The sequence below is a fragment of the Cheilinus undulatus genome, linkage group 7 (assembly GCF_018320785.1).
Source record: "Cheilinus undulatus linkage group 7, ASM1832078v1, whole genome shotgun sequence".
Taxonomy (NCBI): Eukaryota; Metazoa; Chordata; class Actinopteri; order Labriformes; family Labridae; genus Cheilinus; species Cheilinus undulatus.
In genome coordinates, this window is record NC_054871.1 from 31,991,060 (window position 1) to 32,135,238 (window position 144,179).

The 144,179-nt window shown below is 38.6% G+C and overlaps 5 protein-coding genes across 8 annotated transcripts; 3 read left to right on the forward strand and 2 right to left on the reverse strand.

The window, feature by feature from the left end:
* Window positions 1-3,672: 3,672 nt before the first annotated feature.
* slc35a3a (solute carrier family 35 member A3a) lies at window positions 3,673-17,511 on the forward strand. 3 transcript variants are annotated; one of them, XR_005992062.1, is made up of 9 exons: window positions 3,673-4,083; window positions 4,202-4,411; window positions 6,275-6,429; window positions 6,565-6,687; window positions 11,547-11,721; window positions 15,467-15,585; window positions 15,733-15,866; window positions 15,973-16,263; window positions 16,370-17,511. XR_005992062.1 is itself a non-coding variant. In XM_041790397.1 (8 exons), the coding sequence occupies exons 2-8, from the start codon at window positions 4,222-4,224 to the stop codon at window positions 16,061-16,063; spliced, it is 987 nt and encodes a 328-aa protein (XP_041646331.1). In that variant the 5' UTR covers window positions 3,673-4,083; window positions 4,202-4,221; the 3' UTR covers window positions 16,064-17,511. The 3 variants fall into 3 exon arrangements, 2 of the variants coding, with proteins under 2 accessions (XP_041646331.1, XP_041646332.1); XM_041790397.1 differs by having other exon boundaries at window positions 15,973-17,511; XM_041790398.1 differs by having other exon boundaries at window positions 3,673-4,057; window positions 15,973-17,511.
* Window positions 17,512-26,208: 8,697 nt separating this feature from the next.
* On the reverse strand, window positions 26,209-30,624 carry fam78bb (family with sequence similarity 78 member Bb). Its single transcript, XM_041792179.1, has 2 exons — window positions 30,248-30,624; window positions 26,209-26,731 (listed from the first exon to the last, which is right to left on the reverse strand). Exons 1-2 carry the CDS (start codon window positions 30,622-30,624, stop codon window positions 26,209-26,211), a joined length of 900 nt encoding a protein of 299 aa, XP_041648113.1.
* Window positions 30,625-34,308: 3,684 nt separating this feature from the next.
* rex1bd (required for excision 1-B domain containing) lies at window positions 34,309-41,268 on the forward strand. Its single transcript, XM_041790526.1, has 5 exons — window positions 34,309-34,442; window positions 34,914-34,996; window positions 35,141-35,345; window positions 40,286-40,374; window positions 40,547-41,268. The coding sequence occupies exons 1-5, from the start codon at window positions 34,440-34,442 to the stop codon at window positions 40,617-40,619; spliced, it is 453 nt and encodes a 150-aa protein (XP_041646460.1). The 5' UTR covers window positions 34,309-34,439; the 3' UTR covers window positions 40,620-41,268.
* Window positions 41,269-43,959: 2,691 nt separating this feature from the next.
* On the reverse strand, window positions 43,960-60,493 carry crlf1b (cytokine receptor-like factor 1b). The gene is made up of 8 exons (XM_041792227.1): window positions 60,056-60,493; window positions 55,279-55,557; window positions 53,760-53,889; window positions 53,387-53,559; window positions 50,106-50,263; window positions 47,620-47,788; window positions 45,096-45,277; window positions 43,960-44,280 (listed from the first exon to the last, which is right to left on the reverse strand). The coding sequence occupies exons 1-8, from the start codon at window positions 60,114-60,116 to the stop codon at window positions 44,257-44,259; spliced, it is 1,176 nt and encodes a 391-aa protein (XP_041648161.1). The 5' UTR covers window positions 60,117-60,493; the 3' UTR covers window positions 43,960-44,256.
* Window positions 60,494-60,659: 166 nt separating this feature from the next.
* On the forward strand, window positions 60,660-80,034 carry tmem59l (transmembrane protein 59-like). Of its 2 annotated transcripts, XM_041792229.1 has the most exons (9): window positions 60,660-60,678; window positions 61,614-61,786; window positions 63,016-63,121; window positions 65,881-65,975; window positions 66,138-66,290; window positions 75,334-75,439; window positions 75,551-75,665; window positions 76,747-76,864; window positions 78,334-80,034. In XM_041792229.1, exons 2-9 carry the CDS (start codon window positions 61,622-61,624, stop codon window positions 78,490-78,492), a joined length of 1,017 nt encoding a protein of 338 aa, XP_041648163.1. In that variant the 5' UTR covers window positions 60,660-60,678; window positions 61,614-61,621; the 3' UTR covers window positions 78,493-80,034. The 2 variants fall into 2 exon arrangements, with proteins under 2 accessions (XP_041648163.1, XP_041648162.1); XM_041792228.1 differs by lacking the exon at window positions 60,660-60,678 and having other exon boundaries at window positions 61,015-61,786.
* The last annotated feature ends 64,145 nt before the right edge of the window (window positions 80,035-144,179 follow it).

Below are 144,179 nucleotides of genomic sequence, written 5' to 3' on the forward strand. Positions count from 1 at the left end.
GGACACTGAGCTGGGACAGAGGATGTTCTGCATTAAAATCGTCCTTTTTTTTAATGATGTCATGATTTTGTTCTGCTATCATTCTTTAATGTTAAATGTGATAAGCCTCCCAATACTAACACCTTGTTGAAACCATTTATTTTTTGTTTTTTAAAAATGATGGGTCACATTCAGTTGATGCTTTATTTCAGCAAAACTACCTAGTTGCCTAATTTTTATTCATGCATTATTTTTGAAAGTACTGAAGTGGGATTTTCTGTGGGACTACAAAGATCGAAGAAGAGAAAAAGATATTGGAAACAGAGGCATCTTGTTGCTAAATTGCTCCACATGGGCAGGCAACTTCAATTTATTTACTTTTTGTTTTAACATCAGTGTTTCCCCTGTCTGAATGCACAAAAGGTTCAGTAACAGAGGTGTCAAGTAACGAAGTACAAATACTTCGTTACCTTACTTAAGTAGAAATTTTGGTTATCTATACTTTACTGGAGTAATTATTTTTCAGCCGACTTTTTACTTCTGCTCCTTACATTTTCACGCAATTATCTGTACTTTCTACTCCTTTCATTTTAAAAATAGCCTCGTTACTCCTATTTCATTTCAGCTTGTTTTCATTCCGGCTTGTCATTGTTCAAAAAAACACAAAAATCCCCCAAAAACCTATCCAGATAAATTGCACCATCCGGATAGAGGGAATTTGATTGTGGTTGGATGAGAAGTATAAACATAATACCATTCCAACACCCTATTGGTTTGTACGCGATCCATCGTACCTGCACACATGATACAAATCACGTCACACTCCAGCAAGGAAATAGCAGACATATGTGGCCTAGTACGAAGATGTCCGTGGCAGACTCAAGAGAACTCGAGCAAAATGTCCCAACCAAGCACCAGCGAGGAGGTTGGTACCCAGAAAGACCAATACTTATAGGCAACTAGTCATCATATCCTCTGCTCCATGAAACACATGTTAATGCTCAGTAGTACACATATATGGTTCTTGAATGTATTTGCATTGTACTGAAATGTGTTCATTTTAAAATGGACATAAATGTAGCTGAAACAGGTGCATCCCAAATTTTTCAATGTTAAAATTTTAATCTAACATTATAGTCATTATAGCCTTTAGAAAAATGTGTTTTGAGGATGTGGAGTAGTGCTCTATAGGCCCCTCTGGCACGGCCTAAGCTTTTGTCCTTAACGGCATTTTTCCCTCTTGCATTACTTTTACTTGTATACTTAGTAGTTTTGAAACCAGTACTTTTACACTTTTACTTGAGTAAAAAGCTTGAGTTGATACTTCAACTTCTACAGAAGTCTTTTTAAACCCTAGTATCTATACTTCTACCTGAGTAATGAATGTGAATACTTTTGACACCTCTGTTCAGTAAACACCTGTATGACACGCATGTTGCCGGTACATTGAGAAACAGTTTTATCAGTGTTAGAGGGCTGGTACTGTTATAATCTTTTAGATTGGATTCAGATGTCTTGCCACAGATTTACTTTTCTTCATCAGTTGTTGAGGGACTTGTTTAGAAGCTTGACAAACTTTATGCAAATAAAATCAATAGTTTTAGTTTGTTCTATAATGAAATGTAAATATACTTACAGCACATTCTGCTTGTTGTTACTGAGCTCAACTTGGTAAAGACATTGACTTTTAAAAATGCTTTTATATATATATATATATAAAATTTGTTCGCACTTCTTTGATGATTCTGAATGTTACAGAGGTGCCTGTTTTTACCTTTTAAACTGCCTCTTGCTAAATGTTTTCTCTTCCAAAATCATTTAACAAGTTCTTTTTGCCTACTTACAATCAGTGTATCAGTGCACCTTTTTAATTGTCATGATTTATCAGCCAAGTCTGGAGTTGAGTTAGGTTTGATAAAGTATTTGTCTTCGTTCTTAAAGTTGATGTTGATCAAAGCTTTGTGTGATGACTCAGAGGACAGACAATCATTCATTGTTTTATTTTCAGTCTCCTTAAAGACGCATCAGCGTCTGTAAGACCAAATTATTCTTACTGCCAGTAATGTCAATCGTCATTTCCTTGTTTTTGTTACCTTTCCCCTTTTTCTCATCAATTTAACATGGCATAAAATTCCAAAAATGACAGATATTTCAAATTAAGTCTCAAAACAAACATTTAAAGTCAAAACATGGATATGTTACAAATTATACATTAATTAATTAATACACTTTAAGACCTCTTTTTTGCTTCTGTTTCAAAAAGCACACATACAAATACTCTACTTCAAGGTGTTATTCAGCATTTTTTGTTGTCTTTCAGAATTGAGCTTGTAATTTCCGTTCATATTCAAAACCACGTCTATGTTGTGTATATAAAATGTTTTTTTTATTACTTTCCTCTGTTAATCAAATAGCCTATAATATACATGCCATATGAAGTAGTTGTCAACATGTTTGTATAAGGTAGAAGAACTAAAACTGATACGTTGTCTGTTTCAGAAAACCAAATGATCAACCAAATGTGCTTACTGAAATAAAACCAAGATCTTCATAGATTTATGCACTTGTCTTCTTTTGTGACCAGTCAGTAGAGACAAAAATGTTGTGGCTGGCTTAAATTTTCATTAAACTACTAAAAAGCACCATTACGCATTGATACATGTCTTTCAATCCTTAGGAGTCCACAATCATGCCGGAGCGATGTCATTATGTGCTGTTTCTTTCCCTTGATAGCATACAAACAAGACTGCATTTTTCATTGCAATCACTTTATGTGGAAATTGTGATTTTTAAGCTCTCTGTCAATTTTAGTTTGATGTCAATAGATCAATTAGAACAGGAAATATGTTCATTTGAATTTGATAGGAAAATGTATTCTACACATATGGGACAGTGGTCCATACTGTAATGTTTTTTTTTTTTAATTGTCTTTTTTAAGAAAAAAGGTGTGTGTGTGTGGGGGGGGGGGGTCTGACTGCTTTGACTTTGAAAACATGAAAAAAAAGGGAGAGTATCCATTTTTTTTTTTGGTGCAGATTGTTTGCTTTTCTTAGTTATGAGTAAGTAGGGCCCTAAGAAAAAAAGGTTGGGAACTACTGGATAAGTGATTGATTTTTGTGATTATTTTTTGTGTACCAAACATGAGCGTTTGGTATAATTTTCTGAGTGGTTTATATTGTCTAAAGAAAAGTATTTACAAAACAGCAAAAATAGCTTGTAGACTTCTAAGGGTTCATTAGTAGGGCAAGCTGATTTTATTGTTGAAATGTGATCCTTTTCCTCAGGGTACACATGACTTTTTCATTTTTTGTAATTTATGGATTGGATTAACAATCACAGCACCTCAATGTTAGGATACTAATGAAACCTACTCATAACAGACAAAACACTGAAACACTAGGCCATTTGATCTCTATAAATATAAAAGTTTAGTACATTAATGAATAATGCACACATTTACACATAGCAGTTATTTGTTTCAGAGGTCGTTGGTCTTCATGTCCTCAATATAAACAGTTAATTTCACTCATAATGTGTATTGACTTATAGCTCCACAGTGAGTCATAATTAGGTGTGTGAAAGAGGTAGCTCTTGAATAAGAATGAACAGCGGAGTTTGTTTCTTCTTCAGCAGGAGGCGCTAGTGAGCACCGGAAGCCTTGACGCAAGAGCGAGGAAGAAGTCTGTACACGGAAGTCATCTATCCAGGATCTTGCATGCATTTGTCTCCCTTCGTAGGCTATAGCGGAGTAATTTTCTTTTCCTCTTGGCGGTTAATTCAACCGTTATGACTCTAAATGATGCGGCAGCAGGAGATGAAACCCTGAGAGGATAATGTGCAGTTTTCAGCGGACGTTAAAGATCCGGATTGGGTCAATGGACGCCAGGACTTGAAGTGGTGCTGTTTTGACAGCTGGGTTGAGCTCCCAGTACCTGGTCTGAGTGTCTGAGAGAGAGAGGGACGCGTATACTAGACAAAACTGGATATTCAAGTCTTTAAGAGGGATTACTTTATGTAGAGGCGACTATCTGCGACAGGGAAGTTGATTTTTCAGCGCCATCGACGAGAGGACAGAAAGGTGAGAGTCGTCTCAGTGTTTGCTCGGTGAGTGAAAAACTTTGTCATCAAACTCTGCCTTACTCATTACTAGTCTGTCTGTATCACAGCTGTTACTAGCGTCATCGCCTATTCTGTTACCCTAGTAATCAATCTCTGTGCCTAGCCTCCCACCGACTCGTGGTCATGGCCTCATCCCGGCTGAAGTACCTCTCTTTGGGGGTGCTGGTGTTCCAGACCACCTCCCTGGTGCTTACCATGCGCTACTCCCGGACCCTGCAGGCCGAGGGCCCGCGGTACCTGGCTTCCTCAGCTGTGGTGGTGGCTGAGGTCATGAAGATCCTAACCTGTATACTGCTGGTCTACAAAGAGCACAGTAGGTCCACAGACAAAAAAGAAAGGCCTTGTATTTATCTGAGATTCTCTAAAGTCAGTAGTAGGAGGGATAACATCGATATCTGCCAGCTAAGTTACAACGTTAGAGAGTAGCACATTAATATTACATATTGAAAACAAGTGTTCATTTTAAATCAGTAAACAAGGTTGAAGGTGGTGAACACTTAAACGCATGGCTGAGTTTAGATAGTATTTTTTATGAATCTGTTAAATAAAATCTCCTGTTAGGAGTCTAAAGTGGTTATGAAACCACAAAAATGTTTAAATGCAGGGGTGAAAAGTAACTAATTACATTAAGTGAGATTACTGTAATTGAGTAGTTTTTGTGAGGGGTTACTTCTACTTTATGAGTGCATTTTGATACCAGTACTGTTTTCTTCTACTTTAAATTTTAACTGTTAAATATGCTTTTACTTGAGTACAATACTCTTGTACTTTTTCCAACTCTGTTGACTTCTTCATCACATAGCGAGAGAATGATTCCACATCACTTCCCAAAACAGCTGTTGTGCATAGCAGTGTTATTTTTGATGTGAGGCCCATTTCACCATGAGTGAAGTTATCCATCAAGTCTGAGCTCCTGTATATGAATTTAGGGGCTCCTGAAAGGTATATGCATATTTTTCATCAGTATGTATTGCTTGCCAGAGGAGAACCACCTACCATCTAACTTTCAGAAGTGTAGTTTAACTGTACTGTAGTGTGGACTTATATAGACACTTTAAAGTGTAAATTTAATTCTCTGTGAGTTAAACTCACACTGTCAGTTTAGTTGTATATTTGACTTTATGATAGATGTATGACTTTACCTGAACAACTTGGTAAGAGATCTGCTATCTTGTTGTTTTTGCCAGTAAGGAAAGACCATATTTTACAGTTCAACTCCTTAGTAGCTACTCAGTACTTAAAGTAAACTTTTACTGAAATATTCAATACTTTTACTTGAGTAAATTTATAGACCAGTACTATTAATTTTAATTGAATAAAATTTAACCAAAGTAAATGTACCTTTACTTGAGTACAAAAGTTATTTATTTTTTCACCTCTGCTCAAATTAAAAAACAGATTTTTTTCCATCAATATTCTAAAATGTAGCCTCAAATCACTGCCGGTGGGGGGTTGGGGTGGGGTGGGGTGGGGGGGGTGTCAGATGAAGTAGTTAACAACATCCAGTTGAAACAGTCTTTTTTACGTTGACCACAGGAAATTTTGTGTCCTTGTGAGTGATGCATTTCAAATCTTTCTTTTCCTTTTTGGGGTAGTTTTGTGTTATTACATTTTAATGTCCTGTACATGCATTTTTAAAAACAAAAAACACACCCTGTTCTCTTTTACCATCAAATATATCACTCATAAAGAAGTGTTGGGCTTTTTAATACCCTTTTTATATCTATAAGTGATACGGGCATTAGAGTTAGACTGGGGAGAGAGAGACACTTGGGAATGACATGCAGGGAAGGAGTCACTGGCTGCATTTGAACTTGGTCTGTGTGCTTTGCAGACAACATCTTCTGTGCATGGGTCACAAGGCTACCAGTTCATGGCAGCAGTTTCAGGCATGAAAGAAATATTTGATACACATATACTATTTTGTTATTGACAATTTCTATTGATTTATAGGCCACAAAGAGACATCAGTCTGTTTGATTATCAGCCAAAACTCCTTAAAGTAGCTTTAAATCCAAACATGCCTTTTAAGAAAAAATGAGAAATAGTTTCACCCTCTTGTCCTTGTCATTGCTGTGAACTCATCTGAATACTCTGTTTTGTTAGTGTCTCCTTACTCTTGTCTTGAGTCAGTCAGGTTATTCAGGTTGCTCTTGTCCTACTTTTCACTCCACAGAATACAGCATGCGAGCTCTGAACAGTGTTCTGCGTCAGGAAATTGCCCATAAACCCATAGAAACTCTGAAACTCGCAATCCCCTCGGGGATCTACACCCTGCAGAACAACCTGCTGTATGTCGCCCTGTCTAACCTGGATGCAGCCACCTACCAGGTAGAGCAGATCCACAGAGATAATCTAAACATGCACATTTAAAACCCAACTGATTTGTGCACACACACAAGCAATGTATTAATGAGCAAATCTTCATTCATGGGTTATCTTAACTCTTCCACTTTTTCTCATCAGGTTACGTACCAGCTGAAGATCCTGACCACAGCGCTGTTCTCTGTGTCCATGCTGGGCCGCAGACTGGGCATCTATCAGTGGCTGTCACTGGTGATTCTTATGGCTGGAGTGGCTCTGGTGCAGGTGTAGTACAGCTTCATGTCTTTACATATCTTGTAGTAATAGAGCATCCACTCTGTGGTTTTTGTCTATGTAAATCTACTGGAGACTATAAAACAAACAAAAAAATAAAATAAAGCAAAGGATTGTTCTGTGGAGAAGCTGCTTTGAATTTAGGATTTCATAATTTAGGTTTGCACCCTCCATGAAGGCACACCCCAGACAGCCAAATGGAGCATTTATGGTTGTGAAACCAGACTGTTTTGTAGTAAAATGTTTCCCAAGACCTCCGTAGAAGCGCATAATTAAAATTGTTGAGGCTTTTTCTAAAAGCCTTGCAATCAGACAGAATTTGAGTTTTACACCATTATTCAGTGAAGTTGTCGTGAAAAAAGTGTTTATAAAAGCCACGATGAACCCAGTTATTCAAGTTATTTCATTATTTTAACCATTAACACACACAGTGAAAGGAGTTTTGTTTGTCCAGGCTTAAGTTGCTACACAAAGTTAGAAATACAATACTGAATTTGGCACAAGATTAACTGGAGAGCAACTTTACAGCATGTTTCCAAAAAGGTGGGACACTGTGTAAAGTTTAAATGATAATAAATAAAATTGAAATAATGGCATTGAGATCTGATCCAATGTAGTTCAAATAGGGCTGCCAGACTTTTAAAACAGATCTTTCTTTGCATGCAAATGCCTGTGTGATATTTAATCATACAACTTCACTCATCCATTGTAACAATATATAGAATGTTATACAACCTTTTATTAGTATCAGTGCTTATACTCTGACTTAGAAGTCCCAAATCAGAGCCATGGATCTATTTCTTTTTTTTTTTAACATTTTTCCCTGTATCAAAAAGTATTTCCAACCCATACTTCTGCAGATTACGACATGACCATAAACAGTGAGTTAGAGTACTAATTTCTGTCTTGCATTCAACACACAGAGGAGAAAGTGATAAATTAAAAGAATGGCTGTGTCTAGGAGATATATGAAGTTGATGTATAGCTCTTAACTGAACTGACTTTGTTTGTGAGCATATTGAACATATTATTCTGGCATGCCTCCAAATACTTTCCCGTTCCCTCCTCATCAATAGTCAATGATAACTCCCTTTCCTATATGCCTTTAATCCTCTGTGAGTTTGTTGGTGAAATGTCACACATTACATTATAGAGAGAGCTTGACGACTCTTTCTTTGGACATTTTCTCAGCAGATATTTCAGGGTGATCTGTAAAGGTGGGACTCTGGGTATTTTCAGTAGATTTAGAAAATAGATACTCATGTATGCTTCCATCTTTGTGTAATGCACTTTAAGTAGTGATGTCATCTGGCTGCAAGTTTCTTCTTCACAGGTCTTTTGGATTGATCTCACCTTGATCTACATCAGCGTAGCTTCCTCCTTGTTGTCCTCCTCGTTAAGACTGCACTCAAGCTTTGAATTTAAAAAGTTTTAAGGATGACAATGCATCCATATGGCAGCATTCCCATTTCATCCTTAAAACCTTTTTTAACTTTAAACTCAAGTTAATTTTTAGTGAAGAGGTCAATAGCATAATGCCCAAACTACACCTAGAATCAGCCTGATTTCATTGACGCCTGCTTTAGTATCCTGTTAGCATGTGTGTGATAGGGGCTCAGTGCAGCATGTTTTCCCTCCGTTGCCCCACACAATAGGGCATATACATTTTTTCATCAAAAAAGCCAAATTATATTGACAATAACTGATTTAAAAGAGAAAAAACATCCAAGGGGTGAATACTTTTATATTCACTGTATCTTCTGACTGTCATCCTAACATAAAGAACAATTATTGGACTTTTCTCTTCCCCCTTTGCTGCCACCTGCTTCAAACAAGTGAAGATAGCACTTCACAAATCCCTGTATAATGGGCCCTAGTGGTGTTTATATGAAAAGGATACAAAGAATAGATAAAGACAAAAACAAAAGTCTTCAAATAGGCCTACTTTCATATTTCATTGGTTGGTGTGATCTAAAAAGAAACTTGGCTACAATAATAGGTGAAATAAATGAAAATACTCTGTCTTAATCAGAAGACTGACTAAATACTGTCTGCAGTAGTCAGGCAGGATATGCTAATAAAGGATGAACGTTGACTGTAGTGATATCACCTCCTCCTCCTTGGCAAAACAAAGAGAGATGTCAATGTCCGCATTAAACCGGATGTGTTCTTAATGCTGGAGGAGCTTCACTTAGAAGCTCAAAAGAAGCAGAGTGTATGAGGAAACACCTTCAGAAACCTGCAGGATCAGACAGGTGCAGACATCACTCTTTAACAGCGTAGCCAAGAATCTGATGTGGTTTTTCTGTCACACCTTTTTACTGTTTCTGAATGACAGAATATGTCTTACACACAGTCATAACAGCTATTTTTACAAACAGTATCCTACACAAACAAGCTGCCCTTTTTAAAAAACAGCTATGTTTCACTCCGCATTTGTCTGGTGTGTGGAAGAGGTATAGATGTGAAAAGTAAACATTATCGTGATCCTAATTGTGCTTAAGTATTTAAATATTTCCTACCAAACAAATATTCTCACTTTTTCTGTTATTTTTGTATCTATCCCAAGAAAAAGTGCAGCTACAATACTTTTTTTTCCTACTTAGCACAACCACAGATCATCACCCTTTACCTTTTTTTTTCTTTTTTTTTGCATTAACACCCATTTTCCTGCTTACTGCAGCACATAACGCAGCAGCTCTCACCCCCTGCAGCACTTTTTACAACTCTGCAAAGTTGTGAAGATGCCTTTGTGTGAATTTTAGGTGTCCAGGATCACAGATTCAGAGTTTCACTGTTAACCATTATAGAGAGCACATGTTTTTTCTAAATAAAAGTTATAGTTTCATGTAGATGTTTACTCACTGGATACTTTATTTGATTTAAAACCTATGAATGAGTTTATCTGCTTCTTTTGTGTTTGGCACATTGATTTCAAAAGTGCTTTTCCTTTTGTCATGCTTAGAGAACACGTTTAATGTTCTGGGGGATATTATTACCCTCTTTGTAATGAGTTAAATTAGGAAATAATTACGACTCATAATCTATGTTACAGCTGTTTGAAGATCAGCCTGTAAACAGTTTGTTTGGTTAGTAAAGTAATGAAAGTTAGCTTAGGAAGCCCAAAGTCCATCAACAGGGTAAAAATGGTAGTCTGGCTCTGTTCTAACAATGACAGGAAAGCTTTTATAAAAGACTAACTTTAGAAACTGTCACACTAACTGACTGAATGATTACAAAGCAAATACAACCCCCATAAACCCATATTTATTCTCTATGGAACATAAACAACATATCAGATGTTGGAAAATGAGACATTTTACTGTAGTATAGAAAGCATTAGCTCATTTGAATTTGATGGCAGTCACACATAAAAAAAGTTGGGATAGGTCTAAGTGTACCAGTGTGAAGCAGCCCCTCTTCTTTTACCCGCAATCTGCAAACTGTAAACATCTGGGAAGTGAGGGGACTATTTGCTGGAGTTTTGGGAGGGAAATTTTGTCCCCTTCTTGTCTGATGTAGCATTGTAGCTGCTCAACAGTCCTGGATCAGCTTTGCTGGATTTATGATGCTCCAAATGTGTTCTGTTGGTCTGGACTGCAGGCAGGCTAGTTCAGCACCCAGACTCTTCTACTGTGAAGCCATGCTGTTGTGATGGATGTGGTATGTGGTTTAGCATTGTCTTCTTGCTGAAATATGTAAGAACCTCCCTGAAAGAGATGTTGTCTGGATGGGAGCATATGCTCCGCTGAAACCTCTTTATTCTTTTCAGCATTGATCCACAACATAGGCACTAATGCAACCCCATACCAACAGATACACTGGATGGTCCCTCTCCTCCTTAGTCTAACAGACACATCATCTGCACGTGCATTTGTAGATTTGTGAATTGCACAGTGAACAGTGATTTCTGGATGTGTTCCTGAGCCTGTGAAGGGATTTCCAGTGCAGAATCTACCTGTTTTTAACTCAGTATTGCATGAGGCCCAAAGATCATGAGCAACTGATATTGACTTTGGACCTGGTCCCTTGCACACAAAGATTTCTCCAGATTCTCTGAATCTTTTGATGTTCTCATGTATTGTAGATGGTGGGGTTTTTAAAGTCTTCATAATTTTATACTGAGGAACATTTTTCTAAAATTGTTTTATTTTATTGTTTTATTTATTTTATTTTAGATACACTTTTTTTTGCAGATCAGCGAGCCTCTGCCCCTCTTTACTTTACGACTCTGCCTCTTTAAAATTATACTTAATCTTGTAACTGACCTGTTGCCAATTAACCTTTTTCACTGCAAAATGCTCCTCCAGCTGTTCTTATTAGGACCACTTATTTTCCAGTCTTTTTTGCCCTGTCCCTTCTTTTTTGAGATATGTTACTGCTATCAAAAATGTCTCAGTTTCAATTCCTGACATGCTGTTGTTATGCTATTTAGAAAAAAATTGATTTATGGTATTTGCAAATATTTTGCATTCTGTTTTTTTTTTACATTTTACAGAGTGCCCCAACTTTTTGGAATTGGGTTGTATATCAAAGGCATTAAAACAGTATAAAACCTCAGTCATTATTTTATCAGGGAGTACATCTTTGGCCTGAGGTTCCTGCTTCTTAGTCGTTAAAAATCAACATATAAGCCTCCAGTGAGAAAACGTCAGTCATGTGTGCTTTGCTCTGTACACAGTTTCCATCAGTCAGACACAGGATAGCAGGGGATGATGGATTATTCATTAAATGCCACCTGAAGCGTTTTCATTTTAAATAAATATCCTTTCCAGTACTGCTAAAAGGTCAAGAACAAACCTCCAAGCTGACTTCTTTTTCTCATTCAAGTGTTTCTCTTGTGTGTGCAGTGGCCCTCAGAGTCTGCTCAGGCTCAAGAAAAAGAGACCCTCTCAGCAGGCTCCCAGTTTGTGGGTGTGGCGGCGGTGCTGGTGGCGTGCTGCTCCAGTGGGTTTGCTGGCGTCTACTTTGAGAAGATCCTGAAGGAGAGCAAACAGAGCGTGTGGGTCCGAAACATCCAGCTCGGTCAGTATTCATCGATTGGATGAATTAATCAGATGTCAAGTCAGGCTCATACTGTACACCAGCAGTTCCTTTCTAAATGTGGTTTAACAGATGGTAAAATATATGTATGGTTTATGGAGTTTGATCGGTGCACATCATCATCATCATCATCATCATCATCATCATCATCAGAGGAACTGTTTTTATTTGTGTTGAAAACAGATGAGAAGTCACTACGTCTGTGCTTCTGAAGTAAGCTCCAGTGTGCGAGAACAGTTTCCTTTTTTCCCTGCTCACAGAGCCAGCTGGGCTTTTTACCTGCGATCTGTTTCAGCAGAGATGAATGTTCCTGTCTAGTTTATTTTTACCCTGGAGCGTGTGAGCCATGTGTTAAGTCTCCTGCGATTCCCCGTGTAAGCTCCGAGCTTTTTCACCTGCATTAAATTTCTGGAGCTGAGATCTGCAAAAAAGAGCATAGGAGAAACTTTACTTATTCTTGTAGCTGGTGTTGGTCGGAGTTTTCAACAGAATACAAGAATAAAAAAATTTAAAAAGGTGAAAAAGGAAATACTAGTGAAAAATTTGTTATCATTAAAGTCATCTGACCATCAAAAAGACTGCTGCTTTATAGTTAATGTAGGATTTATAGAACAGCATTTATTTGCTTATTTGGAGATTTATTAGAATATTGATGGTACTTTAAAGAGACAGTAGACAACACAAGCATAACAACAAGAAACCTTTCTCTTCTTGCTCATATCACTCTGCTAAGCCCCTCCAACCAGTCTGTCAGTCATATCTGACCCAGAGGACTGACACACTGACAAGCTATCAAACTCATAAAGAAAATTAAAAATTAGCAACAGGTGTGTGCTAATCAGGCTGTGTGCTCTTAGCCCTGCCGTGGCAGAGAGAGAGGCAGCAAGAGAGACAGAGCATGGAGCAAGATCAGGGAGTAAACCAGGTCATTTAAGTGCATAGGCAAGAGTTTTCTATATCATGATAATGTTTGTCTTTTATCCTGGAAAATTACAATGGCAATGACTCTAAACTCACCAGTATTTCTTTATTTCTCTTTTTATCTTTCATGGTCAGAACCAGTCCATGTTCAGACTTGCAGCTTATAATTGGCACATGAGTGTTTTCATTTTTATGAATTGTTTCCTGTGAATGTTCTTAGCCAGGATCATGGATCTTTAGTTTACAGCAGGTTAAAATGGAAACATTGAGAGTCATTGTGTTAGGTTTGTAATACCACAGAATGAGGCCAACATTAACTCATCTGCCAGCAATCTGCTGCTCATCAATATTACTTTTTGTATGAGCTCTCTCTAGGCTTGCAAAGAAGTCCTCCAAGACAATGAAGAGATTATTGGGAAAGTTCTGAATGTCATGACGGACAGTTAGAAATGATAGTTAGAAATGCAATCATGTAGTAATCGTTCAAGAATAAGATGGTAATTACCTTGTAATAAATTGGTATTATACCCTTAGTTACCCTATAACCCTAACCCTTGTGATATTGTGGCAATTCTCTGTTAATTAAGTAGTACTTTACCAAGTAATTTCTTAGAAATAAGATGATAATTTTCTATACGAGTTGCTTGATAATTCCTAGGTGATTTCATTATTTATCTAGATCAGAGGTGTAAAACTCAAGGCCCGGGGGGCCAGATCTTGCCTGTGCTACAGGTATACAGCCCACAAGATCATAATATATTTTTATCATAACTGGCCCTTCGTTTTGCAGATTTCTGCAGATTTCCTCCAGCCTAAAATTGTAAACTTTAACCTTGAGATTTAATGTCCTTAAGTCATAAAAAATTGAAAAAGTTAAGAGTAAAAATCATTAAATAAAAGATCATAGATATGGGGAAAAGAATTAGTTTGTGCTTTCCTTCCATTTTTGAATTTTGCATGTCACAATTATGACAAACATATGAAATTGACTTTTTATTTCATATTTTGACCTATTTAGGTTCACAATTATAATTTTAAGTCATGTTTCACCTAATTAGCTTATTATTTCGAATTTTATCTCATGTTTTGACCTTTTTCAACCCCTACCTTTGACTTTAATCCAATATTTTTGCCTTTTAGTCTAGCCATTTAAAAATTTTTTATCTCATATTTTGACCTTTTAAAATTTTGATTTCAAATTTTATCTCATATTTTGACCTTGAAAACATGATTGCAAGTTTCTATTTCATATATTTGCTTTTTAAAAACATTATTTGACATTTAATTTCATGTTTTGACCTTTTAAACAAATAAGTTTGACATTTTATCTCAGATTTTAAGCCTATCAATTTCATTTTGACTTTTTTCAATCTCAGAGTCATTTATCATCATTGCTAATTTTTCCCCCCATAATTTATAACTGGTGAAAATGAGGTTGACAGTTTATGGTTGAATGTTGACGCTGCTGGGCTCTCCGGTTAGACCTAAATTCAGAATCTGACCCCTGCTGTGATTGAGTTTGACACCCCTGCGCTTGATTAAAGTGAGTCCTTGCTGAAAATGTATGTCATTTTAAGGGTTAGGATTAGGGTTAGGGTAAGGGGTTTGGGTAAAATACCACCTAATTACCAGAGAATTGCTACAATATTACAAGGAATTACTTGATAATTAATGCATTATTACTAGGTAAATACTTCCTTAATATTACCATATTTCCAAGTATATACTTGGCAAAATACCAACTTATTACTAAGTTATTACCACCTTATTCTTGAGAAATTACAAGACAATTACACTTATTACTGTAAATTACTGGGTTATTAGATCCCACTAAAATAAAGTAGTACTGATTAGTCTTTTCCTATCCATGGACTGTATATCACATCATCACATATTAAATCCATTTAATAAATTATTTGGTTTTGATGCTTAGCCATAAATTAGAGTAATCGCTTTGTATTTTTTATGGCATTTAAAGCTATCTGACCTAAATACAGCACTTGATTTTATTGCTGAAATCGTGTGCATCACTGTTGAAGTTGAATAGTTGTTCTGTGTGGCATTTTCACATCAGAAATAAATAAGAAGAACCGGCAGTATTTTGCATGGCAGAATAATCTAATTAGTTAATGTTTGAATTACACAATTATTAATAGTGTCTTTTGTAATAATTTAGTTGTGCTACTTTTACTGCAATAACGTTCATGCATTCATTATACAACATCACCTCAAGGGATGCACCGGTGCTTAAGTTAAAATCATCATTTAGAAACTGCATTGTATTTACTTGGGTTGTCTTTGTGAGTTATTAAAATCGGTTTGATGATCAGAAAACATTTAAGTGTGATAAATATGCAAAAAAAATCAGGAATCAGAAAGGGGGCAAATACTTTTTCATGGCACTGTATCTGTTGTCAAATTAAATCGATGCTAGCATCTAGTCAACTAAAAAAGCAAAATGGTCTGCACACCAGGAAGTTCCCGTTAAAGGATTTAGAAATCACACTAGTTAAGAGTGGACAAAAAACAAGTAGTCTGTCTGTTCAAAGCTTAATAAAATCCAGTTTCCAAGTACTTCAAAGTCACTAATCGGTGTACTAAATCCCAGTTGTTTAATCTGTTCAAAGTTCAAAGTGTGACGACAAATTTGATGTTTTAAGATGAAGGAAATGTCAAATTTTACCCCTTCCAAACATCATTTAAGTTCTTCTTTCTTTATTTTATCTCTTGGCTGCATAAATCTTTTCTTTGTGGTATTTTTTTTTCTCTTTCTCTGCAAATGGACATACTTTGTTTGTGTTTCTAGGTATGTTTGGCCTGGTGTTTGGCCTCGTTGGGATGCTGGCTTATGATGGAGAGAGGGTTAGAGAATCTGGAATGTTCCAGGGGTACAACTCAATCACCTGGACTGTCGTAGCTCTTCAGGTAACACTCACTCTGCTAATCCAACATTTTCCCATTAAAACTATATTATCAAATCTCACAAGCTTTTTATTTCTTGGATCATACCCCCTGTGAGACGGTGCAGGTCATGTTTGTCCATCTGTGCCTTTGTGTTTGTTGTTTCTCCAGGCACTGGGGGGTCTGGTCATTGCAGCGGTCATCAAGTATGCAGACAACATCCTCAAGGGCTTCGCTACGTCGCTCTCCATCATCCTGTCAACGCTGATATCCTACTTCTTGCTTCAGGACTTCGACCCTTCAGGGTAGAAGAAGAAACACTCCCTATCTCTATCTCTCTTTTTTATTTTTGTGTTTCTTTCTCATTATCTTATTCTTTGACCTGAGTGTTTTGTCTTCTGTCGTCCTCAGCGTTTTCTTCCTGGGGGCCATTTTCGTCATCGTGGCCACTTTCCTGTATGGCTACGAAGTCAAGCCACCCTCCAACCCCAGCAGGGCGTAGGACTCACACGGCTGACACTACAGCAGCAGGAGAAGGTCCTGCTGATGTCACAATGTGGAGGGGAAAGGAGGACAGAGAGCTGGAGAGAAAATAAGGGGAAAGGTCTTTATCATATGTTGTGATCACAAACAGGATGAGAGATCAGAGGAGTAGGAGGAGAGGAGGAAAGCAGAGAGAGTGAAAAGATGGCTAAAAAACATGTAAGTGATCAGTCACACACCAAAAGTGCCTCCGTTATGAAGGGTAACCAATGAGAAAAAGATCACTGTGGCAAAACAGGATTGTGTGTTTTCCTTTTTTCCATAGAATTGCCACTGTAGAGAAAATCCTGGCTGCCACAGCTCCAGATGTGGCAAGGTTTTCCCATTGGGACCGACTGATTGTTTTATTGAGAAACGGACTGCAAGTCACTGTAACTGCCACATCAGTTGCACTTCTACTGTTGAGAACAGGAAAAAAACATTTTAGATGTAGGGAAATAGGACCACACTGTCGGCTGGTTTCAGTATTGATGCTTCTGAGTCTTCATTTCTTACTTTGAAAGCTCTGAAAGCACATTTCTCCCCCAGGAATGGGCCCATCGATCCGTTACTCACTCTAAAGCTGTGTACAATACACAATCTGACTGTTAAGGTTTGCTCTGGGGCCATGTTTGGGGTTAGAGCTTCCTTAAGATGGGGGGATTTGTGCACAGCTTAAGAGGTAGGTCTGCCTGCGAGGCACACGTCGGGGCAAAACACCCCATTACTCATAGCACTGGGAGCCTTCAGTCATAGAATTTACAGTGACCATAAGGTATTGTTTCCTTAATTACAGCTCTTGTGTTGCATTTCTCTTCAGCTATTTTTGGAACAGTTTTTGTTGCCAGGCAACATATGGTCACTGAGACATCTTTGATAACACATGTGTGTGTGTGTGTGTGTGTGTGAGTGTGAGCGTGAGAGTGTGTGTTTGTGACAGATATTTTACTGAATGAGTCTGGTCTGTCTGAGTCTGATAGAGTTATATGATTTAATTAATCTGGGTTTAAGGAGTACATGAATTTAATTCAGAAATACTGTTCTAGGCTGGAAGAAGGTTAATTTTTTGTTTAAATTTCATAATGTGGTGAAGATTATTCTGTAAAACTTGAAATTGTGTTAATCTTGGGTGTAAATAATGGCACCATATAATCTAAAAACTAAATGAACTGTCTTTGTAACTTATTCATTCATTCAGTTGGGGAATTACATGAATTTCAAAGCCATGAATGATGCACATCCAGCTCACTAAGTCCTGAACTCATGGAAAAGTAGATTCAGTTTAATTTTTGATAAAGAAATCATATAACTAAATATGGCCCAGCTAATTCTGAACAGCCTACATTGTTGGTTTTCTTGACATCAGACATCTGTGAGGCAGTTTTCCTGAAAAAAAAAATACCATTACATTGTGGCTTTTTCCTCCTATAGAGCTTTTTTTTTTTTTTTTTTTTTTTTTTTTTTTTTAAATAAAGCGGGTATAATTATTAACTTTATTATTTCAATTACCAATGTGTGAATCTTTTATAAAAGAAAAGATTTTTTCTGAATTTGTTTTTGTGGTGCATTTATTGTGTTTGTCCTTTAGACCTTGTATACGCAAAAATACCCACACTTATCATGAACAGCCAAATCATAATTCTTTATCGCAGAAGGTAAGAAAGGAATTAGAAATGTTCTGTCTTTGGCAATTAGATTCCTTTCTGATGTCTCTGTGTTAGTTAGTTAGTAAGGCCAACGGCAAGATAGAAACCCCCTCTTATGGAGTCTTGACCAAACGGCAACCTCTGGTCCTAAAAAATGAAGCCAATGCGGAAGTGCAAAAAATTGCTATACCGCAACTGTCCACTTGAGGCTGGCTGCAGGAAAACCTGAAGTTCCGTCTGCACACATGTTAAACAGCCAGTTTTGACACACAAAATAAACTGATTTACAGCCTGGTTCAAAACACCAAATGTGTCTCATTAGCTAGTGTCTTATTGTGCTCCCACTGTACGCGGGGTGAATTTTTTTGTACCACGATCATTTGGATTATATTTAGGATAAACCTCACTTCACGGTGATTGGCGCGTCTCATTTGACTGACAGATAGCTCGGCAGGTAGGGGCCCCATTCCTGTCAACCGGAATGCGAGCTAGCAGGCTGACAGGAAGTTGCGCTTAGTGGGCGGGCCGTTATGTTGGTCCAAAGTTCGTTTGAGACCGCGATTTCAATATGGAAGCATCCACGGATTAGCATCAAAAGCCATTTTACTCCAACTATTGTAAGCAGACGACTGACGTCACATGGCGTTTGTCCAATTCTTTCTACAGTCTATGGTCTTGGCCCTGGTGATGGTGTTGAAGAAGGATTTAGGAAGTGATGCATGGTGGCCAATGAAGATCTGGACCCAAAAATGATGATTTGAAAAGGAGGTGGCTGGGGTGGAGGAAGGAGGCACAGATCCATGCTGCTGACAAACTGACAGCATCAGAGAGAAGAGGCGATTTAAAGTTTGACAGCAGTAAAATACTTGGTCCATGGAGAGCTTAGTTAGAACTGTTTGGTTTTGCTCTTCAGAAGTATGGTGTCATTCACCAACCATCCTTAAGAGGAAATTAGTTTTTATGCAGTTTCTAAGGAGACAATAAAATGCCACAAAGTTTCCTGATGCGTCATATAGTCTTAGCTAAGAACAAAATCTAAGGACACTGCAGAGCACTCTTGACCACATTTAAGTGTCAATATGGCAATACAGGTATTACATTTACACTTCTCAGCACTCAGATACGCAACAGAAGGAAAAATACAAAAACATTAGTTTTTAGATTGTTTTCTGTATTTTTATTAATTTTGCAGTTTAGTTCCATAAGAAAGAGTTGGAAAAAGTACAAGACTATCATACTCAAGTAGAAGTAAACAGTATGGTGTAAACATTCCCTTTACATTTGAAAATCTGTACTTTGGTGATGTATTATTTAAAAATTAGAATTGTAATGATAAGAAATTATTTTGTGTACTATTTGTAGAAAGTAAAAAAGGCTTTAATAGGAAATGGTTAAAGGTGGAACCATCCACCATTGAGGAATGGATGGAAATTTTACACTAAATATACATAATGAAAAAATTGTCATTCTTCCTTAGAGAAAAAAGGAAACATTTTATCAGAAGTGGCTAGAGTGAGAACATAAAACCTGTAAGATCTGGTTTTATTTGAACCTATCTAATACACGTGTTAATACACAAGTAAAAAGTAGATCATTCAAAGTTAACTCAAAGTACTAAACACTGAGTAGCTACTTTTGGCTACCCAAGGGGATTGTACAGTGAAATATGATCTTTCCTTGATGTGCAATAACAAGAGAGTATGAATCTCTAACCAGGGTGTTTATTATAAGGTGTGACAGAAAGCTTGGACCTTCCTGTTTTGGCATTTAATGTTTATTTTTTACTCAGTACTTGATACTTTTTAAAATTCCTAGGGTCAGTACTTCCTCCAAAATATGTTCAAGTAGAAGTAAAATAACTAATTTCTCAAACTACCTTAAAAAATGTACAAGTACACAAAAATGCAACTCAATTGCAGTAATTTGAGTCAATGGCAATAGTTACTGTCCACCCCTTCTATGAGATAACGTATAAATACATGATTTAAAAATGGTCAACTTTGAATATAACCAGATGTTTGATCTGAACTGTGAAATAATTAAAATTTAAATTTTTTCATAAACCTCTATTTAAACAATTAAGATCTACCTTCACGTATGAGCACTTTAATGTGCTCAAATTATGTGTCATCATTTAGCAGCATCAGTTTTTATGTGAAATGTAGGGTTCCATCAAATCCTACTTGTTTGGGAAAAAAGGCTGGATAGCGCTTTATGTTAGTGAGCCGTTATTACCCAGCAATTTCATCAAAATATACGTTTGTAATAAGTTTGTAATTTGCCACGTCAAAACTTGGTGATATCAAGGAAGCTTTTACCTAGTAATAATGTGTTAAATATCAAGTATAGTGGCTATTCTCTGATAATTTGTTGGTATTTCACCCTAACCCTTACCCCCTAACCTTCACTGTAAAAAATACTTGTAAATTATTTAGGAAGGACTCACTTTAATTAAGTGGAATAAAATAAATAAATTTACTGGGAATATCAAGCAACTTCTTTAGAAAATGACTTTATTTCTAGGAAATTACTTGGTAAAATGTCACCTAACTCCAAGAGAACTGCCACAATATTTTAAGGGTTAGGGTAAGGAAAAATAACAACCGATTACAAGAGAATCGGCCGCAATCTTACAAGGAATTACTTGATAATTAAAACATTACTAGGTAAATACTTGGTAAAATGCCAGTAGTTATCACTTATTACTAGGTGAATAAGATCTCTAAGTAACTAGGGACCACTAAAATAAAGTGTTAACTAAGTTTGCTGCTCATTGCATGTAGTATCTGATTCCGGCACAATCCACTACTGACACTAAATAAAAGATTAAAATGGCATTTTCTTTTCTTGTTTTTGTTTAATTAAGAGCAGCTCCACATCCACTTTAGAACTAAGTATTTCTTTTACTTGGAGTCCAGTTCATTTTTGTTTTTATGGTTTATTTTAATTTGGACATTACTGATGTCTCACTACTTCTCACTCCTGTGGGCCTTCTGTGTTTTCACACAGCTCTGCAGTCTTATGATCTTTCATGGGCATGAAAGGGGTGATTTTCCTATGCTAACTAGTTAAGGAAAAGTGCCAAATCTTCCAGCTTGCAATGACATAGTGTTCATCAATTCAAGAATAAAAGTGTGAAAAGTTCAGCAATTAAAGAACATGCCATGACATAGGATTATCTTTCTGAAGAATAAATTTTAGAAAATTCTCATGAAGATATTGGTGAATAATGCTCTACATGCCCATAATCAGCTAATTACCAGAGCAGGAAGAAACAGGGAGAGATGAGCAATCTGAATGAATATGGAACAGCCTTCCTGCCTGAACTTGCACACAGTTTCACAAGTACAACTCATACTGCAGTAACATTATTACACTGTTCGTTTTCAATTCATTAATTTTCTTAGCAGCCTGTCATACTTATCAACATTTAAACCCTCTATGTCTGACTCCAAATTAAGTTTTGCACACTTCCGTATCTATTTCGTCTAATTTAAAACTTGGCACCACTGTAGAAGTTCACACAACATAACAGGAATGAATTCGCACTGTTATTTTTGGCATTTGTTTTAATGAGTTTAAAAACACTGCATGCAAAAGACAGTCTGAGAGAAAGGATGCCAGAGATTCATGTTTTTATATCATAACACTGTTAAACACCATTACCCAGCCATGTGAAACCAACAACTGCATCAGACTCTGGTCAGAAACACATTTCCCATGTTGATTTACCCTCTGCTCCTCAGGCACATCTGTTTCTGTAAAAGACACTTCAGGTCCTCCTACACAGACAGCAGACTGTGCGACCTTGTGGTCAAGTATAAATACATTTTTTTTTTGCCTAAAACGTATTTCATTCAGGTCAACTTGTGAAAAAGTATTCGCTTTTTTTCAACCTTAAAAAATCCCCAATTTGCCCAATAAAATCACAGACCAATGAATTTCACCTATTTAGTTTTTCCATTTCAAAGTGCTGCTCCAGATGTTTACCTTGATTGTCAGCTGCTGTGTGCCCAACAACATGCTTTAGTCATACCGCAATATAATTTACATGTTCCAAGTGTGTACACCCTCCATAGAATTACTGCGATGCAGCACAAGACAGATTGAGATCACTCCTCATGCTGACAGCTCTTCTGTAAATGTGTGTATATGTGTGTGAGTGTGTGAAGGCTTGTTGGGTTTGCACCAGGAGTAATGAGCAGCATGGGTAAGATGATGTGGTTACATCCTCCATCTCTCTTCATCTCTGTCTCATCTGGACCAGCTCAGCACTTCAGCGCGACCTGTTTCACCGGCCCACTGTGTGCTGAGTGTGTGTGAGCAGAAATACATCATATAGAACATTCTGCAAATACAAAAGCAACATTTTCAGACTCAAAGTGATTGTGAAATGCTTGAATTCTTTAAGCTGCACTCTGGTGTTCATATTCACTCGGGAGTCTTCATAAAAACACGTTTTGTAGAACATCTTAATGGCACAACAGACAGTATGTCTGTGTAAACGAAATACTGCACCAGTCTTTAAAGGGTCACTTTAACCAAATATAAAAGCACAGAACAAAAAATAGATATATTGTCATTTTTTTAACATTACCAAGCCATGCAGATGATTTGGACATAATTTTTGGAGGTTTAAAGACATCTGTCCTTGAGATTTCTGCCTCTGCACAATACAGTGTAGGTAAATGGATTATAAAAGCTTGGAAAAGTTACATTCAAATTAGCAATATTATACACATCAGTTTTCACCAAACATTATTAAACACTGACCATTTTTCATCTGAAGTCATCCTAAAGGTTTAAAGCTTAAATGCTGTTAAAATGTATGGCTCTTTTTCTAGTGTTAAGCTATATGAGAGTTTTTATAGCTTCACTGCTTCTCGGCTGTTTGGCTACAGAAATACAATGTTTAAAATCCGGGGGAATATTTTGGTCGAATTTAAATGTAAAACAACTTTAGAAAAAAAACTACTGTTAAAGCTAACAGCTGACTACTGTTATGGCTAAACCTTGTATTTAAAGATGTTTGTTATAAAGTTCCAAGCTAAATTTTCACTAGCAAAATAGCAGATTCCTGGCCAACATATTAGTTAGTAACTGTTCCTATTTTATAATGGTCACACTACCAAATTTAAGCGTTATCTTAAAGGGATACTTAAAGGGAAATAATAACGTATAATTATGTAACATTACAACACATGAAGCAAATGCTCGGAACTATTTCTTGAGTAAACCACTGGGCGGAGTGACACAGTGCAGCAGCCATGTCTGGAGTGTAGTTCCGGGTTTGCATTTAGCTTTAAAACATCTCCGTCTCGTAATTTTCCGTGATTATTTCATAGCATGGTGAATGTACAGGTCACAACTTGTCCATGAGAGCGTTTTGGAGTTGTTGGATTGTGTATTTGATGAGTTTGATGAGGGAAAGCCAAAAATACCGTCTGCTTACATTGAGTTGGCACAGCAGGTCTGACCTCGGCAGCGGCGATCTAAAAATACCTTGCACCAACAACTGAAGGTAACGAACCTATTACTAAGACTATAGGAATTATGGCAATGGGCAAATTTGCCAATATGTTGAAGTATTCCTTTAAGCCTTGTGCCAGCTAACCGGGATATTATATAACAAGTCATTAAATGGTAATGTTAGCTGCCTGACTATGGTTTATGAAGCGTCAAATGTGTTTGTTAGCTTAAAATTTGGGTTTGTATTTTGCTTGCCAAACATCAGCATGAAGGCATTTCATCTATCCATCAATTTTCTTCCATTTTTTGAGGCTAGGTCATGGTTGCAGCAGGCTAAGCAAGTCAGCCCAGACATTCCTCTCCCCAGCAACATTTTCCAGCTTTCCTGGGGGATTCCAAGGCCTTCCTTCAGCTCCCTCCAGTTAATCCTGGGTCTACCCCGGGGTTTCCTTCCAGTTGGATGCACCCGGGAGACCTCCACAGGGAGGGGACCAGGAGGAATCCTAATCAGATGTCTAAACCACCTCAACTGGCCACTGGCCACAGACAAAGGAGGAGCTGCTCTACTTCAAAATCCCCCCAGATGTCTGAGCTCCTCACCCTTTCTCTAAGGCTGAGTGCAGACACCCTCCTGAGGTATCTTATTTCAACCGCTTGAACCTGCAGTCTCATTCTTTCAGTCCTTACCCAAAGCTCATGACTATAGGTGAGGGTTGGAACCACAATTCATTGGTAAATTGAGAACTTTGCCTTCCAGCTCAGCTCTTCACCACAACGGCCAGGTACGACATCTGCAAAACTGCCAGACCACCTGTCAATCTCATGCCCCATGCTACCCCCCCTTGTGAACAAGACCCCCAGATACTTGAACTCCTTAACTTGTGGCAAAGACTCACTTCCCACCCAGAGGGGGCAATCCACCGTTTTCCAGCAGAGAACCAAGGGTTTCAGACTTAATGGTGCTGACCCTTATCCTCACCGCATCACACTCAGCTTCAAACCGCCCCAGCTCATGCTGAAGGTCCCCAGCTGAAGAGGCTAACAGAACCACATCATCTGCAGAAAGAAGAGATGAGATTTTGAGGTCAACAAACCAAAAGCCCTCCTCCCCCCGGCTGTGCCTCGAGATCCTGTCTGTGAAGATCACAAACAGAATTGGAAATATGGGGCAGCCATAGCAGAGGCCAACACACACCAGGAACGTGTCCGTTTTCGTGCTGCAGTACCCCCACATGACCCCACTAAAGACCCTGTGAGAGTAGAGAGCTGGTTCACCGTCCCAAGACCAGGACAGAATCTGCATTGTTCCTCCTTTATCCGAAGTTGGACAATTGGCTGGAGCCTCTTTTCCAGCACCCTATAGTAGACTTTCCCATGAGCCTGAGTAGTGTGATACCCTCATTATTCAAGCATACCCTCTCGTCCCTCTTTTTAAAGCTAGGAACCACCACCCTGGTCTGCCACTCCACAGGTACTGTCCCAGACTTCCACTTGACACTGAAGAGGCATATCAGCCATGACAGCCCTACAGTGTCCAGGGTCTTCAGTATGTCAGGACAAATCTTATCCACGCCTGACGCCTCACCACTGAGGAGCTTTGCATGTAATCATTGTTGGTGTTAAACATTAGTTGTCAGTTTTATGGTGTTGAAATGCAGACTTACAGAGCTGCTAGCATGGCTATAGACTCTGGTTTAGTCTTTTTAGGTTTTAAGTTAAGTTTTAGGAGAAAGGAGTGGCCTGATATAAAAGCTCACTCATCTAGATTGTAATTTTTAGGAGGCAGAAACTACACTGACATATTTCAAATCTTCAGCAAATAAGGAACAAAAAATCTGCATGGCTTCATGCTGCAAGAGGTAAGTTTTTTGTACTTTACATAACCCGATCCTTTGAGTTTTGTAGCATTAATACAGCCCCCTTTCACTCCACTCTCAAACAACATAAAGTAGATAAATAGCCCTGCTTTCAAATGAAAGAAGCTCATTTGATGATCTGTAAGGTACCTTTCTTATCTCTTTTACCCCTAGATCAGAATACAGCAGTCACGGTAAAGACAAAACCATGTGTTTTTAAAGGCTGTCATCAACACAGGCATCACTGGCTTTCAAAAAGGCAGAGAGGGAGAAGCTCTGCAGCTTGGATGAACTGGCCATAAGTGATTAAAAAAAAAATCCTGCTGCAGGGCTTCTTTTTAAGATTCTTCTCAATGCACAAACTGTGAGTGTCACTAAAATCTATGTCTACATTTTCTGTGATATGTTAAACACAAAGTAGCTCTGAGGATGCATGTACGTTGACAATCTTTAAGCTTTTAAAAATTGACCTTCTCTATAGCAGGACACCATGTGTATGTGTGTTTTGTTGTTGTGTTTATATGAGGCAGTCTGGTGTGACAAAGCAGCAAGCCCGGACCCAACCCTAGGGCTCCTTTGTAGAAAACACACAACCACGAACACGTACACACATGCCTACAAACTCACTCTCATCATCCTTTAACATTTCAGCTTAAACTTCTTTTTTTCAGTAGTGAATAAACTCTGCAGCAGTGTTTTCCTGTATGACACATAAACACTTGACACTCTTACACATCTCTTTGCTGTACAGTACAGAGCAGGCCAGCATTATGTCATCATTAAGGCTGAAACCTTCTTAAACAGGGTCTGTTTTTCTGGGCCTGAGTAGCTACAGTACAGGTTTGTGTTACATCCCAGCAATGATGGCAGATTTTCAAAGTTTTGCTCAGTTGTGCTGGGCTGAAACAGCTCATCAGCACCAGAATAAGTGACCAACAAACTTTCAGGATCGTCAAAGGCAGCAGCGGGGTATTAAGGCAGTCGTCCCCTCAAGATTTTACATACAAAAAGGCTGCAACTACGATTGTGCCATTGACAGTTTAGGACTCAGCCTTCATTTGTCTTCTGATTATCTTGTTAGCACTGCAAAAGTGGCCCATTTTTATTTTATTTTTTATTTTTTTCAAATGGCCAATCAAATCCCCTCAGAGTCTCTACTTGGGTGGTATGACAACAAGTGGAGGCCCTCTCCTTGGCCTCCACATCAGAACCTGGGCATCATTTGCATTGGGCCTTCCCATGGCGTTAGGAGGGATGGGCTCCATACGGGTCAGCACCCTCGGCTGGTCCTGGTGCACCCGACCCACCAGCCTGGCCCTGGAGCCCAGAGGCAGGGATGGATCCACGGCTATATCCACCCTCATCCTCCACTTGATGGTGTGAAGCAGGATCTTTTCTCTAGACGTGGTGTTCAGTGCCACCAGCCAGGTGGTGAAGCTCTGGTCCCTTTTAATGTTGGTCAGCAAAGGTGTGTTTGATTCACTGACCGGCACGGCCCAGGTGACGCTGGGGTAGAAATTGTCATTCATGCTTACAATGAAGCGGGACGGCTTGGAGGTGGGGCCCACTATGGTGACAGTCTCTGTTGTGTTTCCGTACCAGGGGTAGCTCACACCGTCAGAGTCGCTGATGGCCCTCACCAGACCCTCGCAGAGCTGAGGAAGCTCCCAGCTGGACCTGAGAGGAGAGAGGCAGGATGAGACTGTGTTAATCCACTTTATTACTCCTAATAAATCCAGTGAATGACCTAACAATGAAATAATCCTGCTGACTAATATTTTCATTGGAGTTTGCGCCTGATGTAGATTACAGCACACCCAACAGTGCACTGTAGTATGCTCCAGGGTCTGAACCTTTATAGTACTAATCACTTTTCTTCAAATAGTATCTGCACGTAAATGAAAAGTAAATGTGCATTATTCAAAACATGGACTTAAACATGAACAATCATACATTAATAGACATTGTCTAAGTTATCAGTCCTGATGTGAAGACAAAAAAAAAATCACTTTGACTTAAAATTTTAGATTCATTAATGAGGGTGGGGGGGAAAATATTGATAATATTTATATCAGTAATATATTTAAATTGTGGGAATACATTTTTGAGTATGTGAATATATATGTAGGCTACATATTCAGCTGTAAGTCACCGTATAACACGGTCATTGGCTAACGTGAAACACCAGTTGTAACTCGGTTACTGGCCTACGATCGTAAAAATAAAAGTAAATGTTACGCTACAAAAAGGCAAACAATCCATAAAATAACATTACAGAGCTCTATTGGATCTCTATTAACAAAGAAATATACATCTGTAGCTTGATTTCTTCCCCGCTTTCACTGCCATCTTTCTTTGAGTGATAACCCTCAATACCAAGGGAGCTCCAGGAACATCTCAAAATTGAGGGAGATAAAGCCTTCAAACTCAAAAAAAAAAAAAAAAAAAAAAAAAAAGCCTTCAAACTCGCCCTTCAACTCAACTCTCGGGAGAATTGGGACAGCCCTCGCACTTCGCGGGAACGTGAATTTAGAGACTGAGGTTTAAGTGAGCGTTAAGGGGAGGATTGGGATGTCTTTTGTAAAGGTGCTCTGCAGTCATACAACAGAAGACAGAATTAGTAAAACGTCTATAAAATGGTTAAAATAGGCTAATTAAAAATATATTCATGTACTCTACTACATTTCATTATAATATAATGTTATTTATGTCCTATCTTACCTTATAGGGGAATTTTGTATCATCAGTTAATGAGTTTTGGTGATGTATCATTACATGATCATGTTGCAGTACATATCTGCAATAAATAATCATTGGCGTATCATTTTAAGATCACATATTGTATTGTATACTGTAAAACATACTCAAAATATTAGTTGAAACTGATTTCAGTGAAGTTTTTAAGTAGTGTAAATACATTTTTGAGTAGACTCAAGCTAAAATATCTAAATCACACACCCCTGAATAGTTAAAAGAACTCAAAACATTAGACAACTGTTTACATAAGAATTTAAAGTAATTTTTAACTGAAGTAACAGTATTTTTTTTTCGTAGCAGGTATTTAGCCATTTCAAGTTATTTGTACCTAATTTTACATGTATGTTTATGTTGGGTTTAGCTAAATTTTTAAGTTAAACTGCAATATGAAAACTTTTCTACACTTATAAATTCTTTTATATTCAACTCAAACAACATCTGAATGTTTTTCATAAAGCTATATGTTTTGATTAACTGCGGTTGCCCTTTAATTCTATCACATACTTTAATCTTGAACATTAATGTCACTCACAATAGTCAAACGAAATTGATCACAGATAACAATAACTCAAAGATGCACACTGAACCAGAAGGTCCTCTTCCGACATCCAGAATACTGTCCACAGAATATTATGATGATTCCTATGGAGGATATTGTCTAACTGGGTCGGTGACTTCACTCATGGTACAAATGTGTCTAATGCCCAAAGGCATTTTGGGCAAACTGTTGATTAAGCAATGATTGTAAAAGTAATTAAGGACAGTTAGAATAAAACACTTAAAGTGATGGAGTACTGTTTACGTAGCTAAAAAGTGCATCCTCTCAGTTCAGAAATATAGGACTTAAATCGCTGTTTCAGATTTTATTGTTACCACAACTCATTTATTAAAGCACCTCCAACTGGTAAGTCTCATAGTACACTATGATGATATGTGCACTTGGCATAGAGAGTGTTCTTCCTTCTATAGAGTTTAGTTAACTATCCTTGTCATGTTAAGCAGAGTCCCCACAGTCAGGACTTCTCTAAGTGAGTTGATAGCTCCACTCATGGTGCAAAACTGTCTAAGGACTAAGGCATTCTGGGAAAACTATGCAGATTAAGGGATGATTGTAGAATAATTTTAGTACAATTCCAAACAATAGTTTAAATGATTGAGTGCTGTTTACTTCAAACCACAAATATGTTCAGTCAGCACAGGAAAATAGAGCTGAAAGAAATTCAATTTTTTTAACAACCTTTTACTGTTCGGCTGTACAGTGTAACTGTAACTCTCACCTCTAATCATCACTTAATCTGTCTACCTTTTATCTTTGGTTGCTATATGACTATATTGTAAGATATTTTGAAATTGGTTTTCAACTAGTGGATTGGGACCCAAAAGTGGGTCATAAGGCCATTTTCAGTGGGTCACAGATGTGTGTCGGGAAAAAGTGTGTGGCAAAAAAATGTGTGCTTTTGAGTGATATAACTCCATCCCTTTGTTCTGTCACGTTTTGTTCCATCTTAAGCCCAAATTTCTGTTTCTCATTAAAGACATCTGATTGTGATTGAAGAATTGAAGAAATTTGGGTTGTGATTTGTGGATTTAATTTCTCTTCTACTTTATTTAACTATGGAACCATTTTATATCTCAGTCAAGTAATATTACCATCAGCTCTTGAAAACTGTAAAGGCTTTTTTTTTTACCTTAATGCTTAATTAGAAAGAATAACAGATTATAAGTTGTTAGCAGGAACAAATGAGAAGTCAACTTGGGAGAGGTGGATGTTCAACTATTACAACTTTTCTAATAAACTGGACTTTTCATCCACATAGAGTCTTGTTGGGATTATGTTGACTTACTAGGCTTTATAATTCATCTCCAGACCAGCATACAGTGAGACAGTAACAGGCGCCTGTAAATGATATCTAGTGGTTCAGAAGAGGATTACCGTCATCTCTTTGTTGTACCCAGCAGTTATTGTCATCTGGTGGCCTCCTTCCATTTATGTGTTGTGCTTTTAAGCCCAATCTGATGCCACAACATCCCGTAAACCCCATCCTCACACCCCTACACCCACTCGTAAACCCAGCCGGATTAAACACCCCCTCACATATGCCCTCCAGATATGTGTGTGTACAGTATGTTTGTGTGTTGCGGGGGTGCAGGGGTGGACATGTCTCCATTGAGCGTGAGTGTATGGCCTGTTGTTTAGCTCCTTTAATAGCAGCTTTTCTATTTAGGTGCCAAAGTCACAGGAACAGTATCTGTCAGTGGGCGTTTGAATGAAGGAGGTTGACAAGCACAGTTAACCTGCTGCGTGCACAAATGCTCCTCTGCAAACTCAGTGTGGTGCACAAAGTGTGGACAAGCATGCAAACCCTCACTCTCTGGTATGTGACGTCACAGGGGTGTTATGGGTACACAGGTGAGGTGACAGATGTGGGAACTCACATTCCGACGTCTCCATACGTGTTGTAAAATTCCATCTGGGTGCAAGCCTGAATCCAGCCCACCACCCAGGTCTCGTTGCGCGGGATCGGGGGCATGACAATCCGCGCGGAGGCTTTGAAATAGGGCGTCTTGTACCGCAGCACAATGGGCGAGTTCTCCTCGATGACAGTGGGGCAGTGGTCTATGGTGGCGGACAGGTCGTACACCACGATGTTCTCCCGTTTGATCCGCGACTTGTTACAGGCTATGCTCTGGATGCAGCCCATGGCGGTGCAGGTGAAGGTGATGGTCAGGAGCAGCCAAGTGAGCCTGACAGGCCTGTGGAGCAGCGCTGCTGACCGGGACTGGACCACCACCAGAACTATGAGGCCGTGCATCAGAGGAAACTGTAAGGCAAAGGTGGGTGCTACCACTCTGTAGGCCCGAATCAGAGACACGTTAAGGCTTCAGGACAGGGGACAGGTGGCCCCCTGGATCTAGTTTGTTCCACTTGGATACACACACACCAGCTCCAGAGACTATCCCCTCGCCCTGACCCCCCTCAAGAAAAACAGCCCGCAGGGATTAAAAAGGTAGGCTAAATCTCAGATGCAGGTGTGATTGTGTTATCCCTTCCCTTAAAGATCCACCCTGTGTTGTCTCCTGCTCGGACCCCCAGCCCGTAACCTTTGATCCTCTTTTTCCTTCCCGGAGCTGTCATGTCAGAAGAGGACCGGCGGACACCGGGGCGCCGGCAGAGGGACCCGGTGGTCGGGCGGTGAGGCTCGTCGATGCGGCGCTGTGGTACATGAGACGCTGCTTCTGCTGCTGCCTGGAACCGGAGCGGCGGCGTTACCGTCCGTCATACCTGCCGACTCATGTGGAGGGAAACCCGGGGAAACGAGGCAGACATGGGAGCATCAGTGACGGGAAAAACAGCTTCGTCCTCCTGCACGGTTTAGACGACACAGGCGGGTCGCTTCCGCTGAAGACGAGGCAGAAAATGAGCTGCAAACAAAACGACTGAAACTGTTTGGTTAATGCTGATAGCAAATGTCACCGAGGCTGAAAAAGATCAAATAAACAGAGTGACAGTAGCTGTGGAGGGCAGAAACCGCCGCTCGGCATCCTCCTCTGAAGGCTGCATGGCTGAGTGTCGCTGTTCAGCTGCGTGGTGCTGAAGATGCTGGATGGACCAATGAGCGGCGGAGGGACACTGAAGGCGTAGGAGTGCCCGCGTCTGCACAGTAGTAGCTTTACGACCTCCTTCCTCCATATTGAAATGATACTTTCCCAACAGCATAAACACATCTGACAAGTTCAAGGTAGGCTCCTCATGCATGTTTCAGAGGGGCTGCAACGCTTTTGTACGCATTTTAACAATCCTGTGTTGTAATTATCTTATTTAGAAAATAAAGGTGTGAAATTTGTATTGAAAAACATCAAGAAGGCTACAACCTGTCCTAGTCTGGACAAAATTACAGTGCTGTAAAAAGTATTTTCCCACTTCCTGACTATTTTATTTTGCATTTTAATCACACTTACATGCTTCAGACCATCAAACAAATTTTAATATTCAATAAAGCAAACCCATGTAGATACAAAATTTAGTTGTTTTAAATGATGATTTAATTTATTAAAGGAAGAAAACATTCAAACCCACCCAGCCCTGTGTGAAAAAGTGATTGCCACTTTGTTAAATCATGATTGACTGTGATCAACAGCGATTTTTGGAAAGCTGAGTTGAGTTTCAACATCCAAACCCAGGCCTACTGAATCAAGAAATCCCTTAAATAGAACCTATCTGACAAAGAGAAGTATGCTAAAAGATCTCTTAAAGCAACACATGTACACACAAAGCACAAAGCCATTTCTAAGGCTTTTGGACTCAGCGAACCACGTGAGAGCAATTATCCACAAACGGAGAAAACTTGGAACATTGGTGAACCTTCCCAGGAGTGGCCGGCCAGCCAAAATTACTCCAAAAGCACATCAATGACTCATCCAGGGATTCACAAAAGAACCCAGAAAGACATCTTAAAACCTGCAGGCCTCACTTCACTCAGATAGGGTCGGTGTTTATGATTCAACAATAAGAAAGAAACTGGGCAAAAATGGAATCCATAGTTCCAAGGCAAAAAAAAACACTGCTGACCAAAAAGAAGACAAAGGCTCGTCTAACATTTGACAAAAACATCTTGATGATCTCCAAGACTTTTGAGGAAATATTCTGTATACTGACGAGACAAAAGTTGAACTTTTTGGAAGGTGTGTGGTCCGTTACATCTGGCATAAAAATATCACAGCATTTCACAAAAACATTATCATTGTGTGACGGTCTGAAACTGCTTTGCTGCTTCAGGACCTGAATGTCTTGCCATAATTGATGGAACCATGAATTCTGCTGTCTACCAGAAAATCCTGAAGGAGAATATCCAGCCACCAGTTCATGACCTCAAGCTCAAGCACACTTTGGTGATGCAGCAGGACAACAACCCGAAACATATTGCAAGTCCACCTCTGAATGGCAAAATCCACCTAGTTCTTCTTACATACCTTCATATTCACAAGTAAGATACACTGAGGACTTACAACAGAGCAAAGAACCTTTTTATCAGCAACAAACTTGTGAAAAGAACATTAATCGATTTCAGTCACTTTGGCATGTCTTACCAAACAGCTTAGGGTTGTCTGTGCACCCAACACTCCCCCTATGGTTTTACTGAAGGCAGGCAGGGCTTTGTGATGTAGTCATGTGAGGTGTATTTCTTTAGTCACTTTCACTGATTAAGACATGCACTTTGAATCTAAATAAGAGAATAAAAAACATAAAAAATAAGTATTATCTAATAAATTCCCAGGGGTGGACCCCTGGCCCAAATAGTAAAGTCCAAGCACCGAAAAAACCCCCTGAAATTTCTTCATATGGCACTTATAGAATACCAGTCATATATAAGGCAATTCAAAGTGTTTTACAGACTGAAAAAAAATAAAATCTATGTCAATAAGAGCATAAAAAGATGCATCACACTTAGCAAATAAAATAATTGAAATATCAAAGATAATAACACTTATGTTATTTATAGGGGCCTTTCATGACACTCAAGGTCAACTTACAAATATATCAAATACAAACAATTAAAAGAAAATTATTGTTAGGTTGAGTCCTAGGGGCATATTGAAACAATGAATTGGTGGATTACTGTGTGGTTAAATGAAACATGAAAATATTTATGATTTTAAACCACAGTTGTTATGTAGCTGACAACAGCTAAAACAACTTGGGAGATTAAGAAAACTATAAAATGAAAATGCAAAGGGCCACAAAGCTGGTGTGAAAAAAGGAACACAAGAAATGCAGTGTAAAAGCACTCAGCACTGACACACAATGATCTTCAGGCGACTGTTATAACTGAGAATTCTCCTCCAAAGTTTCAGAAATGTTTATGCACACTCTCACATTCAATCACACACACAAGAAAAGCCAGAGAGCTCCTGGGTTTCTCTGAAGGTGAGATAATGAGTCAGCACAGATTGCTGCAACGTGAGAGTGTATATAAGTTTGCCCCACCTGACCTCAATCAGGAAAAATCACTCACACCTGGCACTAAACTGATTGACTCACACTGCAGCTGACTCTTTACTACATATCGCATAGATTTATAGCAGTAATGGATAATCCACACTGATATCACAACTATGAAAACATGCATTTTTTTCTGCAAGATGTCATAACAATTCACAGACCTATAATTTTAACTTTACACTCAACCTAAATAGCAAAAAATGAGCAGCCATATTATATATAAATAAATAAATTAAACTATATAAATGAATTAATTAGCGTTGTTGTTTAAAATGCTTTCTATCTCGAAAACAATCACAGGCATAGGCTACAAAACATTTCAGACAGAAAAAATCTTAAAAAGTTGTCACAGTTTAGCACTTAGCTGATCATTTTTTGCCTTTTCTGAAATTGAAAATTTACAACAACATAAGGCATTTCATACTTTCAGCTGATGATTAACGTGACTTTTATTTTGAAGACCAAAATGGTAGCACATTATGCTTCATCACTTCCGGTTAGCAGGAAAGCCTGCCTCATGATTCACACACTCAAACAGATCGAGACCGAAGTCCCGTGTTGACAATCTTAACATGTCATTGTTATACACTGTATAAATTTGAAGTGTGTATTATCGAAGAGGTAATCATGGTGAGTATCTGACCGTTACGCTACATTTAAATACCGACGAGCCTGAAAAACAGTACATATACAAGTGCTAAGGTAAGGCAAGCTAATGCTAACTCTGTTAGTGTTGTTGAAGTTGCTTTGGCTGTCAGGATTAGTGAGCTGCTTGAAATCTTTAATGTCATGCTAAATGAAGACGCAACTAGTCTTAATTACATTCCAAGCTTTACTAAAGTAAATAGGATTTCTCTGTTATCGTTTCATGTCTACCCATAACCATTTAGTGTAGGACATCACAGATTAAAGATCCTAAACCAAAGCATTAAACCTTTATATCATGGATACTAATATATTGTAAGCTTAACTATTTTCAGTTAGAGGGTGTGGAATAAAGTGGCGAGCAAACTATGAATAAATGTTGTCTTATGTAGATTGATTAAATTGGTATTATGTTCATTTTTTATGACACATGTTAACCTTAATTATTCCCTGTAGGTCCCTACAGACTTCAAAGCTCTGATCCAAAGATTTTATCACCTTCAATCTGAGCGAGTAGAGACCTATCGACTCTTCGAGGAGTAAGTTTGTACCCTTTAAGTCAGTATATTTAACGTAACATAATTCCACATTTTGTTCCCTCCTGTCAGCATATCATCTTAACTCTAATTCACTCCTGCTTGTGTTTTCTTTTACCTGTTGTTTCACTGTTTGCTTCCTTCCAGAGGTCATGAGGCATATTTAAGGACAGGGCCCCAATATGACTTCGACCACTACAGGCAGCTGGTGCACGAGATAACACAAGCCTTCTGCGGCATCTCCACGGAGGTGCTGGAGATCAAGAGAAAGCTGCATTATGAGTTTGACCGACCAGACCTCTCTGAGCATATCGAAAAGCTGCAGAGCAAAGAGAAGCAAAAACTGGAACTGGTACGTAAATACTCTCCTCTCTGTTTAATGTTGGCTACAGAAAGAAATGGATAACAAGATGATGATCTTGTATAAAATAATGTGATTTCAATCATCAATCAATTTTTCTTTGTATAGCGCCACCTTCTTTTCAGTGTTTTTAAGATTCTTTAGATAAATGTTATCTAAAGAAACTTACTAAGAGAACAGGTCTAGACCATACACTTTGATGTATTGTTATAAAGACCCAGTGCTAATTTCCATGAGTTCAGCACTACCAGTATTAAGCGTCGTTACAGTGGTGAGGAAGCTTTCCCTTTAACGGACAGGAGCCATCTGCCAAAGCCACGCTGAAAGAAGAGGAGGATGCCGAAAGAGGGACGAAAGAACCAACAAATAGAACCCAAATGTATGGCTGTCATGGCAATAAACATATCTTGTATTTTGTAGCATTTGACTAAAACATCAGTAATGATGGTAGTAATATGTTAAGAATAAGCAATAACAATCACGATTAATAGAAAACAGCAATGCAGTACAAGCATTAGAAGCTAGGATGATAATGAAAAAGGGAGAACTGCTATTGATTTTAAGAGTGTAGAGTTTCCCTTAGATTAAATTCAACTGCTCTAGTAATAATAGAAATAAGGATGATGATGTTAAAATGAAGCAATTGTAGATGCAGTTATATGATATTAATGTAAACAGATAGAGAGGGAAGGAGGGTATTGCCTGTTGTACGGAATGGTCCACTGTTTATGCTACTCACATTGACTTCTTCTTTTTAAAACAATACGTACTCGCCAGTCACTTTAAGTGTACCTATTCAACTGCTCATTAATGCAAGTATGTAATTAGTTAATCTCATGACTGGAACCATTGCATTTGAGAATTTAGACAAAGTCAAGTTAATGAGCTGAAGGTCAAACTAATGACCAGAATGGGGAAGTAATGTGGTTTAAGGGACTTTTTTTTTTCTTTTTTGTTATTAAAGTTTTTATTTTTCATTCCAGCAAAAATTACAGACATTATTTTCACTTTGGCTCCACAGAATGTACAGATTTAAGGGACATTTCACTGCCATGGTTGTTGGTGCCAGATGTCCTGGTGTGAGTATTTCATAAACTACTGATCTGCTGGGAGATTCATGCACACTCATCTCAAGGTTCTAGGGAGAATGGTCCAGCAAAGAGAAAATTTCAAGTGAGCTGCAGCTTTCAGGGCCAAAATGCTTTGTTGATGGCAGAGATCAGAGGAGAATGACCAGACTGATTTTAGCTTACAGAAAGACAAAAGTAACTCAAATAACCAGTCATTACAATCAAGGTATGCAGAAAAGCATCCCTAATTGAACACCACATGGAAGCAGATGGGCTACAGCAACAGAAGACCACACTGGGTGACACTTGTCATTAAAGAAGATTAAATCAAACTACAGTTCACACATGCTCATCTAAACTAGACAATATAAGATTGGAAAAACATTCCCTGGTCAGATGAGTCCTTGATTTCTGCTGCAACATTCGAATGGTAGAGTCAGAATTTGTTACAAACAACATGAAAGCCTGCCAGACCACCAACAACCACGGCACTTTCAAGTCACTAAAATCCCCTTCCTCATTTTGATGCTTATTTTGAACCTGAGCACGTCGTCTTTACAATACCTCCATGCCGAAATGCATTGGTAAGTGCCATGTGATTGGCTGATAAGATGTATGCATAAATGAACAGTTGAACAGGTATAACTTAGAATGTGATCAATAACGGTTTAATGTATGTAACTTAATTTCTGGCAAACCTGAAAAGTTTAAATATATATGAAATCTAGTTTTTGATATTGCAGGCCTAAAATGTCTGAAACTACAGGTGCAAATAAAGTTACCTAACCTAACCTAACCTTACTGCCCTGAATTATTAAAGGGGAGGCACAGAGTTTGTTCCAGGGCAAAATATGTCTGCTCTGACAAAGCCTTTGTAACCTGCTTGTTGAATCATCTTTAGCACTTACTTCCTGATAGCTAAGGCAAAGCAACACTGGTACTACCTTTGAGGAGGACATCACTCATACTCTGCAAGTGACAACATTTGCACCGACTGATTTTGAAAGAAAAGCTGCACTGACTGTGTCGTCCTGGTGCCTCTTATGTGCGTTTTTAAAGTAGTTTAAATGAAGACTTCAACAGCTTACAGTTTCATTTTCAATAATGAGGGCAGTTATGGCTAATGTTGTCAAACAAGACAGTAACACTAAATAAAGGTTTTTACTAGGGCAGTCAGACAATTTCAATTTGTGATCAATCTCTGAATTTCTATTGTTAATCAGGATTGATTTTGATATTCACAATTGCCGCCTTTTTGCATTTAAGAAAAATGTTCTCGTCATTTTTTTTACTGTCGTGTACTGGGGTAAAGGACTTCCTCTTTGGATGCAAACCTGCTTTTATTTTGAAAGGAAATAAAGAACTTCCTGTAGATTGAAGAAGAGAATATGAACATAAACACAGAAAAAGGAACTTGTTATGGTCTGAAAAGGAAACAATGTAACAGTAAAAAGGTGAAAATTTGATAGCCAAAGGTACAGATGACTTTTGACTTGACCACTGAACTGTCCGTGAGTTTTTTAAGTAAAATGAGACATTGACGAGCAGTGGTGGACTTATTTTACATCACTTAACATAAGTGTGCTAAAAGGGACAATAAAGCATGTAACTGATAAGGATTTTAAGATTACATATTTCCTGTCTCACTTCAACTGCCCTATCAAAATAAAAGCAAAAAGCCCAAAAGGTTATCTTAAAAAAAGAAAAGTTTTAAAAAGTCTTTAGATTTTTACTTTAAACGTCTGCTGAAACCTTTCCAGATATACATGTAAAATAGGCTTGAAAGAAACTTAGAGCTCATATTTTGGATTGGATACTGGTAGGAAAAAAAAAGATAAATTAATGTGAAATTAAATGCATAGTTGAGGGAATAAATCAAAGAGATTCATACATAATTTAACCCTTGTGCCCTCCTCAAATTTACTTCCCACTTTACACCTTTGAGGCAAAAATGTACACAAACAGAAATATTGCAATTAAATCACCATACATCAATATTTTTTTCTACTTTTTTTCATAAATCTCTTTAACAACTTCAGACCTGCTAGAAACTACTAAACATTCAACTATTTTCAAGATTTTAACCCTTTAAATGCCAGTTTGATTATTTGAATTTTTTCCATTTTTTCTGCAACAAAACACAAAAAGTGAATTATTTTCCATTAAATTAATAGTAGAAAGGTGGGGCTTTGGTGCTGATAGAAGTCTTGGATGGGTCAAAGATTAGCACCAAAATTGATTTGATTGCACTTGTATTTTTTTGCAGTCCCAGCTTTAACATTTACTAGCCTCTTTACACCTTTGTGGCAAAAATGTACACGTACGTGTTTATGGAAAACCTCTTTAAAATTATACTGAAACGGTTTTCGTCTCTGTGTGGACAAGGCCTAAGGATCCCAATCACTCTTTCAGTGAGTGGACTGCTTAGAAGGAGCAGGTCTGGTCTCCATCCCATGTCTCATCTCCATTTACCGTTAGGGAAGCAGCCAGATGCATATACTCCCCAACAACTGTTTTTGTTTTGAGTACAGCAAAGGCAGGAAGCCATGTTTTTACACACTCACCTCTTCAAAGACACATGAAACACATCCTTTGTGTACATTTTTGGCCACGAAGGTGTAAAGAGGGTACAAAATTTGTTGAGAGAGTATGAATGACATTTAAGAGTAAAACATGTTGGATTTTAAAAATTCAACTAGAAAGAGAAGTTCCTGTTAAAATTCATGCCACAGGCTGTAAAACTGACAAAATGATCACAAGTTGAAAAAAAAACTTGCAAAAAATGGCCAAAAATGCCCAAGGAGGGCACAAGAGTTAAAAACAACAAATGTAACATGAAATGATGATTTCAGTCCTTTTGGGGCTGTGATATAAATCAGGGGTTACCAAACTTTTCAGCTCCTGACCTCCAAAATAATGATACCAGAGTCTGGGGACCTCTACTGTTCCTGGAGGAGGTCAAAGCATAGTTACACACAGCCTTGCACATTTAAAAATTGTTATGGGAAAATCTGAATATTAAGGATCTTTTTTATTTTCAGCATAAATTTCACCCAATGGCTGTGGTTTCGACCCTCAGTTTGGGAACTACTAATATCAATGGCAGTCATCTTCTGGATTTCTTTACTCATGTTAATTCAGTTTTGTGCGATTTGTGCATTCAAACACTATTTTCTATTTGTTTCATTTGTAACTGTTTGCATTCCTTTACTGAAGTGTTTACTTTTAATGATGCTTAACAACCTCTTAAATCTACCTCTTTTAACATTTTTGTTTCTAATTAATGTCATATAATTTGAGTCTTCAGGTTCTTATTTGGTACAATTCCTAGCTTTTCCACAAGGGGGCAGAATTCTGATGCAGATCATAAAGAGATTCAGTTCTCTTTCTGCTCAGAGCTCAAGTTATGTATGTTTAATTGAAAATGTCCTAGGAGGGGAAGGATACACTGCATCTGTTGGCATCTTTTTTGTGCCAGACAACATTTTAGTTTATTTTAACATACTCAGTTTTGTGTACATGTTCTTGTACTGCCTGTTACATTTGAGTGACATGAAAGCTGCGGCCTGTCTGCTGCAACAGCATCACTGCTTGAAAGATTTAAGAGGTTTGGTGTTAAAATTTTAACTCTTCAGTATCCCTCACTTTCTCAAACATTCCACATCTCACACATCTGGTGTTCACAGGTGATCTGCAGCACTCTTTTATAAAGTTTTACACTCCTTTAATAAAATAACCTCAACTTCCTTTCAGCCAGTGATGTAATAAAACTCCTATTATCCCAGAGTCCTTCCTGTGTCTCCCCACGTCCTCCTTTGATGAATGGTTTGCATAAATCTTATCTGATGTGCTTCTCAACAGACAGCCAAGCTGCAGCTGGCCAGGCAGCGGGCCCAGGATCACCCCGAGGAGGAGGACTGTCAAGGAAAGATTCAGGAGATCAAGCATGAGTAAGAGCAGCTTTTACCACCCTTACGTTAAACTGTGTTTTCTTACTCCCTGCTGACCCGTCCACTCACTATCAACCTGCCGCCGGCTGCAGGACTTCCTTCTTCTTTCTCAGGCTTTACTTTGTAACCATGACAGTACCTAAAACTGTCATTTTTTGCTTATTGTTTTCAGGATCATCAAGAACAAAGAGGCTCTGAGTGAGATCATGCAGGACTTTAAGTATGACTCCGAGGAGTGTGATTGACAGCCAGCTCCCGGGAGGCCTGAAGCCACCCTCACATCACCCGATAGCAGCACTGACGGATCGACTCGGCTCTGCTGCAACTGCCATCTTGGACTCCTCAGCTGCACTTATCGATCCCCCTCTGGCCCCACCCTGCTCACTGCTGCAGTCTTATGCCACCCAGGGGACTTTTCACATTCTGCAGCTGTGTTTTTTATCTGTAGTAATGCTATCATGTTAGTGCACGCCTCAGCAAAAGTATGACCGCTCGTGATAAAATGTGTAAATAGTCAAAATGTTAATTAATGCTTTGGACTATCCAGTTTTCTTTGTTTATAATGTATTTTTTAAATTAAAAAAAGACACTTTTGAAGACATTTTTGATTTTTACTGTTTATACATCACATTATTTTGAGACAGTGAAAGGATATAACTTAGACAAAACACATTTTAAATATATAGGTACAGAAATATAAAATCCTTCAACAAAAAGCCTGCTAAGATATTTGTATATTTATGTATAATGAATCAAGTCATGGCGATTCAATGCTTCATAAATCAGTATGCTGCTGTGATTCAGAGCAGTGGTTCTCAAATGGTGGGTTGGGCCCCAAAAGTGGGTTGTGAATGTGTATCAGGGAAAAATAAAAAAAAAAAAACATGGCAAAAAGTCTGCGTATGGAAGCCCTAAGTGGACATAGTTCGTTCACAATGTATTTTTTAGGTTTCAAATGATGACGAGATAATGAGAAAGTTGCTTGAGAAATTACCAAATTTCCATGCTGACTCTGGAAAATGGAGTAAAATTGGATGCATGCATATCCTTCTGTGATGGTTTGCTTTTAAACATTTCCTTCAGCTTTTTGTTCAAATATGTTTTGTTTCATTTGAGTTCTAATTTTCCATGTTTTATTAAATAAATTTGAGTTGTAGGAAGTTTTTTCAAATTTGTTATTTCTCTTAAGGAGGTGGTGATTGATCCTGATGCCTTACCAGCTGAGAACCACTGGTTTAGAAACATCTTAGCAAGACAACAAGAATGAACTACTTAAAACGTTTTACACAGCTTGCTTCTTGAGTTGCGATTATTGTTAGTTATTTGGTTTTCATCAGCTGTACCTGAAATATGGATATTTTCAATAAGGAACAATCACTTGGGAGATATAAATACATCTCAGAACATGACACCTTTTCCTCTAAAATTGTACCTTAAAAATGTTTAAATAATTTTCCAATATAAGAAAGAATTATGAAAATATCTGTTAACATGACTATCAAAAACACTGCTGTACAAAAATACTTCCTGAATCAACCCAGAACAATGGGGAAATGTCTTTTTGCAAATGGGCCAGACACTGGTGTGGAAGTTAGCTGTTGCCTCACAGCAAGACGGATCCAGGTTTGAGTCCATTTGTAAAGGGGTCTGTCTGTATGGAGTTTGCATTTTCTCCCCGTGCATGCATGAGTTCTCTCTGGACACTCCGGCTTCATTCCACAGTCCGAAGACAGGTTGGTTGATCGTTGACTAAATTGTCCATAGGAGTTCATGAGAGTGTGCCTGGTTGATTTTTTCTGTAAGACAGCCCTGTCATTGATTTAACACAGCAGAGTGTAGATTAATGAGAATAAAATGATTTTTTTTTCAACCATAGCATCAGGGCTAACATAAACAAATGAAAAAAGTAAAGGGGATCTGAATATTTTCTTAATGCAATGAGATTGGTATAAACTGGATGGGTGGAGGCTTTGCATACAAATGTGGACAAAATTGTTGGCACTCCTCTGATAAAGAAAAACGCACAAGGGTCACTGAAATAACTTGAAACTGACAAAAGTAATGACAAATATAAATGTACTGAAAATTAACTAATGAAAATCAGACATTGCGTTTGAATTGTGGTTCAACTGGCCTGAGCAGAATTGATGATACCCTCAATATTTTGTACTGCTCCAATTGTCCAAGGTTTGAAGGATGCCTTCTCCAGACTGCATGTTTCAGCTCCTTCCACAGATGTTCAATAGGATTTAGATCAGAGTTCACAGAATCCAACGTCAGAATAGTCCAATGTTTTGTTTTAGCCATTCTTGGGTGTTTTTAGTTGTGTTTTGGGTCATCATCCTGTTGGAGGGCCCATGACCTGTGACTGAGACCAAGCTTTCTGACACTGGGCAACACATTTTGCTCCAGAATGGCTTGATAGTCTTGGGATTTCATTGTACCCTACACAGATTCAAGACACTCTGTGCCAGATGCAGCAAAGCAGCCCCAGAACATAACCGAGCCTCCTCCATGATTCACAGTAGGTACAGTGTTTTCTTTGTTTACTTCATTTCTGCATCTGTGAACATAGAGATGATATGACTTGCCAAAAAGCTCCAGTTTTGTCTCATTTCTCCACAGGACATTCTCCCAGAAGCTTTGTGGCTTGTCTGTATGCATTTTGGCAAATTCCATCCTGGCGTTTTAATGATTTGCTTTTAACAGTGAAGTCTTCCTCTGTCATCCTCCATTAAGTCCACTTTGGCTCAAACAGTGATGGATGGTGCAGTCCGACACTACCTTGTTCTTGGAGTTCACCCATAATCTCTTTGGAAGTTGTTCTGGGCTCTTTTGTACCATTTGTTTTATCTGTTCGATTTTTTTTGTCATCGATTTTCTTGCTGCCACTCCCAGGGAGGTTAGCTACAGTCCCATGCACCTTAAACTTCTGAATAATACAGTATGTGCAACTGTAGTCAAAGGAACATAAAGCTTAAAGCCTTTACCTTTAACATGCTTTTCTATAGCTTTCCCTCTAATCTCCTGGGACAACTGTCTCCTTAGCTTTCGGTGGACCATGTTCAGTGTCATACACATCATGATACCAAACAGCACTTTCATTAGTTAATTCTCTTTCAATTTTTAAAAATTTTCTATTACTTTTGTCAGTTTCAAGTTAATTCAGTGGCTATTGTGGGTTTTTCTTTCTTTAATGGAAGGGTACCAACAATTTTGTCCACATGTGTATTTTCCACCCAGTCCTCTAATTTTACAAATAATGTTATTCTGTTATGTCAAATTCTGTCACTTAACTTGCTTTGCCATTAAACTTATCATGCATCTGTCCTTTTAGGCTCAGTTCTTTTAATGTAACCCTTATCTACTCAACAGTCTATAACAAACTAAAGTTGTGGTTATTATATTGCATTTGTCACTCTTTTGTGTTCAATAATTTAGGAATAACCTAAGACAAGAGTTTTCAGGATCAACAAAATCAACAAAAACTCATCTCATCCTAGTAGATGCTTCAGAAAGTCTTTAAAAAGTGACGGGGTGTATGATTTATAAATGCTCTTATTTTACATTACCTTCCTGCTGAGTATCTGTTGTGCTGACTTTGTTTTATTAAACTGAAGTACAGTTTCTAAGGCTCTGAATGTAACTTTTTCTTGTAAACAGATCTAACAGAACGATCTGGCCAGCATAAACAGCAGAAAAAGGCTGCATTGTCTAACTTCAGTTATCTTCCACCCGGGCCCTTTAAACTGAAGTTAAGGCTTTATGAGCGAGCATTGCGGTTTCCTTCAGGCGAGGCATTGGACCTCTCACACAGCTGGGACCCACAGGGCCAGTAATCTGTTCTTGAATTAAACACCACAGTGATCCTGAGCTGTGATGCTATGAATTATCTTCTTGTAAAATCTGAAAAGAGAAAAACAGATGGGGGAAACTATGAATGTACCCTCAGTACAACAATTGCCCTCTCTTGCTGCCACTTCTCTCACATCCTGTCTCCTTCTTTACATTATCTCTTTTTAATTCTCAGTATGTCCTGTCCTGGCCCGGCCCCCCTTCTGCTACCTTTCTCTCAAGGTAATCAATGGTAGCCTGTCACGATGAGGGAACAAAGACATTATTCAGGAGACAGCATGTGCCCTATAAAGCCCAGAAAAACAGAAACTTCTGAGCTGATGGAAGAGTGAAGGTTTTTGCTAGTTTGAGGATGCAGCATTGGGAGGATGTGGCCGAAGGATCTGAACTCAGATAGATTCACATAAAAACACTAAAGATAATACTCTGCATGCCATTTGGCCTGAATTATTTTTGTATTAAAAAAAAAAAAAAAAAAAAAAAAGGCTTCTCACGCTAAGAGAAAAACAACACTGAAAAAAAGAAGCACATCACAGCAGGCTTTTAATTAAATTTACATGTTCTTATCTCTTTGTTGTGGTCCTCAGATGAAGATCAGACAACTCTGTTGTTAAAATACGTAATAAAATTACATGGCTGAGAGTGCATCTACTCCTGGGCCTGTAAAGGCAAAACCGCACATTTTTACCTATATCATGAGCTGAGGAGGAATCAGTCCTCTGTGTTTGTAAAAATGCTGACTAAATGACTTTACAAAGGCAGGGTCAGAGGATGACTCCAGGACATCACTGCAGCAGTGGCTGACTGTAAGAGAAGCTCAGAAGAGATGGGAAAAAGAGAGGGACACAGACATTGTGCTTACCTACCTGGTTGCGTGTATTGTGTGATTTCTGCAGCCACACCCTCCACTGATCGTACAGTTTGATTGACATGCCGCTGCAGCCCTGCGCGTGCTTACGGACCCAGCCAAAGAACTGCTTGAGTTCCCGCCGCAGGGTGGAGTTCTGCTCGCTGGGCTTTATATCACAGGAACCGCTCTGCAAATGCTCTGAGAGGAAAGGAGAGAAGAGGAGAGGAGAGGAGAGAAGAGGGGAGACAAAGGGGAGTATGAGTGAAAAAAGGATGAGGTAAGACTGATGGGGGGATGAGAGAACAGCTTCAAGGTTAAAGTTAGAACATGTTTACACAAGGTGCAGAGTGAAATGATGCACAGGCTGTTCATCGTGCCATGCGTCTGCATGGATGTTATTGCCAAGCTTGAGAACATTTCCAATCACAATAATGATTCTTTAGAATAAAAAAAATTATTTTATTTTGCAAAGAAAGAGCTTTACAGGAGCAATAATTTAATCAGACAATCCAGACAGATGATGACAACTGACTAAAAAAAAAAAAAAAAAACAAAACCAAAAAACAAACACAACAAAGACAAAGAGGCAATGACAAAGATGATGAGAAGATAGAAGTACTTGTCAGACAAAAAAAAACAACACACTAAATAAAATATATATTTTACTGCTTAAATAACTGCATGATGAACAGGAGGTACCTGAGTATTAAGAGTACGTGTACAGTGCCATGAAAAAATATATGCCCCCTTTCTGATCCCTGATTTTTTTTTTTTTTTGCATATTTATCACACTTAAATGTTTTGGGTCATCAAACCAATTTTAACATCTCACAAAGACAACCCAAATAAATACAAAATGCAGTTTTTAAATTATAATTTTATTTATTAAGGGGACAAAAATCCAAATCAATCTGGCCCTCTGTGAAAAATGCCACCCTTGGCAGCAATAACTGAAATCAAGCATTTGTGATAACTGGTGATGAGTCTTTTGCATCGCTGTGGAGGAATTTGGCCCACTCTTCTTTGCAGAATTTTCTTAACTCAGCCATATGCCAACTGCCAGTTTAAGGTCACACCACAGAATCTCAACTGGATTTAAGTCTGGACTTTGACTTGGCCACTCCAAAACCTTAATTGTGTCTTTTTAATTTTTTTTTTTGAGCCATTCAGAGGTGGACTTGCTAGTATGTTTCAGGTCGTTGTCCTGCTGCATAACCCAAGAGCGCTTGAGCTTGATGGCACAAACTGATGGGCGGATGTTGGGTGGATGCCCTCACTAAACAGGGTAGGGAAAAGGCTGCGTAATGTTTATACAATCTTTTTAGTTCTCAAATTTGTTTTTGGGTCATATGAAAATGTGACCCTGTGTGTGCTATGAAACCTGAACTTATCCAAAAAAACCTGTAACTTTAGAGACCAATTAAATCTTAATGAAGGGCGAGATAGGCTAGCAGCCCAGTGGTAAAGCTGTGTTTGGGCATATATGAGAGTTATGAGAGCCTGATAAGAGAAAAGAAAATTGTTAACTGACCCTCAATAACGTGAAGAACAGAATACGATACAGGCAAAATGTGGAAGCTAAATAAGGCCAACCTGTGCATAAAATCTAGCTGAAATGCAGTCACTCTTTTATTATGGATTTATACAATTAATCATTATTAATTAGTTAAAAAGCCCGTGAACAATTAGTTAAAAAAAAAAAAACAATTGGTTGACAGCAGTAATATTTTCAAAAATGAAAACTAATGATTGTCAGTTGGATAAAAAGAGCAAATTTTTCTGAGTAAAGCCTCTATAATGATTTTCTATCCTGTTTTAAGTTCCTTTTCCTCTCCCCTCAGTGGTTTTTTAATGTCGTGCACTCATTTTCTCTGTGAACATTGATGAAGATTAGTTTTCAAAAAGAATAACATTTGGAGACATGGAGAAGTATTTCTTAATTCAAAGTTCTAAACAGTAGAAGTGCTTTCTGGGCAGTAAAAGCTACTGAAAGTTATCCTCAATCTAATTCTTTATTGCAAACTACAGAGCCTGATAACAGCTTCCTTCCTCCGGGGAGCAAATACCACATGACCAATGTAACTCATTATCTGCTCCTCCTGCTCCCAAACCTGCTTCCACTCAGGTTTTATAGACCCTGCGTGTGTGCAGAAAGACGAGCAGCTCTTTAACCTGATCAATCTTTGAAGCTGTTGACAAGAATCTATCAGATGTCCCCTGGCTCTCTGCAGTTCCCTCTAATCCTCTGCAGGGAGATCTTTATCAAGATATCTGGGCTATTGATGTTTGCCTTCTCCTGGGTCACATGCGGTTCGGATCTGCTTGTTCCGGACGTTGAAATGGAGATTAGGCCATTGTTTTTCTGGCTTTAATTGATGATGAAAGGTAGATTATTGTACAGGATGACTGACGGAGATTTGTGGGTACCACAGACATTTGAAAAGCTGTTTTAGCTACAAGAGTCAAGACTACAGTTGTTTCCTCTAACATCAACTGGATTTTGTACTGAATCAGTCTGAAGTCTTTAGTTCTGTACTCACGACTGCTGGGTGTGGAGGCAGCGGCTGGATGGCTCCAGTCACTCCAGATGCCAGCCTTCCTGGAGCCATAGATGCCCACTGGATTGCACCTCACCTGGACAAAATAGACAGTCCCAGGACGGAGGCCTGCCAGCCGGCATGATGTCTGGTTACCAACATTGTCCACCACCTGTGAGAAGGGATGAAAACACAGAGGGGAATGTACCTGACTCTGTTTACGAGAGGCCATGCTGTTTAAAAGAAGTTAAAGCCCCTGTGAGGATTTTTTAACACAAATGAAACAGACTGAAATTAGTACTGATGACTTAATATGTCTTAAAAAATGCAACAGAGACCATGACTGAGTATTTAAACCTAGGCTTTTAATGACTAAAACCTCTATGCAGGGCAATTGATTGACAAACTGATAAATGCACACTGAAAAAACATTCTACATTTATCAAGGCTAAAATATGAGGTGAGTTATACATTTACACAGAAATACCTCAGATATAGCTTTAGCATTGTTTCCTTTTTACTAGAACTGGACCACATCTCTGTATGAAATAAAGAATAAAAACAACCCTAAAAACTTCTCATGTTGGGAAAGATGTTTGCACTCTTCTCTGACCTTCTTCGGCAAGACATTTCTTTATCAAAACAAGCCCAGAGAGCAACACTGAAAGCTTTCTATGACAGAAAAGGTGTTTTTGCTCTTCTGCAAACCTGCTTTGGCATGAGTATGTAATAGTTAAGGGGGTAAGGGTTACTTGTTGTGTGAGTGCTTGTATACAAGGCCTTAAGTGGAACGATTAGATCGAAACAGCTACAGCCGCACTTTTGTCCGAAATAGACAGCATTCCTTTACTAAAGCAAATGCAGAGAGCAACACTGACAGCTTTCCATGACAGAAAACAATGTTGTTGCTCTTTTGCCAACCTGCTTTGGCATGTGTACGTGATAGTTAAGGGGGAAAGGGTTAGTTGTTGTGAGTGATTGTATATGAGGCCTGCTAGTGGAGTGATTAGGTGGGACTTAGCTGCAGCAGCAGTTTTGTCTGAACTGGACGTGTGTTGCTCAGGGCTCCGTGTACCAGAGAGAGGGGGAGGGAGGGAGGGAGGGAGAGAGAGGAGAAAATTAAGCTGTATAAATTTAAGTCACCAATAACAATAAATTCCATATAAGTAAGGACAGTACCAGGTTGTGTAACATAGCTTTTATACAAAACATTACACAAAATTTAGTCATTCTTTCAGTTTTATGCTTTATTTATTGTCCCCATGCTCCATTTAGAGATTTATTTGGGAAATATTTTGACAAAGCAGTGTTATTCATTTTATTAGTTTTCCCAGATGTATGCCAAACATATTCATGCAATGAATATGACTCGATCTGGTGTGTCAGGTTAGCTGTTTCCTGCTGACAAGGCTTTATGTTTTAAACTTTTGGGATCCTTGAATTCTGATAAGGGACAGCATAATTACACACCCCAACAAAAAAATCACTCTGCCAGAACACACAATTCAGTCAGACATTTCAACAGGCATCCCAGATAGTTGTGGTCGGCAATACAGTAGGTTTTAACCTAGTCTTTTTATCTGTTCCTTGTTTTTGAGCTCTGTGTTTCAAACTGTCTTGTTTGTTTTCACAGAGTTGACTGAGAGATCGGGGCTGAATGAAACTCTCTTTGAGCCAGAGATAATCTGCCCAATAACTTCTAGTCTACCATTGAACTAAAACTCAGCAGAAGAACAAAAACTGCTCTGGGAAGTCAGAGATCAAGAAATGATCATATTTACTTTGCAGATGTAAACTGTGCATTTAAAAGGAAGAAATGCCTGGAAGTCATTTAATTCTAATTGTTCGCTTTATCAGAATGACTGAGAAATTTGTTATCTTTTTTCTGAGGCATATTCACCTGTCTGGCTATGATAGAGGACACGTGCTGATTGGTTCTGAGATGAGTGTAGAACAAATGTTAATGTGGACATTTATAAGATGCATGGGAATGCATGGGATGTTGAGTAAAGTCAAAATTCTTGTCAAAACCATGAGATATTTGTTGCATCCTCCCTCACACCTTCTCACTTTGTTTTTGTTTCATTTTGAATGTTGTCTGGATAACAGTGGATTACGATTATCAACATTATCCTCTTAATCCTCTCACTCTGTAGTGACTTCAGAAATCAAAGACATACAGTATATTAATACACAGCTGAAGAAGAAGCCGTGGATAGAAATCATCAAAGAAGCAGTCTAAAAGAATGACAGCTTCTGAACGATTCTCTGCTGCTCGTATGGATCAAAGCCAGATTTCCAAAAGGATCACTTGCAGCCTTCAAGTCTTTTACAAGAGTATTATTCCCTCTAATATAAAATGAGTGTGCCAAGATAAAGCAGGAGTTACTTGTGGTCATAAACTAAAGGATCAGTCAGTCAGAGCTGTACCTCACATATTTCCACAGCTGTAGATAAAGTGCGTGTCTGCATGTTTGTGAGTGGATCACCTTCCAGTCTGTGCTGTCCTCAAGTCTGTAGCGGATCTGGTATTTGGCTTGAAACAGAACGTCCTTGAGTTCCCGGGAGCTGGCCCAGCGGACTGTCAGCTGGTCCTCGAGGTCGCCGACACGGCTCACCTGCACGTTGGCAGGAGGGTCTGTGGTTACTGAACGCAGAGGACAAGTTTAGCATGTGAGGCGAGGACATGCGAGGTTACAATGGCGTCTACCGAGAGAGAGAGGAAGGGTAAAAACTGTTAAATAATTATCAGGGTGGACAAACATATGTCAATGTTCAAGGAGAATGAGGCTAACTACAATTTGTCTCCAAAATTTGGTTTAGCCTTTAAGTTTAAATGTAAATGTTAGGACAGCTCGCTAAAAACGTTTAAATATTTTACCCAAATAAACTAATATTTTGTTTCTGTGATTTGTCAGTGTTTCTTGTCTTTCATTTTTACTGTTTTAATTCCTCTATTAGCTAACCTCTTCATGCCAAACGCAGGGACTCAACACCAAAAATCTAATTTAGTGAAATTGTTGAAATCAATTGATGAAAGAAATAAAACCTACAATTAAAAAGTGAATTGGGAGACGTAATGCTATAAAATGATGACAGAAACTTTGCATCACAGTCAGACTCTGTATTTTAAGCATTTTGGAAGAAGGGGTCATAAAAACAAGTTATCTAGTGGAATTATGAGAAGCCTTTCAGATTCACAGTACTAAAATTCAAGATGTCTTTCCACCAGATGTTTTAATTCTGACCAGAAAATCTTTGTCATGATGTAACCCAGGTGAAATAAGTAGAAATAGAGCCATCCTGCCTGCCCGCAGGAGTGCCCTGGTGCCGTTCCTAAATACAGTTGGTTTATTTATTTTTTTCCATAATTATTTTAATATTAATTTCCTCATACTGTTTATTTTATTTTAAAAACTTCCATACAGCACAAATTTATGACTAACCATCCAGTTGAGCTCATCACTTATTTTATTAATATCCGGGGGGACAACATCATGGCCTCTTCCACCTCATACCTGATGGGCAAACACAGCAAGGCTGGATGGCGTCTTTTGGAATTCATCAACTACTTCGATGAAAAGTTGATTTTAAAATATACAAAACTCAGCAGTAAGTTGAATATTGCCTTTGATTCCGATCAGTGTGTGTTGTGTTAATTAAAAACTACCACTGGATGTGTTTCTTTCTTGTATGTACTGACCCTCATTAAGAAATCAGTTAATCGTATGGGTGCATGCAGTAAAAGTGACTGACTGCTCTCCTGTTTATACTTTATTGTTTAAGTAAAGGATTAATCGTCTTGGCTGAATGTTTGATTTATTGCATTGAGAAAGTGAAATTGATTTGTTGAGCTAATTGTTGAATAGGGTGGAATGATTTGTTAATCGCTGGAAAAGTGTAATTGTCTTATGAGATTTGGAAGTTAATTAATTAATCAAATTTGATGATTTTGAAGTAATTAATTGATAAATGTTGTACAATGAAGATTTGATAACTGATATGTAAATGGTAATTGTTTTAAGGTTTTTTTCCAGATTGACACTTTTTCTTTGGAGGGGAGAGTTGTGCTTCACATCAGTGTACACCGTCAGTGGAGTGCTAAGCCCAAGCTCAAAAATCTTTTTCTTTTCTTCCTTGAACTGAACCCCTGAAAAGTCATTCATTAAATGAAATGCGGATATTTTTGTTTCATCTTTAAAAAAGAGAAAAAGGATTTTCTTTGGTGAAGTTTTTTTTTTTTTTTTTTACTTTGAAAGGCCTTCTTTATTGGTTATTAAAAATGATTGTTTGTGTTTATTACTTTGCAATTGTTCACAAATGTATGACAGTCTACTTGTTATACATTTACAAATTTTTGCATGTTGATTTGTATGGAGAAGGGTAGGGGGCACCTGAAAAAATTTTCATCCACCAAAAAGGGGCCCAACAGAAAAAGTTTGGGAAGCACTTCTTTAACACATGTTCAAAGCAGCTGTGTATATATATCAGTAAAAACTGAACCACTTCAATTCCTCTTTAAGTGGCATAAGTCTTTCTTTACCAAGGTGTTCAGAACCCCTTCACTTTTGTCTTTTTTCTAATGTTACAGCCTGATGCTACAGTAAAAAAAATACATATTTATCTTCGTTAATCTACACTCAGTAACCCATCATGGCAAATTTTAGATATTTCTGCAAATTTATTAAATTTTTTTGAAAATTCTGATTTCACTTTGTCTTGATAGGGTACCGAGTTTAGATTAAGGAGAATAAAATGATTTTTAACATCAGGCTGCATTATAAGAGAATTTTAAAAAGTGAAGGGGTTCTGAATACTCTCTGCATGCGCTGTATATGCATATGTATATGTATCTGTGTGTTTTGTTTGTCCTAGGTAGAGCTCTGATCATGCCTACTGTGTTTTCTACTTTCAGATCTTCTCTTTATGTAGAAGTGGATGGTGTGGATGGCTGAAGTGCTTCATAAATCCATCTGACTGAGATTTCTTTGGCACACTGGCTGGAGGTTTATGGTCCAGTACCGTCTGTGCGCCCTAAAAAAACCAAACAGCTCAACTCGATAAAGCTCAATAAAGGTTACAAACAAAAGCAGCTCTTTGAAACAGAGAGAGATGGATGGAAAAAAACAGATGGTAACAAAGAGACAAATTTATTAAACCACTAATTAAAGGTCTTATAAAAGTGCTTCCTGCTTCAGTCACCCTTCACTGCTGTTTCTGACTTTCTTTATTTCTCCTACTGCACTATTTTCAGCCTTAGGGAGAGGGAAGAAAACCAACAAATATTCACTGAGCTTATTGTTTCTGTCTTAGAGGCAATGCATCACACATACGGCTCTTTGCAGGTTATATGCTCCTCAGTGAGCAGTGAGGAGGAATGCAGGGAGAGCTGCTCAGTCAGGGACAATAAACAATGATTTCAAAATGTGGCGCTCACCAGAGGCAACAGAGCTATGCTATTGAATGACGGCTGGAGGAAATGTAAGAAATGCCTGCTTTTGCTCATCTCTCTTTGGTTTATTCTGATCCTTAGCCTTGAAGTCATTACCTGACAGGCAGCTGATGTGTGATTAACAACTAAACAATTTATCTTGAGAATGGCAGCCTGAAACCAAAATGTTGTTTTGGAGGCAGGCTGGAGGAAGCAAGCTGTAATGAAAATAAATACCAAATAGAAGAGTGTTTGTCAGACTAACAAATGTCAAAGGCAGGACACAAAAGTAAGAGCAGATGAATAAAGAAGACAGAAAAGGAGAAATGTCCTACCCACCTACGTCAAGGATGTCCAGGGTGGTGATCTCAGAGGTGGCAGAGCCCAGCTGATTGGCTGCCTCCACCCAGATCTCATATGGCGTAAAGAGGGCGAGGTTGCGGGGAATGTAGCAGAAGTAATGCTTCTTCCCTGTGCCGTAATTTTCACACTGCTTCTCCTTGCCATACCACCTAAAGAAGTGGAAAATTAATCTTGTTGCTGAAATTGTTTCGGAATTTCTAACAGTTCACACAAATAAAGAATACTGCTCTCCAGTATGCACCACGTTCTGCAGACACATCACTGACATGTTTACACCAGTCTAGCAGTGCCGTGTTGGATTGCTGGATGAGGTTATCACCTGTGAGCTGCAGCAGGTCGGGGCGCTCACCTCAATTTGTACTTGAGGGCGTATTTGGTTCGGATGTGGGTCTCACCGTGCCCCCCAGGGCTCCACTTGCAACTTAGGTCTTTTGTGTTGCGGGACCAGCATGTTATATTAACAGGCTTTTCTGGAGGCACTAAGAAGGAAATAAAAAACAATGCAGAGAAAGGTTTTCATAACACAAAACAAACAAAACTACCCTTCAAAGGTGCTGAAATTCAGTAGAAGACAGGGTTCAAATAAAGATTCTTAAGTAAAGAGTTGCAACTAATTCATGTCATAGTGATTTAAACCAGTGGTTCTCAGTTGGTGGGTTGGAACCCAAAAGTGGGTCGCAGAACTGTTTTCATTGGTTCACAAACAGCTTGTTTTCCATTGATTAAGTTTTTGATGGCAGAGAGGAAAAAAAATTGCTTTGCAGAATTTGTTCCATGAATTAGTTAAGAATTCTTTGCGAGTTTACCCAAACTCATAGGAGATTTTCTCTATGATATTTCAAAGGAAACTTGATGTAATTTTCCTAAAAAGGTTTGGGGTCTTTGTGCACCTTTTGGTGTTCTTCTCTGGGAGATTTTCTCTAAATATAAGAAAATTCTGCAAAGAAAGGGGACTTTCAGGTCTTTTCCCTAAAATTCTCTGCAGTCCTCTCCAGTAATATTTCAGTATTTTTTTGTGGAAACATAGGGGAATTTGGGTAACTTTATTCATCAGTCTTTTATCATATATCTTATTTTCTCCAATCTATTTGTTCTGTCACATCTCTATCTGACAACCAAGTAGTACCATCATTTATCACTTTCATTAAATAAATCCATTTGATTGAGAAACATTTTAAAATTTTTGGTCATGATTTGTCATTATGGAACCAGTCTCAAGGCTAGGCTAGTTGAGAACCGCTGGTTTAAACAATTAATATGATTGTGGGTTAAGAGAGACTGAAACAGCATTGGGCCAGTTTTATCTCCTTTTATAAGAAGCATTTAACCCATAATGTCTACAACTGTCTACAGAATTACATGATTTCATATAATAGTATTAATACCATCCTAAAGGAACTAAAATAATGGCAGGCCATTACCAGCCATACGCTAGAAGAAAATGATACTTCACCAGTCAGCTAAGTAAATCAGCTAACAATAATTTTTCACTGCATCTGGGTGTTCATAGCAAAAGAAACAGATTTATTTCATGAAGTAACTTACAAAACATAACACGAACTATTATAGTGAACCAGCTTGTTAAATCCAGGAAATGTAAAACAAGATAAATATCTTTAGCTTCATCACTTACAACAGAGCTTTATAGTTTTCTCAAGGTCCCTTCTCTAATACTCTGTCCTTGATTGCATTTTTAAATTCTGAGCTCATTAAATATAATATATATATATATTTTTTTTCTAATTCAAATCAATGTAAACACACACAGCAGTTACTTAAAAGGCCTTTGCCTGCCTGACAGCCTGTTTCCTCAGCACAGATTCATCTGAATGTCACATCTCCAAATGACTCTAGCTCAGTGAACTTACTGCCCACATAGAGACACGAGCCAGCCAGGACTTGTCCATCTCCTCTGTGACACACCAAGTTGTCTCCAGACTGCTGCTTCGAGCCGTTGAGGCTGTGAAGGGTGACACTCACGGCCGCAGGACTCAGCACACTGTAGGTGCTGCTGGACAGAATCACCCCGTTCAGAGTCCAATACAACGAGTCGGCGTGGAGGCCGAGCTCAAGATTCAGCGTGCATGTAGCTGTTAGAGAGGAGCCGATCTGCAAGACGGGATCTTGAGGGGATATCACTGCTACATCTGGCAGAGGACAAACACTTAGAAAACCCTTTCAAGCCTATTTATAAATGGAAAAAAACATCTTTAAATATGCTATTACTTTCCCTAATGACATCGTTTTACTGAATTAATTAAAAGGGAAAAAATCCAGGAGCCAAAACAATGGACTTCAAATGACTTAATTTGTCAAACTACAAGTCAAACATCAGAAGGATAAAAACTTAGATGGATAAATAGAAAAAGCTACAAATCAACACATTTAATACATCAGAACCTGTTTTATTATTTTTTCAAAAAAATTACCTTAAGTATAAATTTGTTTTTGAAAGATCCCTTTTCCCCAGAAAAAAAGCTGAAACCACACAATAATAAAGCACTTATTTAAAAAGTAATTGATGGAAATTAGTTTTAATATTTTGTGTAATTGGAACACAATTTTATTTTCCTTGCAGCTTTTCTGTTTGTCTGACACCTGATGAAAGTCACTGCCAAAACATTTAGTTATTTTAGTTTTTAAGATATATTTTAGGGCTTTATTGCCTTTATTTGGAGAGATGGGTCAGCCGATAGAGTAAGAAATTAGGGAGTGAGTGGAGCGATGTGGGGCAACTGCAGTTTAGTAGGTTGAGTCAGTCATCTCTGAAGGTCATTAGAAGGTTGTAGGTTCAATTCCAAGCTCCTACAGCCACTAGGGATGCATGGTATTGTGGACATGATATCAGAATCATTCGGTATTCGCTTCTAAAATTCACTGTTGTTATTGGCAGATATGAAAATTTCTTTTCGACCAATTTATCAGCTGTGAATAAACAAATAAATCAGTTTATAATTTCTAGGCATTTTATTCCATTATTTATAGTGGAGGACAGTGGATAGAGTTGGAATCCCCATGAGAGAGTGGGGGATTTGTGGAGTTTTTAGGCAGGACCAACAGACCTATGTCATCTAAAGTCTTATCTTTATTTATCCTTATTCCCTAATTTTTAAGGACTGAAATGTTTGTCTAAACTACATTTATATATTGGTATCAATATTGGTATCGACATACAGTTGTGAATAAGTTTTACACATAAAGGGTGCCAAGGATCATCACGAGACACGGTGTACCACAGCCCAGGGCTGGTGGGGGCAAAGCTAAGCTTGGCAGCATGTTGATACACATGTCGATCGGTAGCCAAGGTCAAGCTCGACGGCATTTCTTTTGTCAGGACCTTTTCCTCCCTAGTGATACGTCCACAGACCACTGGCAGTTTTTGGGCCTTTGGGACATCCACAGCAACCAGGGGCTCTTACTCCTCACATCCACCCCTTACTTCGCCCTAAAGGTGAGGACTTTTTTTAAAAACAGATTATTTTCCCATGTCCCTGGTAATATGCAAGGACATCCAGAGCACAACTGGGGTTGTATCAATCCTCCGTCCCACTTGATGGTACCCTCAGGTGGCTTACTTGCCACATCAACGCCTTACTTCAGCCTCGATTTCTGGCCCAAACATGCCTACAAGTTCTGCACAGTAATGTAGATATCAGGAAAATTCAATTTGTAAATATCAGCACATCGGATAAATGGATAATTCCAGTATTGTCCAGCTCTAACAGTCACATGTCAATGTATCCTTGGGCAAGGCACTTAATCCTTAAATTGCTCCCACTGTTTTGTCAGTTAGTTACTACAGACAGCCACTCTAAATGGCAATCTGCGCCACCAGTGTGTGAATGTGGAGTGGGTGGATGTGAAAGGGTAAGTGTGATCTGTGGAGTATAAAGCACACTGAGTAGTCAGGCAACGAGACAAGTTCCAATTCAGGTCCATTTACCATGTACCATGACATACAGGAGAGGACACACAGATCGTATCAGCCACCTGCTTGGAAGACCAACCATACACTGGGCCATCTGCGCCCTGGAAATTGTTTATTTCTCAAAGAAGTCAGTGCTCACTGAGTCCACTTGGCCTTTACTAATTTATGATACATGTCAAGATCCAACTTAATGTAGCAGATGTATTTGTTTTCTGTAAAGAGTAAAGGAAAATTAATGTAGAGTAAATGTAAATGTAGTGTTTGATAGGTTTTATATCCTCCTCAGCCATTCATTTCCATTGATTTTTTACTATAGAATACATGAAGTCTTGAAGCAGAAGCAGCAGGGCAGCAGCACAGAGCAGGAGCTATGCACATATTTATGACCGGGTAATGAAGGAAATTTATGGAGCCTCAGTAGGATCAGTCACAGAGGTCACCCTGGTGTGTGGGTAAAATTGTTGAACACTTTTCCAAACAACTTGTCGACCTCTCTGAGACTTAAAATTTGACTGTATGATTGATATCCATGAGAAAAGCCTCTGTTTCGAGTCTGAATGTTACTTCTGCACTTCCTCACAGAGATATGGAGGTCAGTGTGTAGACTTTTATTAACTGTGGCCCAGGTGGTCAGCGGATAAGCTTTCTAACATATGCACCGTCATCTCACTGGATTCAGTGATATCTAAGGTAACAAAAACATACGGAGAAAAAAATTCTGTGTTTAAATGCAAGAAGATGAGATCACTCTGGAGCCAAGTCGGTGTTGGCAGTATTAGGAGATGTTTCTGAAAATGAGGAAAATAACAAACATTTATGTGTTTTTCCATCATACTAAATGGCATCTTGCAAATATTTTTCCTTGATTTGGGCTTATTTAAATGAATAATACATCACACTATTACTTGTTAATATAGTCAACCGTAAGCAGCTGTGGATTAAAAAAGAAATCCTCCAAGACTTTTAAAGTACATATTCAAAATATGTATCCAATTTATACTCACACAGATGTGCACACAGAGGCATTTGAGGAGTTATAACATGGGAAAAATAATATTTGTCAGTGTCTGTGTCCTCATATTTGTAGATTTATGGCCTTTTTAAGCAAAACTGAAACAAACTAAAGTGATTGCTGATGTATTACATGACTGGATTTTTGCCATCTTGCACTTTGCCATATTTAATATAATCAGTAACAAAATCTTTTAGTACAGAAATGTTGAAGATGAGTTACAGGTCACTAGAAAGTCTCCTTAACAAAGTGCATGGACATGTTTACATAAATGTTTTGCATTAAAGACTATTGGCTAATACAGCCGGCTATGTCACGATCCCTTGTTAAACTCTACTCAGTGAGACTGATTTTTCTTTTTGACACATAAATTTGAAGGTATTCAATTTAATTAAACTATAGATAACAGCAGCCTGTCGCACTTTATATAAAAATTTTATCCTAATAAGGATAAGTTAGAGTTAATAAGTCACTAATGAGACCTTATATATATATCATTATTGCTTATTAGATCCCCAAAAAGAAATAAATAGAACCATGTTCACAGATTATATATCCCTTAAAATGCTTAATATGATTTTTAATCATATTTATAATATTATTTTTTTAATAATACATTTGTCATTGGTTTTCATGATTCTTGTAAGCACTTGATAAAAAAAAATTATCCAGGAACTTACAGGCCAAACTTTGGAAACAAAATTTTCCCCACATCCCTCTTTTATTAATGTTTTATTTTAACTGTAGTTATTTACTCACAAGACACTGTTCCTATTGTAAATCCACAATGTAAGACTGAACAATAAAAAAAGCTGTTAAAAGAAATGAGTTGAAAATCCTCAATAGCTATTTTTAGCTCTATTTTTTCGTAGGTAATAGAACACATTTTTATTTTCAAGTAAGCAGCACTTCATCACTAGAAGTATTTTTGTGTCATTGTACTGATTTTATGTGACATACATCACTTAATCTGAATAGTTTTCCTAGAATGCCTTTTGGTATTAGACACTTTTGCACCATGACTGAAGTTGCCCACCCAGTTAGAGAAGTCCTGCCTGTAGGGAAACTTCAATGTAGGGAGCATGGTACCCTAAAAAGTGGAAGAGTCCTCAGAGTCAAGATGCACCTCTCAGTCTTTCTGTCTAGTAGTCAATCAAATGATCTTGCTTTGGGTACCATGAGTGTTCTGAATTAAAATGTGGAAAGGCATGAGGGAAAATTGCAGTGGATAAGAAGCATGCTAGTTATCAATTTTAACTTAAACAGCACTGCTAACTAATATTATTACATAACAAACATTTTGAGAAGAACTCAATAAAGCTACTCAAATACAGTAACTTAAGTAAATGTAATTAGTTACTTTCCACCCTGTATACAGTACATCATCAGTATGAAGGTGCTGTAGTGGTAGGACTCAGTACAAAAAAGCTTAGTAGGCCTCTTTCAACTTCCTGAAACTTTTTTTGTGGTCACAGTCATAATTAGAGCAAACAATTTTGATGTAAGTTTAAAATAACTAAATCAAATTATTGTTAGCCTGTTTGACACGTTTTGAGCGTGAATGCATCTCACAATAGGAAACAAATATAATCTGCTAGCTAACAGCGGCTGTTGGCATAATTTCCTAACATTAGCTCACTCTGTACTGACAGAAAAGCAGTAATGTGTCTGTCAGCCTGTCATTTAAATAAAGTTTGGTACTTACGAGTCGAAGACAGAAACACACGTGGAATAAGCACGAGGAGGAGAGGCATAAAGGTAAACATGGCTCTTTTAGCTGTTTTCTCCGTTTTTATCTTCTTGTTTGCAGGACTAAGAGCTGAGGTTGGAGGAGAAACTGCAGCATCTGTTCAGCAGCTCTTCTCACGTCGTTATCAACTCTTCAGTAAAAACCAGGAGACCAGACAGACTGATTCTGTACCCTGCTCCTGTTAAACTCCAGTAAAGCGTCTCTGTTGCTGCTGTGACACTTCGGTTCGTACTGTTTGCTCCTCCCTCCTAAACACAACTCATTAGTGCTCCACAGTCTGAGCCCTCCCTGATACACACCTACTACACACCCACGAAAAAGACACAATTTTAGCTCAACCCAACTCACGTCCTGTTGTTTTCTCTGTCATATCACATGCGACTGATCGTCAGGTGTTTCTGATGAGGATAATCAAACTCCAGGTGTATATTTATCCAGTTCTACCACAGGCAAGAAACACCACCGTACTCTACCCAGGAGTGGAGAGTAACTTACTACATTCACTCTAATTACTGTAATTGAGAGCGTTTTGTGTACTTTTTAAAAGTACCTTAATTCTCAGGATGATGAAATTCAAAGTAAGTCATTGAAGACTGTGCACCGGGGCAAAGCATGATCTTTGCACTGGGGTAGATTTCCTTGTAACACCTCTGACCACACATGTGTACATGTTTCTCAATTAAAAGAAACAGTTGGAGTTGTTTGAGACGACTTTTGACTTCTAATTACATAATATTATGAATAAAATATATGAATAAATAAAAATAGATACAACAAATTCTGATGTTAACAGTTCATGTAAAGAACTTTCAACAGAAATAGAAACAGGCTGTTTAGATTGTAAGCTGTTAACGTCATTTATTACTACATGACCATCAGAGCAAGCTTACTTCCTTATTCCTCTTTGTCCTTGTAGGCCATAAATAGGCATTAGTCCACATTTTACTTGCTTTACACATAAGGCAGACTACTAAGAGGCGCTTTAAGTGCTTTTACAAGCAAAGCTCGAGATTGCCTCAGAAATGCATTAAAAAAAGCCATTAAATAGACAACAATGAGAAACTCTAGGCCTCGTTTTATCAGATTTTACCCCCCTCTTTGATAAATGTTTGAGCAGGGTCTTAAAATGAGACCCTTGATTGTGTCTGAGGAGTCAATATTTTAACAATCGGCCCATCTGCCCTCTCTCTGTTCATGACATCTGCCCCCCACAGCTCTGCCCTCATCACCTCCCTGCCACCTTTTAAGAAATATCGCTGGCACACTGTGCACTGCAGTGAGGGCTTCTCTGCAGATTATGTCTAAGTGTGAGTTTGGGGGCCAGCCTGTGCGTGATGATGGCGATGATGATGCGCGTGACGCCACGAGCAGCAGCGGATGAGCGGAGCAGACAGGGGGCAAGCTGAAGCAGCAGCAGCAGCAGCAGCATCCGCAGCAGCAGCGCCGCCACAAAGGGAGTTCAGTGCTGCTTCAGGCTCGACTCTTCATCGCTCCTCTTCTCCTTCCTCTTCAGGGTTAGCGATGCTCCGGCTCGGCGGCAGGATGTGCGGCTTCTCGGCCCTGCTCTCGGTGCTCCTCGCCGGGCTCGCGGCCGCGTCCTCGGATCTGTTCGACAACCAACTGGGAGACATCAATTACTGCAAGAAGCAATGCCAGCTCACCATCAAAAACAAAAGCCCTGCTAAAGTAAGTTATTCCTGTGTGCTTTAGCGTAGGTTGGCTCTGCAGAGCGCGCGTTATTAGCGGAGAGCGCGCGACAGCGTCCTGCTGTCCGACATTTAAGCGGCTGCATCGAATCACAGAATTACACAATATAATCTGCATCGGAGAAAAGCTTAAATTTAGAATAAAAATTATGATATCAGCGACTTAAGTTGGTGCGTAATTATCCGCATCGTTGGTGCTCCGGTTTTTCACTGCACCCTCTTGATGCTATCGCGCACAATTAGGCCAAAATGGATGCAGCTTCATTTCTTGTGCACCTTAAAGACTCGTCCAAGAAGTGACCTGCAATAAGTCAGTTCATTTCAGATGTGCTAAAACCTGCGCCATTAATTGATTGCCTTCTGAAGCCGCAATTAAGAGTATGTAGGCCAGAGGCAGCGTGTGCAATGGAGAATCAGCAAGACTGTTGTGATCCACGAAAACAATTATCCTTTATTGACAGTTTGCACAGCGCCTCACATCTTGCACAAGGCCAGACTGGACCACAGCAGGACGTTAGACCATGATTAGAAATTCTTCCACCTGGAGTTATCTGTGCCTTAAGCTTTGGATAGATTTCCAGGGTCGAATGTTTTTTCTCCCACCACCTCCTCCTCCTCCTCTGCTTCCTTCAGGTGTGGTTAAAAGCATCCTGCAGGGCAGCGGTAACAGAGCTGCAAAGCGATGCACAGTCACCTGGATTTGTAGATTGAAAACAAGGGCTTGTGCTTATGAAACGTTCAGGGTCAATCCTGCAGTCGCCTTTAAACTCTCTGTATCTCTCTTTATAGTTTAGGATAATCTCTCTGCATGTCCTGAGAGCAAACAGGCAAACGCAGCGAGGATGATGACAAGCACAAAGCTGAAATAAATCGTTCATGGTCAGAGAATCACTGTCTCGCCTGTTCGCAGAGACATCGCTAGAGGGAGCTGTTTCCCCATTTTAAACAGAGAACAAACCCAGAATGTCACAGTTATGTCAGTCTTTTTCTAACCACCTTATTTTCCTGCAGTTTTATTCTAGTGTCTCATTTTCACAGCATGTTCCTTTGTAGAGACAGAAAGCATCATAAAAATCATGTAAGGCAGGCTGTAATACAGCAGCTGCACCATGTCATTAAAAAAATCCACAATCTTCATTGTCATTCATTCTCAAAAGGTTATCTTGAGTTTAGGAGGCATCTCTAATTTTCTTTGTATCTGTCTTCTAGGACTCCATAATGAACGCTTGCCATCGCGGTTGTCGTCTCTACTCCATCTGCCAGTTTGTCAACGGGAACGCCGGCTTCAATACAAGCAGGGAGGAGTGTCAGGGAGGTGAGTGAGCGTGTCACTTACAGTCTCTGCTGAGCAAGCAGAGGCCAAAGTTTAAGCAGCAGCGGCCTCAATATGTCGAGTCAAAATGAAAGACAGATGAATAAATCCTCTTGAGAATATATTTGAAATGTAGGAATCGCTCAGTGGAATTCAGGTCTACTTCTTAAACTCATCATTTCTGCCCTAAAGCTCCCGTGGGCAGTGTTTAGGTAGATTTTGGTGACCCTTGAGAACCAAGCAGTCTTCACTGGTTTTGTCCTGTACATGCAAGGCTTAACTGTTCTATGTTAGACGTGAACAGTCTTCTGTCCATATATTTTTGTCCACATTTCTAAAAGTCTCTTGGAAGCTTGCAGTTAAAGACTAAACATTGCAAGATCACTGCAAATAATACAGATGTGTTGAGTTACAGAGCATTCAGAGAGTATTCAGACCCCTTCACTCGTTTTTACTCTGTTATGTTGCAGCCTGATGCTACAGTAGAAAAAAAAAAAAAATTATTCTCAGTAATCTACACTTAATAACAGAATTTTAGATTTTTTGCAAATCTATGAAAAATTAAAACAGAAATATGGCATTGACATAAGTATTCAGACTATTTGCATAAACTCTTGAAATGTGGCTCCAGTGCCTCCCATTTCTCAGGATCTTTTCTGAGATGTGTCTACACCTTCATTGTACCTACACCTGTGTTAAATTGAATTGATAGGACATAATTTGGACAGGCATGTGTGCCTCCATAGAAGGCCTCACAGTTGACAATTTATATCAGAGCAAAAACCAAGCAATGGGGTCAAAGGAAATGGCTGCAGATCTCGGAGACAAGATTGTTGCAAGGCGCAGATCTGAGGAAGGCTACAAAAAAACATTCTGTTTCACTGAAGGCTCCCAAGAGCACAATGGCCTCCATGATTCTCAAATGGAAGAAGTTTGACACAACCAGGACTCTTCTCAGAGCTGGTTGCCTAGCCAAATTGAGAAATTGGGAGAGAAGGGCCTTAGTGAGAGAGCTGAGAGAGAGAGAGCTCCAGAGATCCTGTGTGGAGATGGGACAAAGTTCATGAAGGACAATCATCACTACAACCCTCCACTGATCTGGGCCTTATGGCAGAGTGACTAGACGGAAGCCTCTCCTCAGTGCAAAACGCGTGACAGACAAGTATGCAAAAAACTCAAAAAGGTTCAAAACATTTCAGCAAAGATCAAGAAAAATGGAAGCATTTGAGGTACATTTAAAGTGTTGTTGCAAAGGGTCTGAACAATTATGTCAATGTGATATTTTAGTTTTTTTTTTATTTTTAATGCATTTGCAAAATAATTCTCAAAGTCTGTTGATGAGAATGAAAATGATTTTTACTTCAGCGTCAAGCAGCAACATAACAGAAGTAAAAAAAGAGAAGGGGGTCTGAATACTTTCTGAATGAACTGTATATGTTCACCCAGCAAAGCCAGACCAGCAGAACAGTAAAATGAGGACTTCTTAAAAAGATCGGAACTATCTAGGGAAGATTGTGTAACTATAAACACACACTATATGTGGGGTAAATTTGCCAAGGAACATGGATGGACAACTACAACAGAATAGCTGGGGGAAGACCAGATGAGAATTTAATGTCAGTTGGATGGGACTGAAGGAAAAGTGGAGGTCCGTGTGAAACTGAAACCTGTGGTTGATGAGTTTTAAAAGGACACGTGAGAATGGTGATGGTTGTATCATTTTTAACATTTATAACTATTTTTATACATGAAGAAAGTAAAAAGATCCTCAAAGGATAAATAACATGAAACAAGTTTTGAGCATTTGTTGCACCTGGGTAGTCAGAGTGTCTACAGACTCACAACATGTGAAATAAGTCAGCACAGTCCTTTGATTGTGGTTCACCTCTGTCTGAAAACTAAAACCTGATGATCTGATGAGAATGCTGGTCTTTATTATTATAGGGTACGGTCTTTATTATGATATTAATGATTAACACTGGCATGTTATGATAGGCCACAACCAAGAGTGTGGTCTATCTGCCCTCTTTGTAAAGTGAGATAACTGGTTATGAATTGGCGCTATACATCAAAGACTGATTAATTCATATTAATTTGACCTAAATATTACTACAACACAACGACTTTCAAACTATTTATAGACATAACCAGTCTGCTGATGATAATATTTGCTTGTGTGCATCATAAATAGACATCACTTGTAATTTAAGTATGATCTTTAAACAGCTAAAAGTTCCTCTCAAGTGTGTCCCAAAGGTGTTTCTTAAAGACTCTTTGAGAAAAGAAAGTTCAAGGTGGAATCAAAATAAACTTGTAAGACAAAAGAAAAAGCAGATCCATTCAATCACAGGGATTTACAGAACAAATGCAGGCTGAAACCTCTGTTAAGTATTGCATTGTTTCTTCTAAGCTGGCAGACTCCGTGGGTATTTTCTGGGTGTTTAAGGTGGCTCTTCCTGTTTGAACGGCTGTATTGAAAATCAATGATTTGATTTACTGTCCAGACAGCAAATGCCCCTTCGGCCCCTGTTTCAATAAAGACAACGTGAAGTGAATCATCTCTGTGGAGTCCAACAGATATGCTCCCTAACATCTTTATCTTTCTTCCTACATTAAAGGCTTGCTCTGCTGTTATTTCTTCTTGTCTTCCATCCAGCTGATTGTGGTGCTCCATGCCCTCTCCTCTTTTCTTTTTTTTCAACATTATTCTACATCTTTTTATTCTTCATAACTACTCCCTCCCGCTCTCTCTCTCCCTGCAGCCTGCCAGGAGGCATATATCAAGCTTCTGGAGCAGGAGGCCTGCAGCACCGGCTGTGCCAGCCAACCCTCTGAACCAGAGATCAAGAGGAGGAAGGTGAGAAAGGCCACCGGCTGCACACACAAATACAGCAAGCTTAGATATGACTGCCAGAGTGACGTAAGACAGCTGAAGATAATATCACAACTTATTATACAGGCACTTATTAATAAAGCATTCACCCACATAGTTAATGGCTTTATTCTCACTCTCCTGCAGCTCCGGGCCATGACTCTGCGCCCTAAGCCCCCCTCTGTGATGGAGGCCGTGTCCAGCTGGTGCAATGACATTGTCAGCTCAGCGCAGAGCTTCATCTCCTCCACCTGGACCTTCTACCTTCAGGCTGATGATGGCAAGGTTGTGGTTTTTCAGGTAAGACTCAAATAAATGTTTGTCCACGATAAACAGGCTCCACATATTCTAGCCATGAAGTTTGACAAAACATATTTTTATAAGGGAAAATATATCTAAGTCTATAAATTTACATTGATAAAGTTCTACAAAATGTTTATGTAAATGCCCCCCCCCCAAAAAAAAAATATTCAAGATGTATATAACTGATTTTTTTTTTTTTTTTGGCTTTAACACACTTCCTAAAACTTTGCAACTTTAACAGAAGTGATGGAATTTTTTGTCTTCTGGCTACATCAGCACTGCTTGATTTATACTGGATTATAGAGGATAAATGTGTAGTTTTGTTGAGCTGCATTTTTATCTCTTTCTGAAATCAGAAGAAGAAACACTTACCCATACCAAACTTCTTTATAGAAAATGTCAGAAGAAAAGGATGGAAAGTGATCTCTAAACAGCAGAAAAGTCATCTGTGGAACTAAATAATTTACATAACTAAATGTAAAACACTGGAAATCTAAGGCCTTTTATAATTGTTTTGTGCAACTGTAAAATTTACCTCATCATTCTTAATATTTGCACTGACAAAGGGTAGGTTCTTGATGTGCTTTGCTGCAAATGATGCAGACACCTTAACCCTGTAATCTGCATAATAGACCTATCCTCATAAACTTTATGGTGGCCGGCTCGGTCCGTATGTTATAAAATTGTTAGATAAATACCTTCAAAGCTTTTTCACATCGTCTGTTTTTAATGGGGGGTTAAAGGCATGCCAGTGTATCTTTATAGACGATAGGATGAGCTAACCTCTGCTTTCTTTTATGATGGAGAAGTATAAATCCACAATGTAACACCGTGCAGTCGAGCTTGGGTTCCTGCCAAAAACAACTCACAGTCTATTTTCAAGTCAGTGCATCTGTGAAGGTTGAGTGAGCAAGAGCACCCATACGGTAGGGACAAGATGGTTAGATTCATTCATTTCAGCACTATTTTCTTAAGTAGGTGTTGTAGTAGAATAGTGACTACTCAGAGAGGAGGAGGTGTCTCTTTATGGGCTTGAGTAAAACTCATGTCAGAAAAAAAAAATCAGAATAAATGAGCATATTCCTTAAACTTGCAGTGTGTAATATTTCAGCTTGTAGCATTTCACAAACTTAAAAGAATAGAAGATAATTTTTATAGTTACTGTCTAAATTAGTGTTAAAACCCCTGAATATCTAAAAAAGTTTGGTACCACTTTATTTTAGTGGGTCCTTGTGTCCTGATTTTATAGTAATAAGTGGTAACTGTCTTGTCATTTCTCAGGAATAAGGTGGTAATTACCTAGTAATAAGTTGACATTTTACCAGGTAATAACTCATTAATATTAAGGAAGTATTTACCAAGTTATAATGTGATAATTACCAAGTTATTCCTTGTAATATTGTGGCACTTCTTTGGTAATTAGGTGGTATTTTACCCTGAACCTAACCCTGACCCTCTAACCTTAACCTTTACCCCAACTCTTGTAATATTGTGGCAATTGTCTGGTAATTAGGTGGCATTTTACCGAATAATTTATTAGAAATTATAATTTTCTTTATAAACTGCTTGAAAATTCCTGGATAATTTCTTTATTTTGGCCTACTAAATTTAAGTTAGTAGTTCCTGAATAATTGTCATGATTTTTGGGGGTTAGGGGCTAGGAGTAGGGGGTTATTGCCAGTGAATTACCACTATAACATAAGGAATTACTTGGTAATTAATACATTATCACCAGATAAATACTTACCTCATATTTCTAAGTTATTACTTGGTAAAAATCAACCCATTTATCTTGCAGTTTGCACCCTGCCTTTAGCTGGTAGAGGGTCTTTTTAGGTGATGTCATCTCCCTTTGTAACTTTGTGCATTTGATAAGCGGTAGAGATAGTTGTGGTCACTGACAATGGTGGAGAACCACAGGAGCAGAACAGCATGTGCAGCATTAAAAAAAGTGAGCTCTAATTTCAGAAAAAAAATATTTGTACCTGTTTTTAACACGCTAAATTATGCAGTTAAACCTGTCTATGGCACTTTATAGCCTAGCTTCCTCAAGCATGTTCTGTATGAAGGGGCAAAACTCACTGAAATCACTGGAGGCTAATGTACCTTATACAGTCCAACTTCAAGGATACTGACAGATCCCTTTAAACTCATTTTAAAGGTATAAAATGAAAAAGATAAGGTCTGAATGGCTAGTAATGAGTACAAATGTATCTGCACAATTGGCAGAATTTTACTTGTTAATTGACTTTATATAAGATGTATCATCTCATTTTGATACACTCAAGAAGTAACATGTTTATCCAGATTTGGTAAATATGGTTATTATGGTGTTAGCAGATATTTATGACAAGAAATTAGACAAATACACTTGCGTAAAATTTGGAGTATAGCACATTTAGATGTTTTTTTTGCCTGGGTAAAAGTCTGCCCTCTTTAAGGGGTTTTTCCTAAAACTTTAATGCATTTCCAACGTCAATGAAACCACCTATACATTACAGCTAAAATAAGAGTTGGTCTGCTGAGCCAGGCCTTACTTTATCCTGCAAATTTCAGACACTGGTTAGAAACCTGCATCCTTGTCAGGGGTTTTCCTGTTTGCATAATGAGGCTTTGATGGCATATTTAGCTACAAAATTAAAGGGTTCAAGGCGAAATGATAGTTTGTATGCACACTAACCCATACAGCAAGGCTTCTCTATATGACAGAGGAGTCCTGTATGTGCTGAAATTCATTATTAGCTATAAAAAAAAATTTTGTGCAGCCTGGGATCTAAGATGTAGCAGCTGCAGAGCATGAAACATTTCTTGGGGACTCGGTGATGGATGGTTGCTCTTTATGGCAGTGACGTGCAGGCCAGAGCAGCGTGAGGCTCCATGGGGCTGTGAGGAGACCATTAGGCCTGTGTTTAGTGGGCAGCTGGCTGACCGCCACCAACTTGACAGATTGACTCTCTGAGTGTTGAAACAACAGAAAAAGTCAAGGGACAGCAGATGAGGGAAAACAAAGCCGCCTGAAATATGAATTATGTGGATGTTCATGGTGAGCTGTGTGTACACAGCTATCTTTGAGCTCCTGTGTTTGTTTGTGTGAACTAAAACTGAGAATAACTAGTTTAGCTCAGCCTGGAGCATCTTTAACACAACAGAGGCTACCAGTAACCAGAGGTAGCAGTTAGGGAGATTTAGAGGGAGGAGTAAGTCCTCATAATTACAAGTCAAACATGTAATTATGTGGACATATTGGTAAAACACGGGATTTTCTTTTTCACCATAAGCCTGTTATCTTGACAAATCATCCCAAGATGGTGCAACAGTGTGAGAGTTCAGGAGTCGATTAAAGACTTCCCCCCACCTAGCCGTGGTGCTGCGAGCGTGCCGGCTAGCAGAACAAACTGAACTCGGTGTGAGGCTGAGTACAAAGAGAGAAATCCCCAACCTATTTCTCCTGACAATTGCATTAGTCATTCTGCTCAACTGAATTTTAAAGGAACCAAAGGGCTGAGGAGAACAGAGGGTGCTAGAGAAATAACAGGGCGACTTTGATGATGCCACAGTGAAATCATTTGGTAACATGAGACTTTAGCATGAACACTTCACAGATTGCTGTTATTATGGCCCAGTATGGTCTGATATGTAAGGCTGCTATTAATCTTTGTTTCTTATTAAGATTGAATTCCATGAAAGACAAAAACCACAACGTGTTCCTACCAAAACTCAATATGCATGAATTTTAAACTGAAAAGTTCCTTTTTTTTCTTCGGTGAGGCTGGACACCATCGTGCAGCAATAGGGAAGTGTAGTTTTAAGTCAAAGTCGACTAAATTAAGCTATCCGACTGACTTTTTTTTCTTCCACAATATTTATTTAAATCCTATTGCCATGAAATATAGCTCTTTACAATTACATACCGTTTGTCAAGACCGAGATTGTTATATTTACCAAAAAAAGTTGAATCAAAAAATGTAGTGCACCTCACAACAAGAAAGTTCTTGGTCCAGTCTAAAGACATGGGGTCTGTCTGAAAGTACAAGAAGTTCCCCCCTAAGTCTTTTCACATTTTAAGGTGCGACCAAGAGGATAGAAAAAGAGAACCACATTAATAAGGGGCACCACTGCTATTATACTAGGCAGATATACAAATGTGATTTAAGTTTATTGTGTAAAAGCTATAGTTTACTGTCTATGGACTACAAAAAGTGTCTCAGTTATCCATCTGGGTGCATTCCCTGTGTTGTTCAACTTTCAATTAAAAGTGAAAACCTCTGTTTATATAAATGTCTCCATGTTCTATCTTTAATTTCTCTTGTTTTCAGCTGTTAATTATTAGTCTACACTGGTTCTCTGTGACTTTCAGCCGATTGTTGATGTGAAATGCATGATGAAGTGCAAATAAAAACATTCTTTATATTTTTGTGAATATGTTGAAAGATTAAATGATCACATTACAGCAATAAGCTTTGTTAAATGCTCATTTTTTTAGATACAAACAGGGTGCAGAAAGGGTTGTAATCCATTGCATTATAAGATACTGAAAAATGATTAAAAAAAACTAATTTTCTATATTCTCAGAAACCAAGCTGTCTGAAAACAGCCATTCACTTTTTATATAAAGACATTCAACATAGTTTATGAAATTAGGAACTAGCTTGCTGACTTCTACACTTTTCATGACCAACCAAAGGGTATAAACTGCCACAGCTAGAATTATTAAGACCATGACAATATCAACTTTTATTTAACTTTAAATAAAAAGTAACATTGTAGAGGGATGCATGTGGTAAAGGATGCATGTAACATTGTTTTTTACATTTAAAATACTGAACCCTTGTCATATTTATCAATCTTCTTTTTTCTACAACATTTAGTACTATGCATTAGTTTTGGGCATGTTTGGGCAAAAAATGAGGCTGAAGTGAAGGTGTGCAATGCCAAGTAAGCCCACCTGAGGGTGCCATTGGGCAGGAAGGAGGATTGATACAACCCTGGCTGTGCTCTGGATGTCCTTGTGTATTACCAGGGAAAAGGAAAAATAATTTGTTGAAAAATGAAGTCCACACCTTTAGGGCAGAGTCCCTGGTCATGTTTTAGCTGTCCCAAGGCCCCGAATACCTTTGGCAGTCCCCAGGCATATTACCAGGGATGAAGAGGCCCGGACAACCGAAATACCTTTGAGCTTGACCTTGGCTGCCAAGTGGCACTCATGTGGCAACATGTCTCGAGCTTGACTCACCTTACATACCTAAAACTTATGCACATGACTGTACATCTGGTGAAAGTATTAAATGTCATAGTGAACTACAGTGGGATGCTGTAAGAAATGTTCACATTAGAAGCCTCCAGGTTGGAGACCATGAGAATAACACCACTGAAGCTCCTGTGATAACTCTACAGCAGAGGTAGTCAATACACTGAAATGAATACTGATGCCTCTTATGACCTACACAACCAAACAGGACCACCAGCATGAAGACAGTTTTTACATGGTCATTTTTAACATGAGAAACCACTGCCATTGTTGAGGTGTCAAAGTGATTAACAGTGTTTGCCTGAACAGCTTTATTGAAACATTTTCAACTGCAAAGATTGTTGATGAGTGGTTAAACTGAAAGTCAAAAGAAAGCAGGATATTATTTTAAGGAAAAGCATCACTTTTACGTGTACTTGAAATGTCAAAAAAGAGACAAGGGATACTGAGTACCTCACAGGGGGCACCAGATTTGATACAAACCAATAATCCCACACAGGAATTAAAATTCAAAGTCCAAGATAACAACAGTTGGTTGCAAACAAGACTAATTATTTTGATTTAAAGTCAGACTGAGTTCTTGGTGTATTTTATACTTTTTTTTAAACCCTTGAAAACCAAAATAAGTTGACCAACTAGATTTAGTCACAGTGTAAGCTCAGACCTCTCTTTATGGCCTTGATGTCTCTGAACTCTCAGACCCCTGTTTCATTCTTTCTGTAAGCACCTTTAACATTCCTGCACATAATTCATGACAGCTGCAGATCAGGCTCTGCTTGTTCTGATGGTTAGATCCCCTCAGTCTGCAGCCAACGAGAGGCAACCCCCATCCCCGCACACACATCTCCACAAAACTTGACTCTCCTCCTGCATCTGGTTTCAATGCTCTCTGTCAGAAAACATCGCTTGCTAGGGGTAATAAACCTGGTTGTGAAATCACTCTCAACAAAAGAAGTCTGGAGGCTTTGTAAGTTTGAACTAGCATGCTCAGTCTTTGTGATGAAAAGTTTGTTGTTTGGTTAAACTGGACAACTAGAAGAAGTGATTTAAGCAGAAAAAAAGCCATAAACATACACATTCATTCCCTTTGTATCATAATAAGAATAACTGGAATTCATATTGACATTATAATAGATTTTTAAAATTAGTTTTTATCTTGTTTTGACTTTTTGTTTTTCTATTTCAGTTCAGTTTTGATTAGTTTCATAATGCCGGGGTCTAGTTTTTTATGTTGAAAAAAGATTGCAAAGAAAGTACTCACATAATTTAAAGTATTTGAAGAAATCATATATAAAAGATGAACAGCCACTGCCACACACAAAAGATGAACGACCTGCTGCACTGGGTTGTACTTTTGGACTTGGGCCTACCCTAAATAAATAGACTTTCTTATTTGATAGTTGAACACAATTAAAGATCTAGAATAAAATTTTGTGAAGTCAACCAATCACATCAAGCCATTTTAAGTTACCCAGGCATGGGTGGCCAGTGATGAGGTCTGCTGGCCAAATATCTTTTACTCATATTAAAAAATTTATATTCATTTAATTTACACAATGTTTGTGTTGGGCCAAAGCCTTGTATCATAATTTTTCATGATTTTTAAAAAATTTAAATCAGTACTATTGGTCACTCTTTACATCTGACAAAAAGATGCAGACTATTCAACGTTAAAGTATTTGGAAAAATACAGTATGTTGTTGAAAAAACAAACAAAACAAAAAAAACCACTCATCCCACAAATGCATGTTCTTTGTAAATGTGCCACAGTTTAAAAGGGAAATATAAAGGCTTTCCAACAGCAAAAGATTTACTGCCAAGAAGCATTGTTACAACAAAGAAAAAATCAACTAAACACACGTTTCCTTACTTTTTTTGCTAGGTTTGTGTATTTTAGTTTTGTAAACACCCAACGTATTCAGTTTCAGTAAGTAACCAGTTTTTAAAGCCTCATTTTCATTTTAGTCTCAGTTTATGATTTTTTATTTATTTGAGTCGCTGAGAACTGTGTTTCCCAGATGTGATATTTCTGCGTAGAACAGCAAAAGCTGCCACAAATGTCAAATACAGGGAGGTTAACCCTACTGCAGAGAGACAAACTCTATCCTATAGCTACGTGTGCATGTGTATGTTTGTGTTTGCTGAGACCAGCATTAGTATTGTTACTGCCGTCTACAGCTGCTGTTGTTGGAGGATCAGCCGCGGGGAACCAAAAAGCTCTCTTAATGAGTTCTCCAAGGGAACCAGAAATACTGTGCACGTACAGCAAAAAATACACACCAGTGCAGTTACTGACAGCATGCTGCTTGTGCTTGTGTAGCAGTTCTTTGGATGAGCTGTTCTTCTGTGACAAATCTTAGTTAAAGTTTTAATTTGCTGAATTAGTTGGGTAAGAAAAATACCTACATTGATTTTAGTGGAGATTCTTTGAAGCATTTAAAAAAGTTTCAAATCAATATGAGTCATGAAATGGATGGACCATATTTGTTTTCCAACTAAGGGAACATTTACACTGAGATGGTAATAAAGTGGAAAGGAAATGTAAATTGTACAACACTCTGCTTTTTAAATCCAAATGATTTCTCTAGCTCATATTTAATACATTGTTCTTAAGTTTTATAAGACCTTCGCAACGCTCCCCTGAACTAGCTTGATTGAAAAAGTTAAACTCTCAAACGCTGATTGCTGTGGAAAATAACTTTCCCTATTATAAAGCTAAGTAAAGAAAAGAAGTATGGTTTTGAAAGACATGAAGTATCAAAATCAATACAAAATTACAACAAAGTCTAAATTGTTCATGTTTAGTGTAAAATAAGTTCATTAATGAAAAAAGAGTAAAATGATGGAGGTCTAATCTGTGATTAATTTATGTATAGATTAGCTTTAGAAGTAGTTACACAAACTGTGGCTTGTTTTAGCTTCATTAGCTTTAGTTCAAGCTAACATAGCTATGCTAGCTACGTAATTAACAGCACTACATAAGCTAGTGTAGCTAAGTTAGCTTGAGCAACATGAGCTTTTGCAAGTGCAGCTAAAGCTAACTTAGCTACGGCAATAAAGCTTACATAGCTGCTTTGTGAGCTTAGCTTTAGCAACGTAAGCTACATTCATGCTATCTATGTATCTTACGTAGCTAATCCACAGCAGTGATCCTCTAATGGTGGCCACTTTCAATTACTGTACTTAGCCCACACAGACACTCATCATAATTTTACACCAAAATACGTTTTGCTTTAATTTTACAAAAAGAGTAGAATAATCTAATTATGACAAATTTTGTCCACTACCTATTTTGATGTATTTCTGCACCTCTCTTGTTTTATTTTTTACTTTCTTGTGTGACTTTGATGCAGGCATTGAGAAATGTACTAAATCTACTACTTATTCAAATAAAAATAATGGAAAATCAAAGCAAAAGTACCATCCACAATAATTTTCATTTTAGCAGTGGGAAAAACCTGCTGATGTTTTGGCCCACAGCTTGATGTTCTTTAACTAGTTGCCCCTTAGGATAAACTAATTCAGGAACATTGCTCTATAGGGATGAAATCCTTCAAGCTAAGTAAATTTCCCCAAGAGGTAGATACTCATGTTTTGCTGAACTTTATCTTTAACTCTACAACATTAAATTTTAATGCACCTCTCCCCACATCTCTGTATCATACTTACCTCCTGCAGTGTTTCTCCTCAATCCAGCTTCTTGAATAACTATCTTTAGTTAAATTTGTTAGATCTGCTTTTGAATTAAAGTGGAATAACTGATCGCCAAGTTTCATTGTCTTTAATCTACAGAGCCAGCCAGAGATGGAGTACTCTCTGCCCGAACTTCAGGCTCCTCGCTCCAATGTGGCAGACAAACCCTGGCCTCAGGTCCACTCTCATACTCAAAGACCTCATGGTAAGATCAAAAACATGCTGTTTATTTACATGTATTTGTCAGAATATGCACAGTGATAGGTAGGTGTATGTATGTAGCAATCTGTTTATTTTTCAATGTGTTGTTTTTTAGGTGTGAAGGGGCACAGTGAGAGGGGGGCATCTAAAGCAGGAGGAAAAGGCAAACACCCCGTCCAGCATCCAGAGGACCCAACAGCTGAGCACGACTTCCTTGGCTGCATGTCAAGGTGAGATTATCCTCACAGAAATGGCTGTTAAAACACTTCAAATAACAAAAATGATTTTGTGATAGAAACCATAGTTCATGTGCCTGATTTCTTCTTTACATGCCGTTTGATGCCAGCATCTCGGTCTTATGTAAAGTAATGAGTTATGAGTAATTTACAAGTATACAACATACAATTTCACCTCTGGATACTGATTTTATACTCCTTTGAAGGAAACTCAGAGGGGTCTGGCTGCAGACTGTACTTTCTGAAAGCCACTCTCAGACCATTTATCTGAGACACCAAATATCTCAGAAAGAAAGTACTGTAATTTGCCGATACACCATAGTTAGAGTTTTACATTTTTTTTTAAATAAATGTTTTGTTATAAACAAAGTCCGGCAATTATATTCATGAAATAACCAAATTGCAAGAATTACAGACTAAGACAAATTTCATAAATCAAACAGAAAGAAAGGTTGGAGGTCTAATGTGAGATAAAATTGTTACTAGGCCTGTTTTAGAAGTAGTTACATGAATGGTAGCTCACCTTAACTTCCTTAGCTTTAGCTAAAGCTAACATAGCTACGAGCTACATTATTAACGTTAATATTTAGCTGTCTTGGGGGCTTAGCTTTGGCCAGATTAGCTGCATAGCACTGTTATCTATAGCCGAGTTAGCTTTAGCAAAGTGAGTTTTAGCAAAGGTAGCTAAAGCTATCTTAGCTAAAGTTTAATCAGATTTTATTTTGAAAGTTTAAGCATGCATTTCCAGTCTGAGATATACGGCATCTCAGACAAACAGTCTGTGAGTGTGGCCATCAGAAATAATTGGTCTGAAGCCAGACTTGGGAAAAATAGCAGCTGTATTTGTTAATCAATGGAAGAGAAAAATCAAAATATTCAAAACTGTTAAAGTGTTACTTTACTTAGATCACATCTTAAAATACAACTGCCATTATGTGAAGTTGTGGAATTGCATTTTTCATATTTATTCATAATTACATGTGCTGCAGAAAGTTAAAACTTCTCAGTATTTCCAGCTTCTTCTGTCTCTTCTGCTAACTCCTTTTTTGGTGTCCTTACTCCTTTTATTCTCCAGACGTTCAGGCCTTCCTCGATGGATCTTAGCAGCATGTCTCTTTCTGTCCATTATGGTCATGTTGTGGCTCAGCTGTGCCAGCCTGGTCACCGCACCTGAGCAGCACATCAAGACACAGGTACAAACGTGTAATGTGTCTGGGTTGAAGAAGATACTTGGCTAACAAATTCAAGTGTATTCCACCTGCAGCTGTTTAGTGACTTAGCCGATTTGTTGCAAGTATAAATGCTGGGAAGTGTAGGGATTCAATAGTTAAGAAAGACATCGCACATTTGAAATAATAAGCATAACACCTGGTGTGTTTACATGCAGTTAGAAAAAGTCTAATTATTGTGTTAATGTGACTAAAACGGGATAATCCAGTTAAATTGCCAAATCAAGCTGTAACCATAGCTCGACTTTACTATGCACATGACTTTACTATAAACATACTAATTGTTTTGGCTTCCAAGTGGATGCCGGGATGATGCTGGTGGGACTGAAAACATAAGCACAGCAGACAGCAGATGGAAAGACCTTTACTCATACTGCTTCCAGCATATGTTATCCAAACTATGGACATTTTCATTCCCACAGAGAAAATGTGAGTTCTTCAGAGCTGCATACTAATTTTTCTGTTTTGTATAATTCCTGTCTGTAACAAACCACAAGCAGCTGTATTATGCTCTCCTTTTGTGTTGATTGAATCACTTTACAGCCATCTGCTGTTGTCTGAAGTCTCCAGTTTGAGTGACACTCATTGTCAAAACTTGTTTTATGCAGCCCAGATCTACTGTGTTTATCTTGTTTGAATCAAAGACTGTGTTACTAGGGCAACAGTTGTGCGCATCCTCTTTCTTTCTTCCAACTTCAAAAGGAGCCTTTTAAATTACAACGCTACACAAAATGTGTTATATAATTTGAGAACCATTGAATACTAAATAACAGATTTGAGTTAGCTTGAACAGTAGGATAATTAGTGTCAGTAGCACCAAAACAAGGGGGAAAAAACTGAATAATGATTTATAGGCATATTCAAACATGTGAGAAATGTTAAAATTCATGCTTTAATTTGGTGTCATAACTGATTAAAGTAACAGCAGAACAGAAATGCTGAACAAGAGGCATTCTTATTATTTGTTCCCAGAGAAAATGACAGTAATCATGCAAGGAAAAAGTCTGAATACTGGAAAAATACAGACTGATAATCACAGCAAATCCAATACAAAATACAACAACAGACCAAAAAAAGGATGCAGCACAGCATATGCAATTGCACAAAAGTGTTGGCATCATCTCAGTAGACAGTGTGACAGCAAATTTGCTAGCAACTTTCTATCAACCAACCATTCCTCTCCTAACCTGTCTAATGAAATTCAAGTTTTTATTAAGGTTTGTACTTTTCAGTGTTCAGAAAAACAATGGAGATTTTATTATTGAAAAGCTGTGTTGCCAAATAGCATCAAAGTATCAAATCATTTTACAACCTTACTTAAGTTAAAAAGAAGATGTTCTGCAGGAAGAGAAATGTGCAAACATGTGGGAAGACCTCATGGCCTGTTTTTTTAATTTTTTTTTTCTTAAATGATTCCTCCTGTCTCTCCCCAGCTGAGCATCAACGGAGACAAAGAGTTTCTTGATAACGCCATCAAAGTCAACCCATACCACCTGAGCCCTGTGATCGCGGTTGCCGTCAAACAATCTGAGGAGAGTCAGGAGGCGGGGCCTCTGCCGGTGAAGGTTGACCTCAACAAAACGTGCGTCTAGACCAGACCAGTTGGGGAGCTTCTGTCTTGTTTCCAACGGTTACTATGTCCACAGTTGTTGGCCTGTGTGTGAAATGAGCACATCACAGGACTCACTGAGTCACCAGAGTTTTTGTAAATCATATTTTTAAGAGCATGGCACCCTCCTGTCAAAGTTACTACAATGAAACATCTAGCTTTTACTTGTTGCTCTCATGGCACTTCACTTGCTTGTTCCTGATTTTTGAGACGATGACAAACACTCCGCCTGCTCAGTGCATATTCATAACTTGGTGTGCATGTCTGAGAGCTACTATGGAGACAAGCAGAGAGTACGGATTAACTTAAGAGCTCTTTCAAATCATTTTTTGAGTCTAAAAAAGACTTAGCTGAGTTTATTTTAGATTTAATTTCTCCTGGTTCTTACACGGAGTTTGGATTCATTGCTAAGCTGCTGACATGAATGAGAGGTGGGTTCAATTCTTTAATGCTGCATGAAACTGATACTGCAGCTCAGAGATTATGATCTGTTTACATGATTTGCATTATGAGCTGTTTACTCAGAAAAATTTTATGAATTGCTCTAGAAATCTGAAACCATGTTGTCTCTCTCACAAGGAAAACAACTCCAGATTCTCTCCACAGAAACAGAAGTATACTAAGTCAAACAAAAGCAGTGTCTTTTGTCACCTATCCCATTGTATGTCTGACGATGTGTTTGGGATATCTTACATTTAAAACTGGGAGTGGACACAGAACGGGGCACTCTTTTCAAAAATGAGCAAAAATGAAAGCATTATTTATTTTCTCCTCTATTTATTCAGTCATCCATATGAGTTATCTGTTCAAAAGTGTATTAAAGTGCCATGTACTGTACATATAACCATCATACAAATGTAATTGCTCTGTATGCAAAATACATTGTAACACAGATTGCATAGAGGGGATATTGCACCTATTACTGTATTATTATTACTACTATTACGATATTATTGTTCTTATATCACTTGAAGAGTTCCTAGCTGTTATATGTGCCATGTGCTTTCTAATAGCTGACTATTTTGTATGTCCTAGGAGCACACACTTGAAGGATAACCTCTGTAACAATGTGTAATGCAAAGCTTCGAACATTTTGTTATTGAAACAAGTTGCACAGTCTTTAAGAGAAGATTTCTGTTTTCCTCTCAGTGCTTTCGATGTGTGTAACGCTCTCTTTTCATCCAGGCTGTGTAGACAATAAACTGTGCATGCAAGTGACGCTTCGGTAGTTTATCTTTAACCACCCGCCATGCCGGTATGGCAAGCCTCTGCTGTAGACTTGTGATTTTTTTGTGTTACTATTTACTGTAAACATTGAATAGAAGGTGTGACAATGACTGAAATTAAGCCCATGAATTACAGGAAGGACTCTGAATAATTTAAAAGCCATTCAATCAATATCTGTGCTGGTTCAAACTGATATCACAAGGAATATAAGATACTGTTTCCTTTTTACTGGTCTGTTTCTTTCCAATGAAATGATGCTTACAACATGATCAAATAAAGTGTTTTCATTGTAAATAAATAGAGGGGTGCTGGGTTTTATTTTGATAAAAAATGTATGCTGATCTAAAAGGAAACATTGAAGAATGAAGGAAAAAACACTTCATAAAAGAAGTGGGTTTAATCCCTAGCTCCGACAGTCACATGCTGATATGACCTTGGGCAAGACACTTAACCTCAGTTTGCCCCTACTTCTGTGTCAGTGGTGTATGAATTTGTATGGGTATGTATTAATAAGATTTGCTATTTAGTGATGGATACTCCACATTGCGCCCTTAGCCATCAGTGTGTGGTTGTGGAGTGAATCGGTAACTGTGACCTGTGTTGTAGTCAAATCACTATAACACTATATAAGCTCAAGTCTGTTTACCAAGTACATTTAATACATGTCCTTCTGAGATTAACAGTAATGGACAAAAGTATTCAGATGCCTTACTATTACACCAACAGGGACTGTGATGACATTGTATCAAATTACATGTACTTTAATAAAGAGTTGGTAGTTGTAACTGTAACAGCCTCCACTCTTCTTTGAAGCCTTTCCACAAGATTGGGTATTTGGGGGGGGGGGAATTATGCCCATTCATTCTTTAGAACATTTATGTGGTCAGGCACTGATGGACTAGAATGCCTGGCTCGCAATCTCCATTCCAGTTCCCAAAGGTGCTCAACAAGGTTTAGGTCAGGCTCTTCCCACTGAAGTGAACTGAAAACTGTACTCATTAAACCATGTCTTTATAGTCCTTGCTTTGTGCACTGGAGCAGTCACATAGAAAAGACTAGAAAAGCAGACCTCTGCCATTAGCCCTGTTTCCCAATGGTAAAGAATCCTTTAAAAAAATCCTGGATCCAGACAGTGATCTGGATCACTCCCAAAAATCTAATCAGTTCTTCCTTATGTCATTTCTGACATTTCCTGAAAATTTCATCAAAATCTGTCCCAAAATTTTTGAGTTATGTTGCTAACAAACTAACAAACAAACTAACCTACAAACCCTGCCAATCACATAACCCACTTGGCGGAGGTAAAAAGGGCCTTCCCCAAACTGTTGCCACAAAGTTGGAAGCATAGCATTGAACAAAATGTCTTTGTATGCTGAAGCACTAAGATGGACCTTCAGTGGAGATAAGGGGCCTAGCCAACACCCTGAATAACAGCCCCATGCCATTATACCTCCTCCAACAAACTTCACAGTTGGCCCAATGCAGTCAGGTAGGTAACATTCTCCCTGCATTCAACAGACCTTGATTCACCCATCAGACTGCCATACAGAGAAGAGTGATTCGTCACTCCACAGAACATGTTTCAACTGCTCCACAGTCCAGTGTCGATGTGCTGAACATCACTCCATCAGACTCTTGAAATTGGATTTGGTGATGTGAGGCTTGCATGCAGCTGCTCCGCCATGAAAACCATCTCCATGAAGCTCCTGTCACACAGTTTTTGTTTTTACATTAATGCTGGTGGAAGCTCAGTAAAGTCGACTACCGAATATCAGGGGTGAAATTTCATGAACTGTCTTATTGCAAAGTTGGCACCCATCACAGTTTGATTGCCCCTTGAAAATGGAGACTGCATGAATAGGTACTTGAATTTTAAATACCTGTGTTAATAATGGGTCTGATCAATACACCTGAATATTATAATTTAACAGGTGTGGCCAAATACTTTTGTTCATAAAGTGTATGTTGCACTAAGTTCCTAATGCTGTGCAATGCACTCTGGGTAGTGAGGTCAAATGATTGCATTGCTCATCTTCATCTTCTCTAAATCGCCATGTGCAGCTTCCCTTTGCTGCATGACCAAACCGTCTTCTGTTCTTTAAAGAAGACAGTGCAATGTGTCTGACTGCACATAGAGATTACATAGGACTTTTTCTGATGTTTGACAATAGGTTTTTGCCAAAGTTTAGATTTTAATTCATTCATATTAACATTCTCTGTTGTTGACATCAGGGGTCTATTCAGGCCTGCAAAGTAGGCTACTTCCTAAACAAAGACTTGAGATATCAGTTTTTGCACTCTGTTCTGGAGCACTGTGGTCAAAAATGAATAGTTCTTTCTTAACCCTATACAGAACACACATTTGCTTGACTTGTTTGGTATTAAAATTCACATTCTTTGAGCAGCTCATCATCCACCATTCTGCTCAACCCAATGGACATTAAATCTTATATGTGTAATACGTTTTCAGTCCGCTTGGTGGCAGCAGAGATCCAGTATTTCTCTTAAACTACCGTGATGAGAAATGCATAGTGCATGTGATTTGTAGAATACTAAAGCCTGCTGTTCTCATTGTGTTGTTTAACCTGAGCATCAGAGATGATTTCAGTAATAGTTTATATCATATTTACAATAATCAAATTTCAACTGGAGAAAGTTTTGTGGTTGTAGAAGTTGAGTGGTCCCTAGATGTTTATTTAGTTTGTAACGTTCATGATAAAGTTCATACATTAGAGATGCTAGTAAGAACTTATAATGATATAAATAATGGGCAACATTTAGAGACAAAATGAGCTGAAACTTTTTTTTTTTTTTTTCCCTGAATGGTCACGATCATGGCAAATGCAGCTGGTTATAGTTTGGGCGGGAAGACTGTACCTGATTCATTCATTCATTTATATTGATCCCTCTCAGTCTCTGCTGTGTGGTCAGCTAAACCAACCAGATTAAGTCATAACCTCTATCATCTGTCTAACCAATCATCCTGCTACTGCATAACTTTAAATATGTTCGGCTCTTTGCTGCAGTCAGATTGTGTTTTAAGGATGGATCATTGCACCTGTTCAACCACCACTGTCTAAACTCCATCAGGGTCTCCTACCCTGCCTTCAGCCTCATGACTTCTTTGCATTCATAAACATAAACTATGGAGTCTACACTTTGCACATTTCAACTCGTATGATGTATTTGATATGTTTTAGCATTAAAGGTGGCAAACATGCCGGGTGTTGTAGGAATGAATAAGGCACAAGTAAAACTGCATTTGTTTGTAGTTACATTTAAAAGTTGTTATCAGGGCTGAGCGTCCTTCACATGTACTGAAAATGATTTGCAAATTATCAGTCTAAATCAATCAAAACTGTTACTGACTGCCATGCTTGGTTCTTCACTAACATGATTCTCCCAATAAAAACCAAATAAAAGTAATGAAAATTTGCTTTGGCTTCTCTGTCATAGCACAAAAACAGAGCATATAGGATGACTGCATTATCACACATTATAAAACAGAGGCAGCACAGCAGAGATCCTGTGCATGTGCCCAATTAGTATAACATGTTGTTGAGCTTTGGTGAGCTGTCCCTCTGTCTGAGGGACGGACAGAAGGAAATATCAAAACATGACTCCTTCTTGTCAGCTGTGTCATAAAATAAAAGACATACATCAAGGATGGATGACATCTAGTGTTAAGTAGGCCACATTTATTTTATTGTCTGTGATGAAGGGCCAAATTGTTTCAGATCTGTGATTATCAATAATACAATAAAAGGAAGAATATAATGCTTTCTGATCATATAATATATCAACATTTATGTTTTGACAATAGAAATACTGAATTTAATGAGATAAGACAGAATCAAATCAATTTCAAGCTACTTTTTCAATGCAGTGAACAGGATAGTTACATGCACATTCATTTTTTTACAAGTACTTTTAGTGACGTGTTAAAAAAAAAGTTGTACAGAAAGACTTGGAGTGAATCAAGCTGTCTTAAAATAAAAAGTAAAGACACAATAACTTAATTAAAGATCAAAAATGATTAAAAAATGTAATTAACTAAATAAAATAAATAATAAATTCAAAATTAAACCCATTTAAAATGTAAAAAAGAAATAAAAATACAAATAAAAGAAATTAAGAAGTTAATGGATGCATTTTTAAATCAAATCAATACTAAATACTAAAAATAAATTATGTTAAAATCAATGAAAAACGATGAAAATTAATCAAAACAAAAAAGAAAGTAGAACACAAACAAATATAGGTAAGATAACATGTCAAAAAAACAAAAGATAACAAGTTCCACAGTTTTTTTTAACAGGGCTAAAGACACTTGGCTCCTCACTAGCCTCCTCTCTGGACCAACTCTGCCCTCTACTGTCTAAACTGGCTCCAAATATTCCACCTAGTCGCTGGCACACTGAGGTCATCAGAGAGCAAAAGGCAGGGCTAAGGGCAGCAGGGAAAAAATTATGTACATAAAAAAGATCAAAAGATAGCAAGTTTTACAGTGAATCGAAAACTAAACAAAAGAACTAGCCACATACCAGCCTCAAAAATTATAATAGAAATGTTTCTGTTTTCACGCTATAATGGCAGATTTTGGTGTGCTTTCTTAAAGTTATCATTGATTAGCATTTGAAATTGACTTGGGGGCCTCAGTGAGTGAGGGGGAGGGCCACATGTGGCGTACCTGAAGATGTTATCACATTAGATCATATTAGGTTGCATTGCATTTTACTGTGATGTCCGACAAACAAAAGTTTGAAGTTGAAATTGTCCACATGAAGGTGATGACAGTTAAAGTGAGCCATTACTGAGTGCAAAGAATCAGAGGACCATAACAATTTCATTCTCTCTGAACTTTTACACCCAGAAAATGCTCCTTTTTTCTCATCATTTCAATTCCTCGAGCTGCTACAAGAGCAGAAGGAGAAAATTTGTGTCTTTGACTTCCCCATGTTGAAGGGTGCTGACTGGATCAGAGCTCTGCTTTGTCTGCTATACATTCACACACTTTCGGTAAAGAGAGAAAAATTGCCTGCTGTAGTGCCACTTAGTTACTTGACCTGGCCTGTGTATGCAGTGAATGAGTTTGGCTGCAGCTGGGCTCCCATTGATAAAAAAAAAATGAAGAGGGGGCTCATGTCTGTGTGTGTGTGACTGATCTCTTCTCAGATAGACTCTATTTGTGAGTAGACGTGAAAGAGGAGTAAGAGCTTAATATGATAAAAGGAGCCGGGACAGATTGTGCTTCTCTCACTGGCACATTGACTCATTTAATGCAAATGAACGCTGTTGTTTCTTTGGCTCCTACAATCAGACTGAGTGTTGACGCAGGGAAAGACAAACAGAGGTTTATGGTGCCTGCAGCCCTAAATCTCAGGATGACACACGTGAGCTGACATTTATGACCTGACAGAGGTCTGTCCATACTTACAACACAATAAACACCAAGGAAATATGGGAAATATGCAGTTCTATATATACCTTAAATCAGCCACCATTTAAATGCATGCAAAACTGCAAAAAGAAATATTTGCATCATCTTTCTACCATGACAGAAAACTCAAAATAATATCCATAGGTGCCAAATTTAGCCAGAGAGAGGGGACAAATGCAAGCAACAAGCCTCGGCTCTCTGACTGTCTTCTGGCAAACCACCCACAGGGGGCGCTCTGCCTTTAGCTTTGGGTGCTGGTGGCCCCATTATTACAATTTAATGGTTTATGTGAGTGAAGAGGCAATGTTCCTCTCCCTCTCCCTCCCTCCCAGCAGAAAGCTGTGTGCTGCGCTTATCTGGCCAGACCTGCTGCAGGAGCCAACCTGCAGTGCATTAAACAAGCCACCACCACTTACACACACACTTACACACACCAAGCGGCATGTGTTAATGTGTAGATGTGTGTGAGACCGGCGGTGGAAACGAACAGAATAATGAGAGAGGAGCGACAGTCAGAGACAGTTAAGGGAAGGAGAAGGAGAGTTCATCAGGGGGATTGATTGGATGATCTATTGTAGTGTGTATTTGTGAATATTTATCTTTAGGATTAAAGCTAGGGGGAATGGTGAAAATGTAATGTATTCCTGCTTTTAGAGATTGTTTAGAAAGTGACCAGGGGGTGAGAAGTTCGATGCAGCCGTGTGAGAAGTAAGACAAATGGTTTTAGTAGGAATGTGTAAAACGGCATTTAAAAATGTTGATTTAAAGATGGCTAAATGTGAATTTATACTTTAAAGCTCCTGTTAGGAGTTTTTGAATGGTTATGAAACAGACTGTAATTAATATTAATGTTTCATCATGAGCAAAAACAACCCAAACAAGATCATCAGCATAAAAGTTGATCATCTCTATGTGTTTATTCTTAATGCCTGAATCTTCTGGTAGGGGGTAGGTGTCAAGTGCTCCTTGGTCCACTTACCTAGGCAGATGGATGTCAGACCTGGCAATGACATCAAATCAAAGTTGACTGAGTTGATAGCACTCCAGTTATGAATAAGTAACTAATAAAAAGTTCCTCTGAGTTTCAGTCAGATTTTCAACTTCGGGGAACATTCAGGAGGAGGCATACGACTACCATCCTGGAATTTCTGGCTTCACAGATGAAATGACGTGCATCATTTTGTTGTTTACACTTATGTAGAGTACTGTACTGAAATTTTAGGCATGTTTGAACCAATTTTTTCAAGATTATTCTTTTCTGCCTTTATATAGCTAGGACAGCTGGATGGAGACAGGAAATATGGAGAGAGAGTAGGCGGAAGACATGCACCAAACAGTGCTGAGACTGGGAATCAGTCCCACAACCGGTGTGTTGAGGGCTATAGCCTCTGTATATGGGAGCCTGCTCTACCCACTGAGCTAAACTGGTACCTGTTTGGGCCAAACAATGTGACTGAAGGTGTAGATGTGGCAAGAATCAGGCGGGGAGGAGGATTGGCACAATCCTCGTCAGGCTCTGGATGTCTTTGCATACTAGCAGGGGCATGGGAAAATAATCTGTTGAAAACAAAACAAAGTCCACACTTTTAGGGCAGAGTGAAGTGTGGATGTGGTAAGTTAGCACGGCCCGGGGTACTGTTCGGGCAGGTAGCAGGATTGCCATGAGTCCCTGGTCGCTGCTGTGGATGTTCCAAGGGCCTGAAAACTGCCGTGGTCTCTGGGCTAAGGTGTAAAGAGGCAAAGAAATGTCGTCAAGCTTGACTCTGGCCGCCCCATCCTGCCGCTCCAGCCCCGAGTTGTGAAGCATCAGGCCCTGTGATTATTACTTAGTGCGCTACATGCTTAAAATTTATGCAAGACTGCATGTGTCTGATGTTTGAATATCCATAAATACAAGACCCGCAACCCCCAACGGGATTAGCCATATAGAAAATGGATGGATGGATAAATACATGAATGATGCCACCTAGTGTCCAACACAAGAAAGTGCGCGTTTTCATGGAAGGATAGAAATGTCCTTTAGCTGCAAGGAGAGGAATGGAGCATTTTTTGAGAAATTATTCATAAAAAAGAGGTATGGTCAGCGGAACAAGCTGACAAGCTAACTCGTTCAACCATTTAATATTTGTTCATATGTTCAAAAAGTCTGTGAGTTTTAAGGTGTTAAAAGTCATGATTAATCTGGAAAATGTGTTTTTAAAAATAACAAAAAAACGTAAATTAATCATATGACCAAGTTTGACCACATCCTCTTCCCGTAGTCCTCTAGTGCAGATGTTTATGAGCCTTATGAATTATTGGAATATACAAACAATTACAACTAAGCTGAGATCTTAAATAAAGTTCAAAAACAAGTAAAGTTTACCATACTTGTACTTCTTTTAGCTCCAACTGAAATACAAGTAAATGTTAGTAATTCAAATGTATGATTAATCATTAATCATCATAATCAAATCATTTATGTGATTAACTTGTTTAATCAATTACTAGCAAGAGCAAATATATTTGAAACTGCCAAGATGATCTGACAGAAATCCCTATCAACTAATAAAACATGTTATTTCAATGGCAATCTATTATTTTGAAATCCACCACAAAAGTTTAATATTTCATCATATTCCTGAAAGAAATATTATGGAGAGGAGTTTTAGAGATATTCAGATATCCCAGAGGTTTCTGTATGAATGGCCTCACATGTTGATGTGTCTTTGGGTAAGACACTTAATCCCAATTTGCTCCCACTGCTGCATCAGTGGCATGTAAATGTGTATGGATATGACTGGGATTAGCTAAAACTGATGGCCAATCTCCGTAAGAACCTTCACCATCAGTGTGTGAATGTGGAGTGAATGGATAAGTCTGGCAACTAGAAAACAACTGTTCAAGCTCAAGTCCATTTACCTCTGGTTGTCTTGCCTCAGTAGCCATACTGAAATGAAGGGTTAATCGTTGACTCTATTCCCTACACTGATATGTTTGCCATTTAACTTAGTGTTATTATCACAATGTCAATGTTAGCCATAGTATTCTATCCCCCCATTAGTCAAATGTAAAAATCAAACTCTTAAACAGTGCACCTCATGGGTTATTTTTACCCATGATTCTTTGTGCACAGAGCAGCACAAATAACAGAGGTAGCCGGGCATGAAACCTGTCACTTTTGCAGCCATCTGAGTCATGCCAAGTGTGTGAGAAGTGTCAAAATGAATGTGAGTCTGTGTCAGATCAGCCTTGCCACGGTGAAAAGTTTGGTGGTTTTATGGGAGGGAAATGTTCACACACTCTTCATCTCTTTGACATTCGCTTTGTTTCTCTCTCTCTCCTTCTCAGACACACGGACGCACGGAAGGTAGGAGCACCCACCAGAGCGGACTTTGTTGGAGCACTAACTTTATTTCACCACAACTGACATAAACCTCCGCTGCGCCTAAAACAAAGATTCAATCAGAGCTTTAGCAACGTGTCAAATCAGAATTCCGAGCACATTTTTCTCCCTCTCTCCTTCTTTCTTTCTGTGTCTCTCGCTCTTTTATAGCCGTAACATCCATGCACGTACACATGGGGAGGTAGACATGTACATACAGCACGGATGCTACCCGGACTATTAAACTCCAAGCTGCCCGACACGCCACTCTCTCCAAACTAGGCGCACAGGCATGAGAGGACGGTTTCAAGTTGCCCTCTCTGTGAATTGATTCTACTATGAGCCTACACGAAACTCTCCTCTCAAAGGCGGGGGTGAACTGTAGAAAACAGCGAGCCGTATCCGGGTTAAAACATCGGTGAGTTTCATAGAAATAGCACCAAATATCTCGAAATATATGTGCTTTTGTGTCTGTTTTACTACCACATGAAAATCATCCCTTTTTGAGTGAGTCGTGGCATCTCCCAGATTCCGCCACCCCCGCGCCGCCAAATGGAACATTCCACAATTTATTCCAGGGAAAGACTGACAGTTTTTTGGGTCATGAAGCAGCTGTTCAAGTCAGCAGCCTGCCCCCCCTCCGCTGGAATAAGAAATTAGTCCATTTTAAAGTAAATAACTAAAGCCTCTGGCCGATAAGAAGGAATTATAGAATGGTGTGCAGGCACAATTTGATGGAGAGAGAGCCCCCAAAACATTTAAATCCAATAAATATGATTTTTCCGCTCCTCCTCCATCAAATTATTTAACACATCAGTGTTAAAGTTAGGCCAACTTATTATCAACACAAGGAAAGATGGAAGGCCTTTATAGGATAACATAACTAACTATTATTATCAATGAAGAATTACATTTGCAAGGCTGTCATATGGAAGTAATAATAGCCTGGTTTTAATGTGATGGTTTTAAAATGCACTAAATGGTGTGAATTTTTTTTTTTTTGTGTTTGAACTAAAATTTAGGCCCCTGAAGGTCATTCAGTGTATCATCTACATAAAATGTGACTACAAGCTTTAATAGTAAGCCAGTTTTACTCATTCTCCTGCCATCCTCAGTATGATTTGTGCGCAATTAGCAATTATCACGGCAATTTTTTGGAGTTTTGCGTAGATTTTAGACATGGGAAAAAGAGACAGAAATATGATGATAGTAATACAGATCTGCGGCTATATTTGTAGCAAAGTAGATAAAGTTGTCAGACAAAATGTCTGTTTTCCATGCACATTTCACTGAAAACAGTTACAATCTTAGACTTTATGTTAAACACTTTCTTGTCTTTTTAAACAAATACTACCTTAAACCTTTAATCTATTCGTTGAATAGATTCAATATTTTAAAGAGAGACACTTCGAGAGAAGCAATATCCAAGTGATGTGCCAACACACAATTCACGTTTCATCAAGCAGAATACATTATGTCTAATATTATAGCTGTCTTGGATCCATCATGTTTCATTTCATATCTGGAAATGTATCGTATCCTCCTTGTTGTCAGTAGTGCAGGACTAATGCTGAAAGTGGTTCATAGAACTTGTTTACTTGTTGTATTAACATCTACGTTGGGTAAACAGATACCAAGTTAACCACACTTTAGTATATGCATTTACACTTTATATTAAAAGTATGTCTCCAGTGACGAACTGTGATTGGAACGCACTTACCTGCATTTATTGCGTAAAACTGATAGATTAGCCAGGTTTCATGCTTGCCATCAGGTGGCTCATTCTTGCAAAGCTTGAAGTTATATGCTTGTTCCTGGTCAGAGAATGAACGAACCAATCAGCGGCATTTGAGAAGAAGGATGTGGTATCTGTGGAATGGTCCAGTTGGAGTGACTACACACATGTCAAATATGACAGCTGGTGAAAAGACTAGCGTGGCTGCAGCTATATAGGTATGGTGTTTTTCCAGACACACATCTTAAGTTGGAGAAATATTGTAACTTCTGCAATTTGAGACCAACCAGGTTGCTCAGGTAAGGTCACACCTTTACAATAAAGTGAAATAAAAGCTGCTGTAGGATTTAATGAGGTATCATTCTCTCACTATGTGCTACTTTTTAGTCAACAGAGGTGGAAAAAGTAAAAGAGTTTTGTACTCCAGTAAAAGTACAGTCTGGTTAAAACTTGCTTAAGTAAAACTAATAGTAATGATTTCATAATTTACTCAAAAAGTACAGGTACCCAAAAACTACTCATTTCAGTAATTTAAGTCAATGTAATTAGTTACTTTCCACCTCTGGGTAGGATCATGTAAAAAGGTCCATCTGGTGTGTTAATCATATAACAGCTCATACATTATCTGTGTCAGTATCCCCTGCAGTGGCTGTCTGTCTACAAATGAATGGGGTTGAATTAGCCACAAGCTAAGAGGCTAGTAGTGCCTCTTTAACACCTTTTCTCCCTTATTTTTTTCATAAACATGCCTTTAAGGGAAATGGTAACATGCTATTTAACAAATAAACCAGGTGAGATCTGGCAAGATCAAAATGTGGAGTCTGGGCGCTGCTAGCCACTTGGCTTATCTCTAATTCATCCCCAGTAATTTGTTTTTCCAGTGGCTTCAATGCACATAAGGTAATTAGCTACGGGCCAAATGACTAGCATTTCTTCCATAATGCTTCATTTTATCATAAAGGAAACAGTGACAAACTTTTTAGCAAATAAACTTTTTAGGTTACTAGACTGAAATGACAACCCAATTCAAGACAATTTCCCAACAAGGCTGGATGGATGTAAATAAGCCACGCTGTTTGCTTACTGGTGGACTGCTACATTTCACATCAGTTGACTTGTTTTAATGAGCGCCATTATGTTTAAAAATCTATATTATAAAAATATGGATGAAGGCATCCCAGCACCTCCATATGCAGATAAAACTGTCACCACAACATTAGAACCTAGCATTAATTTTCAACTGGTATCCAAATATCCAACCTAGATGTTAATACAATGTGTAAACAGGGTCATGCAGTTTACAGTGAAATGCTGATATTTTCTTGAAGCACAGGCCTGGTGTATTTCAGAGATTAAGTCTTCTTAAATGCAAAGACCTCTGCTATTCAGTGCAAGTGTGTGCTTCTGAAAACAGCATCAGTGCAAGTGTAAGTGGAGGAGAGTATGGATAACAAAAAAGATGAACCACTCGCAGAAAATTATTGAATTCAATTAATTTAACTCACAAATTAAATTTCATTAAGTTAAACTGCTCTCATATGTTACTCTTACTGTAATGGATGTTTACATCTTCAAATTACTTGCCTAATTGACTTTATTAAATTATTACTCTAATAACTGAAGTACAGTGAAATTGCTTAGGCTTACATAAGTTTTCAAAGACATGCATAATATATACATAATAGCACCAACGGCATTAATAGCAATGACTTTTATGTAATAAGTGAACAGATGGTGTATGATGTCCATGTGGGAAGATGTAAATTTATGATCTGCATATCTAAGAGAAAATATACATTTCCTTGGCGTCATTAACATCTGTTGTGTGGTGAATGCAAGACCCTGAAATCCAACCAAAGCATCAACCACTCACTGTTTAAAATGATCTTTGTTAATCTTTGTTGTAAGGGACAATGTACTAAATAAAGAATCATGCATACTGTGTTTGATACAGGTTTAATTGTGTAAAGGTAAACATGGAAAAGTCACACCCTGGTTGTTGTTAAAGCACTAATGCTCCTACCAACCTGTATTCACTTTATATATTTATTTATTTAGAATTCAACCTTTTAAATTTCTTCCATTTCATCTTCTTCTCTTATCTCCTCCACCTGATCCATTTCTCCATCCCAGCAACGCCACTCTCCATCTGTTGGCCCTCCTCCATCTCTTCCTCCAACGCCCCCCCACCCTTCTGTCTGTCTGAACAGTCACCAGTCATCTACCAGCATGCATTGCTCTTCTGGTCATAATGGAGATCATATGTTGAAGCCAGCTCTGAAACCCAACACGGGACATCCACATCAAATAAAACCTGCTGTCAGCAGCCAGGCCTGGCTCTGCCAAGGGGAGTGAAACCATATCTGAGTCGGCCTCACCAGCACACCATAAAATGGAAGCCCAGAAGACAGACAGACAGACCAACATACAGACAGGCGAACATACAGACAGGCTACTACTATCTGGGAGACATTCCAGTCTCCGCCTGACTACAGTTTATGTCTCATTCTGGTTGAGGTGTGCACAAACCTCTGAGGTTTGAGGTTTGCTGCCTTAAATATAAACAAAAAAAGGCTCACAGCTGTCAGTCATGTAGATGAGAAATCTGACAGACAAGAAATGTGTTGAACTACAAGTTTCTGTGTAGGCCTAATCCACAGCTGTCTTTGCAGTTTGGTCATCCTTTTGGCATTCCTCATCAGACATCTGATACTGATGTTTATACCTCTACCTTTGTTGCATTGATACTTTGTACATGGATGTTTTTGGAGAGCAATGCTGCTCACCCTGATGTCCTTGTTTGACTTGTGAAATGTGCTCTTCTTCTGCCAATGAGGAAAACAACACTGATTTAAAGTTGGCAGGAATAACCTGAACTCAAAGCATTGCTGGACCATCAGATACCATTACACTATGAAAAGAATTCTAACACATAGGTTTGAAATATCATTGTTTTGTCATTACAACTTTTGGAGGATTTAAAACAAAGCACCTATCTTTAAAGATTACAACCTTACATGACCTCACCTACTGTAGGTGAATCTAAAAAGTTTACATTTCCCTTCATGATCACTTGCAGTTTTGCACACCTTCCTAATAATTTATTTGGGTTTGAATTGGGCCTGGATTAGGGGATGGACTGAGTTTTTGAACAAAGGGCCATTGTTCAGATAAAATTATTATACTTAAGTAAATGGGCTGATTACAACAAGGTGAAACAAGAAAAATCTAAACATGTACAGTGTGGTGATTGTCATTTACTGTGTAGTATCCCCACAATTGATAAGTGAGTGGGACGCTCTTTTACAGGACCTTTTGATTCAAAACAGTTCACAGGCCACGATTAAATTTGGGAGGGGTCTGGCTACAGACGGTACATTTCTGACGGTCACTCTCACAGACGGTTCATCTGAGACACTGTATATCTCAGAAATATAATGCAATTAACTTGCCAGGACAACATATGTCCAGTTTTAGATCTTTTAAAAATTCAACTTTATTCATAAACAAAGTCTGGCAGTTACATTAACATAATAACCACATTGCAAACATTACAGACAAAGAGATGTTTCCTTCATAAAACAGAGAAAAGAGGCCAGGGATCTAATCTGCAAATATATTCTGTTTAGACATGTTTTAGAAATAGCTACATGAATGGTGGCTGTTTTCAGCGTTATTAGCATAACAACATAGCTACACTAGCTACATAATTAATGTTTAAGCCGATGTAGCTAAATTAACTTTAGCGACATGATCTTAAAGAAGCAGTGAACATTTGAACCTTTTTTAAGCTGTACACTGAGGTATCTAACGGAACGATGGTAAAACACATCAATGCTGGTGTTATTTCTGACATCTACCCCAAACTGATAAAAATCTGCATTTTATGGCTTTTAATTAGCTCAAACAGACATCTGCTTCGAAAAATCTTTTCTGAAAAGGCGTGGCTTGTGTGACGTAGAAACTCACCATTGCTGGGCTTCTACATCACAAACTTTATATAAAAGGTAGATCGTTACCGCCTTTATCCATCTTTACCATTCAGGGACCACTTCCATCCTCTCCTGCACCTGCACTGCCTCATTGCATTCAGGGTTACAAGCCAAGAGTTTCGCCTTTTGTAACTCCGTGCTGGAGCAAACATCCCAAACAGGTAGTGCTCAGGACCACCATGGTCCACCACCACAGTATAGCCTGCTTTAGGGAACTCTGGAGGGGAAAAATCCTCCACCTCAAAAGATGGTTCTGAGGCACTAGAGCTGCAGGACTCTGTCACTGTCACTCCCCCCTCATCTGGAAAACCCTGTCCTTTTCCCCTCCCTCCTCTCAGTACCAAATTGCTTACTTTCTGTGCATTTTTTGAATTACTGAAGTGGGCGGAGTTAGCTTTAAGGCTGGGGTCACACTTACATCTTAAGCAAATGTAGCTGAAGCCAACTTAGCTATGTAAATAAATTATAGTTTATGTAGCTGCTTTGTGAGCTTAGCTTTAGCTATCTTAGTTGCATAGCTACATTAGCCACGTAGCTTACAGAGCCACATACACTACATTTGCTACATAGAATGTTTTCATGGAGAACTAGCTTTTTCCTGTAAGCAGACTGTTTACTTTGCTTTATTAAACGGTTTTGTTATCAGGTTTTGCTGGTCCGGTTTTTAGACTTTTAACTTTTGGTATCCTAACTCTCACCTTAACCCTTACCCTAACCCTGAATGGAAGTTTTAATATGACTTGTTTCAAAAGTTTTAGCATGTATTTCCATTCTGAAATAGAAAGCTTCACAGATGAAGGGTCAGACTGTCTTGTTAAATTCTCTGATAATTCATGAAAATACAAAACCATTCAGTCCAGTTCAGTTCCCTCAAATGTTTTAAAAATGATAACCCGAAGGCTACAAATTAACACCAATTATAGAACATAAAGTCTATGTGACATTCAGAATTCGTTATTGTTATTTGTTCTGAGTCTTAAAGTTCTTGTTCATCTTTGTAAATTGATATCCAAAACTGATAAATTGCAGTTTGTTTGGTTAACTGGGCTTAAAAGTGTTAGCGATGTAAGGTAAGTGATCATTAACAACGATATCATGGTAATAAGCAAAATGGACATTAAATGATAACCTCTGGCTTTACCAAGCTATAACTGAGAAATGTTTAGTGTTCAGTTGTGCTTGTGCTGCTGCTTGCAAAGTGATAACATCTTAGCAAAACTTTAGTCCTGCCATCTCCCTTAGGAGATTTGTCTTGCTACCATTGTAGCTTACTAATGGCCAAATCATACTACACATGTTTTTTTGTGTTTTTTATGATGGCACCATGTCAGACTTTCCAAAACCTCTCTTGGATGACAGATTGGCAACCAGTGTTAGGGTAGGTACTCAAAAAAGGTAATCCATCACTTATTACTCATTACTTTCTAAAAAAAAATTATATATTACATTACTTAGTTACCCACAGCTAATAGTATCTAGTTGAACTGTTACATTATTTTTACATTAATTCTTGCCACCTGAGATATTCTTTAACTTAATTACCAATAAAAAATACAATGCAAATTGTACATAATACCACATTAGTGTGATGTAATGGCACTATTTCATACAGTAAAAGATGTAAGGGTATGTGAGCGATGTCAACACAAGAAGTGATGTTACAAGACAGGACTTGGTGTTTATGTGCTGTCACAAAATTAATCTAATATGAAAGTGAAGACGTATTTCTACAAAGTAATGTCAAACGAAAAAAAATGTACGTAAGGAAATATAAAAGACTGCATAAACATTCACACCCTTCAAGTCAGTATTTAGTAGATGCACCTTTGGGCGTAATCACAGCACTGAGTCTGCATGGATAGGTCTCAATCAGGCTTGCACATCTGGGCACAGAAAATTTACTCCACTCTACTTTGCTCAATGGACGGCCCTTCTCAAGTCCTGCAATAATTTCTTTATTGGACTGAGGTCTGGGCACTTGCCACTCCAGAATATTCTCTTTGTTGTCTTTAAACCATTTCTGTGTTGTATGCTTTAGGTCATTGTCTTGCTGGAAAATAAATCTTCCCTCAAGCTGTAGTTCTCTTGCAGACTGAACAAGATTGTCTCCTAGGATTTTCCTGTATTTTGCCGCATTCATTTAACTCTACTTTTACAAGCCTTCCAGAGCTGGCTGCCAAGAAGCATCGCCACAGCATGATGCTGCCACCCCCATGCTTCACAGTGTGCTTGTGGTGATGTGCAGTGGTTGGTGTCTGCTAAACATATTTGTCTTGTTTGATGGCCACAAAACACCATTTTGGTCTCATCAGACCAAAGAACTTTCTTCCACTTGATCATGGAGTCTCCCACATGCCTTTTCGCAAAATCTAGTCAGAAATAATCTGAGTTTCCTTTAACAGGGGCTTTCTCTCTGCCCCTCTCCTATAAAACTTTGAGTGGTGAAGAACCTGAGCAACAGGGTCCTTCCCATCTCAGCTGCTAGAGCTTGTAACTCCTTCAGAGTTGTCATTTTACAATTTTTTTTGTCAAAAAACCCTTATTATACTGACGGTTGATAAATAAAATCAATGACAAGATAAAACATCCAAGGGGGTGAATACTTAGGCACTGAATAAGGCAACAGCAGCAGCAGCATTTCTCAGCAGATACGACTTAGATTGAATTGCCCTTGCAGTCCCCATGTCTGGATCGTAGAGATAGCGATCCAGAGTAAGAGCCGGAAGATGGATGGAGCATTGGCGGTGATGGTACTGCTGCTCGGGGGGAAGGTGGAAGCCGGGAGTGTCCTGTTGTTCGTCAAGTAGCTGGAAGATCAGATGCTATCGGGGCTCGGGAGGTGTCTGCTCTGCACGGCTCTGCTCTACAGGCCGGGCTGTGCACACAGCGGCTAGTTTACGTAAAGGATAAACAGTGACCCCAGGGTTGTAATCCACTGGCAGGCCGAGCAGGAGCTGTGTGGATTACTGGAGGCTGACTGTAGCCTCTCCACTTGTTTTACACCTCGAGAGGATCCTAATTGAGCTAAATCTCATTATTTATGGCCGGCTATGGAGACTGTAATCAGAGAGGCTGGTGTGTCTTTAAACAGATCAGTCAGGAGCTGAGTCTGTTAATGTCAGCGTGTGCGCATGTGCCCGAAGCACACTCACTCATACACACACAGGTTCAGCTTGCAGGTTTTTCTCATAAGAAGACTTAGCAGAGGGAGGGGAAACATTCGGTGGTCATTAGAGGCTCTGGTACACTCGTCTTCATCACTGCACTGCACATGTGTGTGTGTGAGAGAGAAGAGGGAGACTGTTAGAGAAATGGTATAAAGGCATTTTGTTGTCTAAACGTACCTGAAGAGATGAACATCGCCGTCACTTGTCGAATGACAGATTTAATATTTTCATAAAACAATGGTTAACAAAATTTGTTCCTGCCTTTATTCCTTCTGATTTAATGAACCCAGCCAGAATATTCATCATAAGCAGCTACCTAGACCAGCAATTTCCCGTCTTATTAAAAGGATTTGTCATACCGTTGATATGAAGATATGAAGTTTCATTGGCGGCTGATATGAGAGTTATGAATGGGGACAGGGGGCAGGAGCTGACCCTGTGTGGAGCTGTGGTGCAGAGAGGGTCTGCAGCTTCACTGATAGACAAAAAGAAGAACCTCAGAGTGCGGCTCATATAACTGTCACGCTTTCTAGACTGCTAATAAAAAAGAACAGAGCTCACAATAAAAGAGGCAAAATAGGAGCAAGAGAGAGAGAAATTAAGCAAGCAGGAAAGCAAAAAAGAACAGGAAAGAAAGGCGCTGAGTTTGTTAATATAATTCAGACAAAGGGGGAAAAAATAGATATCAGACAAAATTGTGGTGGAGGGATTTTGCAAAGATTTTGAGCTGGTTGGGATGAGGTGATGTGGAGCGGAGTAAAAAGAAAAAGAAAGAAGATGGATGGTGGTTTGGGATTTTTAGAAACCTCTCAACCGTATGCATTTCTGTGTGTGCAATATACATGCAAATAGCTGCATGCATGAGCGATAGGAAAGCAAGAGGCAGAGATGGTGCTTTTTTTCAGAGCCACATTACCCTGAATGATGCCAAGCTCCAGCCTACCTCCACCCGACAACACAAAACACACAGATCTGTAGACGGCGTTGAAGTTTAACTCTTTAATCCAGCATTTCCCTGTTGATCTATGCCTCTTCACTGCAGTCTGGACTATTTCTTTATTACTGGCTGTAGGTAAAGTTATATTTGTGTTAAAATTATTTAACCGTATAATAAGAATAGTTTGCTTAATACTGAAAATAATTAACAATAGAGCTGGGTAGAGACAGTTAAACTAAATGACAAACTGTGGTTCCCATAAAGGGGAACCTGGCTTTGATTTCAGTGCGTAGCTTGTACATCTACAAAGGAGCTCCTCTGTAAAGTTGGAGACATAAAACCCTCCAAAAGAAGGAGCTCTGTTTTGGGGTGCCAATCAGACTGCTGGCTGGAGGGAGAACCTGTGTGGAGCAGATGTTTTCACACACCCAAGTTCACCACAAGCAGGTGGGAGGGGGCTATGACGTTAATATCCTGCAACTGGTGGGCAACCATTGCAAACAACTGTTGCCATGTCTTTGCACATATGCAACTGCTTTATTATGTTTCCTGTTAACCAGTACATTCATCTCTGAATATGGAACTACACAATGAATATGGTGAACTACAGAAAGCATTAACACACTGTGTGGACAAAAGTATTGGCCACACTTGTCAATTATTGAATTCAGGAGGTTCAATCACAATAAAGCATAAAATGACATTTGCATGTGGTAAGAGGGTCAAAACAGAAAAATTTTCATTTTTAAAAATACCAGCCTATGTGTGGACAAGGCCTGAGTAAATAGATACCTCATTTCCACCAAGCTAGTTTCAGGGCTGGTTCAGAGCCAGTGCTTAATCTAATACCAGTTTTTTGGCTTTCCATATGAAGCCAGGGGTGAATCACACAAAACTTGAAATGCTATTTTGTGGGTTATTTTAATGTATATTTCAAATATGGAGGGTTATTCCAGAAGTAAACGAAGTTCTGCACATGGAAAAATTTGCACGTGTCCCACTGTAGAAATTATCTCCAAAATTTCAATCAGGAAACTTGATCTGCTTTCAGCAGTAACAAAAAGAGTCCATAATACTCCAGTATAAGCTCAGTACTACTGTAGTGTTGACCTTTTTTAACTAAATAGCTGACAAAAATATTCACCAAAAATATGGCAGTGGCAAACTGTAGAAAAGAGACAAAAAAAATACATTTTAACTCTTCTCTGCGAAATAAAATTATCACAAATGCCATCATCAAACTGTGGAATTACAGCAGTTTACATGGTTAACAAAAGCATTCTGACTGATAAATACATCAGAAAAGCAATAATACAAACACAATGTACAGAATTGTTGTTGGTCTCTTACCTAACTCAATGTTAGGAAGCTCTGGTGGCCCACATGGAATGTTTGCAATCCAAAGTAAATCGTCAGCATCAGCAGTCCTACACACCATATCATACAAGATGTGGAAAAGCATAAACCTATAAAGCAACACATTGTTCTATGGTAGTGAATCCTTCACCTGAAGATCATATTATTTGTAGTATGTGGTTACCGTTCCTAGCAAAGCACCTTGTCATGTTTACTTCCTGTATTTTCCCAGCGCACCCTAAGCTCTCAGTAAGCATTTGACAATGAAACTATGCCCCCTGCTGTCTAAAACAAAAACCTGCAGCCACTCAAATACAGCAGAAAATGGTGTTTACAGTGGTTTTATGTGAAGTATCTGGACTTTAAATAAAGGCTTTTACCACCTGGTTACACATAGCTAAGGAACTGGCTCTGGACCAGAAAAACTGGTTCCATTATGGCACCAGCTTCTTGCAGTCCTGGGGAAAGAACCAGTTCATGTTGGGGCCTTTGTGCTTACGTCTGTGCTAGGGGTAGGATTGGAATGAGCAAATAACCAGGAAGATTTGCAAACAAATGTGTTGGACCAGTGTAGTTTAGACGTAAAGGAAGGTTTGATAAGCTAGCAGCGACACTTAAACCCCTTTTCCACTAAGCCAGTTCGAGTGCTGATGCTAGGCTGGAGCTGGAGCTGGAGCCAGTTAAGAGTTGGTTCAAATTAAGAACCATTTGCTTTTCCACAGGCTAAAGCTGGCCCAGAAGGCCACATCACTTCATCACTGTAAAACGTGTCTCCATTTTCCCAGCAACACTAGCATCAGACCCCAGAACAACACAAATAGCAGATCTATTGCTATTAGCTTTTTGAACTACACTATATTGCCAAAAGTATTCACTCACTTGCCTTGACTCGCATATAGATTTAAGTGACATCCCATTCTTAATCCATAGGGTTTAATATGACGTCGGTCCACCCTTTGCAGCTATAATAGTTTCAACTCTTCTGGGAAGGCTTTCCACAAGGTTTAGGAGTGTGTTTATGGGAATTTTTGACAATTCCTCCAGAAGCACAATAATGTGGTCAACACACATGTTGGACGAGAAGGCCTGGCTTTCAGTCTTCGCTCTAATTCATCCCAAAGGTGTATTAGCAGGTTGAGGTCAGGACTCAGTGCAGACCAGTCAAGTTCATCCACACCAAACTCTCTCATCCATGTCTTTATGGACCTTGCTTTGTGCACTGGTGCACAGTCATGTTGGAACAGGAAGGGGCCATCCCAAAACTGTTCCAACAAACTTGGGAGCATGGAATTGTCCAAAATCTCTTGGTATGCTGAAGCATTCAGAGTTCCTTTCACTGGAACTAAGAGACCAAGCCCAGCTCCTGAAAAACAACCCCACACCATAATTCCCCCTCCACCAAACTTTACATTTGGTACAATGCAGTCAGACAAGTACCGTTCTCCTGGCAACCGCCAAACACAGGCTTGTCCATCAGATTGCCAGATGGAAAAGAGCAATTCGTCACTCCAGAGAACGCATCTCCACTGCTCTAGAGTCCAGTCGCGGCGTGCTTTACACCACTGCATCTATATGGCTTGGATGCAGCTGCTCGGCCATGGAAAACCATTCCATGAAGCTCTCTTCGCACTGTTCTTGAGCTAATCTGAAGGCCACACGAAGTTTGGAGGTTTGTAGCAATTGACTGCAGAAAGTTGGCGACCTCTGTGCACTATGCACCTCAGCGTCCACTGACCCCGCTCCGTCATTTTATGTGGCCTACCACTTCATGGCTGAGTTGCTGTCGTTCCCAGTTGCTTCCACTTTGTTATAATACCACTAGCAGTTGACTGGGGATTATTTAGGAGCAAGGAAATTTCATGACTGGACTTGTTGCACAGGTGGCATCCTATCACAGTACCATGCTGGAATTCACTGAACTCCTGAGAGCGACCCATTCTTTCACAAATGTTTGTAGAAACAGTCTGCATGCCAAGGAGCTGGATTTTATACACCTGTGGCCATGAAGTGATTGGAACACCTGATTTCAATTATTTGGATGGGTGAGTGAATACTTTTGGCAATATAATGTATCTTTGAAGTCACTTCTCCAATGGATTTTTGTTGCTCGTCATGACTGTGGTGAACAGTGGTAACATTCAAGGAGAAGTGTAAATAACCTGACGCCATCAGTCTTATGGACACTGAAGTTTGACTCAGTGTCCAAGCACCCTGAAGCATGCAGGTCCCAATGTAAACTGGTTCTTTCCCCTGGTCCAGCTAAGAGTTGGTTCCATGGTGGAGCCAGTTTTTGTGGCCCAGAGACAGTTCTTTGTCTATGGAAAACAAAAGAACTGGTGCTTGGCTAAGCACTAGCTCCGAACCAGCCCTAGAACCAGCTTGGTGGAAAAGGGTATTACAGAGCAACAAGACTCACCATCTTTGTTGTTGGGGCTGAATTTGGCACTAGTGTTGCTGGGAAAACTGGGATGCATGATGTTAACAGTGATCTAACAACATAGCTTGGCCAAATCCAGCCCATGAAAAGCGAATTCGGCGCTCTGACATTTCTTAGATTGAACTGCAAACAAACTTCAGCTCTAGCCCAGCACCAGCCCTGGAACTGGCAGAGGTTTTAGCTTTGTTGAGACTGCTTAATCAACGAAAGCCTGCGTATGATGAGCTAGAATTTGGTCCATCTTCTCTGTGAGGATGTAAACTGTTGTGTTATAGTGCGACAGGGACTGTACAGTCTTTGGATGGTTGGTGAGTTCACATGTGAGTGTGTGAGCATGGCTCCATAAACACAGGGGTGTTAGAACAGGAGTTTAAGAGGGTGCAGAGGTGTGGAAGAAAGGGAGCCAGAGTAAATGTTTGTCCAAGAGTAGGAGCAGTAAAAGCATTGATGTATGTCACACTGTGGCTTTTAGGACTGAACTGAACACATGCATTGAAATCTGTGTGGTCTAAAAGGGTGTGTGACATTTCCTCTGATTATATCTCTTTGACTGAATATCTGTTTTTCATGGGTAGTGTATGTTCCGTTGTCTGAAGTGCAGGATCTGGACAGAGATTTGTACTATTTCTTTGAATGAGTGTGTGTAAACATGTATTGAGAGTGTGTTTGTGTGCAGGTCGTTGTGAGAGGAGCTGGTAGCAGCCTCCTCTCTCCTCGTCTCTCCTGCAGTAATCAGTAAGAGAGAAGGCCCGACCTTCTCCTCTCCCTGCATGTGGTTTGTTCACATACCGTCTCAGCCGTATGGGCAGGAATGCGTGTGCGCGTGTTAGTCTGTATGTGTGTCAAAGCATTTGTGTGTTCTCATGTATCATACAGATTGTGTGCGCAGACATGTGTGCATCTGTGTGTAAGTGAAAGGGAGAGATTTGTGTGTAAAAATAGGGGGTGGGGGTTGAAGAGGCCCTGTAAGGGAGAAGACAGAAAAGCTGAAGGTAGTTAGCTGGCCTTTTCCCTGCAGGAAACAGCACATGATGCTCATGAATTCAAACCAGACTATTGTGTATGCACATCATACCAATATGCTGAATGTCTAATCAAACTGGAACGAAGGGCTGAAGGTTAATATTGCAACTGGGAAAAAAATGAAAAGCATAAAATCTGAAATTTCCAGCATAGTGCAGGCTTAACTACAGTATTTTGGTTTGTTGCATCACAAGAAATCCAACCAGGGAGATGTTTTCTGTTTTGGTTTCATTCAATAAAAAGAAACAGACAGCAAGCCATGTGCTGTTTTACAATCAGGTGCAGGCAGAACAAACAGAGAAGAAGCATTAATACACTGCTGTATGTGACTGCAAACATGGACGAAATTTCAGTGACGTCACCCGTTAGTTTTTGAAGCTGATGTTTGAAGAACATCAGTGCTGGCTGCCATATTGGAGAAGCAGTTTAAAATGATGAAAATTAAACTAAAACGAAGCCTTTTTTGCAAAATAAAAACTAAAATAAACCAAAAAACCAATAAAAACTAATAAAACTAATAAAAACTACACTGAAATCGAACACAGAAAGTGAAAACAAAATAAAATAAAAACCAATGAAAAATCCTAAACTATTATAACCTTGGTTATCACAGACTGTCACAATGCACTGTGGGAAACAAAACAGACAATATGGCAGACAGAATTAGCCCCCAGCAGCAGAAAAGACTGACAAAAAAGATAAAAAATAAAGGGATAAAAAGACATTCAATATTGGAGTTACTGGCTTGGATTTATTCTTTATAGAAACTGGAAAGTCACCCAAGTTCCAGGCCCCATAGAATGCCTCCATAAGGGCTGCGAAGGCCTGGAAAGCATCAATGTATGGCAAAACAGAGGGCTTTTAGAAGAAAATAAAAAATAAGTGGCTTCAATTAATGGTTCAAATGTTATTTAACTTTTTGCAACCTGTGTTTCTTTTTTTAGTATACTACGATGGTTCCTAAAGTGGGGGTCGAGACACCGAAGGGGGCCATGGGATGCAAAAAAATAAAGAGATATTTAACATGATTTGAAGAGGTAAATTTGATCTATTATTGTAAAAAAAATGTTAAAATGAGCTCAATTTAAAATAAAAATGTATCATTAGGTTTGATTTGTACTTAAACGTAAGTAAAATGTACAAAACTCTCTAAAATGCAAATTTGTATATGTTGCTTTGTGCATCATTACATGCTTTCGCCACCTCTAGGGATGATGAACGTCCTTGGTCTCTAATGCTGTTATTCTGGGGGCTAAAAATTTGAGAAACCCTGGTATAAGACAATGTTAGTCTTAGAGGGTTAACTAGGTCTGTCAGCAGTGAGGCATTAATTGTGATCAATTGTAGTCTATACCTAGTGCATTATTTGAAATTGCTTTAATGGGATGCTCAGTGCCCGAAGAAAGGACTATAAAAATTTGGTTTGATGAGTTCAGTGTGGAAGAACTTGACTGGCCCACACGGCACCCTGACCTCAACCCCACTGAGCACCTTTTGGATGAACTGAAATGGAGATTGTGAGCCAGACCTTCTCGTCCAACACAAATGCCTTACCTTATAAACACTCTACAGAATGAATGGGCAAAAATTCTCACAGAAACACTCCAAAGTCTTTTGGAAAGCCTTCTAGAGAATGTAAGCTGTTATAGCTGCAAATGGGGCTGAACTCAATATTAAGGTAACCTGGCACGCCAGATGGATGTGTTTAAAACATCCTTCTGGAAAACCTCTCATACACAGCGTTTGGAAGAGGGCAGAGCCTTTGAAAAAAAATTCAGGCTGTGACTGGGTGAACGTTCTGTCTGTCACATCTTTATGGGCCAATCAGAACAACAAAACATGTGACGTAGCCGCTAACAAGCTGCGCCCCTACAGAAGGAGTAAACTCCATATAGAACTGCATAACGTGAACCATTGCAACTGTAAACATGTCAGTACACGACACGTTTTTGAAAAGAAAACAACTCACTGCTGTTCTTTGTTCTTCTTTAAACAAAGAAATGTCATCAAGTTCTGATAAAACTGGCACTTTAGCAGCATCCATGCTAACGTCTTCCACCATAATTGCACCGGCCTTTTGATGCTGCTTGCTTACATCACAACTCCACCGCGCCCCAAAGTACTGCTCCTTGTCGCTGATTGGTCCTGTCACTTTCTAACCAGGCCCAAACGGTTCAAACGGGAGCTTTGCAAGATGAATTTGCCAGTGAGGAACACGTAAATGGGCGTATCCATCTGCTTTGCAAAGTTAATATTAAGGTACATGTATTTGAATATGATGTAGTCCATGTCAGTGTAATGGTCAGTAGGCCAAATACTTTTGTCCATTTAGTGTATCTATGATGGCATCCAAAAACAGAATGATCATTGGCCAGACTGTTGATGTACTGTCAAGTTACACATATGACATATACACAAGTCCTGAAATTTTTAGTTTGAGCTGCATGTTTGAACACAAACCGCCACATTTTTCACTCCAAAGTAAACTGAGATTTATTTTCTGCCAACCTGCTGGTAAATTTTCAAACTATTATCATAGCATCAATTCAATCTGATTCATCCATCATTAATATGTTTTTTTTTATGTTTCCTAACTTATGCAACCCCCTGCAACCTTTTCTAGAGAGGGATGATTTCTTACTGTGAGGTGAATGGGCAAACAACAAACTCTGATATCAGAGGCAGGATATGCTTACTTTCACACCAGGACATATGTAAATTTTAATCTTAAACTTTCACGGTACACACAGTACTAACTGTAAGACTCATCCCTTTTCATTCTCATACAAACACAAACATTTAAACACACATATACGCACACTCCTGCTATCAAGTTCATTAATGAATTGCGGCTCTCAAACAAGGCACAAGGCAGGGTTTATATTACACGAGCCTGGCGTGATCCCCAGGCTGATATAATCAGAAGTGATGAGAGGTTGTGATGACACGTGAACAGGGAACATTTGGTGCCTCTCCAACATATGTCACTGTTACGATAACCCACTTACCACAATGTTATGATGACTTTGCAGTAATGGCAAAAATGCTGCCTGGCATGTTTCTGTAGCAGCTTTTCTTTCTGTTCTCTTGTGTTAGATTCAAAAGGCTTTGATTCTAAACATAAGTATAACAGGCTTAATTCTTTAGTCTTTGATATTTCTACTCTAATCAATAGATAAACACAAAACAGTAGCATAAAAACAGATGTCAGATCTGTAGTTTGTGATGCTATGCATTTTAAATTTATAGTTTCTTATTGCACATAAAAAAGTCTTTTCTCTGCCAACCTCATTTTCTCCCACGTTAGATTAAGCATTCTAGTAAGGCTAGGGCTTTCTACCATCACCTTTCCTGGTGGAGTTTGAACTTCCAAGCATTACAGTCATATTTGTGGCCCGAGTCTGTAATCCTCATAAGAAAAGTCGATCCATCCATCCATCTATCCATATATCCCTCTCCCCAGTGGCATTTTCCAACTCCACCTGCAGAACCCCAAGGCATAACCTGACCAGAAAGGAACTCTCGAGCAAGTTCTGGGTCTTCCTTGAGGTCCCCTCTTAAATTAGATGTGCACAGAAGACCGCCACAAGGTGATTCTATCTGTAATGTGAAGGAGCAACGGCTTTACTCCTAGTTTTCTCCGGATGTCTGAACTTCTCACCCTATCTCTAAGGCTGGGCCCAGCCACCCCCCCCAAAGGAAACTCATTTTGGCTGCTTGAATTCTTTTGGTCACTACCAAAAGCTCATGACCATAAGTGAAGGTTGGGACATAGATGGACTGTTAAATCAAAAGCTTTGTCTTCTAGCTCAGCTTGCTCTTCAACACAATAGTCTGTTACAATGCTGTTGATGTTGCAGGAATCAGTCTGTTAATTCCAGGGTCCATTTTACCCTCAAAAGTGAACAATACCCACTAATTTCCCACCCAGTGAGAGCAATCCACTAGTGGTGGGAGTATCGATACTACAGTATTAATACATCAATATTTAAAAAGTACTCATTTGGTATCAATCCCTCTAGCAAAGTATCGATACCAAATGAGTACTATAAAACATTGCTTCTCCTCCAAGTGCCTCCCTGCCTCTCTCTCCTCAAGACTGTTTTGGCTTTACTGCTCGTCCGTGTCATGTGAATCTGGACATCAATCAGACATGCCTTACCTGCTCATCCGTGTCACTTGACTTTGGAGATCAATCGGACATCGATCCTGCGGTACCATGTGACTTTGGGGACCAATCATAAATGAGTAGCAGATTTCAGCAACTCCACTTGCTCGCATATGAATTCATTTTATAGTCTATGATGTGAACCTGGCTGTCTTTCTCACTTAGAGTGGTCCCCAAGTAAATTTCAAAATTGTAAGAAAACATAAAAAATACTGAGACCACATGCTAATACCATAAAATGTATTAAGACTGAGTTGTAGAAACATAAAAAGATAAATATTTCTTTGAAAATGATTGATGACTTGTATTTCTTACATTTTTGCATGAAAGTAGTTGCTACAGGTGGCTAATTATTAATATTATATATATTATTAATATAATTATTATCCAGAGAACGGGGCGCTCGGAGATTGAAAGGAGGAGGAGCAGCACAACACCTACAGCCAGTGGGAAGGAGGCAGAGACAGCTTTGTGCAAGAAGGCGGAAGCGGGTCAAACAAGCCAGGCTGCAGGCTAGGCTAAGAGCAGTCCCACACAAACCTGCCCTACTAAACATCTTTCTCCCGGGTGCCTGCTCCCTCGCCAGCAGGATGGACGACGTGAGGCTGCGGATTTCTTACCACCGCTTGGATGACTGTGTTTCCAGCTACAGAGGAGACTGCCTCATGTAATTTTGTTGTTTTATTTTATGATGCAATGACAATAAATCTATCTATCTATCTATCTATCTATCTATCTATCTATCTATCTATCTATCTATCTAATACAGCCCTTCTATCCGAGTTAAACAAAAATGAAATGGGCATTTTTATGTTGTTGATATTTCAGTGTTATATACACGTTTTTGCTATGATAATATTTGATTTACTTTATTGTTTACCTGCTTGCACAACTATTTTATTTTAATTGAAGTTTCGCCCTTAATGAATTTCTGAACAATATGAATACACTTTTTTATTTGCCTGAAATTTGTACCTTTTGAAAGTTTGCGAATTCAATACCTTATTCTTTCTTCAAAAGTATCGGTATCAGTATCGATAAAATTACATTGAAAAGTATCGGTATCAAATAAAAAAAATTGGTATCGCCCATCTCTACAATCCACTGTTTTCTGGAAGCCCCCCCCCCCCCCCCCCCCAACAGTGGAAGCCAACAGAACCACATCATCTGCGGAGATGAGATTCCATGGTCTCCAAGCCTGAAGTCTTCTTCCCCATTGCTGCACCTTGAGATCCTGTCCATGAAAAACACCAAACAGAATCAGTGATAAGGGTCAACAAGCACCTGGACAGGGACACAGGGACCTGATGGCATGCTGCTATGGATTCAGGATCCCATATTTCCACAGTAAACGCCACGTCATCCCCTGAGGAACACAATCATATGCCTTCTCCAAGTCCACAAAACTCTGCCATACTCCTCCAAGAAGCCCTGCAAGGGTAAAGAGTTGGTCCGTCCCACGGCCAGGACAGAATCTGTGTTTCTCGTTCTGTATACAAAGTTTGACAGCTGGAGCCCCCAGTCCCCTTTATTCAAATTGGGAACCACAACACCAGACTACCACTCCATAGGCACTGTCCCAGACCTCCAAATGACACTGAAGAGGCGTGACAGTCACGACAGCCCAACAATATCTAGAGCATCCAGCATCTCTGGAAGAATTTCATTTACACCTGGCACCTTGCCAGTAAGGAGCTTTTTGACTATAAGTGACCTCTACCAAGGATATAGAAGGGGTTTCCCTTGGATTATCAGACTTTGCCTCCTCATTAGAGAATATACTGATTTAGTTGGATTAAGAAGCTTCTAATAGTGCTCCTTCCACCATACAACAACATCTCTAGTCCTGGTTAGCAGTTCTCCGCTCCTGCTGAGGACAGACTGAGCAGAGTTTGGCAGAACATCTTTGGGGCCAGCTGAAAGTCCTCAGAAAAGTGATATCAATAATAAATTGATTTCAAATTTAGATTGGAGAAAGCATAAACTTTTAATTAGGGAAACTCAACCTGTAATGCATCCAACAGCCTGTATGCATTCTGTTGAAGGTATTTGGAAATTAGACCTCATTATAGCCAACACAATTTGCTTTGTAAAATGTTGTTACATACAATGGGGCTGCCCTGGGAAGTTGAACTGTGTATTCTCAGTAGGCCTTTGAGTTTAAGTTAACCACTCTTAATGACTGGTCCACTGATTTAAGGTAATTCAATTGACTTCAGCCTGACACTTTGCTGTTACAAAGACTGCTTGGACAGACCTTGATACTGATGTTTGGGTCTTAATATACAAGATGGATGAGCAATGTTTGGATGAACTCTAAACTTGATCCAAGCCTATTCATCCTCACAAATCTTAAGAGTCTGGTCTTTATGATTGTCAGTGTTCATGCTTTATATGAGTGGTATGCAATACAGTAAAACAGCACAAACACTGAGAATGTTTAGTTACTGTACCTAAAAAAAGTAACGAGGCATTCATATCAGATAGCATTGGCTGTTTTTAAGTTTCTAATAAATAAATCCCTAAAAAACTCAGCTGTTCATACTACATCCTTTTACTGGACTCAAAAGATTTGCAGTTTATAATAAGAGGAGTATCATTTATTCTATAGTACAATCCATATGCAACAAAAAAGAGCAGAAAAGTGGCACATCTCACTCAGGCAGGGTTATAACAGGTCAACTGGAAAGTGATGTCAAATGTATAATTCAGTGTACAGCATGGCTGGGGTATATGACCATCAGAGCTTTAGACAGTAAAAGTAGGCGACAAAACAGACAGGAGGTTAAAACAGGATAAACTATCAAATGACAATTATTGTATGGAAAGAGTTTAATCAAACTAATTTTATCAATGAACAAAAAAAAGAAATTTGAAAACAGCTCTATTTATTGTAAAAGCTGCGTTGGTGGAGGTGTATTTTTTCAGACACCACCAACACAAAGAAAGACAATCCAGAACGTCCTGTTTTTGTCATGTGTTTGCAGGCTTGTAAGATGGGAAGCACTGCAAAGTTTATTATGTCAGAAAAAATGTTTTACCCTGCCATTGTTGACATCAGTTTTCTTTATCTTTGGTAACAACCATGGCCAGGTAAAAGACATGAAGTGTCTTTAGTACCTTTTTACACATAAACTTTACACATGCACCTGAGCAAGGGGTAGTGTGTGTGGAACTGTTTGACTGTTTTAGGTTGATAATAAGAGGCAAGACAAGATAATTAATTTCACCGTAAAGGAAAATATATGACATATCGACTGCATGAGCAAAGGAGTTTTGCAAGACAAACACAGTGGAATACTGTATCAACAATCTAGGAAAAAGGCAGTTAAAGTGAAACGAATATATGAACATAAATCGAAATGTTAAAAAATTCGGGGTAATTTAAGTGAGGCTGTTTGTGCACCTAGAGACGCCCCACTTGTAGGAAAATTTCTGATGTGCAGGGTATGTGTGAAAGGAGCTTTGGTTACGATTACATCCAAAAGTAATGTGCACTTATTTAAATGATAAGTCTGGGGATATGTTGGGTTGAAAAAGTTTAATTGGCTACATTTTTCATGAAAACCTTGATGTTGCGCAGCAGTTTGCAACTCTTCCCTTCAATAGGTCAGTACAAATAAATCAAAATTAATCTCAAATAAATCAGAATGAATCTGGAACTTTCTATGTAGAGTTCTTTGTATGGATGCAGCCTTGAGGCCTTTGCATACCGAATCCTAGATGTTGTCTGAATTTTTCGCATGTTCCAAAAAACAAACAAACAAACAAAAAAAAACACTCATGTTGTGCGAATCATGTTTGCACTCTTGCACTGAAAACTCTCTTTAAACGCTGTGATTTGCCCATGTATGATGTGGATATCAACCATAGTATTTAACAGATAAAGGCATAAGTTGTATTTAGACCACATACAAAAGAGATGGAATTAAAAAGTTGCTCTTCATCTCTCCAACTTGATGTGACAAATAAAACTCTCTGTCAGGATGGATGGGCCCAGCGTGTTTTTAATGAGTGACAAAGCAACAGAATCATCATCATAGCCTATTTCCAACGCAGTAAGAAACATTTTGTTCCATGAATTTTCACAGTAAATACACAGGAAATGGACTCGGATTTCAGATAGTTAAAAAAAAAAAAAGCAAAATCGCAGACTCAGTGTGAAAAGACCTTTAGCCGGGGGGAATTCAAAAGTAAAATGTTCCTTTGTGCGAATCCACTTAAACTCCAATGGTTGACTGTGTGGTAAAATATGCAAGTGTGTTATCTATGTAAATATTTTTGTTGCATTGTGCAACTCTGCATGTTTCCATGCTTGCGTGCACTCTCATGCATGCGTTTCTGTAGGCACACACATTTGACATGTGTTCGTGATCACAGTTTATCAATTAATAAGATGAGAGACACTAAATGATCTATTTCATATTTTTTATCAAGCTGAAGCAATATAAGTTTGCACTCTTGTAAGCTTGCAGCTTAAAAATCCTTTTACACATATATGATGCGTAAGTTTGCATATACAGTGCATATACAATTTATTAGACCACCTTAACCCTAACCAAAGTAAGGTTTTTGCCACAGCTGCCCTAAATTAACAGCATTGGTAATGACCAAAATCATTTTTTATGTTTCTGCAATGGTTAATACACCAATATGTAGAAGCTCTTTAACCCAAATGATATTTTTAATGCTAAAATATAATTATTATTGTTATCCATGAATTTTCATATTTACTGATTTACAAAGAAACTGAAAAAATAGTAAAGCACATTAATATTTCTTGATTAATATGTCAAATTATAGTTATTTACCTGCATTCCTGAACAGAAAAATGAGTTTTAGTGGTTGAATGTTATCCTTGATTTATTTCTGACTTGTCAGAGAAGCCCAGTGAGCCGGCTCAAATTTGGGTGAATTCAGTTTGAAATCCCTAATTTCTGTTCAAAATGGTAAAATGTCGAGAGCTGACTGAAAATGAAAGAGTCCGCATTAAAGCACTTCATGATGCTGGATGGTCTTTGAGACAAATATGACAGGTGGTCTAATAAATTTGTTAAGCACTATATATGCTCAAACTTGTTTATCAAATTATTCTTAAAACTCTAAAACTGTGAGGGCATATAATTTCATTTCTGCTGAAATTCGTACACTAGATTATTTCTGTATAAAATGAAATCAGCTAGTTAGCCCACTTATGACTTTAGGAAAAGCTGAAAAATGCAGAATTTTGTCTGTAGAGTTTGAATGTAGAGTTTTCTCTTAAATATGAGATAGAATATGCAAAGTGTTAACTTTATGGCATGTAACAAGCTAAAGTTAGGCATGCAAATCTCTCTTATATTGTTTTCAATGATGTAAAGGAATAAGAAATTAATTGTCTTTATATTTAATAAAATAATTTCCCTTTATACTTTTTGGCTGCTTTCATAGATAAGTTCATATATAAGATTTTAAATAGATAAGTCCACTTATTATAAAAAAAAAAGCCACCAAACTATGCATTTATTATTCCACAACCTGGAGTCTGTCAGAGCCGTAACTCACTTCTTATTTCTTAGGATTAGCTTAGGTGATTCTCTAAATTGTTGCCATAGCCTTAAGGCAACAATTACTTTCCCCTTCTAGGACCACACTGTCTCCCTTTTGGGGAGCTATTTGGTGTATATTTTTGTATTTGTGTGTGTTTTTGGGGTTCTTTTGGGATTTACATGGGTGGGGTAAATGGTGGAACCAGCCTGGCTTCCTTCAGACAGAATCCTTTGCTGTTGGCATATGTCATTAAGTAGTTAAATCCTAATGCTTTAAGTCCTTGCAAACCTATTTGTTTTATAAGTTGGAATATACTAGTAGGCTACATGGTGTAGGCTCTCCCATAAAATGGTCCAGGGTTTTCAGTCACTTAAAGCAGCTCAACTCAGACATTGTTTTCCTCCAAGAAACCCACTTTGAAGTCAAAGACCATGATAGGCTTAAGTTTTCCTGGATAGGACGGATCTTTCATTCTAACTTTAATTCAAAATCAAGAGGGGTAGCTATTCTGGTTAACAAAAACATTCAATTTTCACCATCTGATGTCATTGCAAACAAAAATGGTCGATATGTCGTTGTTGCTGGTACACTGTTGCAATCCAAAATGTTTCTAGTTAATGTCTATGCTCCAAACTTTGATGATGTTAAATTCTCCAACTGATTACTCAGTAATATACCACACTTAAACTGTAACTCATTAATATATTTGGAGGTGATCTAAATTGTGTCTTTAATCCTGCACTAGATCGCTCTAATCCACGCTCTTTAACTCAAACAGCTATGGCTAAATCTTACTGATTTTATGACTCATAATGGTGTAGTTGATCCTTGGAGATGCTGCAATCCCACAGTCAAAAAGTTTTTTTTTTTTTTTTCCAAAGTACATCAGTCATACTCGAGAATAGCTTATTTCTTTATAGATAATAACCTTAATTCATGTGTAAGTACTTGCAATTACGCCAGCATTGTAATATCAGATCATGCACCTGTTTTTGTTGACATTGTCCTCATGTAAACCTTCACCCCCTCTTTGGAGATTTAAGTCACTATTATTGTTGGATAATCCATTTTGTGAGTTTGTTTCAGAAAGAATTGGGGATTTTCTTTTCCATAACCAAAACAAATGTACATCTAGTTCACTTCTTTGGGAGTCTTTGAAAGCTTGTCTCAGAGGCCATATTATATCGTACTCTTCTTTTTCCTCCAAAAGTACAAAGCTAAGCTCGCAGAGATTTCATCTTCTATTTGTAATCTTGACCAACAATGCGCATTGAGTCCCTCTCCTGATTTAGGAAAGAAATGTTTAAATCTTCAGGCTGAATATGATCTCATCTCCACCAGAAGTGCTTAACAGATGTTATTTCAGGCTCGAGGCACCTACTATGAGCATGGCGATAAAGCAAGAAGACTACAGGCACATCAATTGAAAGGCCCGCACTCCTCAGGGCTCTTTAATGAAATTAATGTCTCCAATACTAGTGTTACTGACCCTGTGGAGATTAATACCATATTTGAATCATTTTATTGTTCTCTATACAAATAAGAATTTCCTTCAGATGATCATCAGATGACTCAGTTCCTATCAACTCTTGAAATTCCCACCATTCATCTTGACATGGCAAAAGCATTAGATGCCCTACTGTCCCTTAAAGAGTTATGTTTGTCAATAAATGCACTGCAGTCCAATAAACCCCCAGGGCCTGACAGTTTTCCACTCGAGTTTTATAAGAAGTTCATAGACAAAATAGCCCCCTTACTCTTGCAGATGTTTAATGAATCCTTGGAGAATGGTTGTCTAATAGACCCCTTTCTCCGCTTAAAGGGATACTTTAACATTTTGGCAAATTTGCCCATTGCCGTAATCCCTATAGTCTGAGTAATAGGTTCGTTACCCTTAGTTGTCCATGCAAGCTATTTTTAGATCGGCGCTGCCGAGTTCGGAGCTGCTGTGCCAACTCAGTGGAGACAGACGGTATTTTTGGCTTTCCCTCATCAAACTCATCAAATACACAATCCAACAACTCCAAAACGCTCTCATGGACAAGTTGTGACCTGCACATTCACCACGCTATGAAATAATCATGGAACGATACGAGACGGAGATGTTTCAAAGCTCAATGCAAAGCCGGAACTACACTCCAGACATGGCTGCTGCACTGTGTCACTCCACCCAATGGTTTACTCGGAAAGTAGTTCCGAGTATTTGCTTCATGTGTCGTAAAGTTACATAATTATATGTTATTATTTCATAGCGTGGTGAAACAATAATTTCATGTGCAGGTCGCAACTTGTCCGCGAGAGCGTTTTGGAGTTGTTGGATTGTGTATCTGATGAGTCAATCATTATATGCTGATGATTTGCTGCTCTATGTGACTGACCCTGGATCCTGTTTTCAAGACATATTGTCCACACCTCACACCTTTAGTTGTTTTTCGGGTTACAAAACTAATTTATTAAAGAGCTACCCTATTAATTTACTAGCTCTGAAACTTGAGCACACTGATGTACCCTTTGAAGTAACCTCCTCTGGGTTTAAGTATCTTGGAACCACAGTGACATGTAAATGTACAGATACAAATTAAAATTAAACTTACAAAGATGGAAAAACATCCCTCTTTCCTTGATTGGCATGATTTGTTCTGTTCAGGTGAATGTTCTGCCAAAGTTTCTGTTCCTTTTTCAATCACTTCCGTTATTCTTACCTAGCCATTTTTTTTTGAGTCCTTAAACAAATAAATTACTTTTTTCATTTGGGATGCAAGGCCCCCTAGAGTTGGCAGATCATTACTCCAAAGATGCAAATTTAGTGGTGGCCTTGCACTACCAAATTTTTAATTATAGTACTGGGAAAGCAATATTCATAAAACACTTTATTGGTTTCATTTTCCTTCCTTAACATGGTGCAGGCTAGAAACTAGCTCATGTTCTTCATCCTCATTATCTGCCCTAGTATATTCCTCTCTGCCAACCAAGATTTCAGAGTATACCAAAAACCCAATTGTTCTAAATACTGTCAAAATTTGGTACTAGTTCAGGAAACGGTTTTATATTTACAACTGCATCTGTGCCGGGCTCATTATGTAATCACCATCTTTTCCCTCCCTTGTCCTTGGATTCTGCTTTTGTATTCTGGAAAAAACATGGTATAAAATGTTATCTTGATTTGTACTCAGATGGCATCTTCAACAGCTTTGATAATCTGGTGTCACAATATAAAGTACCTAGGATTGATTATTTTAGGTATTTCCAGGTCAGGCAGTTGGTTTCTCAGTGTTTTCCATCTTCTCCATTTCTGCCTCCTCAACATTTATGGGAGGCCTTGCTAACTTTCAGTGCATGCCATGGAAAGATAGTTGCAGCAATTTACAATCAAATCCTTGATCAGTGTTATGTCAGACTTCAAGTCAAGACTAGCTTGGGAGGAGGAGTTGGGAATCCAACTGGGCTTTTATTTTTATTTATCTCTTTTTGTATGGGTGGATATCATATCTCCCTCTTTGCCACTTAATATCATTTTTGGATTGCTGGTTTGCATCCCCACTTTTTTGGTGCATTTTATTTGATTATTCTTTTTCTTTTTTTACTTATTTTATTGGTTCTTATTATTTCACTGGAATTATAAAAAAACCCTATTTGTTCTGCAATTGTATAAATATCAAAGGATATATTGAATAAACATAATTTGCAAAAAAAAAAACATAAAAACTTTACTTGGAAAATTTATATCTGGAGGTCCTGTCTTGATTTTCATAAAATGTTAACTGTCCCAGGTATCTGCATCACACCACTTCCCCAGAATTGCATGACACTGCAGTTTGATCCTGATCTCTCCAATAAAGTGAACAGAGGTGATGCACTTTGCTTGCACCTCCATCAAAATGCTAACCTTGCAAAGCAGATGGATTCACCGGTTTTTCATGTTTCTCACTGGCAAGTCCATCTTGCATCTAAGGGCCCTGTAAGAGAGTGACAGGACCAATCAGCATTGTTTGAGGAATAAGAGGCAGTACTCCTGGGTGTGGCGGAGTCGTGACGTAAGCAAGCAGCGACAGGGGCCAGTGCAATCGTGGCAGAAGAGATTCGTGTGGATGTTGCTGTTTTATCAGTACTTGACAACATTTCTTCGTCAAAAGAAGAACAAAGAAGAGCAGTGAGCGCTTTCCTTTCAAAAGTTTACTCCTTGGTAGCAGCACACACAAATGACGTCACATGTTTTGTTGCCCTGATTGGCCCGTAAAGATGTGACAGACAGAACATTCATCCAGTCACCCTTTGTGTTTTTTTTTTCAAAGGCTCTGCCCTTTCCCAAACGATGTGTATCTGAGGTTTTCCAGATGGACGTGTGAAACAAATCCATCTGGCGTGTCAGGTTATCAAAATGCTGTATAATCCACACATAGCACGCACTGGGGCCAAAGAATAGTGCTGCCTATATAGTAACAGCATGCTTCTTTGCTTGTCTGAGGATGATCTGCTCCTTATCTGATTCTTGTTTTAAGTTTGAATGTTGCTTCTGGCATGCGCTGGAGACAAATCATGGTCTGTGCTGTGAAAACCCTAAAAACCAATGCCATTTGCTCTGGTGTGTGGAATTTGCCAGTTATGGGCCTTGCACAGTAAGTCCATTATTCTCAGGACCCTTTCATTTTCAGGTTTGTAATCAGAAAAAAAAAAACTCCCCACAAACTTGGACCCTGCCCACTGAGTCTGATGTGTTTAATTTGCATTTACTGCAAAAATTCATTAAATGTGAAAAATTGTTACATGCTTCAAAGAAAAAAAAAGTGAAGATGATTCTGTGGCTGTTTGACTTCCCAAAAAAAAAAAAAACACTGGATTTATCCATCTTGACAGATAGATTCATGTCACCAGCTCACATGAAATAACACTGTACCAAACTGGACAGATAGAAAGACACTATACAATTCAGCCTCTGTTACGTGTCTGTGGGCAGAAACTTTAGCACACTATTGATTGTCTTCCATGGTTGATAGCCACTAATACAAGGACAAACCACAGTGTTTAAAGTCAAGTTTTAGTGTGATGCAGATGCTGTTTTGAATCATCAATGTAAATGACTTGTACTGATGTGAGAAAAATGCAAAAAAAAAAAAATTAAACTGTTCTGAAAAAAAAATGACGGGATGAAAGTTAGGCTGCCAGTGTGCAAACATGATTAGAACAACATGAGCTTGTTTTCTTTTACGTGAACATTTTGGACAAAAAATAAAACAAGCTCAGTATGCAGAGGCCTTTCGAAGCATCTTCTCCTGCATATTTAAGAAAAAAAAAAACAATCAAGCCCAAGTTAATATGAAAGGAGATTTATTTAATCTTGTTTCAATATTGTTAATGTCCTGAAAAAATGTATTTCCCAGATTAAACTTAAAAGGCGACATTGTTTTGGACTTTAAAGGTCAAAAGTACGGTCCGGTCCGAAAGCCTGATTATTTTAACTCCATCTTAAAAAGATATTTCTTATTTTGGCATCCCTCTTACAGAGGAAACTGATCTTAGTATGGCTCTATTGTGTGCACTGTCTCCACTGGTTAATGATCACAGGAGTGTGGTTATTCAGGCTCAGGTGCTGCTGTCTGCATCTAAATCAATCTGTTTGTGACCCATTGTGACCTCCTCACCTCATCCTGCTCCCTCACACAAATCTGCAGGGCTGTATTCCTTAGGAGAAAAAAAAAGGACAGTATAATGTGCTCCCATCTCTCTCTCTGTCTATGAGCTCATCCTAAGCCACCACCCCGTCTAATTCCAGCCTGCATCTCAGAGCCTGGAAAAAAAGGAAAACACAGAGTCATAAACACGGCAGATTAGGTCAGAGTTTGTTTCATAACCACTCCATGACCCCTTTACTCTCTCTCTCTTTGCCACTTTTCTATCCTCTCTTTCCTTCCTTCCTTCTCATCTCTCTGCTCTCTGCACACCAATCTGTCCTCTATTTGGCTTCACTCTCTTATCCAATCTTCCCTGCACCCCCCTCTCTTTTTATGTGCTCTATCTTCACACTCTTTCGCCTTCTTTATAAGGTCCCACTGTACCTTTAAACTTCACAAGTCCCTCTCCTCTTATATTTCCTCTTTTCCCTTTCTCATCCTTTTCTTTTTATTATTTCATCACCTGTTCACGCCAAGTTTTTTTTCCTCCTTTTCTTGGTTCATTTTCATCAGTGCAATCATCTTAGTCACCAAAAATTCTGCAGTCTGGTGTCTCAACATGGCAAGAAGACATCTGTGAGCAGCATCTCCAGTAAAATCAAAAAGTAAATAGATGACTTAGCAGATAGACAGCAGTTTTTCCACAATAAATCCTTCAATTAAAAATGACACACTGCTGGTGTGTCAGTTGTTTTCCCCCCTTGCAATACGTTGATAGATTTCACTCTCATATCAGTGTTGAATTTAGAGCTGTTGGTGTGAATTTTAAGTGGATTTCTGAAAAAATCAACACTTTCTTTGTGTATACAGTTCTATGACTGTCAAAGGTTAAACTGTAATCATGCTGTTTCCCCTGACACTGTTCTTGATTTTGCCCATATGCTTTTGAAATATATTTGTGTCTTTCCCCAGAGCCAGTGGACCTACAGGGACAAATAAACCCAAAAGTGATGTGCAGTGAAGTTTGTTGCAATATCTGTCAAATGTTGTCTCTTGTTTCCTTCTGTGACGAGTGTATACTCTCCTAACAAGCTCTAAGATTAGTATTAAAACTGAGAAAAGAGCTGTTTGCTGTTCCTCCAGAGGGGGCTTTGTCAGGTTTGATAAATAACCTACATGATGTCATCGTGATGTAATCAGAGTTATCACAGCCTGGGTTTGGAGGACACAGATCCTAAAATATGATAGAAACCCAAATCAACAGCAGCATCCTCAATCACTAATATATGGTCTTATGCATTTAACAGTAAAAAAACTAAAAAGTGTTAGCTATTATGTATTGATTTATTGACTGAAAGGACTTTATCCTGAGTCTGAGATCTGACTTGCACCACAGTCCAAAATGTATTCTAAAATGTAGTAAAAAGTTTTCTGTCAGTTCTACAAACCAATCCTAGGATGAAAACATCAATACCTGGCATTAGTGTCATCTGCAAGTGTTAAATGTAGAAAACAGCAATAGCTTCTCCTATAGAACAACAGTGATGCTAACTAATGCTAACACAACCTTGTGTCAGTGCGAGGATTATGATCCCTCTTTACAACAAATGTTAGCTAACCGTCACTTAATGTGTTGCCACAACAACACACACAGTTAATTGACATGATTTCTAAATAATGTCACCAGGTCAAATCAAATCTCTTTCAAAGTGTAACATTGAAGAGCTTTTAAAATACAAATACACTTACCGTGGCAAGTGTCAGCCATAGATATCCTCTTCTGCTAGCAGATATCGGAGTCGCCACCGCCAGTCATAGTGGGCGGGCCCAACCTCTCGATCGGTGAAACCTGCCCCATTCTGCAGGCTGCAGACAGGGATGCTTCAGTGCACTTGGGAGCTGTGTTGTTGGGGGGCACTAGCTCCTGGTAGGGTCTCCTAAGGCAAACTAGTCTTGGGGGAGGGTCCAGTCTAAGAGTGATGAAACAAATTCTCATCTACCTGGCCCAGAAGAAGGTAACTTGGGCACCCCCGTGGACCAAGACTTGGGGAGGGGGCATGACGGAAAGCATCCAGAGGCTGGGCTTTTCTCCATGGGGATCAGTGGGGCTCAGCTTGGAGAAATAACACGGAATTGCCACCCTATGGGCCCACAAACTGCAGGGTTGAGCACGGGGTCAGGTACAATATATACCAGGCGATGGGCAAGGGTGGAGACCTAATCATACTGGAATGTCACCTCTTTGGTGGGAAAGGTGCCAGATTTGGAAGATGGAGGGTTACCAACTAGACATAGTAGGGCTTTCCTCCACGCAAAGCACTGGTTCTGAAACCAAATCCCCTGGAGAGAGGCATTAAATCCTAAATTGCCTAGAGTGAGAGGTGCCAGGTGGGTGTTGGGATGCTCATAAGCCCCCAGCTGAGTGCCACAGTGTTTGAGTTTTCCCCAGGGATGAGAAGGTAGCCTCTTTGTGTTTTCAGGTAGCGAAGAAGACTAACTGTTGTTAGTGCCTATGTACTAAACAACCGTCCTAAGTGCACCCCCTTCTTCGAATCTCTGAGTGGAGTCCTGGACAGGATACCACCTGGGGACTTCATTGTTCTACTGATGATACTTTAATACTCACTTGGGCAGTGATGGAAACACCTGAAGGGGGGTGTTGGGAGGAATGGCCTGCCTAAGGTGAACCTGAGTGGTACTTTGTTGTTGGACTTCTGTTCCAGTCATGGATTGGCCATAACAAACACCATGTTTGAGCATAGGGATGCTCATAAGTGCTCAAGTCCAAGGGGTCCATGTTCAAAGCATTCATTGTAGAGACGGTGGCTAGAAGTTGTGAGCAGAGGGTCATTGGTGCCTGTCATGGTGGCGACCACAGAACCTGCTGGTGGACACTATCTGTAAAGGAAGGCATCAGACTGAAGAAAGAGGCTTTTGGGCTTGGTTAGCCCAGGGGTCTCTGAAAGCAGTCAACAGGTACCAGGTGGCTCATAGTGAGGGAATATTTCAGGACTTTTGGTTGGCCCCAAAGACGTTCTTTGCATCAAAAGGAGCAAGTTAAGGTGGTTCAGGCATCTGATCAGAATACCTCCTGGTCATCTCCCTGTGGAGGTCTTCCAGGCACATCCAGCTGGGAGGAGACCCTGAAACAGGCCCAGAACTCACTGGTGGGATGAGAAACCTCATCTGTCCTGGAAGCACCTCAGAATCCTTCAGGAGAAGCTGGAACATTTTGTTGGGGAGAGGGATGTCTGGGTTGGCTTGCTTTGGCTTGCCTTGCTTTTGACCTGACCTGGTAAAGTAGAGGAAGATGAATAGATGGATCACAAACCTATTAAGCACATACAGTACCTACTGTAATAGTAAAAGCAGAAAGTAGAAGAAAAACTTCAGTTGAGCTTTTTTTCGCTTCAATCTATGGGACAGTCTTTATCTGGTTGTCAATATGAGACAGTACAGTCAGCACTAAACATCCTCTAGCGTCTTTTATTCTGGGCAGCGCAGCAGGGTACAGATCAGCAATGAGCCTTCATCAGTGTTGCAGACAGTGAGTGGAAATGCCCTTTATGTACAGAAAGTAAAATGCATTGTTTACAATAAAACTTTCCATGATTATTTACCACAACAGGCGGGGGGCGCTCAGTCTGACAGACAGACTAGCTCTGTGTGCCAACTGTTCTGTTCCCCTTTGTGTTTTATTGTGTTCATGCATTTAAGAGTTTTTATGGTTTGAATGTGCTCCTTTTCTACTGTTTGATCAATATGAGATGTGCCATCAGTACATTTAAAGAGAACTCTTGCACAGCAAAGAGGGGAAAGACTAAAAACAGTAACTGTGCACAAGAAGATATTTAATTGTGAACACATCTGCATACAAAACTAGGATATTAAAAAAAAACAAATTAAATTTAATTTACCTATTTGAACCTGAATATGGTATGATAATAATTTTATTTGCATAGCACTTTTGAAAGCAAGAATTTAAAAGTACTTAGACATGTGCAGAAGCAAACAGAAGCACAAAGCAACAACTTTATCTTCACAGATAAACCTTACAGTGAAGTTTATGCATGGATAGAAATTTAGCCGTTTATTTAAATTCTGGATGTTCCTTGCACTAAACAAGGATGTGCAATGAAGTGTTTATGCAATCTGCAGAGTATATTACATGTAATAATGAGCATATGTAGATTTCACAATCTAGACCATCTGCATAAAAACATATTGCATCAACTATGTTGACTTGCAGACTATGCTAGCCTTTACTGTGCTACTGGCCTTGATGTGTTTGGGGGTTTCTCTCACCTATGTTTTATAAAATGTGTAATCTGCTTTATAAAAATGTTTTTTGATGATTTATTGGCCATAAAATTCATTGATCTTGGCTTTTTAGAAGGACATGATGTAACACAGAGAGAAAAAACAAACAGCATGGCTGCTGGGCCCGTTTGTGGCCAAATATCCAGTAATCTGTTGTGGTAATTTAATTAGTCAAGAAAGAATGTGATTAATCAAATCAATTAGATTGCACTATTAAAACATAAATCATGTTTCCTTGTCTCATTACCAACCACGTTGTGTGTGTGTTTGTGTGCATGTGTGGGAAAACATTTGTGTGTTTCAATGTGGTAACGTGTCCAAGTGTGACAGTGAGAAAATGTGGATCTATCCTTCAACCATTTTGTCTGCAGAGTGTGTATTTGTGTGCATGTCCATATATCTGTGTGTGCATGTTGGCGTTTACAGCCAGTGCACACTAGAGAGTAGTTGGAGAGGAGAAAGAGAGGGATAAGCATTTGCAGGCTGCAATTATGGGTAATTTTCCAACAGCAGCGGAATTAAAACCTCCCAAAACAAAACAAAGAGGGCAAATTTACTCCCTGGACGAGCCTGTCAATGATGCACACAGCAGGGAGAGAGTGAGACATACATACCCCTTTCATGTCAAGCTCCAGGCAGCATCTACAATATAAATATTGACCAGTGATGTTGATCATGTTGTGAGTAAGCTTGGTTCACACAGGGACTCAAGCAGCTTCATCTCCATCCTTTGGGATCCGAACAGCAGCAGCCTCAGCTGATCACCATAAAACATTGTACCACATCAATCTGACCTCACATGGCCTGCATACTCATGGCTGTGAGTCATGTGTGTAGTCAGACAAGACTTATGGGTATTACAAGCTCTACAGTTGTTAAAAATTGTCTGTTCATATTCAGGATTACAATCAGCTTTATTGGACAGGTAAGTATAGACATAACAAACTGTATATTCGGATGGACAGTGCAACCAGAAGTAAAGCCAAAAGATTTAGAGCCCCTCGCTGACTGTCTGCAGTATGTATCATAAACCCCACCACCTCCATGTTACAGATGGGGCATGGGTCAAAATATAAAGTAAAAATTCAGGCCAAATACATTTGGCTTCTGTTGTAAAAGTTATTGCTTAGCTTACTAATGCAGAAGTGTTCAATTTTCTAGGCAGTTTTAATGCAAAAAGAATAAATATAACACAATTTACAGCTCTGTTGACGAATGTTGCTTCTTACTGCGTTCTCAGCCGAATGAGCAGAGTAGAGGGAAAAAGGTGAGAGAAAATGTTAAGAAAACTGATAATACTGACAATGGACCTTTTATAAAGATTAGTGCCTTTGTCAAACTGGCTCTAGAAACTGCTCTGCTGTGGCTCATTATATCTGAATGTTCAGTGTGTGCTTGGGTTAGTAGAGAATGTGCACATCATGGGTAATTTTGGCTTCACTGTTACACAACTAAAGGAGACAGATGCTTTGTCAATTTTAATATACAGTCAATGATACAGCTAGAGCTCTAAAATCAAACATGGTATGGCATGACATGGCAGGTATCAGAAGAGGTGAGTTATAATCTGCTGCAGAGATGGACTTTGCTTTCTTTCTTCCCACGGCAATGATGAATGGTGTGTTCATGATTAAGAAGATTTTTTTCACAAGAAAACACTATTGAGATGTGAAGAACACGATCAGAAAAAAGAGATTTGTGCACTTTGGGAGCATCAAAACTGACACTGAACATGACAGTAGCACAGTTATGTTGGAATAGAAAAAGGCCTTCCCCAAACTGTTGCCACAAAGTTGGAAGCCTAGTGTTACGCCATCTGCACCCTAGTGTTTTTTTAATTTAAATGTGGGGAATAAGCGCGCAATGTTGGACACCACCTTGGTGAATAGAAGATTGCAACTTTTTTTCAGTTGTTTATTGTCTCATGTTAATTCTCTGGATATCAATGCTATTTATGTTTGTGGTAACTTTTATAGTCGCATTGCTGATAAAGAGGACTGTAGTGGAGATTTAGACAATGCCCCACTGAGGATGGCCTTAGATTTGTGTTTCAATAGTCATGGTGAATCTTTTCTTGAGTTCCTCAAGGATTCTAAGTGCTGCATTTTGAATGGCAGATTAAACATAAATGATAACTTAACGTCCATATCAGTAAGAGGAAAAGCTATAGTTGACTATGTAGACACCCCATTGTTGCCTTGACTCTTGTCTTTCATTTTTAACCCATTGAAGCCTGTTGTATCATATTTGATGCATACTTTAATGACACCTCTATCTAATCAATATGCTCGATAAATTACTCAAAAAACTTCTAAATACAATCTTATAAATGATAAAAAAAATGCCCTCAAGTGGATTATCAGTTACCAAAAACACCTAATGAATAAAATAAAATAAAATACAAAAAATATATTTGTTAATTTTTATGGAAATTTTGATTTTTTCAAATTTCAGTAGAAAGTTAAATAAACATTTCAGTTCCAAAAGAATTTTCTGACTATTATTGTTGTCTTCAGGCTCTAAGGGGTTAAAGTGATAACAGCAACAGATCTTTTGGATTAAAAAAAATGCAACTTGTGCTAATTTTATAGGAGATATGCCACTTACCTGACCATTCCCTGTTGCTGTTAACTTTCAAAATTGGAGTTCAAATAGCAGATGAAAATCCATCAGTTTTTAATCCCAAAAAGAGAAAAAGACTATTCCCTGCAAGTTTTCTGTCCTGTAATGAGTGTCATTTTGCACTATCACAATTAACTGAACAACTTGAAACCTGTGAAGTTTCACAAAATAATGTGGATAGGTGAGTTTTGTGATATTCTGACTTTGGAAATGGATAGTTGTGTAAACCATAATAAATCTCAGCAGGTAAAAAGATGCTCAAAGCCTTCCTGGAACTCCCAGCTTCAAAAACTGTGGAATGAGCGTAAAATAGCCGAAAAGCGTTTTCTTCACTGCAGTGACCTTTCAAATAAACAACAGCTGAGAGAAAACTACAGACAAGCTCAATGTATGTTTGATAAAGCATTAATATTTTTTAAAAAGAAATTTTGGAGAGTGCAGTCAATTACATCAGATTTTTTACAAACTAATAATCTACAACAATTTTGGAGGGAAATTGACAAACTGGGACCAAGCAGAAAACAGAAAATACCTATGGAAGTTGTTTTAAATAATGGTGTGCTGGAATGATTGAAGGACCTTGTAATTAAAAAGTGGGAGCAGGAGTTTGCCAGCCTGAACTGAGGCAGTCATATTCCACCACATTTTAATGATTCTTTTCTTGGCGATGCACTTAAACTAAAAGACGACATGGAGAGTAAAATAAATCAAGAAAATTACTCATCAAAATTAATTTTGACTCATGATATTACCCTGGAGGAGGTAAGCACAGCTATAAATAGGTCAAAGATTAAGAAAGCTGAAGGTGTGGAAGAAATCCCAAATGAAGTGTTAAAATCACTACCTTTCTTAAAAGTACTCCACTGCTTAATTCAGTTCTGTTTTAAATATAGTATTATTCCCTCCCTACGGTGTAAATCAATCATTAAACCTATTCCAAAATCACCCAAGAATAATCCTGGAGTACCACTTAACTACAGGGGAATCAGCTTTCTAGTACACTGAATAAATTATACTCTAATATTCTAAATGTCCGGCTGACACAGTACCTGCAGACAGTCGAATACTTGGTTGATGAGCAGAATGGGATCAGACGTGACGGGGCGTGTATTTATCATATTCACTCAATCACAACAGTTATTAGGACATGAATTTCAGAAAGCAAATCTACTTTTGTATGTTTTATTGATTTTCAAAAGACTTTTGACTGGGTTGTTAGAGATTTACTTTCTTTAAAACTTTCACAAGCTAGGGTGGATGGCAAGTTCTACCAAGCTCTAAAATCATAATATGCCTTCTCTGCTGCTTGTGTTCAACTAAATGATGAAAGGACTGACTGGTTTAAAACACCCTTTGGTGTCAAACAAGGTGATGTCTTGTCCCCTAGTCTATTTTCTCTTTATATTTACGACCTGGCTCTTGACATCAAGAATGCTAAGTAGGTATACACTTGGAAAAATTGACTGTGAGTATTTTAATGTATGATGATGATGTTGCTCTGCTGGCTGAATCAGAGGAAGATTTGCAGAATATGTTAAACATGTTAAAGAACTGGTGTTATAAATGGCGGTTATCAATAAATCAGAGTAAAACTTAAATCATTCATTTTAGAAAAAAGGGTATTCCAAGGAGCAGGGAGATTATTGAGATTTGGAAATATGAATTTAGAAATCACATCAGACTATAAATATTTAGGATTCCCTCTTGATGAGTTTTTGATTTATGACACTGGAAATCAAACTTTTAGCTGGTTCAGCTGGCAGAGCCTTGGGGTCTGTTGTTAACAAACTGAAGGTCTATAAAGATTTGGGATACTCCACTTATACTCAACTGTATGATGCCTGTGTTAATCCTATTTGTAATAATGCTGCTGGTGTTTGGGGATTTAAACCAAGCAAAGCTTCAGATTCTTCACAAAACAGAGCTATTCGTTGTTTTCTGGGTATTAATAAATTTGCTCCTATCCTGGCTGCTGAGGATGACATTGTTTGGATTCCTGGTTCAATGAGAAGGACATGTGACATGATAAGACTATGGAATCGTTTTACTAATTTGCCTGATAATAGGATCAATAAGAAAATTTTCATTTGGAGTAGAGTTGGGGATTCTTCATGGGCTGCAGAGCTTCATGCTGTTTTTGGTGAAGCTGAGTTACAATATGTATATATAAATAATTTACCATGCAGCGTTAATAGAATTAGAAAGAAGTTACTGTCTAGATTTGAATATAAATAAAACAATGTCTTGGAGAACCTAAACTGAGGACATATATTCAAATCAAGCATGATTATGGTTCTGAATTTTATGTTAAAGCTAATTTAACAGGAAGTCAGAGATTGTTGGTTGCCCAGTTAAGAACAGGAATCCTTTCTCTGGCTCTCCAAGTCGGCAGGTTTAAAAACATCCCTGAGGAGCAGAGACTGTGTGAACTGTGTGATTTGGGTGAAGTTGAGAATGAATCTCATTTTCTTTAGTGCTGTCCTTTCTATGATGGTTTAAGATTACCTCTGATGACTGAAATGTCTGTAAAAAATCTTGAAATATTCTGGAGCAATGATGGTGACAGGATGGAATGGTTGTTTACTTTTAATATTTATAAGTTGACCTCTGGAAGAAGCATCAGGATGGTTTGTTTAACTATACTATATTATTGAGTGTCTACTTTTGGTTTCTGGTCTTCCTGTAAAGATAATCGGGTCTTGTAAGCCTATTTGGGCTGGGCATATTGTTTATGCATGACACAATAATAAAATTTAATCAATAAATCAATCATATAAAAAATAAATCCTTGTATGTATTTAAAAGCAACTGACAAGTTCGGAATTATTTTAAATATCTGAAAATGAGATGTTTATCGAGGTTAAGTGTTTCAGATGTATTTCTGACTAGAAATAAGATGGACTGATGTCAAAGTTTTTGCAGGTGTATTTGTTATTTTAGTAAGTGCTTGTCCTTATTATCACATTAATGAAGTTGAAGAATAGCAGATCAGTGCTGGTCTCGACCGGTCTTGATGGAAAATCCAGGGTCCGGCCAGTCCGAGAACGAGACAAGACTGAGACCAAAACATTCTAAATGTGGTCTTGAGACCGACCTCAAAACTAAGACCATTCTGAAGTACTACAACACTACTGTTCAGTACCATTAAGACCACAAAGCAGAGCACAGACTATGCTGACACTTCAATCGCCTGAGTATAGATTTTTATATTCCTAAAATGTGTAAGTAGAGATTATATTGGGTGATTGTTATTCATCTGTTTAACTGCTTGTGAATATTTAAAGAATTGATGTTCTCACATTTGCTAGGTTACTGAGATTTCATTTGTTGTTGAAGACATTTAATTACTTGACTGAAGGGTTTGAAGTGTGTAGTTTCAGTAAATATTTCTGTCTCCCAAAAGTAGATAAATTCTGTCACAAGTTCCCACAAGTCGTCTCTGAGAAAGAGAAGTAATGGAGGGTGAAGTTGGGTGGGTGTGACTCATCCTGTTGGGAGGATCGCCCGGGCTGAATTATAAGCTGGTATGCATATCAATGAGAAATGAGCTACCATGACAACTACCACTGATATGAATATTTCTCACAACACGTATACTGCTTTACTCATTTAGTTTTTACACGTTGATGGTTGGAAGCACATCAGCATTTAACACACTCTGTGGCTATGTAGTGAAATGTAGGAATTCTTACTGCAGTGAAACTTCTGTTTAATGCTCTGTGTCCCAGAGTAAGGTGACAGCAGAGAACAGTAACAGTGTAGAGAAAGGGTTAATTAATGAAACCTCACAGAGTCAGTGCGCACTTCGTCTCCTCTCCTCTCATGCCCGGGGCCACTTTTATACTCGATGTTGTTTCCAATGACACCAGAACGACCATCATTAAAAGCCAGCCAGCATATAGCCCACAGTAATCCCATCAAAAGAAAACGGGTTAACAACCTCTGTCTAATCCTTCATTAGCCTAGCTCCTCCCCTCATATCCTAACCCCAACCCCCCTCCACCAAAGCAGCAGTAATTAGCTTAGCATTAACGAGTCACCAGAGGTAGCAATAGTTCATCTCAGCTGCTACGAGTCGTGTTAAAGTTCAAAAACACTTCCAGAACAATGGCATTTATCTAAGTCTGTTACTCCATATCACTCCGAGAGAAATTCCCCCCGCTAAAAAGAAAACCAAAACAAATATCTGAATTTTTTTTACCAGACAGAATACAATCGCTCATTCATCAGTCGATCTTTAATAAAAATGTAGTCATCTTAGCACTGCTTCACAAATATAAGAGCACTGCCACACATTTAAGATTGAACTGAGTAACAGGTATTCAGATCATGGCCATAAATGTGAATGATTAAAGAACAGCTTCATTCATTTACCATTTTTTAAATGTATTTTTTTTAATAGGATACAGACCTAGCCATCCATCTGGAAAACCACTCATGGACAGCGTTTGGGAAAGGGCAGAGCCTTTGTAAAAAACTCAGAGGGTGATTGCTTGAACGTTCTGTCTGTCACATCTTTACAGGCCAATCAGAGCAACAAAACACGTGACTTAGCCGCTATCGAGCTGCGCCCTGAGGACTAAACTCCATAGGGAACTGCATAACGCGAACCATGGCGACTGCTGACATGTCAGTACACAACTTTTGTCGTTTTTGAAAAGAAAACAACTCAGTGCTGTTCTTTCTTTAACAAAGAAATTTCATCAAGTTATGATAAAACTGGCTCTTTAGCAGTATCCACTCTAATGTCTTCCACCATAATGGCACCAGTCTCTTGTTGCTGCTTGCATACGTCATGACTCTGCCGCACCCGAAAGTACTGCCTCACTTTCTAATCCGGCCAAAATGGTTCAGACGGGAGCTTTGCAAGATGGATTCCTTAACCACTTTTCACCACTTATTTCCATCAGCTTTTGCTACTTTTGACCAATTTTTGCCAATTTTGATTCTCAATGGCGAATTCATCTTGCAAAGCTCCTGTCTGAACCATTTGGGCCTTGTTAGTAAATGACAGGACAAATCAGCGTCAAGGGGCAGTACTTTCAGGCGCGGCGGAGTCATGACGTAAGCAAGCAGCAACAAGAGGCCGGTGCCATTATTGCGGAAGACATTAGCGTGGATGCTGCTAAAATGCCTGTTTTTGTTGTTTTTTTTTATCAGAACTTGACGACATTTCTTCGTTAAAAGGAGAACAAAGAACTACAACGTAGGATTAAGTTGATTCAAAGTATGGAGCAGTCTCCTGCTCTACACTTACAGACTGAACATGTATCCAATATGAGGGTTTGGAAACAGAAATCTACGGTGATTGATAATATCTCAAAGCCACATATGGCGTCGTCAATACCATATAAATGGCAAACAATCAATTCTGTGTTGAAAAGCCTTTTGCAATATGTGTCTATTGCCCCCAGCCTAAGAGCCATCTGTCTTTTTTACACTCCCATACATCACACAAAACACAGAGAGTGACACACACAGTGGCTCTCTAAAGAACAGGTTGGACCTGTTGTTCCTCATGAGTGAAGCAATGGATGTAAACTTTAGTAGAGATGTGATGAGCATGACAGAAGTCTTGTACTTGAACCGCTAGTATGCAGTCATTTGTAAAGCTTCCCACAAGGAGCGTCAAGATAACTAAGCCAGGAGCAAGATTTAGGCATTCAACCAGCTCTAGGCTCAATGAGAAATTAGTTACAAACAAGCATAGACATAAAGCTTGTTAACAATGCACAGTGCCATCCAAAGCCATGGCACTGATCTGGAACATGTCAGTCTACATCTTGCGATCAATCCCAGCGCATACCTTAGTGTACGATGCAAACAGGATGGATTATGTCCTGAGATTATACATTGGTGTGTTTGGCCTGGACGTCACTCAGACCATTTAGAGCTTCAGCTCTCCTTCTCTTTAAGAGCTAGGTGCACCTGTCAGCTGGCATGGTGGTATTTTAGTTTTTATTCTTAAATAGACAAAACTCGAGCCATCTCTTTCATCTTTTCTCCTTTCATTGTGCCACTAAATATACAAAATGTTTTTTATTAACAGGACTAATTAATGAAGGGTAAAAATATAGGATTAACCTTAAATTTATTAGGTGTTCATGGGGCTCCTGGTGGTCAGTGGCCCCAGTCAATTGCCTACCTTTGCCTGATGGGAAAGTCCACCTCTGGTTGTTTGACGCTCAGCTCATTAAAATTGATTTGTACACCTTTCTATACATAAAATGAGATAATATGAATGCTAAGACAACATTAATATCACAGTGTTCAGTCTAGCATGGCAAAGCATTAAACAGCTGATTTATGGGTCCATTCAGAAATCCGAGCTGCTACAGTCCTCCTCTCTGATGATGTTTTTCTGTCTTACACTGGTCAGCTTCCCACAGATAAGATCACATGTGAGCTGGGAGGCTAAATTTCATCAGAATTGGTCTCTGGGGGCACATTTGAGATGCACCCAGAGAGCCATCTGAAATGGATCTGGATAAGATCTAGATATCTGGCTACACACTATTAGCTCTGAACAGTCTTTTGTTGAGTTCTGGTGCTGATCATTCATACTAAATGCACTGTTGCTCTGCTGTTGTTGCCATGAACAAGTAACTTCTGTTTTCTATTTTTCCAGAAGAATCTGTCTTCATCTGAGGGGAAAGAGGACCACAGGATGTTTATACAAAGACAGTATGAATGAAAAAGGTCATCATACTGGTGTGTGATAGTGCTATAGAAATATATGTGTTCTAACAAGAGAACCTCGGCCCACAGCCCAAGTTACAGAGTGGCAAAAGCAGGCTACCAGATTGCACTGTGATAATGGGATACTGTTACAACAACTTTGAAACTACCATTTTAAAAGAAAATGTTACATTTTGTTGCAGTGAAAACATTCACGAACACAAGAATACAAACATCGAGATGTCAATTTAAATTGCACAGTTGTCTATCTTACCGTCTTTTAGTCTTCTTTGAAAATGAGCAGACATAATCTTTATAGTCTTTCTTTTAAAAGTACAAATCTTTTCAAAAGACTTTATATTCATTTGTTATTTCTTAAATTGAAAAAGTTTATGCTTTGCACAGAAATTAACCTCTTAATATTTCTCTATCTATTTTTTAGAAAAGAGGCATGATATCATGGATAAAATCCAGCTTCTTACCTTGCAGATGTTCTTACTTTGATACCATACAGTCAGAGGATCCCTTCATACTGATACTTGTCTCTTTCCCTGTCTCCTTCTCTCGTTCTGTCTTTATCACTCTGTCAGGATGAACCCGGCTGATCTGTTCAATCACCCAGGAGCACTGAGGCAGGACCCTGTAAACTCCGACTCACTCCATTTCAGCTCCTCATACACCATTTGTCGTCTCATCCCGTCTCCTCGCTGTTTAGAGTTCCCCTCTGTCACACATTGTTTGACCTACCACTGCTGCATGGCATTAAAGGGAATACATTAAAAGACAAATTCCTGGTTTAAATGATTTTTTTTGTTTCTATTCTTTAGCTTTCTGTAATTGAAAGGTGCAAATATGCAAAATTCAAACAACTAAATAGATTACATTGACTGTAGGTTAAATATCATCACTCCTTAGAATAATGGCCTCTGGGTCATTTTTTGACAAAAATGTATTTTTTTTATTTATTTATTTTTGCTCCTCATGATGCTGGTTACTTCTGGTTAAACCAACTACATCCTCAGTTGAACGGATCATTCAGTCTGTAAGGTAATGGCCTATGTCAAAGTGTGACTTAGGCCATTTTAAAAGCTTTTCAAGATGGCAGCCACTTCAAAAAGAAAGTAATTCTACCTAGCTAGTGAAGTTGTTGCCATCGTTCCCTATTGGTAAGTGATAGGATTTACTATAATATAGATGTTGCACAGTTATTTTGTCTTTATATTCAGTATTTCAGTCAGAAAAATAGCTCCGTGAAGGTAGCAGCTTCTGACAATTAGCAAAGAGTGGAGAGGCTCCAGAACCTGTGGCTGCAATTAATGTTTTTCAGAAGCATCACACATTTGTGACCATAACAGAGTTAATTTCGTCGACTAAAACTATGACTAAAATGTTAGCTGAAATTTTTTTTAAAGATTTATTTTTGGGCCTTTTCATGCCTTTATTTGATAGAGGAAGGACAGTGGATAGACTCGGAAATGGGGAAGAGAATAGGGAGAGACATGCGGTAAAGGGCCACAGGCCAGATTCGAACCCGGGCCGCCTGCGTACATAGGTAGCATGGGTTAAACCACTTGACCATCTGCGTTCCCTGTTGATGACATTTTGTCCATGAGAATAAAGAGACTAAAGGACTTTTTGCAAAGTACTAGAATGTGGACCTGTGATATGGGGATATCAGAGGTCCACGGGAATAAGCAAAGTTATAATGTACTCAAATTTAAAGACATTTCTGAAGGAAAACATGAAGGTGTCGATATGCATCCACGACTCTCCTCACAGGTCGGCTGTTGCAGCCTCTTCTGCATTAAATGTACGGCTAAATAATACTGATATAAGACAAGGCACTTGCAAAGACAAATTGTGGGGAGCAGAGCAACCGTGAGAATGAAGAGCGCAGTGGTGCGCACACGCACATTTAGACAGCAAAGTTTAAATAAATAAATAAAAAATGCGTACAAATAGTCATGGACAAAAGTATTGGCACCCCTGGAATTTTTCCAGAAATACACCATTTCTCCCAGAAATTGTTGCAATTACAAATGTTTTTAGTATACACATGTTTATTTAATTTATGTGCATTGGAACAACACAAAAAAAGCAGAAGAAAAAAGCCAAAATTGACATAATTTTACAGTACACAAAACTGAAAAAATGGGCTGGACAAAATTATTGGCACCCTCAACTTAATATTTGGTTGCACACCCTTGGGAAAAAAATAACTGAAACCAATCGCTTGCCATAACCATCAGCGAGCTTCTTACACCTCTCAACTGGAATTTTGGACCACTCTTTTTCTGCAAACTGCTCCAGGTCTCTCAGATTTGAAGGGTGCCTTCTTGCAACAGCAGTTTTGAGATCTCTCCATAGGTGTTCAATGGGGTTTAGATCTGGACTCATTGCTGGCCACTTCAGAACTCTCCAGCACTTTGTCTCCAACCATTTCTTGGTGCTTTTAGAGGTATGTTTGGGGTCATTATCCTGCTGGAACACCCGTGACCTCTGATGCAGACCCAGCTTTCTGACACTAGGCCCTACATTGAGGCCCAAAATCTCTCGATAGTCTCCAGATTTTATGATTCCTTGCACACAGTCAAGGCACCCAGTGCCAGAGGCAGCAAAACAACCCCAAAACATCTTTGAACCTCCACCATGTTTGACTGTAGGTACTATGTTCTTTTCTTTGTAGGCCTCATTGCATTTCCTGTAAACAGTGGAATGATGTGCTTTTCCAAAAAGCTCTACCTTAGACTCATCTGTCCACAAAATGTTCTCCCAGAAGGATTGAGGCTTACTCAGGTACATTTTTGCAAACTCCAGTCTGGCATTTTTATGTCTCTTTGTCAACAGTGGGGTTCTCCTCAGTCTCCTGCCAGAGCGCTTCATCTCATTCAGATGACGATGTATGGTCCCAGCTGACACTTTTGCTCCCTGAGTCTGCAGGACAGCCTGAGTTTGTGTGGTAGTTGACTGAGGATGTTTATCCACCATTCCAACTATCCTGTGTTGCATTCATTTGTCAGTTGTTCTCTTCTGTCCACGTCCAGGGAGATTAGCCACAATTCCATGGGTAATAAACTTCTTGATTATATTACGCACAGTGGACAAAGGAATTTCAAGATCTCTGGAGATGGTCTTGTAACCTTGAGATTGTTCATATTTTTCCACAATTTTGCTTCTTAAGTCCTCAGACTATTCTTGGCTTTTCTTTCTCTTCTCCATGCTTGGTGTGACACACACAGGCACACAACACAAAGGTTGAGTCAACTTTTATACATTCTAACTGGCTTCAGGTGTGATGTCTATATAGCCAGCACCTGTTACTGCCACAGGTGAGTTTAAATGACCATCACATGCTTGAAATAAAATGATTACCCACAGTTTTAAAAGGGTGCCAATAATTTTGCCCAGCCCATTTTTGAGTTTTGTGTAAAATTATGTCAATTTTGTTTTTTTTTTCATCTGCTCTTTGTGTTGTTCCAATACACATAAATGAAATAAACATGTGTATGCCAAAAACATTTGTAATTGCAACAACTTCTGGGAGAAATTGTGTATGTTCTGGAAAAATTCCAGGGGTGCCAGTACTTTCGTCCATGACTGTATGAAAGCCATCATGTGACCCCAGCATTGTTTAGTAACGTCTGCTATGCAAGTCAAAAATTAAACCATTGCAGACACAAGATGCAGTATGGACAAAACTAGTAAAGTTTTAAAGGAAAACTGATAAACCAGGTCCATAATTCCCCACACTTTTTTGATGTGTCATTGTAACCGCATAGAGATGAAAATATATATCGAACTAGCTGGGATGGATAGTTCTCTTTAAAAAAAATGACAATGAAATTGTGTTTAAGTTCAAAAAGCAATCATACCGCATGGTGACTTTCGGTCAAGTGTTTCCGTGGCTTTTTGAGTTGGATTAGATCAGTTTATTATTTTTTTAATCAAATGCATATCTGACAAGGATTTTATGTCATGATTGAAAACCAAAAAAAAAAAAAATTGTTTGCGGAGGCTCTTTCTGTTTTTTTTTTTTTAATGACCATTTCTATCAACATATAAAGTCATTTCACACAGTCTCTAATTAAACTGACGCACTGGAAGCATTATGTCTGTGCACTTAGTTTGAGCTGACTTGATGTTACTGCTGATTACTGATGTTAATAGTATGTTGGTTCTGATCTCAGAATTATTCTGGTAACCACCTCAAGTGTTTCTGTGTTTGTAGTTTACATTCCACACATCAGCTTGCATATTGCCTGAGCTCTTTTATTTTCCCTTTAGCGTCCGCCAGTAACATGTGTCATGTATTGGCAAGTATGTACAAGAACGCTCATGACCCAACCATTGGATGGATTCAGAAACATGGATTAAGAATGGGATGTCATTTAAGTTCATATGCGAGTAAAGGCAGGTGAGCGAATACTACTGGCAATATAGTGTATCTCCAGCTTATGGAGAAAAGACACATTCTCCAAACACAACTGTTACAAAACTGTCAGTAAAGGTAGTTTACAGTAGTTTGGATTATGAAGGATTTTTCAGTAACTTTTGTGACATTTGGAAATTTCTTCTAATTTTAAAGCTGTAGGGTGCTAAGAGGCACACCGTGTCTGCTACTAGAGTTTTGTTTGCAACCAGTGACTGACATCATGATATTGATTTAGACCCAGATCCTGGTACTTTCCAAACTTTGGTTCGTGCCATTAAAGCACATGAAGAGTGTGGCAGCCACATGAGTAATATAAGTGATAGGTGAGCCAAGATTAGCCACAAAAAGACCAGGAAAGTAGGACGAGGAGCTCCATATTATCTCTGCTTTTCAGTTGACCAAATCCACATCTTGATTTGGACAATAAGAAATTGAAAAACACTGTCTTTGTCCCAAAAATGTGGTAAACAATTACCCAATGTTCCCTTTTGTTTCAGTCGCTGACCCGTGAAGACTGAGAAGTGACTGATGTCTGATTGTATTGTGTTGTCGCCCCTCATCTCCATTCAGTGTGGCCAGGAAATGTAGGAGAACTGGGCAATTATTTCTGATTTATCTACTTGGACAAATGCTGGCATATTGAGCAGAGCTGCAGAGTCTAGCTGAGGTTTTTGTCCTCATTATCGATACTTTCCATACTGTTAGCTTACTTCAAGCTTTGCCAAGACGTCCAGTTTTCTTCTTGGGCCCCACAGTGCATGACTGATTTTGAGATGCATGATTTTCAGTCATGTAAATGAGTTCATGGGTGACTGAATCATTAAAAGAGGAGAAGCTGGCCTGATTTTGTCTTAAAATTAAATACAATTGTCCGCCCTAGATCAGGTAAGAGAAAGGCAATCACTCTGCATATATGTTGGGGTACAGAGGGAGGGTAAAAGCCTGAATGTAATCCTAATCACTAACATTTTCTTTTTTTTTCTTTCTTTGCAGAAAGTAATTATAGAATTATCAAAAAAAATCAGGGGGTGTAAGGTCTTTACCTGCTTCCACTGAACATAAATGTAAAAAAATGTGCTTTCTTCAGGCATTTTGCCATCTTGCACCAGGGGAATGTGCAATATATTCTTTAAACTGTTTACCACAGTGAAGTCAGTGCGATATTACAGGGCAGGTGCAATACAATATTCTACCTGTAACACTCTCTTATTCTGGGTCAATGTGGACCACTGTCTGTTTGTGTATTGCCTGTTTGTTTTTTTCTTCATGATGAATGTATAGATTGTGAGCAGCACTGCACTTATGTCCATGACAAAATACCCCCAAGGGACAATAAAGTTTCTCTTATCTTATCTTATCTTACCTTAATGGCTGTGGTCATGGATAACATGAACAATGGTAATAATATAACTAATAATAATGAATTTTATTTATAAAGCACTTTTGAGGAACTTAAAGACACAACAATACCCACAAAGATCTGATGGTAGTGAAAAAAACAAGTGTACATGCTAGATTCTAACCTAAGCATTGGACATAATGGACAGTAGAGTGTCTTTAGCTTTATGTGATTCTGCACCAAAGTTCTAACACTGCAAAACTTATCAAAGAAGACTTGGACTGTATTTTACTAATAGTTTTATCAAGAAAACTTGAGGCAAAGGTCAAAACTTTTGTAATATCTTTCTTGTACTCTTATACGTGTACCTCTACTGTACCACAGAACTGTCTTAGTTACTTAGTTAGAGCTACTAGTAACTTTTGAACAGTCTTCACATAGCAATGGTGTAAGGACTGTCCAGGACTATGTTTTTAAAAAATATTAAAAAGTTAAGCCAATGCATTCACCACAGAAACTAATGTAGTTTTCTGTACTGATTTCAAAATGTCTATTCGAAGACTCTAAGTCAGTGATACTCAACGTGTATGTGGCTCTTTCGTGATGATTTGTGGCTCTTTTATGTCTTGATTTGAAAATTCCCCCCAAAAAAATTAGAAAAGGGAAGCATTGACCTCAGAAATTAATCACAGTAATCAGTATTTTTCCCAGACTTATGCACAGGGCATTACTTGCCAAACTTGTCACATTTATTCAATTTTTGCCACTTTTCACCCAAATTAAGTTACCTTTGCCATCAAATACCACTTTTTCCCTACTTTTTAGCCCTTTTTGCCACTTTTATCCCATTTTTGCACCTTTTCCCAATTTTTTCATCAATTTTCACCCATTTAACCTACATTTTGCCATGAAATACCGCTTGTTTCTGCTTTTTTTTGGCCCTTTTTTGTAACTTCTTTTTATTCCACTTTTGCCCTTTTCCCCCCCTTTTTTTGGCCATTTAAGCTACCCTTTGCCATTAAATACCACTTGTCCTATTTTGCCATTCTTGACTACTTTTTGCCCATTTTAGTCATTTTTCTCTCATTTTTTTGCCTTGTTTTTGTCACTTTTGGACCATTTTTGCCACCTTTTACTTATTTTTGTTGCTACTTCAAGCCATTTTTGCCACTTTTCACCACTCAGTCTTTGGCTCTTGCGAAGGTATTTTTCAACAATTTGGCTCTTTGGTTGAGCAGGGTTGAGCAATGCTGCTCTAAGTAGACAACTGGTAATCAAATGACATTAGAACTATGTCATACTAAGTTTGCATGTTTATTTCAACAACAAATGAAAATTTACTCAAAAGAAAAAATCTTGATCACGTTTCGTTTTTTTCTTTTTGGACATGTTTTACCAACTAAAACCTACGAGATGACGTGGGATTGCTCGTTTTGTTCTTTAGAGTCTGTGAGACAGAGTTTTTTAAATACACCGCTCCTGTCAGACATGAAAAATAGACGCTAATAGACGTAGTGTTTTCATTGTATTTTGTTTCTACTGATGATTTTTCAAGTAAGTGTGTTTTAGGGACTAATTGAAGATGCTAGTTTTGTTTTGTGGACCTGTTAATTCTGGTATCCAGTTAAACTAACTGGTTACCAGGATTATTGGGACTGTGTTGATTTTTGGACTACTATCTAATGGAGAAGGCAGGTAACACACTGTGAGTTTGTTTTTTTCACTGTTTCCCTCTCACTAAAAGGCTAGTTTCGGTTGCTGTGTATCTGCAATGAAGTTTTGCTTGAGTTTTTTAATAATATGACAATTTCACGTAGCTGTTTTTTAGCTACTATTTGTGTCTTTGAATATTTTGTCATTATAGGTGTTATATAGGTCGGTTATAAAACATAATATCTCCAAAGATGTATTACAGCGCCTGAAAGGAAAAGATAAAAGTAACAACCTGGAGTGCCAAAGTGTTTTATTGTACAAAATGTTGTCCATCACCATATATTTATGGTCACTAAAAGTATATGTATAGTGGCTCATGTGAGTCATTGTTTAAAATGTGGGCCAATTATTCCCACCTGAAAACCTAAGCTCACTGCTGAACACTGCTCACGACTTCAGTCTATTATAAACCTGCAGATTATCTTCCTCTCTCCATGCTACCTCTTCCCTGCTCCTCCATCCCCCATCCCAGCAGTGAACCGACACACAGAGCATAAGTCATACTCTTGCACATGGAGTGGCCTATTCAATTAATTCCCAGTCAGCCAGCCAAGCAGGCAGCCATGGAGGAAGCATTCTTCTGGAGTGGGCCATGATGCCTCAGCCAATCACTGGGGAATGATTGTAGCTTTGACTGCGCCTCCGTTTTAGCCAACACTGTGCTCAGATATGCCTCTTTGTTCCAAATAAATCCTCATTAGTCATGCCAAAGTGACACAAATGTATGTACTGATCCTTACCCCTCAACTTCCCATCTCAAGTAAATCTGTTACTACAGAGCAATGATATAATAATGTTGGACAACAAACAATCAAGGCCCTGGCAGAGGTAAGGGATGGAAATGTGTGACACTACCATGTCCACTACAGGAGGAACCCCTGCTTAGATTGTACTTTTTTCATCCTGTAACATTTTGCATTAAAAAGATCTTTGTAATGTGCAATGAAATAAAAGAAAGCATCGTCTGCATGTAGTGTAAGATGTCCAGGTTTTTGTGTGTTTTTTGAAGGGAGAAATGGTTGATCGTGGCAACTGGGGCTCTAAGGTGTGGTGGGTTGTCCCTCTGTTAAAATGCAGGCAGTCTGATAACCAGCCTCTGCAGTCCTCGATCCACATGTTAAAGTTCCTATAAAACTGAAAACGAACACCATCCATTAGTGTGTTATCATGTTTAGATTACATCATAAAGAACAGTCAGTCACCAACGTATAAATGTGGGTCTAGTAATGGATGCTGCAGAAGAGTAAAGAGCTTTAGATGGTTGGAAGAAAAGCTCTTTATAGAGTTCAGTTCATTTCCCAGTCATTGTAAACAAAAGGCAAATGTTGCAGTTTCTTCTTTCTTCTCTGTGGATGTAAAGGCCCTTATGAGATTGTTCTTTCAGCGTTGTTTTGATTTCAGCTTTGCCCCACGTAAAGATAAAAAGTTGAAAATGTCATTGCTGTTGCACTACTTTGACATGCAGCAACAGTGGCCCAGGATTGATAACGGATTATGATTTCACTTATAATAGTATACTGAATATATTTTTACCAAAAATACTGCTAGAGAAAGTAAATTAAAAGTTCTCTGAGTTTTTAGCCCAATACTGATGCATATTTTCATGTACATCTCATCTACTTACAATTGATATCTGTAATCATCACAAGGAAAAAATGAAGCTCAGTTCAGATCAAAGATTCGTGACCCAAGTCCATTTTATAATGTGTCAGAGGACAGTTGCAGCTGCCTGAACTGACATGCTGCAGCTCTAATCTAGCTGCCTGATGCTGCCTGCAATTCAGTTAATCAAACTGTAAACAGATGTTGTAAGCAGATAAATGAAGATGGAAATCTTGTTTTGATTGGCTTAAAACACCAAATATTTGTTCAGAAGAGAATATCTTTGCTAGATAAAATCATGGTGTGAATTTTAAAAATAACTTAATCTTTTAATTTTTTAAACTTTTGGCATGGACATTTCAGCCTTCATTCCTGTATTTAGTTATGGGAATTATGGCTCTTTTTAGTGAGCTGGGTCATTTGGCCAAGAGGAGGCTTACCGTCTCTTTCAGCCCTCGAACAGCCCTTCGTTAGGGTACCAGTTTGGCTGTGTTTGACCTGCCAGATTAAGCAATGTCATGACATATGATCGCATCATTGGTGTTTTGCTCCAATTATGCTTATTTTTTAATCAATGAAAATAACATGTAAACACTTTCCAAAATATACTCTTTTTGAAAAACTTAGGGGGTCAGATGAAATCTGCTCACTGGCTAGGCCGGATGACATACATGACACAAAACAATGTTACACCATCAAGCTTGTGTCCCTAATGTGTTGTGTGTCTGTGGTAGAGCAGTGTGGAGAAAACATCCCAACTAATCAATAGCTAACGCACAGAGATACGCAGAAGACAACATAATAATGATAATAATAACTAGAAAAGCACTCGGAAAGCACAGACCTCCGCCATTAGCCCTATCTCCCAATAGTAAAGAATCCTTTAAAAAATTCCTGGATCGAGATGGTGATCCGAATCACTTCCAAAATCTAATCAGTTCTTCCTTATGCCATTTCTGACATTTCCTAATATCATCAAAATCTGTCCATAAATTTTTGAGTTATGTTGCTAACAAACTAAAAAATCAACTAACAAATCCTGCTGATCACAGCAGAGGTAATAATAATAACAAAAATAATACAGAATATAAAACAGCTGCCAAGCTGGATCCATACCTAATTGTTCATAGAAAAGAGCCAGCTATTTGTACCGGCTCACTCACAAGTGATACAACTCTACCTGTCCATCAGCTTTGCACATAAGCAGGATGTGCAGCACTATTTGGGTAAACATTAGAAATTCAAGGCCGAGGTGACATTTTTTCAGTGGAAAAATATTCTCAGCAGATATCTTAGCTGCAATAAAACTGAACTAGCAAAGCATTTTTGTGTTTTATGTGAAATTTCCATGTTACGATGGTGATGACAACTGGGAATTATCAATGAATCACCCTCATACAACCAGATGTTACTCATTATCATGAAGATTAAAGCAGAAAATAATTGTGAAAGTGCAAATTGTCTGTCTTGTAGGGATTTATTAGAGTAACTCCAAATAAATCATTTTAGACTAACTGTGAGAGTCCTGGCCATGGAAATGATCCATCGTGTCATCTAAGTGCTTCTATGTAAACTAATAGGCTTTTATAATGTTGCAGAGGTTCTCATTTAGTTGCAAGTTTCAACTTGTCTTGTCATTAATCTTTAGTCTGAACCGTGCTTTAGTCCATCATAAATCCTTTAAAACAGAGCTTCATTAAGACAGATCATAGATTTTGAATGAAATAATCCAAACATGAACTGTTCTGTTTTTGGGATGTATTCTCACTCTGGTTCTTCTCCTCGTGTTGGTCAAAAGAGAAGAGGTCTTGTTAAAAAACGTTGTGTACATACAAAATGCAGCCTGAAATTGCCGTTTGCCACTTCCAACACCAAGTATCTGATCTAGAAAAAACAGACCTAATGGTAAAATGTTACCAACTATGAGCCATGCATACTAACGTTTTAAAGGCAGGAGGAAGTTGGCGACACACACGGTGAGGTGTTGAGTTGCAGCCAGTATATGAAAGCATAAAAAAACAATTAATTTCACTAAATACAAAACGGCATTCCACCATCCATGTCTTCTTAAGCAAACAGTTTCATTTTTTACACAAAAACAAACTCACCCATCGTGCATAACGGGTTGTCTGCCAGATACGTGTACGTGTGCCGAGGTTAATCTTCTGTCTGACTGATATGAAATGGTGATTCTAACTGATGTCAACTGTATTTACATACAATTTATTTTAATGTCAACAAGAAGTGTCATTATAGTCTTGATTGCTTACCTTTGAATGGGACATTGCTTCTAAAACCTATGACACATTTACCTCCAGCTCTCATCAGATGGTTAAAACTCCTCTCAGCATGGTGAAAATTTCTTTATGACTGAACGTTGAATCCTAATCCGGACATGGGCTGTGTCCAAAGTTAAAGCTCCTGTTATATGAGAGGTCTGCCAGTTTGGGTCGAGGAGCATCCCAAATTATGCACAGAGATGGTCCAGTTCATGGCGCATACGGGGATGTCAGGGGGATTCTGATAGAACTGTCACACACAAGAACGACTGTAGGGGGCGCTTACAGGTTTAAAAGTCAAGTTTTCACTTAGAGGGAGACAGCAAAAAATGTTCATTAACAACCATAGATTACTGATGATAAAAACTCTGAAGAAAAGTAGATTACTTTTTGTTACAGAGATGAGACTAAAATGTACGTGCCGGACTGACGGACATTCAGATTCTGTGATATTTCTCCACTGTGTGTCTAACCTGCCAAAACAACCAGAGGAGAGTGAGCAGGAGCAGTGTGCTCGGGTGTGTGACGCAGCAGGCCAGAGAGAGATTCTAGTGGTAGTCTTTAGACATTAGACAAGGCATTAAACCAAAATGAAGCAAGCCTACCTTTGAATTACTGCTGAACAGTAATCCTCCCCATTCGTGGTCAGAGTTGCAGCGATAAAACACACCCTCAAAAACCTTGTACTAGGTCCCGTTCGT

What these genes read in the sequence shown, in the direction of transcription:
- slc35a3a (XM_041790397.1), top strand. Translation starts at nt 4,222, where the DNA reads ATGGCCTCATCCCGGCTGAAGTACCTCTCTTTGGGGGTGCTGGTGTTC. An exon ending in GCTGGTCTACAAAGAGCACA is followed by an intron (nt 4,412 to 6,274) that starts GTAGGTCCACAG and finishes TTCACTCCACAG; the next exon opens with AATACAGCATGCGAGCTCTG. An exon ending in TGGATGCAGCCACCTACCAG is followed by an intron (nt 6,430 to 6,564) that starts GTAGAGCAGATC and finishes TTTTCTCATCAG; the next exon opens with GTTACGTACCAGCTGAAGAT.
- fam78bb (XM_041792179.1), bottom strand. Translation starts at nt 30,624, where the DNA reads ATGCACGGCCTCATAGTTCTGGTGGTGGTCCAGTCCCGGTCAGCAGCG. An exon ending in ACGTATGGAGACGTCGGAAT is followed by an intron (nt 26,732 to 30,247) that starts GTGAGTTCCCAC and finishes CTCTCCTCTCAG; the next exon opens with GTCCAGCTGGGAGCTTCCTC.
- rex1bd (XM_041790526.1), top strand. An exon ending in ACCTATCGACTCTTCGAGGA is followed by an intron (nt 34,997 to 35,140) that starts GTAAGTTTGTAC and finishes GCTTCCTTCCAG; the next exon opens with AGGTCATGAGGCATATTTAA. An exon ending in AGAAGCAAAAACTGGAACTG is followed by an intron (nt 35,346 to 40,285) that starts GTACGTAAATAC and finishes GCTTCTCAACAG; the next exon opens with ACAGCCAAGCTGCAGCTGGC.
- crlf1b (XM_041792227.1), bottom strand. Translation starts at nt 60,116, where the DNA reads ATGTTTACCTTTATGCCTCTCCTCCTCGTGCTTATTCCACGTGTGTTT. An exon ending in GCCCTCAAGTACAAATTGAG is followed by an intron (nt 53,560 to 53,759) that starts GTGAGCGCCCCG and finishes CCACTTCTTTAG; the next exon opens with GTGGTATGGCAAGGAGAAGC. An exon ending in AGGACAGCACAGACTGGAAG is followed by an intron (nt 47,789 to 50,105) that starts GTGATCCACTCA and finishes CCCTTCTCACAG; the next exon opens with GTGGTGGACAATGTTGGTAA.
- tmem59l (XM_041792228.1), top strand. Translation starts at nt 61,478, where the DNA reads ATGAGCGGAGCAGACAGGGGGCAAGCTGAAGCAGCAGCAGCAGCAGCA. An exon ending in CAGGGAGGAGTGTCAGGGAG is followed by an intron (nt 63,122 to 65,880) that starts GTGAGTGAGCGT and finishes CTCTCCCTGCAG; the next exon opens with CCTGCCAGGAGGCATATATC. An exon ending in TCATACTCAAAGACCTCATG is followed by an intron (nt 75,440 to 75,550) that starts GTAAGATCAAAA and finishes GTTGTTTTTTAG; the next exon opens with GTGTGAAGGGGCACAGTGAG.